The sequence below is a fragment of the Bubalus kerabau genome, chromosome 14 (genome assembly GCF_029407905.1).
Source record: "Bubalus kerabau isolate K-KA32 ecotype Philippines breed swamp buffalo chromosome 14, PCC_UOA_SB_1v2, whole genome shotgun sequence".
NCBI classification, from domain to species: domain Eukaryota; kingdom Metazoa; phylum Chordata; class Mammalia; order Artiodactyla; family Bovidae; genus Bubalus; species Bubalus kerabau.
Genome location: NC_073637.1, coordinates 44,887,806 through 44,996,868, shown reverse-complemented (window position 1 = coordinate 44,996,868; position 109,063 = coordinate 44,887,806). Strand labels below are relative to the sequence as shown.

Here is a 109,063-nt window from a genome sequence, read left to right as displayed (position 1 = left end):
GCTCTGCCGTCCCTGGGATTCTCCAGGCAAGAACACTCGAGTGGGTTGCCATTTCCTTCTCCAATGCATGAAAGTAAAAAGTGAAAGTCAAGTCGCTCAGTCATGTCCGACTCTCAGCAACCCCATGGACTGCAGCCTAGCAGGCTCCTCCATCCATAGGATTTTCCAGGCAAGAGTACTGGAGTGGGGTGCCATTGCCTTCTCTGATAGATCAGTTTAGGCAGCCTTAAAAACCATGTGCCTATCCCCCCCCTCAAAACTAGTTATTCCACTTTCATGGATCACATATTTCAGTCTGAGGAAGAAATCTGCATGACGTCTAGTGTCTTGAATCTTTTCTGATGAGTTACCATGTGAAGCTTCCCATCAAAAATATGAGAAGAGGGATTTGTTTAGAATCCCAAGAAAGGCAACATGATTTTGTCAAAGTGTAGATCATTTTTGAGGTCCGTCTAATTACAGAGGAAAAGTAATCCCTTGGATGTGTATTGTTATTATTTAGTCTCTAAATCACTGTAGCCTGCCAGGCTCCTCTGTCCATGGGATTTCTAAGAGGATTTAAAGATAAATCAGTTCATATCAGTTGCTGCTTGATTGCAATTAGTCTAATTGCAAAGAACAAGCATTCTCAGTAGATTTAAACAAGCCACGTGATGGTTCTGAATTAGTTTATGACAAAATAGTTGAATCATAACTTATATTATTAGTCACCTGTTCCTTTACATCCCATGGGTGACTTTGAGGTCTGGATATATGTGCAGCAGTAATTGTGGGAGACCTAGAGTTCAATTCTTCCCTGGTGGCTCAGATGGTAAAGAATCTGCCTGCAATGCAGGAGACCAGGGTTTGATCCCTGGGTTGGGAAGATCCCCTGGAGAAGGGAATGACAATCCACTCCAGTATTCTTGCCTGGAGAATTCCATGGACAGAGTTGCCTGCTGGGTTATAGTTCATGGGGTCGCAAAGAGTTGGACATGACTGAGCAACTTTCACTTGAGTTCAACTGGGGCAAGTGTGTTAAATATGTTTGGGTTAACACTTCTGGACCAGGTAAGAGTTTCCACAATTGGGCATGTTGGCAGCTGTGGCAATTGTCTGTTTGTTTCTACAAATTTCCTGTGTCTGGAGATGTTTTAGGGAGCCCACGATTTGATCTCTAATGGGAATGGATATCCAGATCGTAAGGTCCTTAGTACATATGTGTTGAGAAATATAAATCCATGGGTTGTGTGTTTCAGAGTTTAAGAACAGCATTAGTGATGAGAAACACTTGAAAAGGTCCCTTTCAATATAGTTTTAAGACTAACTTTCATGGCTGTCTTTCTCTATATAACTCAGGCTACTTATTGTGCAATAATAAAAGCCTACTAGGTGTGTATTCACTGGAATCTCTTTAGGAAAAGCAGTCTGTACCTATTGGGTGTGACTCTGCATAGGATACAAGGTTTTAAAAACAGCGGAAAAGATCAGGATGTAATAAGGGTAATGTTAGTCAGCAAAAACATGAGAGTTTATGGGGGTTTTGTAATGTAGATTATAGCATAATTAAGACTAGGGTAGGCATGCAATAAGTTCTGATAAATTCTCTTTTCATTTTTATTCTATTAAAAATATTTTCTAATTTTACTTGTTTTGGCTACTTAGATACAGCCATCATTTAAAAGTGGACACTTGATTTCCAAATACATGAGATTTTTAAAGTATCTTTGATATCAGTTTATCATTTAGATATTTTCTCAATTAAATGCTTTCTTCTCTGCAATCACCTGTGGTTTTCAGTCTTATAACTTTATTGATTTCAATGGCTAAGTCAAAGATTTCTCTTGGTAAATGTCACATTGCACTTGAAGATTAGTGGATTATTTCCAAATGTCTTTTGATATTGATCTCTAACATAATTCCACAGTGAGAAGAGAACAGACTCTGTATGATTTCAATACCTCTACACCATGAAGTTTTTACACCTTGTTTTATGTCCCTGGATATGTTTACATTTGATGGGAACTTAAACAGAATGTGTATTCTACAAATTCTTTGTTGCTTTAAAAATTGTATAAGTCTTAATTGGGTTGAACTGGTTCATAGGTCTACCATATACTTATACTTCTCTGTCCATTCACTTTATTAATTTTTGAGAGTTTGATATTGAAATTCCAACTAAAACTTGTAATTTATCTACTTAAAAAACAATTGTAATGTATAGTGGTACTATTTAAAAAAAGACTAGGATAGAACTTTAGGATAAGGAGGATTAAACTCTTTTGTACATATTAACTGTTCTGATTTAAAATACTATGAGTTCAAAACTTTAAAATATAGTGATATGATTATATATCTTCAATTTAAAGACAACAACCCCCCCCCCCCCCAGCCCAAAGAAAGTAAAAAACCCTTCAAACCTTGAACTTTGAATACACTGTTTCTTGTAAGTGTAGTAAGAGTGAAAATCCTGGAATCCTTTTGTATATACAATAAGATTGAAAAGCTGACTAAATGTACTATTGTTGGAGTCAGGCTCATCTCTGTAGGAAAGAGATATAAATACAGAATTGGGGAAGGTAGAGAAGAATATTGTGGTGTTAGATTCTCCCACATTGCAGGCAGACTCTTTACCATCTGAGCTACCAGGGAAGCCCCCAGATTGGAATTAGGGATATAAGAATTCATAGTATAAATGAATTTATACTAAGTCATGATTTGAAATATACCATATTTATGATGAAAGTCTGTATTTCTTGGTTCTGTCCACTGAATGAGCTTAGAAGCAATTATACCCCTGTGCAATACTACCTGGATTTTGGTTTTGAAAAATAATTCTCCACTAAAAGGAACTAGGGCAGGATGATCTTGTCAAGCTCACCTTTTCATGTAGTCAGCATGAGACTGCCATCTAGATACATGGGCAAAAATATTCCCTAAGGGTTCACATTGAGGGCATGTAAATTTATTGATATTGTAGAGAACAAACATTCTAGGTAGAGTTAAAAAAACCATGTAATGGTTTCTGAAGATCTTAGAAATATGGTTGACTCCACGGCTGGAACAGAAAAAATCTGAGATAAGTCTGAAGTGCTTCATTGTGTCAAAAACTGAGGAAGTTCTAAAAAGAAATGAACGTTGTAAAAAGGACACTGGAGCCAGTTTGAGGGGCTCTTGATGGGACAGTCTTATCAACACAAATATATCAGTAATAGATAAGAACTTATTAAATAAAAAGCTCTTCTTTATCATAGAGTGTTATAGAGTTGGGAAAAAAATCACCAATCTGCAAGTACCATAGTGATAATTGATTTAGGCAAGAATGATTAATAAATGTTAACACCATGAGGTAAAAGTGTGATGGGGACCAGAGAATTAAACTGTGTCAGAGTATTTCCCCACAGATTACTTATTAAGTACAAGGGGAATATCGATAATTTTACATGGAGAAATCTTGTTGACACCATCTGCACCAAGCTAACATCATTAGTAATGTGATAAACGGATATCCTGTGACTCTTGATGTGTTGCACTTACACAGCATGGGCTACTTTTGTATTCCTGACAAGCAGGCAAAGACTAATTGTGACAGAACATCAACAAGTCCAAGTGCATAAAACAACCACCTGCACTCTTAACAAATATTAATGTCATAAAGGCTAGCACAGGTGAGAAACTGCTCTAAAGAAACCAAAGAGAAACTAAAGAGACACTACAACTCATTGTAACAAGTCATCCTAGATTGAATTCTGGATCAGGAAAATAATATGTGAAGGACATTGATTGATTGATAATAGTGCTTACTTGCTGAGCACGAGCTCGAATGAGTGCTTAGCATATGAGTGTTTAGTTGCTAAGCTGTGTCTGACTCTTTTGCAACCCCATGGACTGCAGCTCACCAGGCTCCTCTGTCCGTGGGATTTCCCAGGCGAGAATACTGGAGTGGGTTGCCATTTCCTTCTCCAAGGGATTTTTCCTACCCAGGGATTGAACACGTGTTTCTTACATCTCTTGCACTGGCAGGCAGGTTCTTTACCACCAGCACCACATTAGGAGATAATTAATATGTTATATTGTGATATCATATGGATATTGGGTTTTCTAAATGTGATGACTATATTGTGGTTGTGTAAAAGAAAGTTCCTATTCTTAGGGGATAAACACAGAAATATTAAAGAATAATGAGTCATGATATCTGCAACTAACTTTCAAATAGATCAGTGTTAGTAATTATTAAAGAAAGGAGAAAAAGCAATGTGTAAAATGTTAACAATTAGTGAATGTTGGTATAGGGTATATAGGAATTAACTGAACAGAAATTATTGTTCTTTGCTATAAATTTGGATTTAAAAATATAAAAATGTAAAAAATTAAAAATATCATTAATTCATTTTACTTCTCCAGGGCTTTGAGGCTTGTAGGTCAAGTTTTGTTTTAGAGTAAGCATCTTGTATAGCTTCTTGAGCAGTCATCAACAGATAATATATTGGGGCTTCTGTGAGAACATTAGTCACAACAAGATGGGTCATTATGGACAACTGCTAATTTTGATTTCTTTTTTCTGCCAGCTTTTTTGAGATATAATTGATGTATAAATTGTGTACGTTTAATGTGTTCAATTTATTGATTTGATAAATAAGATGATTACTACCGTAAAGTGTTAGAGAACACCTCCATGGCATCACATGATTTAATAACCATTTCTTTTTTGTATTATCAAAACCCCAACTCTGCATACTGAATAGAATAGAGTCGAAAGTCTATTGAAAAACTTTCGACCTGTGAGCCAGGAAAATCAAGGCTATGGTAGCAATGAATTCCAAGTTACTCACAGACTCAGGAGTTTTTGCAAGGTAAGCATGGAATTTATTTGGCTTTTTTCAGCTAATTAGTTCCCTAGTGGTTTTCTTCCCTATTTGAATCAGGATAGCTGAGTGAGGAGAGCAAGGAAGTTCCAAGATGGTGTGAAAACATTTGGTGTTTGGAAACTGATTGCAGTCCTCTGATAATTTCTGAGAAGAGTTGTAAATTCCTGTAAAGCTTGTTTAAGATTCTGTTATATGTTTGTGTTGACCATTTCCATTTTGTTCCTGTCATAAGTGTTTGTCATTTCAGTTTGGTTCTATGGTTGTGAGAACATTTAAGATCTGCTCTCTTACCAAATTTTAAGTATATAATAAAGTATTAGACAATGGTTAAATATTCATGGAATTCACCTTTACCAAGAAGGGAAAATGAGGTATCTGTATTTAGATTCGAGCAGCATTTGACTGAAGGGGATGATAGAGGGTGAGATGGTTTGATGACATCACCAACTCGATGGACATGAGTTGGACTCAAGCTCCAGGAGTTGAGTCAGACACAACTGTGTGACTGAACTGAACTGAGCCTTTATAAGCCAATCATGGAATAGGATCTATCAAACTCTGAGAATTTGTAATCTAGTTTATTAATATTCTTTGGAAAGGACAAAGGTATACCAGTATATTTTTTTGTAACGTATTTCGTACTCACGCAATGGAAAAACCTTATTGCATTCTCATAAAAAATTGGGATTTTTACTCTTTAAATATGTACTGTTTCTCTAAACTAAGCAAGAGGTAGCTCAACTTCAAGTTTTACTAATATTTTGTTGTTGGCATGAAATGCTTTCTTTATATCTTGATTTCGTTCTTTTTGTGTATTTCTATGGGATTCCTATTTCTTTTCTGAAGAGAGGAGAAAAAAATCATGAATTAGAGAAGTTCAGACTTTTCGGGAGGTCCTGAATCTTCAGATAACCCAGAAGCCATAAATCCAATTCCAACTGCATATTCTTGTCAGCGCATTTACTCAGTTGTACAAATAATTAGAGTTTTTTTTGTTTTTCAAGTAATGTGAATGTTTATATTACTCCCTTATTATCCTTATAATGTCTGTAGGATTTCTATTTAAGTTTTATCTTTCGTTCTTGACATTGGTAATTTGTGTCTTTGCTCCCTTTTTTTTTTTCTTAATCGTTCTGACTGTTGGTTTCATTTATTTTCTCTATAGTATTTTCTGCTTCATATCTCATTGATTTGTACTTTCCCCCCTTATTATTTCCTTCTTTCTGCTTGACTGCAGATCTCAGGAAAGGCTACCTGCCCTGGAGCTGACTGACAGTTATCAGGAAGGCATTTTTAGCTATTTTCAAAATACCCTGTGACTGTGGAATGTGTGTGGTATGTAGATTTCTGGGTAATGGCTGCTGAACATCTGCTTTTGATGTCTCCATCATAGTTAAGCCAGGAATGCCTCCTTCCCTTCATATCGATTCCCTCAAACTTGTTTTAAAGAATTCCTCAGGGTTAGTGCTGTGTGTCCCATGTCACAACATTTTAGGGTACATGGACTGTCTAAATTTTTGTGGTGCTAAGATTGATCAGTGGGTTTTGGGTGGTGGTAGCCTGATCCCTCCTTATAAAGGTCCCTTTCATCCAATGATTTCATCTGTTGATGATGTTTAAATCAGTTATTTCACTGGGGTCATAAAACATCATTTAAAAAATTCTCTACTTTCTATATTGAGGAGGGCATGGCAACCCACTCCCTATTCTTGCCTGGAGAATCCCCTGGTCAGAGGAGCCTGGCAGGCTGCAGTCCATGGAGTCACAAGGAGTAGGATACGACTGAAGCAACTGAGCATATGCGTACATACTTTCTGTATCACAGTTCTATACTTTCATCCACATTATGCCATAAAGGAAAACTTTGTCTCATTAAGAGGGAAGATTTTGAATCCTTGAAATATAGTTAGTAGAGTGAAGGCAAGATGGAACTTAATTTTACAATTTTCAACTGAAATTTTTTGCAGTATTTATTTTTCATTTTTAAAAATTTATTTTTAATTGTAGGATAATTGCTTTACAATGCTGTGCTGGTTTCTGCTGTATAACACGGTGAATCAGCTATAAGTATACGTATATCCCCTCCTTCTTGAACCTCCCTCCCAACCCCCATCCCACCTCTCTAGGTCATCACAGAGTATTGAGCTGGGCTCCCAGTACAGTGTAGCTGCTTCCTGCCAACTATCTGTTTTACATATGGTAGTGTACATGTCAGTGCTGCTGCTGCTACTTTCTCAATTTGGCTTACCCTCTCCTTTCCTCACTGTGTCCACAAGTCCTTTCTCTATGTTTGTGTCTCTATTCCTGTCCTGCAAATAGGCTCGTCAGTACCCTTTTTCTAGATTCCATATATATGCATTAAGGTACAATATTTGTTTTGTTCTTCCTGGTTTACTTCACTCTGTATAAGAGGCTCTATGTTCATCCACCTCACTAGAACTGGCACAAATTCGTCCCTTTTTATGTCTGAGTGTTAGTCCATTGTATATACATATCACAAAGAAGTAGGGATTTTTAAAATGCTATATATTAACTAGGTTTCATTTTTTCACTTTATTATTATTTACTTGTTTAAAATGTATCTATATTCAATATGTTTTGAATAGTTATGCTCATTATTATATTAGCTAATCAAATCATCTCAAATGTGGCCAGTAGCCACTCCTTCATGTTGGCTCCCTGACTTTTGGAAATGATTCTTTGACTGATAATTTCCTTGCTTTTTGGCACAGTAAAATTTTCATCTTGTATGTTTCCAGATTCACATTTAGAATCAGCTATTCCTCTGAAAAGGACATGTTTTTTGGGTGTTAGTTCCAAAAGGTCTTGTAGGTCTTCATAGAACCGTTCAACTTCAGCTTCTTCAGCGTTACTGGTTGGGGCATAGACTTGGATTACTGTGATAGTGAATGGTTTGCCTTGGAAACGAACAGAGATCATTCTGTCATTTTTGAGACTGCATCCAAGTACTGCGTTTCGGACTCTTTTGTTGACCATGATGGCTACTCCATTTCTTCTGAGGGATTCCTGCCCGCAGTAGTAGATATAATGGTCATCTGAGTTAAATTCACCCATTCCAGTCCATTTCAGTTCGTTGATTCCTAGAATGTCAACATTCACTCTTGCCATCTCTTGTTTGACCACTTCCAATTTGCCTTGATTCATGGACCTGACATTTCAGGTTCTTATGCAATATTGCTCTTTACAGCATCGGGCCTTGGTTCTATCACCAGTCCCACCCACAGCTGGGTATTCTTTTTGCTTTGGCTCCATCCCTTCATTCTTTCTGGAGTTATTTCTGCTACTGATCTCCAGTAGCATATTGGGCACCTACTGACCTGGGGAGTTTCTCTTTCAGTATCCTATCATTTTGCCTTTTCATACTGTTCATGGGGTTCTCAAGGCAAGAATACTGAAGTGGTTTGCCATTCCCTTCTCCAGTGGACCACATTCTGTCAGATCTCTCCACCATGACCCGCCCATCTTGGGTTGCCCCAGGGGCATGACTTAGTTTCATTGAGTTAGACAAGGCTGTGGTCCTAGTGTGATTAGATTGACTAGTTTTCTGTAAGTATGGTTTCAGTGTGTTTGCCCTCTGATGCCCTCTTGCAACACCTACCGTCTTACTTGGGTTTCTCTTACCTTGGGTGTGGGGTATCTCTTCACGGCTGCTCCAGCAAAGCGCAGCCATTGCTCCTTACCTTGGACGAGGGGTATCTCCTCACTGCCGCCCTTCCTGACCTTCAACGTGGGATAGCTCCTCTAGGCCCTCCTGCACCCGCGCAGCCACAGCTGGAATGTGAAGTCAAGTGGGCCTTAGAAAGCATCACTATGAACAAAGCTAGTGGAGGTGATAGAATTCCAGTTGAGCTATTCCAAATCCTGAAAGATGATGCTGTGAAAGTGCTGCACTCAATATGCCAGCAAATTTGGAAAACTCAGCAGTGGCCACAGGACTGGAAAAAGTCCGTTTTCATTCCAATCCCAAGGAAAGGCAATGCCAAAGAATGCTCAAACTACCACACAATTGCACTCATCTCACATGCTAGTAAAGTAATGCTCAAAATTCTCCAAGCCAGGCTTCAGCAATATGCGAACCGTGAACTTCCTGATGTTCAAGCTGGTTTTAGAAAAGGCAGAAGAACCAGAGATCAAATTGCCAACATCTGCTGGATCATGGAAAAAACAAGAGAGTTCCAGAAAAACATCTATTTCTGCTTTATTGACTATGCCAAAGCCTTTGACTGTGTGGATCACAATAAACTGTGGAAAATTCTGAAAGAGATGGGAATACCAGACCACCTGATCTGCCTCTTGAGAAATTTGTATGCAGGTCAGGAAGCAACAGTTACAACTGGACATGGAACAACAGACTGGTTCCAAATAGGAAAAGGAGTTCGTCAAGGCTGTATATTGTCACCCTGTTTATTTAACTTCTATGCAGAGTACATCATGAGAAATGTTGTACTGGAAGAAACACAAGCTGGAATCGAGATTCCTGGGAGAAATATCAATAACCTCAGATATGCAGATGACACCACCCTTATGGCAGAAAGTGAAGAGGAACTCAAAAGCCTCTTGATGAAAGTGAAAGAGGAGAGTGAAAAAGTGGGCTTAAAGCTCAACATTCAGAAAACGAAGATCATGGCATCTGGTCCCATCACTTCATGGGAAATAGATGGGGAAACAGTGGAAACAGTGTCAGACTTTATTTTGGGGGGGCTCCAAAATCACTGTAGATGGTGACTGCAGCCATGAAATTGAAAGACGCTTACTCCTTGGAAGGAGAGTTATGAGCAACCTAGATAGCATAGTCAAAAGCAGAGACGTTACTTTGCCAACAAAGGTTCGTCTAGTCAAGGCTATGGTTTTTCCTATGGTCATGTATGGATGTGAGAGTTGGACTGTGAAGAAGGCTGAGCGCTGAAGAATTGATGCTTTTGAACTGTGGTGTTGGAGAAGACTCTTGCGAGTCCCTTGGACTGCAAGGAGATCCAACCAGTCCATTCTGAAGGAGATCAGCCCTGGGATTTCTTTGGAAGGAATGATGCTAAAGCTGAAACTCCAGTACTTTGGCCACCTCATGCGAAAAGTTGACTCATTGGAAAAGACTCTGATGCTGGAAGGGATTGGGGGCAGGAGGAGAAGGGGACGACAGAGGATGAGATGGCTGGATGGCATCACTGACTCGAAGGACGTGAGTCTGAGTGAGATCCAGGAGTTGGTGATGGACAGGGAGGCCTGGCGTGCTGCGATTCATGGGGTCGCAGAGTTGGACACGACTGAGCAACTGCTCTGATCTGATTCCCCTGAAGCTGCTGCTGCTGCTAAGTCGCTTCAGTCGTGTCTGACTCTGTGCGACCCCATAGATGGCAGCCCTCCAGGCTCCGGCTTCCCTGGGATTCTCCAGTCAAGAACACTGGAGTGGGTTGCCATTTCCTTCTCCAATGCATGAAAGTGAAAAGTGAAAGTGAAGTCGCTCAGTCGTGTCCAACTGTAATAGACCCCATGGACTGCAGCCTACCAGGCTCCTCCATCCATGGGATTTTCCAGGCAAGAGTACTGGAGTGGGGTGCCATTGCCTTCTCCATCTGAAGTTGCTAAGATGTTTTAATAGCAAATAGTATTTAGTAACCATAATCTAGGTGTTAACTGTGTTCAGTTCTATTTGGTTCTATTGGTTCTAGGCCCCTTCAGTGAACAGAGCTAGGAAATTTGTTTTCCAAAGTAAGGAAAAATCAGGAGCTTATAATGATTTTTCAAATTCAGATCAAACATTAAAATAATTTAATTTTTTTGATTTTATACTTGTACTTTTTCTCTTACAAGAAGTATTTTACTATGTAATGCTATCAAATTTAATTACATATTTACCTATATATCTATAATTTCAAGGTACAACTACCAGTAAGTATACTACTATTAAGATTTCTTTTAAGCTCTTTTTATTCACAAAATATGTTATACTCAACTAAATATGAAAAGTTAAAAAACTGTGGAAAACAATTTCTTTGGTGTTTTCTTGTGTCTCTAACTTGATGTACAATTCAATTCATGCTTTCACATTGTTTTTCATATTTAAGGGCTCTTACTTCAATTCTAATTTCATCCATCCTCTACCTTCTCTCTCTTTTTTAAATTGCTGCTTATTACAAGTTTACTATAACAAATTCTTACTTCAAATGCAATTTGCCAAGTAAATATGAATTCTTTTCTTATATAAAAGATAGCATACCATCTATGTTATTCTGCATTTTAAGTTTCCACTTAATAATATATTAGTGTATATATCAGTGTATGTTATGCATCAGTGTATCAGTATATGATATGATCTTCTTCAATCCTGTTCAAGACTATGTAATATTTAATTTATCATAATTTATGTAATCATTCCCTACTGATGACCATTTGAGTTGTCTGATAACCATTGAGGTTTTGGTATTAAAAATAATTCTGCAATGAATAATTTTATATATAAAAAATTCTGAATTTTTCCATTTCTTGACAGATACCTATAAGTGGAATTGCTGAGTCAAAAAGAAAGCATAAATAATTCTAGTTACTGCCAACTTCTCTTCTATCAGTGTTATCTCTTTCTGTATTCTCACTGTCAAGGAGTTGCTGTGTCACAATAAAAGAATATAGGATCAAATTTTTGGATTTTTGCCAATCTTATAGGTGAAAAGTGATATCATAATAAAATTTGGTTTGTGATTATGTTGCTAAACTCATATGTTTAATTCTTATATGTACTGTTTGTTCACATCTTTTGCCCATGTTTCTATCTGGTTGTGGTTGTTTTGCTTCAATTTTTAGAATATCTTTGTACTGGGAACTGTCATCCTTTTGTAAATTGTATATCTTTTCTTAGTATATCCTTTGCCGTTGTTTATATTTTTTCAATACAAATCTCATATTTTAGTGCAAACATTATTTATTTTATTGTTTCTGAATTTTGAATATTTTTCCAACTTCCAAGTTGTAAAGAAGTTCATTCTTATTTCTCCATGATATAATTTAAAAATTAATTTTTATATTTTAGATCTTTGATTTATTTGGTATGAGTGTGAAATGAAAATTCAATTTTATCTTTTTCCAAATGTTTGCCTTTTGTTCCAACTCTACATAAAAATGTCTATCTTTTTCTCACGAATTTGCAGTGCCACCTTTATCATATATACTTTTAAGGGTCAAAAGTTTATACAAACTTTTCTGGTATCAAAGATAGGTGTTCTGTTTAATAATCTGCCTTCTATTCAAATAACTTCAACTGAAACTCATCCTTAAATTTGGCTTACTTAAATGCAAATAGATTAAAAACAGAAGTAAAATTTCCAAGATGTTACCCTACACCCTACTACAAAGATGTATAAGGCATGGACTTTGTAATTAGGAGCTTATAGTTTAATAAGAGAGATGGATATGACTATTTCAATGTATTTTTCCATATAAAGTATTTGTGTCACGTGTGCTAAGTTGCTTCAGTTGTGTCTGACTCTTTGTGACTCCATGGACTGTAGTAGCCTGCCAGGCTCCTCTGTCTGTGGGATTCTCCAGGCAAGAATACTGGAATGGGTAGTCATGCCCTCCTTCAGAGTGTTGGGTTGGGGGGGGGGGTGTAATTTCCTTGGTTATGTCTCATCACAACAAAAATTTGAAGTGATGGACCAGCGTTACAGCTTTCAGACGGACCAGCGTTACAGCTCCCTGTTACGGCTCAGTTTTATTTAGAAAATAAAGGAAAATACATCCTTGGGGCGTGAGGGCATGCTGACCCAAAAGACTTGAAGAGAAGAAAGAGAGAGAGAGAGAGAGAGAGAGAGAGAGAGAGAGAGAGACCCCTCACCTCCTCCAGCCCTTTGGCTCCTCTTTTTAGTCCCTGGGGCTGCCTTATGTACATTGGGCTAGCCAGGAGTGCTGTTTGTTCTACCTGAGGTCTCCTCGGACCTTCCTTTGTTCTATTTTTGTGGATTTTTCCCTTCCTTGTTTTTTAGCCACCGCCATTCTGGACTCCTTTATCCTATTCCAACTACCTCACGAGAGGATCTTCCAGACCCAGGGATCGAACCCTGGCCCCCTGCATTATGGGCAGATTCTTTACAGTCTAAGCCACCAGGGAAGCCCAAAGCGCTTGCAAAGATATATTAATATATGTGGACTTGGGGTTTTCAAAAACAAGATGTAAAGAAACTATGAGGACAAAACAACTATTTATTTTATGCCTACTCCTTGATTATTATTAATCTTGTTTGTTCATATTTTCAAATAGCCCTAACAGACTGAGTGATTCAGTGATTAAGAACAATATGCAAATAAGAAAAAATTACTGATGTGAAAGGCAGAACACAAGGTTGATAAATTCTGTGGGTTCTGGTGAAGAAGAAACTCTGCATTTCATATTCAAGGCCAGGGTGCTTTATGAAAACAGAAACTCTGAATTCTGTCTGTATCTGAATGTTTTCCCACCTAGTCAGAGGTTTCTGCCCTTTGGTGAATCGTCAGCCCCAGGACCTGCAATAATGTACTAGATGGAATAGTTTCTAACCACATGGTCACCTGGACTTGCTTTCTGGCTGAGCTTTTTGACTTTTAATTGACCCCTCCTCTCCTTTTGAAGGTTTAAGAGGACTTTCATTATTGGGAAAGGGTAGTTCTAATTTTCTACTAAGAAGGTCAATTAAAGATCAATTTTATTCCTTCTTGCTTGGCATTTGAAGGATTAGAAAAACTTTTCCTCATTTGTCAGATGCTGAGGAAGCTAGCTGAAGGATGGATTCCTGGAAGCTAACTGAAGGAAGGATATGAGGTTGTTTCCTTGATGTAGAAGTTGTTCAGGAAGAACTGCAGGTAAATGAATTTCTCCTTCAGAAAAAATGTCAATTCCAGACTAGCATTGTATACTGAAATGCTGCCCTGAGGAGAGAGGTGAAAGAGAGCAATGGTAAAGAGGTGTCTTAGTTAATAGCCTTAAGTGAGAAATAGCATGTCATTTCTCAATCAGTGTCATTTCCAGGTCCTGTAAGGAGATTATTTATGGGGAGGGGTTATATGGCAATTCATACATCGTTTGTATCCACATCTGCCCCCTAGGTTTGGTAAGATGGATTTAGAGGTTTAATTAAAAAATATATATCACTTTCAGCTGTTCTTTTGCAGTTTGGCTGATCTCCCAGGTTGAAGTTGTATTTGTATTCATGGAATTACTGTATTTGCTTCCTTAAAATATGGTAGAGGAGAAATGTGAGAATATCCCACATATCATGGGATGAAATAAAATCATGAGAATTAGAGTGGAAAGAAAAATAAAGTTGACCACTTAGCTACAAAATAGGACTTGTCTACTTTCACTTTCTGATATATTCTCATCAGAAGAGGACACAGAAGCCTATTGTTTCTCAAGGGCTTCCAAGTCAACTAATTCTTTTGATGTTTAGCTCAACAAATAGTAAAGTGTAGCCACTTTATAGGCTTCCTTGATGGCTCAGACAGTAAAGAATCCACTTGCAATTCAGGAGACCTGGGTTCAATCCCTGGGTCAGGAAGATCCCCTGGAGAAGAGAATGGCAACCCACTACAGTATTCTTGCCTGGAGAATCTCATGGACAGAGGAGCCTGTTGTGGTATATAGTCTGTGAGGTCACAAATAATCAGACACGACTGAGAGACTAAGCCCGTGTGTGCATGCGCACACATGTGACTACTTTACATTAGTAAGTTTTGAATGCTCACTTTGTACTAGGAGAGATGGGCTTAATCTATGTATTACTTAATTTGATTTAACCCACATGTTAATCTTATATGATAGAGATGATTATCCTCTTTTTACAGATGTGAAATCTGTGGGCTAGGAGAGTTTAATACTCTGTGCAAAGTAACAGAGCTAAGATTCGGACACCAGTCTGTCTGATTTCAAAACATATGTCCTTAGAACTATGCTTTATATGGAAATCTAAAAATATTTTAGATTTAGAACTTTATTTTAGACTTAAAATATATATTAGAAATTTGATATAATATCTTCTGGAAGAATGAGAAGAGGTCATGACCAGGAATTTGAGATCTGGACACCAGTTTCTATGGAGTGTGGATTATAAACATCAAGATTTATTTAGCTATGTGTGTATGGATGAATAAATGGGGTAGTAAATGTTTAACTGAGAAATTGCTGTTCATACATGCATAGTTATAGAGATATATAAAAATTCCTTAGCTGACTAATGGGATTGTTGCATGTTATAAGTTGGTTGTGTGTGTGTGTGTGTGTATGTGTGTTAGTCACTCAGTCATGTCTAACTGTTTTCAATCCCATAGACTGTAGTCCACAAGGCTCCTCTGTTCATGGAATTCTCCAGGCAAGAATACTGGAGTGGGTAGCCATTCCCTTCTCCAGGATCTTCCTGACCCAGGGATCGAACCCAGGTCTCCTGCATTGCAGGTAGATTCTTTACTATCTGAGCCACCAGGGAAACCCCCATAAGTTGGTTACCAAGGACTTAGTACACAATTTCCTGTAGAATCAATGTTCATCATGCTTATGTACTAAGACCAATTTGTAGAAAAGTCCATAATTTGGTTTTTTGTAGTCATATCCTCAGACTCATAAATGGTGCCTGCCACTTACCGAAGCCCACTCAAATTAATTTAAGCAAAAATAGAAATATGTTAAAAAGATACAGTGACCCAGGGAGAGGACTGACTGATTTGATGGGTTTGATCTCAAACCAGTCAATCCTAAAGGAAATCAACCCTGATTATCCATTGATAATCCATTTTCCATTCAGCTAAAGCTGAAGCTCCAAAACTTTTGGCCACCTGATGTGAAGAGCTGACTCATGGGAAAGCACCGTGATGCTGGAAAGATTGAGGGCAGGAGGAGAAGGGGATGAAAGAGGATGAGATGATTGGTTGACATCACTGAGTCAATGGACATGAGTTTGAGAAAACTCTGGGAGAAATGGACAGGGAAGCCTGGTGTGCTGCAGTTTCATGGGTAGCAAAGAGTCGGACACAACTTAGCAACCAAACAACAACCACAATAATGAAGTGAAGTCAGACACCACACCTGAAGTGGAAAGTCATTTTCATCCATTCCATCCTTGCTCTGTCTCCCTCCCTTGGGTTTATGTGGTATCTCTGCTCTTTCTCTTTCTCTCTCTTGGCTCCTCCATTTCCTTCTCCTTAGCAGATTGACACTCACTTGTGCACACAGTAGAAAATGTGTGAGTGTGTTGTGAGTGTGTGTGTATGTGTGTGTGTGTGTGTGTGTGTGTGTGTGAGAGAGAGAGAGAGAGAGAGAGAGATGGAGATAGCAAGACAGAATAATGATTTTTTACTATCACTTTAGAATCGTGAAGTTGAGGCTTCCATTTACTATCACTCATCATCTGAGTTTGTGTCTGATTTTTAATAGAAATTCAGAAATATGCTTCTTCCAAATATTCACACTTTAGAGCTTGTAAATGCAATTACTTGTAGATATATTTTCTCTGAAGTTTATGACAAAGCCTTTTGCGGTGTTGTCTGTTTATTCCTTAATTTCCTGAAGGAAACTGCCTCTATCATCTTTCTAGTGTCTTGAATTACTCCCCTCTACTACCTTTGGAGGTATGAAAGTTCATTCATTGTGAGGTATTTATTCTCCTCTCTTTTTATTCCTTTGGGCAATTTCACTTTTTGCTTTTTAAAAATGCCTAATTATTTACTCAATTTAAATAATTCATCTCACCTACTAGAAAAGTGGGAGTTCAATACATCTCACACTTGTATTTCTGAAATTAGGAAATTTATATACAAAAATAGAACAAGGAAATAATGAAATTATGCCTCATTTATTATGGTGACACAGTGAGATTACATGTAAAAGTCCGGACTGTGGTGATTGGCATGTAAAAATCACATTGTGTGTGGGTGTCTGTGTGTGTTGCCTTATCAGTGAGGAGCAGGTGGTCTAGTGGTTAGGAGTCTGGCCTCTGGAGCTATACTGACTTGGTTCAAATCCAGGCAACATCATATAGTAACTGTGACTTTGAGCCACCTTCCTAACCACATTGTATGTAGTTTAATCATCTGCAAAATTGAGATAATAGTACCTATCTCAAGGTGTGAGAATTAAGTGTGATAATTTGCAGTAAAAATAAAAAAGCAGTAGTACCTGATATTCATAATTACTTGGTAGATATTTAATTACTAATATCATTTAACAGATAATCTCCCTTCTCCATCATTTAAGGTATAATATAGACAGGAGTAAACTGGGTTGCTATTTCTCCATGATTTTTCATGGCCTCTATACATACATTATCTGATTCTTTACCAGCTTTGCCTGAGGGATTTGATCAGCCTAGAGGGGAAAAAATAAGACTTTCAGTCTACTTTGGGGTATCCTCAAGAATCTATTTTCATTTTCAAATTTCCAAGTTAGAAAAAAGGTAACCAACTGAACATTCTTGAAAAGGATTCAGTATTTTCAAGACCTGGTATACCCAGCTGCTGCTGCTGCTGCTGCTAAGTCGCTTCAGTCGTGTCCGCCTCTGTGCGACCCCATAGATGGCAGCCCACCAGGCTCCCCCATCCCTGGGATTCTCCAGGCAAGAACACTGGCCAGAGATAGCCTCAATTTCCCTAGCCACACTAAGGATAGCAGCAATTTATCTCATTGCCATACTCTTTCTCTATTTTAATATACATAACTTCTCGTACAAATCTGTATTTTACCCATGCCTATAAATCTGGATGTCTCTCAAGTTCTCTCATGGTAATATGGAGGTCCACATATGAAAGACACTAAAAAGCCTAGCAAGGAACTTCCCTGGTGGTCCAGTAGCTAAGGCTCCATGCTCCCAATGCAGGGGACCTGGGTTCGATCCTTGGTCAGAGAATTAGATCCCATATGCCAAAATGAAGATCATGCAGACAGCAATGAAGAGTGAAGATTCTGTGCGCCACAGGCAACCAAGACTGGCTGAGTGCAGCCAAATAAATAAATGTTAAAAATAAAAAAGCCTGGAAAGAAGACTACAAAGAACTATGCTGTGGTCTGAATGTATCCTAGCTTGTTGTTCACTCACCAAGTTGTGTCTGACTCTTTGGGACTCCATGGACTGTAGCATGCCGTGCTTCTCTGTCCCTCACCATCTCCAGGAGTTTGCTCAAGTTCATGTTCAGTATCCTAGGCCCCCACTCCCGATTCATTTGTCGAAGCCTAGCTCCCAAAGGCCCGGAGAAGGCAATGGCACCCCACTCCAGTATTCTTGCCTGGAAAATCCCATGGACGGAGGAGACTGGTGGGCTGCAGTCCATGGGGTCGCGAAGAGTTGGACATGACTGAGCGACTTCACTTTCACTTTTCACTTTCATGCATTGGAGAAGGAAATGGCAACCCACTCCATTGTTCTTGCCTGGAGGATCCCAGGGATGGGGGAGCCTGGAGGGCTGCCGTCTATGGGGTTGCACAGAGTTGGACACAACTGAAGCGACTTAGCAGCAGCAGCAGCAGCTCCCAAAGGCCATGATTTTAGGAGGTGGGTTCTTTGGAAGGTGATTAGGTCAGGAGGCAGAATCCTTATGACTGAAATCAGTGCTCTTATAAAACGCTTCAGAGAAATCCTTCTCCGTTTCCTCGCAGTAAGGATACAGTGAGAAGGCGCCTTCATGAAAGAAACAGGCAGAGAAACTTCAGCAGAATGTGATCATGTTGGCACCTTGACCTGGGGCTTCCCAGCCTCCAGAATGGTGGGAAATAAATTTATGTTGTTTATAAGCCACCCAGTCTGTGGTGTTCTGTTACAGCTGCCTGAACAGACTAAGATGGACTATTAATTGTGCTATGCCTGTAAGCATGTCATAAAAAGTGACAACTCGGCCATCACTTATTTATTTCTTCCATAAAGCTTCCACAGGAAAAGATTTATTAAAAATTCAGAATATAGCATAGTTTCCTCAAAGGATAGAAACATATTGACAAATGATAACAGGTTTTGAGCATAGGACACCTGAGTGAGGAACACTGAACTCAGCCAGGAGATCTGAGCTACAGTCACGCTGACTATAGACACTCCACATGTCTCACATGAGATGTCACTGCCAGTTGGGCATCATGACTGCTCTGTTTCAAGCATAACATAATTGGAAGTATGAAAAAACTTTGAAAGTTATTGGCTAAGTCATCCAGGGTTATGCAGATTATTTGACTCTTGAATATTTACCATGTTCTCATGGGAGAGTCACTTAGACTTTTAATACATATGTTAAATTGAAATATTTTCAAACACTTATTGTGAAATATTTGACAGCTTTGGCAATGTATAGGTCCAGGCTTAGATGCAAATGAGAGCTTCTAACTACTCTCTTGAGAAGACACGCCTTTAAAGAAAATGGGGTAAGTGACAGCTTAAACATCCTATTTTAAAATCCTGTCTTTTGGAAAAACATTGCAAAAACAAAGCTTTGCAAAAGATAATGGTTCTAATTTGTTGGATCAAATAAATGCCATTTGTGCCTTTCACTGTCAGAGGTTATAGCCTATAGATATACACATAGCATCAGTGAAGGAAAATTACTCCCTTATTGTATTTGAAAAATGAACGGAGAGTAAGATCAAAGCAAAGAGAGGCTGTTTCCTCTGTAGTAGGAAAGGGGACTGATCACAGAATTGGAAGAGACTGAAATGGAGCCTTTGTAGAAACTGACTCCCTGATAAGAATTCAAGTCAGTGAACTGAGTAGGTCTTAGGGAAGGCCCTCTGCAAAGCAAGACAGTGCACATCTGGGTATACATCTTTGTCAGGCCTGCCTCAAGTGTATTTAGGATTTAGGATGTATTTAGGAATCAGAAGTACAAAGTAGAGCATTCAGTGGTCATGTGCTCAGAAGTGTCCAGGGAATTTAGCAATGCACAGCCACAGGCCAGGTAAGATGGATCCAAAGGTGATAGGGGTTCAGGAGGGTGCACCTGTTGGCCAGGTGTGCTCACACGGAATTGCTAATGCATTAAGGCTGCCCGGGCTCTGCGCTGTTATGCAATGCAAAGGTAATGCCAAACAGGCTGAGGCGCGTGTGCGCACACACACACAGAGGCCAGGAGCAGCCAAGCAGAATAATGATAGGGCTAGGGACGTTGAGTTGAGGAATTGCAGGATGAGCATCTCACAGGTGCCCACCCCTCCCACTCTCAGTCTCCACCGCTGTTCCACCTAAGGCCCCAAGGGAATCAAATAGAGGCCAAAAAGCACAGGCATGGAGGGCATGATGATCACCAGCATGGCAGTGCGGCTGTTGTTGGTCCTGTTAAGGCACTAGCCTGGCGGGCTTAGGGTGCATGGAGCACCCGGATGCAGGGGGCCCTTCCACACCACTCCAGCTTCTGGGGAACCTGTTGCAGCTAGTTTGAATGCCTGGACTGGGTACGTGTGGAGGTGGAGGTGATCCTGATTGTGGGTGGGGGCTGGGGGCGGCAGGCAGAATTCTGGATTCGCAAAGATGGGACTGGAGGCTGGAATTTCTGTTCTCTGAATGAACACGGACTTCCTTGGTGTCTCAGATAGTAAAGAATCTGCCTGCAATGCAGGAGATGTGGGTTCCATCCTTGGGTGGAGAAGATCCCCTGGAGAAAGGAATGCCTACCCACTCCGGTATTCTTGCTGGGAGAATCCAATGGACAGAGGAGCCTGGTGGGCTACAGTCCATGGGGTGGCAAAGAGTCAGACACGACTGGGTGACTAACACCAAATGACGACAGAGCTGAGGGCTCTGGGCTCATGAGTCCTGAGAGAGGCTGAGGCACCTGGAGTCCTGCCTTCAGGGATGGAAGGAAACTGGGGTGGGGAGCTTCCATCCAGGACATTTAGTTGTGAGGGAAGAGGAGACTGGGGTGGGAAGACAGGCCGGGAGGGAAAAGGGGCAGTGGGCTTGAGCTCTTGCTTCAGGACAGCGTCCTGCTGCATGCCTTCCCCCATGCTCCTGGGTCCTGAGGGAGCAAGAACCTGGGGTAGTCTGGTCCCAGGGAAAGGCAAGCAGAGAGATCTGTTCTGTTGAAGGTGGGGAGGTGTTGAGGACGTTGCCACCTAGTTCTGGGGGGCCCAGGGGCTGGGGAACCTGGACTTCTAGATCTTGAGGGAAGAGGGTGTGGTGCTGGACTTCTGGGTCTGAAGGAGAAGGGACCTGGGGGTGGGGTTCTAGGGTCTCAGCTGTGGAAGAGTCAGGAGCCCAGACCAGTAGGCTGGACACCAGCTCAGTGTAGCTCTCTGGTGTGGCGGGGCCCTGCCCTGTGGTGATGCTATGCAGCACTACAGCAGTGTTGGGCACATCAGTTCAGTTCAGTTCAGTCGCTTAGTTGTGTCTGACTCTTTGCGACCCCATGAACAGCAGCACGCCAGGCCTCCCTGTCTATCACCAACTCCCAGAGTCCACCCAAACCCATGGCCATTGAGTCGGTGATGCCATCCAATCATCTCATCCTCTGTCATCCCCTTCTCCTCTTGCCCTCAATCTTTCCCAGCATCAGGGTCTTTTCCAATGAGTCAGCTCTTCTCATCAGGTGACCAAAGTATTGGAGCTTCAGCATCAGTCCTTCCAATGAGCACTCAGGACTGATCTCCTTTAGGATGGACTTGTTGGACCTCCTTGCAGTCCAAGGGACTCTCAAGAGTCTTCTCCAACACCACAGTTCAAAAGCATTAATTCTTTGGCACTCATCTTTCTTTATAGTCCAACTCTCACATCCATACATGACTACTGGAAAAACCATAGCCTTGACAAGACGGACCTTTGTTGGCAAAGTAATGTCTCTGCTTTTTAATATGCTGTCTAGGTTGGTCATAACTTTCCTTCCAAGGAGTAAGCATCTTTTAATTTCACAGCTGCAGTCACCATCTGCAGTGATTTTGGAGCCCAGAAAAATAAAGTCAGCCACCGTTTCCACTGTTTCCCCATCTATTTGCCATGAAGTGATGGGACCGGATGCCATGATCTTCATTTTCTGAATGGCACATCAGTGTTGACTAAAAAATGTAGTCACAACTTGAAAGTAGAGAGTTGGGAAAGTTTAGGACTCCGAGACCAGGAGACAGCATTTCAGTGCTATGGTTAGTTGCTCAGTCATGTCCAACTCTTTCTACTCCGTGGATGCAGCCCACCAGTCTCCTTTGTCCATGGGGATTCTCCAGGCAAGAATACTGGAGTGGGTTGCCAGGCCCTCCTCCAGGAGATCTTCCCAACCCAGAGATCAAACCCCAGTCCCTTGCATTGCAGGCAGATTCTTTACTGTCTGAGCCACCAGGGAAGCCCAAGAATACTGGAGTGGGTAGCTTAACTCTTCTCCAGATCTTCCTGACCCAGGAATCAAACTTGGGTCTCCTGCATTGCAGGCATCTTCTTTACCAGCTGAACTACCTGTGAGAAAAGTGCTCCAAGGAGGCAGGAGTCAGCTATGTACAAGTTTGTGACAAAGGGAACAGGCAGTCTGAACAACAAAGATCAGGTATTAAGTTAAGGAATTTAGCGTTCTCTGTGTGGGAAGATGCAAGAGTCCTCAGCTATCTGGGGCCAATCCTGTTTCCTTGTTCACCTTATGGAGTGGCAGATGACTGATTTCTGTATACCCTGAGCTCCTCAGCAATAACTGAGGGGGGAGGTTGGCGGCATCTGCTGGATTGCAGTTTTGGGATCCCTCATTCATATTTGGAAACCAGATCACTGATTGACATTTCTTGTGTATGGTAGAAGATATTTTCATTTCAAAGTAGTATCGCAGGCAGGTGGTGTTTCTGGCTGTGGGGCTGTGGGGTTGAACTCTTCACACCCAGAAATGGTAAGGCTCCAAAGACCAGGACTGTTTCATTTTTAAAAGCAAGTTCATCACTTAGAGCAAAGACTTAAGCTGAGTCCACCCTTTGTACTCCGACACTGAATTAAATCTCATTTGTGGAGTTTTGGGTGAAGTAGAAAAAAGAACCTTATTGCTTTTCCAGGCAAAGGGGGGCCACAGTGGGCTAATGCGCTCTAAACTGTGAGTCCTGACCCAGGGGGTCTTGTTGGGAATTTCATAGCAAATGACCGAAAGAGACTGTCTGTGTGCTCAGCTTGTGGACATTCTTCTGATTGGTTGGTGGTGAGGTAAGTGGAAGTCAGCATCTTCAACCTTCTTGTTCCAACCAGTCTGGGGTCTTCTGCTTGTGGGCAGCATACCGTTAACTTCTTCCACCTGGTTGGGGCTTCAGTGCCTTCAAAATAGCTCAAAGATATGTATTATTATACATGGGATTCCCTGGTGGCTCAGAGTCTGCCTGCAATGTGGGACACCTGGGTTTGATCCCTGGGTCGGGAAGATCCCCTGGAGAGGGAAATGGCAACCCACTCCAGTATTCTTGCTGGAAAATCCCATGGACGGAGGAGGCTGCCTTGGGGTGGCATGGCAGTCCATGGGGTCGCAAAGAGTCGGACCCAACTGAGCGATTTCACTTTCATTTCATAGATATCCATTGAGGGGAACCAGAATCTTGCTCCAAGCCTGTATTATTGTTTCTTGATTGTTTCTCCCTTGTTTCTGCACCTCATCCCTTCCCTCAGATCAGTCGCTCAGTCGTGTCTGACTCTTTGCGACCCCATGAATCGCAGCACGCCAGGCCTCCCTGTCCATCACCAACTCCCGGAGTTCACTCAGACTCATGTCCATCAAGTCAGTGATGCCATCCAGCCATCTCATCCTCTGTCTTCCCCTTCTCCTCTTGTCCCCAGTCCCTCCCAGCACCAGAGTCTTTTCCAATGAGTCAACTCTTTGCATGAGGTGGCCAAAGTACTGGAGTTTCAGCTTTAGCATCATTCCTTCCAAAGAAATCCCAGGGCTGATCTCCTTCAGAATGGCCTGGTTGGATCTCCTTGCAGTCCAAGGGACTCTCAAGAGTCTTCTCCAACACCACAGTTCAAAAGCATCAATTCTTCGGCGCTCAGCCTTCTTCACAGTCCAACCCTCACATCCATACATGACCACAGGAAAAACCATAGCCTTGACTAGATGAACTTTGTTGGCAAAGTAATGTCTCTGCTTTCGAATGTGATATCTAGGTTGGTCATAACTTTTCTTCCAAGGAGTAAGTGTATTTTAATTTCATGGCTGCAGTCACCATCTGCAGTGATTTTGGAGCCCAGAAAAATAAAGTCTGACACTGTTTCCCCATCTATTTGCCATGAAGTGATGGGACCAGATACCATGATCTTCGTTTTCTGACTGTTGAGCTTTAAGCCAACTTTTTCACTCTCCACTTTCACTTTCATCAAGAGGCTTTTGAGTTCCTCTTCACTTTCTGCCATAAGGGTGGTGTCATCTGCATTGCCCATTGGAACTCAAGGGAAGTCATGGAGGCTGAATGAAGCTTACCCTGCAAGTAAGAAAATGGGGAGGTGGGGGGTGGAGCACATGCATAGAAAAACTTTTATGCCCAGGAGTACCAGGGTCCTGCTCCATTTCAAGATGAGAGTCCAGCTTCTAGGAAAGAAGACTGTAATTGCTTCTGAGTGGAATTACTGATCAAGAAAGCTTGTGGGCCATCTTTCTAACTGATGCTTAGAAAAAGCATCTCTTTGGTAGGGAAGAAGGAAAGTCCTATGTGAGCCTACTATTTGGCAGCTTCTGGTTTGGGGCTTAGTTGGTGGTGTGATCTCTTGTTGTTGTTGTTGTTTAGTCACTAAGCCTCCTCTGACTCTTTGCAACTCCATGGACTGTGGCCTGCCAGGCACCTCTCTCCATGGGATTCTCCAGGCAAGAATACTGGAGTGGGTTGCTTTTTTGTTTTCCAGATCTCTCATTACAGCTACATAAATGTTGTGAGCCATCTGAGAGAGAAAAAAGCTCCCTCTGGGAGAGGGAGATGGCTGATTTGGAGTCCTCCTTTCACAACTCTCCAGTTCTGTACCACAAAACAGAGGCTCATGTGTACCTTAGCCTCTGGGATCATTTCTGTTTCCAGAAGGTTTCAGGAAGATTTATGAAATTCTAGTCCTGAAGACCAACTTTACTTTCATCTCACTGATGGGCAGGCCCTGATTTGTTTCCAGAAACTAAGCTTTTGCTGACTTCCTGTGGGCAAGTCCCTGCCTTATTTCAGTAGCCAAGTCCCACTCATGTAGCCTCATCCATCCTTGTTCTCTTCTGATACTGCAGCCTTGCCTCATGCCATCTCAACCCTCCCCGGGACTGGAGTGCGGCCCCTAAATCACAACCACCTTGTCCATGTACTTGCTTCCTACTGGTCGGCTTGCTGACCAAACAAGATTTCCTTGACACAGTGCTTTCCTGTGATAGGGCCACCTCTGAAGTCCGCTCTGTTCTGGACTATAAGACCCCTGATGGCAGAGATATGTAAGACCCCTGAGGGCAGAGTTGGCTTCTATCTTGTTCTAGATAGATAGTTGGCTATCTATCTGGCGTTTTATCTCTAGGGTCCTGAGTGGTGCCTGAAGCATACTAGCAGTCTAGTAAGTTTGCTTTTTTGCTGCTAATATCTGCTCTAGTCATCTATGTTGCCCTGACTAATCCATCTTACCTAGTTCTGGAGTCTGAGGTCTCACCCTCCCTCTCTGATTGATTCCCAATACTGACATACATAATTTAGTTGCAATCCCACACTAATTAATATTCATAGAAATAGTTAGTACTTTCCATCATCAAAATGTCTTCCAATTTTAGTTAATTAATCAACCACAGGTTTGTATGGAGGTGACTATAAAATCTGATATATGGTGATAAATCATTGTAAAATAGCCTGACAGTTTATATGGAAAGAGATAAATGGAAGTTACTTTCAGATTAACCATTGTAGAGAAGTCAACCCGAGGAGTATGTTGTGATTACCTTTGTACAATGAGTCAGGGATACCTGGGTTCAATCTTCAATCCATCACTTCCCGCCTGACTATCATGAGCAGGATGATTAACCTTCCATCTCAGTATCCTTGTGTGTGAAATGAGGGTAATGCTAGGATCTACATCAGAAAGCTGTGAAGACTAAATGAAAATAACATGCAGAATACCAAATACTGTGCTTAACACATAGGGAGGGTTCAGTAAATACCTAATGATTGTGTAACTCCATAAACTGCTACTCAAGTCACAACTGTAAAATTTCCTAAAACTTTGAAGCAATGGAAATTTACTTTTTGGAGCAGTACAAAGAGTGGTAGGAACGAGACTTCCTCTTCTCATTATAAGGGTGGACTTGGGCAAGTTACTTCACACGACCAGGTTTTGTAGCTCCTGGGAAGCATGCTTCACAATATGCAATAGAATGGAGGCCCTTGGAGCTTGATCTGATATCCTGACATCTTAATTTTCTTCTGTATAAAATGTGCATATTAATTATTACTTTCCAGAGGTGGAAGGATTAATTTAGGCAATGTTTATAAAACTCATGGCCTAGCATATGGTAGGTACTTGAAAAGTAGTTATTATTTTGGAGAAATAAAAATATATTTAGTAATTAATACCATGTACAAAGTTAGCTCTAAAGTCATTTTAGTTCACGAATATTGAAATACATTGTACTTAACTTGGTTTTGAAGTAAAACTGTAATTTTAGAACTATGAAAGCCTGAGGAAAATTTCCACTTCATAAAAAAAGCAAAATAATCTTCAGGAAAAGGACATTTTCCCCAGTTCTTTTCTTCTTTAAATCTTTGGAGGTCTGAAGTCTTCTTCTTGAGAGTCTCTTACTCTTGATGTATAGGTTAGATTTATTCTATTTTGAATCTCTCCAATGCAAAACTCCTGTCTTTGATAAAACCCCAATATTCTTGAACTTGGATTTTTTTTCTCTTTACATCTGTATTTCTTCTTGACACTGTTATTACCATCTTCTATAATTTGATTTCCAGTTCACTTTTCCTCCTGTTTGTATTCACTTTTTGCATCTCTTTTGCCATCTTTCTTCCTGCTCAGACCTGCCAGCTTTGAAATTTGCCCTAGCATCAGCTCAGGTTCAGGGAAGACCAACCCATGTGCCATCACCTGGGTGACTGCAGAAAGCCTTAGAAGAAGCTGCGTTAAAGTTCCAGAGGGATCTATGGTCAGGCATTTGGGGCAGAGACCTAGCACTATGCTGCTGCTGCTGCTGCTAAGTCGCTTCAGTAGTGTCTGACTCTGTGCGACCTCATAGACGGCAGCCCATCAGGCTCCATTGTCCCTGGGATTCTCCAGGCAAGAACACTGGAGCGGGTTGCCATTTCCTTCTCCAATGCATGAAAGTGAAAAGTGAAAGTGAAGTCGCTCAGTTGTGTCCGACTCTTAGCGACCCCACGGACTGCAGCCTACCAGGCTCCTCCGTCCATGGGATTTTCCGGGCAAGAGTACTGGAGTGGGGTGCCGTTGCCTTCTCCAAGCACTATGCTACCCCCTACCCAAATTTCTCTACAGTCCTTCCTTCAAGGCCACTGCATACAATTACTGTGTAGCCTGTTCCATAGATAAGGGCAGTGGCTGAAAGACTGGGGCATGAAATCCAGCCTGCTCACAACTTACAGAGCTGTGCTCTATTTATGATGCTATATATACTTGAAGGTATATATAGCTTCCTAGGTGGTGCAGTGGTAAAGAATCCACCTGGCAATGCAGGAGATGCAGGAGACTTGGGTTCTATCTCTGGGTCAAGAAGATCTCTTGGAGGAGGAAATGGCACCCCACTCCTGTATTCTTGCTGGGAAGATCCCGTGAACAGAGGAGCCTGGTGGGCTACAGTCCATGGGGTTGCAGAGTCGGACATTAATAAGCATGCACTTACATGCCTACTGGGAAGAAGGATGTGTTTATCTAATTCACACAAAGACATCATCTGAGTTACCAGGAGATCTGCCTTCTTTTTGGGAATTCCTAGAAATTCACACAAGGTGGAAAGAACAGAGGTCATTTCACTCCATTGTGTGGACAAATTACTCTCTCAGAATGTGTTTTGTACTTTTCCCCACTGCTCTGTTGCTCATGATTTTCTCCTTGCTTGGAATGCCTTTGCCTCATCTCTTTCCTTACTCCTCACCTTGGCTGTCTGATCAGAGGCAACCTCCAAGTTTATCTTAAACATCATCTTTATGAAACTTTCATGTCATCTTGTGGCAGACACCCTATAAGGTGACTCCCAAATGAGTCAGTTCTTCATATTTTCCCCTCTTATTTGCAGGCAGAACTTGTGATTTACTTCTAGCTGATAAAAGATGGCAGTGGTAATGGGATAGTTGCTGCATGGTTATCTTAAGTTATAGAAGATTGTCTTAGCGGACTGGAGAGCGAGATCCTCTTGCTGGACTTGAAGAAGTAAATGCCATGTGTGAAAAGGCTTGTGAGAGGGCTGTGGTGGCCTCTAGGCCCTGACAGCCAGCAGGAAAATAGGGATGTCAGTCCTACAGCTGCAAAGAACTGAATTTTGCCAGCAGCCACACAAGCCTGGGAGAGAATCCTGAGCTCTAGACAAGAATGAAGCTCATCCAGTATTTGGATTTCAGCCTGATAAGACACTGGACAGAGGACCCAGCTAAGTCAAACCAAGACTTTGGCACATAGTGACCATGAGATAATTAACAGGTGTTTTTGTTTTTTCAGGTAAGGCTTTATTGGGGCCCCTGCTGCGTTAGGGAGAGCAAGAACAAATAACAGTTTCCCTTGCTGGTCACTCACTGAAGGGGAGCAAACTTGTTCCTTCTATGGGGTGAGGGTATAGCTGTTTTAATGTGCACCTCCTTCATTGGACATAGTAAGTAACAGGTCTCTGACTGCCTTCATGATGTATTGTGATATTGTTTTACTTTTATATTACTTTTGCTATAATATCTGTCAAATTATATTGTTATTGATCATTAACTTGTCTGTTTATTGTGCTTGATTTATGATCGCAGGTTATGTAGAAACATCTAAGCAGGGAATCAACACATAAATAACAATGCACATTCATAGAACATGTCCATAAGGGGAGAAAACCACTGGGCTAGGTGACATCAGTCTTTGTCTAACTCAGAAGAACTGGACAATGCTATCCAGTATCTTTTACTATTGCACACAAGTGTGTGCCTGCTGCATGCTAAGTTGCTTCAGATGTGTCTGGCTCTTTGCAACCCCATGAATGATAGCCCACTGGGCTCCTTTGTCAGTGGAATTCTCCAGGCAAGAATACCGGAGTGGGTTGCCATGCCCTCCTGCAGAGTATCTTCCCCACCCAGGAATAGAACCTGAGTCTCCTGTGTCTCCTGCATTGGCAGGTGGGTTCTTTACCACTAGCACCACCTGGGGAGCCCCACCCACAACTGCATCACAGGAGATAAGAAATTCATGTCATTGTGTCCATTTGTAAGGAAGGAGAGAGATATAAAAAGACATTCTTTGGTAGTTTACAAGGCAAAGAAATGTATGGTAGTTTACAGGGCAAAGAAATGTATGGAGAAAAAAATACATCCTCACAAAATTAGTATACAATTTTTATTTATTTGAAAAGTGAAGCTCTTTTTAGAAGAAAACATATAATTTTTGGTTTTTATATTAAGAAAATATAGATTTGTCATATTTCCCCCAAAATTGACATCTTATTTAAAAATTAAATCAAATGCACAGATCAAAATGGTGACATAGCTCATTTCCAACTTCAGACCAACTATCCATTCAGATCAGATCAGATCAGTCGCTCAGTCGTGTCCGACTCTTTGCGACCCCATGAATCACAGCACGCCAGGCCTCCCTGTCCATCACCAACTCCCGGAGTTCACTCAGACTCACGTCCATCAAGTCAGTGACGCCATCCAGCCATCTCATCCTCTGTCGTCCCCTTCTCCTCCTGCCCCCAATTCCTCCCAGCATCAGAGTCTTTTCCAATGAGTCAACTCTTCGCATGAGGTGGCCAAAGTACTGGAGTTTCAGCTTCAGCATCATTCCTTCCAAAGAAATCCCAGGGCTGATCTCCTTCAGAATGGACTGGTTGGATCTCCTTGCAGTCCAAGGGACTCTCAAGAGTCTTCTCCAACACCACAGTTCAAAAGCATCAATTCTTTGGTGCTCAGCCTTCTTCACAGTCCAACTCTCACATCCATACATGACCATAGGAAAAACCATAGCCTTGACTAGACGAACTTTGTTGGCAAAGTAATGTCTCTGCTTTTGAACATGCTATCTAGGTTGGTCATAACTTTCCTTCCAACGAGTAAGAGTCTTTTAATTTCATGGCTGCAGTCACCATCTGCAGTGATTTTGGAGCCCAGAAAAATAGAGTCTGACACTGTTTCCACTGTTTCCCCATCTATTTCCCATGAAGTGATGGGACTGGATGCCATGATCTTCATTTTCTGAATGTTGAGCTTTAAGCCTACTTTTTCACTCTCCACTTTCACTTTCATCAAGAGGCTTTTGAGTTCCTCTTCACTTTCTACCCTAAGGGTGGTGTCATCTGCATATCTGAGGTTATTGATATTTCTCCCGGCAATCTTAATTCCAGTTTGTGTTTCTTCCAGTCCAGCATTTCTCATGATGTACTCTGCATATAAGTTAAATAAACAGGGTGACAATATACAGCCTTGACGAACTCCTTTTCCTATTATCCACAGGCAAAGTACCATTGTGAAAACCCAAAAAACCCAGGTGTGGGGCTGAAGCACTCCCAGGGACCATAGAGATCCTGAAGGACCTTACCTTAGAAGGGTAAGGGAGTAACTGTACTCTGACTGCATTCCCCATCTCCCAGCACTGCACAATAATACACTGAGGGTCTATGGTTTCTCCCAAGAGCCCAAGGTGGACATCCAGCTTCCTTGTCACTGCTTGGTGCTTCCCAAGAGACCCAGGGATAGCTGGGGAAATCCATGGGGCTTGACTACTGAGAATCAAATAGAAACAGAGAAGATTGTCAGAGCTTACAACAATTAGCACTGTGCCTGTTAGAATGTCTACTATCAATAAGATATGAGGTAACAAATGCTGGGGAGGATGTAGGTCAAATGAAACTCTTACTACAGATAGCAATATAGAGGTTCCTCAGAAAATTAGAAATAGAACTTCCATATGATTCAGAGATGCCCCTGCAATATATATCCCAAGGAAATAAATTCACTGTCTTGAAGAGACATCTGCACCCCTATGCAGATATCTGTGTTGATTGTAGCATTATTTACGATAGGCAAGTCATGAAAACAGCTTATGTCCAGTAACAGATAAATGGTTTGAAAAAAGGTAAATGGAAAGAAAATAATGAATAGAATATTATCCAGGGATTAAAAAGTAAGGAAATTCTGTCATTTGCAACAACATGGATGAAACTTGAGGACATTATGTTAAGTGAAATATACCAAGTGGAAAAAGACAAATACTGTATGATCTTACTTTATGTGGAATACAAAAACAAAAACACAAAACAAAAAAATCTGAACTCATAAAAACAGAATGGATTGATGGTTGCAAGGGTAGGAGTGAGAACTAGGAGGGGAAATGGGTGAAGCTGATAAAAGGGTAAAACTTCCAGTTACAAGATGAGCAAGTTCTGAGGATATAATGTTCAGCATGGTAACTATAGTTAACAAGAGTATATTGTACATTTGAAAGCCAGAGGTTTAACGGTGTCCCAGGTGGCGCAGTGGTAAAGAATCTCCTTGCCAGTGCAGAAGAAGCAAGAGACTTGGGTTCAGTCCCTGAGTCGAGAAGATCCCCTGGAGGAGGAAATGGCAACCCACTCCAGTATTCTTGCCTGGAGAATCCCCATGGACAGAGGAGCCTGGCGGGCTACAGTCCATGGGATTGCAAAGAGTGGGACACAGCTGAACACACACTGAGAGGTTTAAAGGTTTTACTATACAGAAAATTTTGCAGCTTTGTGACTATGTGAATTGAATCTTTAATTTTTCTGCAGTGTATACATATATCAAACCATTCTGTTATAAATCTTAAACTTATATACACTGCTTTAATATAATTTTGCAATGTCAATTTTATCTCAGTAAAGCTGGAAGAAAATAGCATTTCCATAGTAATGATGAAAGACAAAATGACGTTATATAAAGTGATGTGAATAGTGAAAGAGTCCCATTGATTACAAAGCATGTCCTCCAAACCCCGGGCCTTCCTTTCTTTCTGCTCTAATGCTACTTTGACCAAAGCTCCACTAAAGCAGTTACTGTATTGTATTGGAATTACATGTCCATTATCACATGGGCAAGGGTGTGCAAGGATTTGGTGAACACAAAGGGAGAGCCTGTGTTGTGGCTGTCAGCTTGGATGGAAGAATATTGGGCCAGTGATTGTTAACATCTGACCCTTCCACCAGAAATGAGAGACCCAGTGAGTGTCAGATCCCCACCCACTGGATGGAGGGCAGTGGGTGACAATGGAGAAGGCAGCAGGAAGTATTCACTGCCATGTTCTATGAAAATGAAAAGATGGATGAATTAGGGATTTTATCTCCCCACCCACAGCCCTTTGACTTAAAGCCCTCCTTTATAATATTTGTTAATATTTTGAAGCTTCCACCCTTGTGGCTCAGTTCTAGAGGTGTGCACCTGACGAAGAATAAAGTTCATAGAAATTTAAATATTTATTTATTTTAAAAAATATTTAAACATATTTACAAGATTTGTAAATATGCCAGAATGTGGAAGCAACCTAAATGTCCATCAACAGATGAATGGATAGAGATGTCGAACACATATACAATGGAATACTACTCAGCCATAGAAAAGAATGAAATTTTGCTATTTGCAGTGACATAGATGGACTTGGAAAATCCCATGGGCGGAGGAGCCTGGTGGGCTGCAGTCCATGGGGTCGCTGAGTCGGACACGACTGAGCGACTTCACTTTCACTCTTCACTTTCATGCATTGGAGAAGGAAATGGCAACCCACTCCAGTGTTCTTGCCTGGAGAATCCCAGGGATGGGGGAGCCTGGTGGGTTGCTGTCTATGGGGTTGCACACAGTCAGACACGACTGAAGCAACTTAGCAGCAGCAACAGCAGATGGACTTGGAGAGCATTATGCTAAGTGCAATAAACCATACAGAGAAAGACAAATAGTGTATTATATGACTTAAATGTTGGACTGCCCAGGTGGCACTAGTCGTAAAGAACCCTCCTGCCAGTGCAGGAAATGAAAGAGATGTGGGTTCTATCCCTGGGTTGGGAAAATCCCCTGGAGAAGGGCATTGTAACCTACCTCAGTATTCTTGCCTGGAGAATCTCATGGACAGAGTAGCCTGGCAGGCTATGGTCCAAAGGGTTGCAAAGAGTCAGACATTACTGAAGTGACATAGCATGCACACACATGTCAGTTATGTGTAGAATCTAAAAAATAACAGAAACTCGTGAATATAACAGAAAAGAAGCATACTCACAGATATGGAGAACAAACTAGTGGTTATCAGGCAGGGAGGAGGAAGTGGCAGTATAAGGTGGGGGAGTGGGAGGAATGAACTACTGGATATAAGATAGGCTACAAGTATGTATCCTACAACACAGGGAGTATAACCAGTATTTTGTAGTAACTATAAATGGAGTGTAACCTTTAGAAATTGTTTAAAAAATAAATAAAATAACAAAATCATTAAGTTTTTCTTTAACCCTATGAACAGGACCCATAAACCCTCCATACTTCTTTAAATCCTCCTTTTCTCCTCCAGTTGACTGTTCAGTTCAACTGACAACCAAGTGCCTCATCTCCTTAGCGCCTACTCTCACTTCCCCACCCCACCACACTTTCCCTCTCAAGTTCAGAGGCATTTCTTCCTATTCCATGTTCCCTACACCTCTGAGCTCATTATTATGTAAATTGACTTAGCTTCTTTGCTAAATTGTTGCCTTCTTCTAGGAATATACTTACATTCTGAACTTGTTCTTCCAATTTTCTAGTACCAGTACAGCTCTGAGCACTTGAAATGTGGCTAAGCCAATTTGAGATATGAGGTGAGTAATACATACTGAATTTCAAAGACTAAGTGTGAAAAATGAATGTAAAATATCTCAATTTTGCTATTGACTGCATATTGAAATTATAATGTTTGAATATATTGGGTTAAATAAAATATATTATTAAAATTAAAAAAAAAACAAGTGCATGGGATTCACCTTTATATAACATTTTCAAAAGCTTATAGTAAGAAAAACTTTGCTTCTATGGTTCAGTATTTTACATATTCAAACTCTTTTTTCTCCTGGTGCATAAGCCCATAATTTTTCAAATTTTCATTTTGATCATTATAGCCTTAATAAAGGAACCTACTTTATTGCCATCAAAAGAAGAAAACCTCTTATTACACTGCAGAATCAAAAAAGATTTTGAATAATTATTCATATAAGCTAAGTCTGCCAGGCAATTACAAAAGCAGTTCACTTTTATTTTTACTGTATCTGCAGAATTCCTCCTCTGACTCTGTTTTTATAGGTCTATGCTTTCAAATATGAAAAATGGCAATAATTTGATTTTTAAATGGAAAATGATAAAGAGAAACCTATGAAAATCAAACATCCAATCAAGTGCTTTATTTCAAGGTATATCTTATTTTATTCTTTCTCTATCTAACCTGTTCTATTATTGAAGAATAATTTGAACCCATTGAACCATTTTGATTTAGGGCCATTTGTCAAACTGATTGTGGACTAAATTGGGAAATAGGAAGTGCTTGCACTTAGCATCCTTTTTGAGCCTCCTGATTCTGTTCCATTTCATCTGTTGTCCTCTGGCACTTGGGGATGGTCCCCCAAGTTGGGGAGGTGACTCTTGATTCTTCCTTCCTAGATACTATCTCACATCAGAGGTTTCTTCCCTTCCAGGAAATCCAAAGTTACTTGTACCTAGTCTTTTTTCTTCATCAGTTTATTAGGTAATAGGCTGGCAATTCAAGTAAGTAAGTTTGTTCAGAGACATTACTGCCTTTTTCTTATAGAAGGGCAATAATTATTTAAGATGGCATTTTAGAGTTTGCCAAATACTTTCCCATGTATCTCATTTGACATTCACAGAAACCTAGGAAGCAGAAATGTCTTTCCCTGTTTTGTTGTGGAAGAAACTGAGAGGTTAAATGACTTCATCAAGTGGGGTTCAGGATGGGGAACACATGTACACCCGTGGCGGATTCATGTCAATGTATGTCAAACCAATACAATATTGTAAAGTAATTAGCCTCCAATTAAAAGAAATAAATTTATATTAAAAAAAAAGAATGAAGCCCAAGGTTGGGGGGGAAAGAATAGGTGACTAATTAGAAAATCCAAGACTCTTGATTGCAGGCCTTTCCCTTTGACTATAAGATCCCTGACTCTGGATAATATATATTCAGCCAAAGAAGATACAGTGTAACTTCAAGCATTACATTAAGCAAGTGGGAGTTGTATTATTAAGCAATCACCTTGTTACCCCTCAAATCATATCACATTGTTAATGTCCTCCTTTGCTTTTACTGGTTATTCTTATGTAGCAGTGTGCATGCAATTTCCTGTGATGTTAGGATTGATGTATATGCACTACTACCTGTAAAATAGCTAGTGGGAACCTGCTATAAAGCACAGGAAACTCAACTCAGTGGTGCTCTGTAATGATCTGGATAGGTGGGAGGGGGAAGTGGGAGGGAGGTCCAAGAGGGACGGGATATATATGTATACACACACACACACACACACACACACACAGCTGATTCATTTAACTATACAGCAGAAACTAAACTGTAGAGCAACCACTTCAATAAAAAAACCCCAAAGCCTATGTTAGCACCCTATCTCAGATTGAATGAATTAAAATTTCCAATAGATGGGGAATAAAAGGTAGTTTTTAAAAAGGTTCACTGGTGGTTATTATGCCTGTTCCAGGTTAAAAACCATTAGCACAAATCCTGATAAGTAATTACTTTTTCTTGTCTTATAGATGTGGTCTTAGAGGCAGTCTTGGCCCAAACTCAGTTTAACTAATGGTAGCACCATGTTCCCTGGCAGCCTTTCCTATTCATGATATGAGGTGAATGGTAGTGGGGCAGGTGTGTTGTGATCAGTCTAGCCAGGCAGTCATAAACTAATCTACTACTGAGACTGCTTCCCAGGATCCCATTGTTAACAAATTAGGAAATGGGCTTTACTATATGGATTACTCAGATGGCAGGATAGGAATTGAAACCATTTGGAAGTTACATATTTCTATCATTCTGGCACTCTGTAAGCCAATTTAGAAGACTAAGGATTTGCTAAACAGGGTCAGTGGTGATATAAATGGCAATAGGATCAGACTAAGAATGAACATAATGCTCATATTTTAATTTCCTCATTTTCTTCCAATTAGAGCATTACTTTGTTTACCATGACTCTTCACTATGAGCCTTGTTAAATGAAAGCTACTTATTTCAGAGGATAATTGGTATTAGTGTTATCACTTATCTATTGCTGTGTAAGAAATTCTTTTTATTTTTTAATTTTTTATTTTTTTAAATTTTATTTTATTTTTAAACTTTACATAACTGTATTAGTTTTGCCAAATATCAAAATGAATCCGCCACAGGTATACATGTGTTCCCCATCCTGAACCCTCCTCCCTCCTCCCTCCCCATTCCATCCCTCTGGGTCATCTTAGCCTGAAACAACAAAAGTTTTATTTGCTAATGATTCCATGAGTTCCATTCAATGGGTCATCAATTTGGGCAGTTTTTGAGCTCTGCTGGGTAGTTCTCATTGTCTTCCTGGAGCCATTCACTTATCTGTAGTCTTCCAGTGGCCTAACTGGGACTAGATTGTCTAAGATGGCCTCAACACAAGGGAGGTGGTTAGTAGACTGTCCAGCCTGTGTACTCTGCTCTACTCTAAATGGTCTGCTTAGTAGGTGAGTTCAGGATCTTTCACATTATAGTCTTCAGGTCCCAACTGGGCATGGAAGAGAGAAAGCTCTAATGGGCAAGTACTTTTGAAGTCTTTGTTTATCTCATGCTTGCTAATATCTCATTGGCCAAAGCAAGTCAAATGGCTAAGCCTAGATTCAAAAGGTGAAGAAGAAAAAAACAAAAACAAAAACCTTCACCTCTTGATAGTGCATGTATATGGGAGGTTATCCTTGAAAATGACTGACCACAGATAGAAAAAAAAATTGTATATGATTATTTAAAGCCCAGAGAAATCCAAATGACAAATAACTTAAGAATAAATAAAATAGCACTGAGAAGCAGAGTAGAAGGTTGTAAAATAAATTGAAGCATTTATTCTCAACATTAACAGATAGAGATTTAAGTAAACATTTTCTTAATATCATTCAAAGTTTGCTTTTCTTTTTTTTTCCCCAGAATGGTTTTGTCTACTGGGAAAGATTATATTAAACATCATTTAAATATTTAAGCCCTGAGGCATACCAGGTCATGAATTGTATTAATTTGCACAAAATGAAAGTTTGCATAAATGGCCAAACATAATTTCCATCCTAGAATATTTTATCATAATTAAGAAATATCATATTAAAGTGTGAGTATATTGCTCAAGTGAACTAGAAACATGTCACCAGTTCAGTGCTCTGACTGTGAAATGAGCAGTATTTACTCTTGAAAACTTCACTAAAGTAATGAGGGACATTAATTCTAAGCAGGATTTCAGTTATTGCTTTGAATTTAATCTGATCTTTTAATTCTTCTGTGCCTATAAAAAATTCATGGTTTGAGTTTGATGTGTCGCATATTTCTCGTAAGCACACACACCTTGATTCTAATTTGAGGTATATTTAAGAACAAGACAGGCAGGAGAAAATGCTTGATCTTTCTATAAAGTACAAAGTACATGACCAAAGAGAGCTCATTAAAGTAAAAAAATACCTTATGTGAAATTTGATGGGAGTCTCTGCCTAACTCTACTCTTGTGATCATCCACTTACTTTGAAATTAAAACATCACAAAACTACTCCTTTTTATCTCTATAGTTCCCAAGCTCTGACATCACCCATTTCTATCTCCCTGGTCTATCCTTTTTCTTACTGTCTCCACACTGCAGTACTCATCTTAGTTCAGCTTACCCATTAATTCCACTCATGGGCTGTCCATGCCTGTCCCTTAGCTATCTTCTCCCATGCTTTTTTATGTGAGCTTTAGTTCACTGCTAGAAACTTTCCTTCATCTTCAGACTTTCTTTATGCGTTCAGTGGAAATGTTGCTGTTGTTCAGTTGCTCAGTCATGTCCAACTCTTTGTGTGACTTCCTCAATAACACTATAGATATAGACATAGGTATAAATATAGACACAAAGAGGTCAAACTAATCCATCCTAAAGAAAACCAACCTTGAATAGGCATTGGAAAGACTGATGTTGAAGCTGAAGCTCCAATACTTTGGCCATCTGATGTGAAGACCTGACTCATTGGAAAACACCCTGATGCTGGGAAAGATTGGAGGCAAGAGAATGGGGTCGGGGGCAGAGGATGACATGATTAGATAGCATCACCAACTAAATGGACATGAATTTGAGCAAACTCTGGGAGATAGTGATGGACAGGGGAGCCTGGTGTGTTGTGGTCCATGGAGTCTCAGAGTCGGAGATGACTTAGCGACTGAACAGCAAAGAAAACAACATGGATGTTTAGATACAAACAAAGATGATAGATTTTTTGCTTTCTTTTGTGATTCTTGTGAACTCAGGAAGGCTTGACTCATTCTCTGCATTTCAGTGCTTTTTGCATTTCAACTATTTCCTGCCATTGCTTATTCTATATGCTACTTCTCATATTCAGTTCAGTTAGTTCAGTTCAGTTGCTCAGTTGTGTCCAACTCTTTGTGACCCCATGGACTGCAGCATGCCAGGCCTCCCTGTCCATCACCAACTCCTAGAGCCTACTGAAGCTCATGTCCATTGAGTCAGTGATGCCATTACAACCATCTCATCCTCTGTGGTCCCCTTCTCCTCCTGCCCTCAATCTTTCCCAGCATCAGGGTCTTTTCCAATGAGTCAGTTCTTCGCATCAGGTGGCCAAAGTATTGGAGTTTCAGATCAACATCAGTCCTCCCAATGAATATTCAGGACTGATTTTGTTTAGGATGGCCTGGTTGGATCTCCTTTCAGTCCAAGGGACTCTCAAGAGTCTTCTCCAACACCACAGTTCAAGAGCACCAATTCTTCTGGCACTCAGGTTTCTTCATATTCCAACTCTCACATCCATACATGACTATGGGAAAACCATAGCTTTGACTAGATGGACCTTTGTTGGTAAAGTAATGTCTCTGCTTTTTAATATGCTCTCTAGGTTGGTCATAACTTCTTCCAAGCAGCAAGTGTCTTTTAATTTCATGGCTGCAGTCACCATCTGCAGTGATTTTGGAGCCCAAAAAAATAAAGTCTCTCACTGTTTCCCCATCAATTTGCCATGAACTTAGTTTTCTGAATGTCAAGTTTTAAGCCTACTTTTTCACTCTCCTCTTTCACTTTCATCAAGAGGCTCTTAGTTCTTCTTTACTTTCTGCCATAAGAGTGGTGTCATCTGCATATCTGAGGTTATTGATACTTCTCCCAGCAATCTTGATTCCAGCTTGTGCTTCATCCAGCCCAGTGTTTCTCATGATGTACTCTGCATATAAGTTAAATAAGCAGAGTGACAATATACAGCCTTGATGTACTTCTTTCCTGATTTGAAACCGGTGTGTTGTTCCATGTCCAGTTCTAACTGTTGTTTCCTGACCTGCATACAGATTTCTCAAGAGGCAGGTCAGATGGTCTGGTATTCCCAACTTCTTAAGAATTTCCCACAGTTTGTTGTGATCCACACAGTCAAAGGCTTTGGCATAGTGAATAATACAGAAGTAGATATTTTTCTGGAACTCTCTTGTTTTTTTGATGATCCAGTGGATGTTGGCAATTTGATCTCTGGTTCCTCTGCCTTTTCTAAATCCAGCTTGAACATCTGGAAGTTCATAGTTCATGTACTGTTGAAGCCTGGCTTGAAGAATTTTGAGCATTACTTTGCTAGTGTGTGAGATGAGTGCAATCGTGCGGTTGTTTGAGCATTCTTTGGCATTGCTTTTCTTTGGGATTGGAATGAAAACTGACCTTTTCCAGTCCTGTGGCCACTGCTGAGCTTTCCAAATTTGCTGGCATATTGAGTGCAGCACTTTCACAACATCATCTTTTGCAATAGCTCAACTGGAATCCCATCACCTCTACTGACTTTGTTCATCGAGATGCTTCCTAAGCCCTACTTGACTTTACACTCCAGGATGTCTGGCTCTAGGTGAGTGATCACACCATCGTGTTTATCTGCATCGTGAAGATCTTTTTTTGTATGGTTCTTCTGTGTATTCTTGCCACCTCTTCTTAATATCTTCTGCTTCTGTTAGGTCCATGCCATTTCTGTCCTTTATTGTGCTCATCTTTGCATGAAATGTTCCCTTGATATCTCTAATTTTCTTGAAGAGAACTTTAGTCTTTCCCATTCTATTGTTTTCCTCCATTTCTTTGCATTGATCTCTGAGGAAGGCTTTCTTATCTTTCCTTGCTATTCTTTGGAACTCTGCATTCAAATGGGTATATCTTTCCTTTTTTCTTTTGCCTTTCACTTCTCTTCTTTTCATAGCTATTTGTAAGGCCTCCTCAAACAACCATTTTGCTTTTTTGCATTTCTTTTTCTTGGAGATGGTCTTGATCACTGTCTCATCTACAAGTCATGAACCTCCATCCATAGTTCTTCAGGCACTCTATCAGATCTAATCCCTTGAATCTATTTGTCACTTCCACTGTATAATCGTAAACAATTTGATTAAGGTCATACCTGAATGATCTAGTGGTTTTCCCTACTTTCTTCAATTTAAATCTGAATTTGGCAATAAGGTGTCCATGATCTGAACCACAGTCAGCTCCCAGTATTGTTTTTGCTGACAGTATAGAGTCTCCATCTTTGGCTACAAAGAATATAATTAATCTGATTTTAGTATTGACCATCTGGTGATGTCCATGCGTAGTCTTCTGTTTTGTTGTTGGAAGAGGGTGTTTGCTGTGACCAGTGTACTCTCTTGGCAAAGGGAAGGCACTTCTTATATTACTCTCTTCATATTTTTTTCTTAAAAAATTTTTTATTGGAGTACAGTAGCTTTACCATGCTGTGTTAATTTCTACTGTACAGGAAAGTGAATAAGCTATACATATATCCCCTCTTTTTTGGATTTCCTTCCCCTTAAGGTCACCATGGAGCATTGAGTAGAGTTCCCTGTGCTCTATAGTAGGTTCTCACTAGTTATCTGTTTTATACATAGTAACTCTTCATATTTCTTACCTCCCACTAAATAGTGACTTTAATATCCACAATTTATGAGATGCTGAATCAAAGTTCCTTACTCAATATAATGCCAGTGACCCTAACTTCCATTTCCTCACATTGCTCTTATTACTCTCATATCCTGGATTTTGCCATTACCAACCCAGCTCCATCCTACAGACTGCTGACTTGTTTTTATCTGCTACTTAGCTGACATTTCTTCACATTCACTAAATCTTACCCTTACCTTTTTCATGAATAAGCATTCTCTCTGTCCATCTTCACCTACTTTGCATAAGTTGGTGCAGTAGAAAGAGTAAGAGGCAGAAGGCCTGTCTCACTCTTCGTCCACCACGTGGTACCTACATGACCTTAGCTGACTTCTAAGTTGTTTGGATTGCAGCTTCTTTTTTTGTACAATGGAAACAAAATAAAAACCTATTTCACAAGATGAAGTGAATTCTCGAAGGACTGAGTTGAAGATTATTGAACATATAAATCTTCTTGAGGTTATTGTTTGCTGTTATAAGAACAAAAGAAACATTTATAACAAAATATCATAATGAGTAGCCATCTAGCATGCCCAGTCATATTGTAACCATAAAATGATGACATCTTTGTAGGTGTGTGTTGGGAAAGGTCATCAAGAAGATATGACCATAAAAGAGATAGCTAGTGGGAACCTGCTGTATAGCGCAGGGAGTTCAGCTCAGTACTGTGGTGACCTAGAGGGGTGGGATGGGAGGGATGGGAGAGAGGTTCAAGACTGAGAGGATATATGTATACATATAGCTGATTCACTTTGTTGTACAGCAGAAACACACAACATTGTAAAGCAATTGTACTCCAATTAAAAAAAAAAAAAAGATGTGACCATTGGTTTGACCTGTGAGCTGAACCTGGTATTGGAAGACTGCTCACTCCCCAGCCTGCCCTTGGAATGTGTGCTCCATCTACCTTCCCCTCCCTAGAAGCTACCCAAAGATACAGTTTTGAGACAGTACTGTGATGTTTCAGCCATCCAAACTGTATATGACTGAACCCTTAAAGCCTCCATATAAATTTGTAAGATTTGGTGGGGCATGGAAATTTACTTGTCTTGAGGATGCTGAAGACAAGCTGCATAAATAAGTTCCCTTGCTTGTAAAACTTGTCAGCTACCAATGTGGAGTGATTTGCCTCTTTCTTTGGTCTCTCTCTGCTCCCCATGTATGGGGGCAGATTTCAGATGGTGTCCAAGAAACACATAAGAAGGCTGCAACCAATAGCTTATGGAAGTTTTAGGAAGTCTGACCAATGTAGGTCTGACCAGAGTTTACTATATAGTCTTTGGTGAGTATTAATAGAGCTACTATTTGTAATACATTTGAACACATGGGTTTGTATACCTCTTTGACTTTCTGTGATACCATTTCTCAGCAACTTCTGTTTTATCTTCTTTTGCATCTAGGTAGTATAATGTTCAGAGAAGGCAATGGCACCCCACTCCAGTACTCTTGCCTGGAAAATCAAATGGACGGAGGAGCCTGGTAGGCTGCAGTCCATGGGGTCGCTAAAAGTTGGACATGACTGAGCGACTTCACTTTCACTTTTCACTTTCATGCATTGGAGAAGGAAATGGCAACCCACTCCAGTGTTCTTGCCTGGAGAATCCCAGGGACGGGGGAGCCTGGTGGGCTGCCTTTTATGGGGTCACACAGAGTCGGACACAACTGAAGCGACTTAGCAGCAGTAGCAGTAGCAGTATAATGTTGCTCAAAAAATCATTTAATGGTGAAGTGATTTATTACATTGAAGATCCATGGTGTTTCAACTGGGCTTTCATCACTACATTTTTTTTCTCTTGCTTGTTTCATAGATCACTTCTTGAGCTGTCGTCCTTCTCTCCCCAGACTCCCATACCCTCCCTCTTCATTCAGGCCAACTCATCTCATGAAGTGGATTTATGCCTTTTAACTGGACTTAGTAGCTTTGAGGCCTTTATTTATTACTATTATTTATTTTGGCTGTGCTGGGTCTTTGCTGTGGTGCACATGCTTCTCCAGTTGTGCCACACGGGACCTAGTTGCACATATGGGATCTTAGCTCCCTGACCAGGGCAGGGGATTCTTAACCACTAGACCACCAGGGAAGTCCCTGAGGCCTTTACTTTTAATTAATGGAGTGTTATTACTATTGCTTCCAAGGTGAATCATAGAGGCAAATTTGAGTCCTTTGCCCTTTAATTATTTGTGCATCCAATTATTTACCAAATCCCATTTTATCTCATATTTTCCTCCTCATTAAAATTTCTGGTATGCTATTGCCCTGGGTCAGGTTCTCATAACCTCAATCTGAGTGTCCTCAGAGAGTTCCAGCTGTTTCTTATCCAGTTTGTCCTGCACATTTTTCTTAACCTGGGCTTTCCACCAGAGCCAGGCCACTTGGCAACACATGTTACCCTGGGCCCAAATATTAATAAATATACTACTGAGCCTCCGTTATTGCATAAAACTATGGAAAAATCGCCAAAGTTTTCACAAAACATTAGACCCATTGTGTAAATCTTCCTGAGAAAACAGCTTGCCTTGATTAAAGGAGAGAAGGCATGTTCCCAAGGAATGAGATGCCTGGGTTAATTAATTCAAATTTATATATTGAATGTGGAAATCATGTGATGAGTAAAGGAAGAAGAATTTGGATACAAAATTTAATTTTCAGATTCTGAATACTTGATTTAAGATGGTTTGATTTGATGCTTAAATTAAAGCATCATTTAATTTATGATGCTTTCATTATCTGACAATTCTACATGAAGTAGTTGACTTTCATGAGTCTGGTACCAAGAAATGTTGAATATATTATATTGGCACTGAAAATGGTCTACATCCTGAGACGGTGTTGCCATTAGTGAGACATAGTCAGTTCAGTTCAGTCACTCAATCCTGTCTGACTCTTTGCGACCCCATGGACCACAGCACGCCAGGCCTCCCTGTCCATCACCAACTCCCAGAGTTTACCCAAACTCATGTCCATCGAGTCGGTGATGCCATTCAACCATCTCATCCTCTGTTGTCCCCTTCTCCTCCTGCCCTCAGTCTTTCCCAGCATCAGTCTGTTCCAATGTGTCAGCTCTTTGCATCAGGTGGCCAAAGTATTGGAGCTTCAGCTTCAGCATCAGTCTTTCCAATGAACATTCAGGACTGATTTACTTTAGGATGGACTGGTTGGACCTCCTTGCAGTCCAAGGGACTCTCAAGAGTCTTCTCCAACACCACAGTTCAAAAGCATCAACTCTTCGGTGCTCAGCTTTCTTTATAGTCCAACTCTCACATCCATACATGACTACAGGAAAAACCATAGCCTTGACTAGACGAACTTTGTTGGCAAAGTAATGTCTCTGGTTTTTAATATGCTCTTTAAGTTGGTCCGGAGATGGCAATGGCACCCCACTCCAGTACTCTTGCCTGGAAAATCCCATGGACAGAGGAGCCTGGTGGGCTGCAGTTCATGGGATCGCTAAGAGTCGGACACGACTGAGTGACTTCACTTTCACTTTTCACTTTCATGCATTGGAGAAGGAAATGGCAACCCACTCCAGTGTTCTTGCCTGGAGAATCCCAGGGATGGCGGAGCCTGGTGGGCTGCTGTCTATGGGGTCGCACAGAGTCGGACATGACTTAAGCGACTTAGCAGCAGCAGCAGCAGCTAGGTTGGTCAAAACTTTACTTCCAAGGAGTATGAGTCTTTTAATTTCCTGCTACAGTAACCATCCGCAGTGATTTTGGAGACCCCTAAAATACAGTCTCTCACTGTTTCCACTGTTTCCCCATCTATTTCCCATGAAGTGATGGGACCGGATGCCATGATATTAATTTTCTGAATGTGGACTTTTAAGCCAACTTTTTCACTCTCCTCTTTCACATTCATCAAGAGGCTCTTTAGTTCTTCTTCACTTTCTGCCATAAGGGTGGTGTCATCTGCATATTTGAGGTTATTGATATTTCCCCCAGCAATTTTGATTCCAACTTGTGCTTCATCCAGCCAGCATTTCTCATGATGTACTCTGCATATAAGTTAAATAAGCGGGGTGACAATATACAGCCTTGACGTACTGCTTTCCCGATTTGGAACCAGTCTGTTGTTCCATGTCCAGTTCTAACTGTTGTTTCCTGACCTGCATACAGATTTCTCAAGAGGCAGGTCAGGTGGTCTGGTATTCCCATCTCTTTCGGAATTTTCCACAGTTTATTGTGATCCACACAAAGGCTTTGGCATAGTCAGTAAAGCAGAAATAGATATTTTTTTGGAACTGTTTTTCTATGATTCAGCAGATGTTGGCAATTTGATCTCTGGTTCCTTTGCCTTTTCTAAATCCAGCTTGAACATCTGGAATTTCTTGGTTTATGTACTATTGAAGCCTGGCTTGGAGAATTTTGAGCATTACTTTACTAGCATGTGAGATGAGTGCAATTGTGCAGTAGTTTGAGCATTCTTTGGCATTGTCTTTATTTGGGATTGGAATGAAAACTGACCTTTTCCAGTCCTGTGGTTATTGCTGAGTTTTCCAAATTTGCTGGCATATTGAGTGCAGCACTTGCACAGCATCATCTTTTAGGGTTTGAAATAGCTCATCCGGAATTCCATCACCTCCACTAGCTTTTTTTGTAGGGATGCTTCATAAGGCCCACTTGACTTCACATTCCAGGATGTCTGGCTCTAGGTGAGTGATCACACCATTGTGTTTATCTGGGTCGTGAAGATCCTTCTTGTCCAGTTCTTCTGTGTATTCTTGCCACCTCTTCTTAAAATCTTCTGCCTCTGTTAGGTTCATACTATTTCCACCCTTTATTGAGTCCATCTTTGTGTGAAATGTTCCCTTGATATCTCTACTTTTCTTGAAGAGATCTCTAATCTTTCCCATTCTATTATTTTCTTCTATTACTTTGCACTGATCACTGAGGAAGGCTTTCTTATCTCTCCTTGCTATTCTTTGGAACTCTGCATTCAAATGGGTATCAGATTAGATCAGATCAGTCACTCAGTCGTGTCTGACTCTTTGCAACCCCATGAATTGCAGCATGCCAGGCCTCCCTGTCCATCACCAACTCCTGGGGTTCACTGAGACTCACATCCATCGAGTCAGTGATGCCATCCAGCCATCTCATCCTCTGTCGTCCCCTTCTCCTCCTGCCCTAATCCCTCCCAGCATCAGAGTCTTTTCCAATGAGTCAACTTTTCGCATGAGGTGGCCAAAGTACTGGAGTTTCAGCTTTAGCATCATTCCTTCCAAAGAAATCCAAGGGCTGATCTCCTTTAGAATGGACTGGTTGGATCTCCTTGCAGTCCAAGGGACTCTCAAGAGTCTTCCCCAACACCACAGTTCAAAAGCATCAATTCTTCAGTGCTCAGCCTTCTTCACAGTCCAACTCTCACATCCATACATGACCACAGGAAAAACCATAGCCTTGACTAGACAGAACTTTGTTGGCAAAGTAATGTCTCTGCTTTTGAATATGCTAGCTAGGTTGGTCATAACTTTTCTTCCAAGGAGTAAGTGTCTTTTAATTTCATGGCTGCAGTCACCATCTGCAGTGATTTTGGAGCCCCCCAAAATAAAGTCTGACACTGTTTCCACTGTTTCCCCATCTATTTCCCATGAAGTGATGGGACCGGTTGCCATGATCTTCGTTTTCTGAATGTTGAGCTTTAAGCCTACTTTTTCACTCTCCACTTTCACTTTCATCAAGAGGCTTTTGAGTTCCTCTTCACTTTCTACCATAAGGGTGGTGTCATCTGCATATCTGAGGTTATTGATATTTCTCCCAGCAATCTTGTTTCCAGCTTGTGTTTCTTCCAGTCCAGCGTTTCTCATGATGTACCCTGCATAGAAGTTAAATAAACAGGGTGACAATGTACAGCCTTGATGAACTCCTTTTCCTATTTGGAACCAGTCTGTTGTTCCATGTCCAGTTGTAACTGTTGCTTCCTGACCTGCATACAAATTTCGCAAGAGGCAGATTAGGTGGTCTAGTATGCCCATCTCTTTCAGAATTTTCCACAGTTTATTGTGATCCACACAGTCAAAGGCTTTGGCATAGTCAATAAAGCAGAAATAGATGCCTTTCTGGAACTCTCTTGCTTTTTCCATAATCCAGCGGATGTTGGCAATTTGATCTCTGGTTCCTCTGCCTTTTCTAAAACCAGCTTGAACATCAGGAAGTTCACGGTTCACATATTGCTGAAGCCTGGCTTGGAGAATTTTGAGCATTCCTTTACTAGTGTGTGAGATGAGTGCAATTGTGTGGTAGTTTGAGCATTCTTTGGCATTGCCTTTCTTTCGGATTGGAATGAAAACAAATGGGTATATCGTTCCTTTTTTCCTTTGCTTTTGACTTCTCTTCTTTTCACAGCTATTTGTAAGGCCTCCTTAGACAGCCATTTTAGTTTTTTGCATTTCTTTTTCTTGGGGATGGTCTTGATCCCTGTCTCCTGTACAATGTCATGAACTTCTGTCCCTACTTCATTAGGCATTCTGTCTATCAGATCTAGTCCCTTAAATCTATTTGTCACTTCCACTATATAATCATAAGAGATTTGATTTAGGTCATTCCTGAATGGTCTAGTGGTTTTCCCTACTTTCCTCAATTTAAGTCTGAATTTGGCAATAAGAGTTCATGATCTGAGCCACAGTCAGCTCTTGGTCTTGTTTTTTGCTGACTTTGTAGAGCTTTTCCATCTTGGCTGCAAAGAATATAGTCAATCTGATTTTGGTGTTGGGCATCTGGTGATGTTCATGTGTAGAGTCTTCTCTTGTGTTGTTGGAAGAGGGTGTTTTCTATGACCAGTGCATTCTCTTGGCAAAACTCTGTTAGCCTTTGCCCTTCTTCATTCTGTACTCCAAGGCCAAATTTGCCGTTACTCCAGGTGTTTCTTGAGTTCCCACTTTTGCATTCCAGTTCCCTATAATGAAAAGGACATCTTTTTTACGTGTTAGTTCTGAGAGGTCTTGTAGGTCTTCATAGAACCATTTAACTTCAGCTTCTTCAGCATTAGTGGTTGGGGCATAGGCTTGGATTACTCTGATATTGAATGGTTTGCCTTGGAAACGACCAGCGATCATTCTGTCGTTTTGGGATTACATCCAAGTACTGCATTTTGGATTCTGTTGTTGACTATGATGGCTATTTCATTTCTTCTAAGGGATTCCTGCCCACTGTAGTAGATATAATGGTCATCTGATTTAAGTTCACCCATTCCAGTCCATTTTAGTTGCTGATTCCTAGAATGTTGATGTTCATTCTTGCCATCTCCTATTTGACCACTTCCAATTTTCCTTGATTCATGGACTGAATACTCCAGGTTCCTATGCAATATTGCTCTTTACAGCATCGGACCTTGCTTCTGTCACCAGTCACATGCACAACTGGGTGTGTGTGTGTGTTTTTTTTTTTTTTTTTGCTTTGGCTCCATCCCTTCATTCTTTCTGGAGTTAGTTCTCCACTGATCTCCAGTAGCATATTGGGCACCTATCCACCTGGGGAGTTCATCTTTCAGTGTCCTATCTTTTTGCCTTTTCATACTATTCGTGGGATTCTCAAGGCAAGAATATTGAAGTGGTTTGCCATTCCCTTCTCCAGTGGACCAAATTTTGTCAGAATTCTCCACCATGACCTGACTGTCTTGGGTGGCTCTATATGGCATAGCCTGGTTTCATTGAGTTAGGTAAGGCTATGGTCCATGTGATTAGATTGGCTAGTTTTCCATGATTGTGGTTTCAGTCTGCCCTCTGATGCCCTGTCTCAGTGCCTGCCATCTTAGTGCGGTTTCTCTTGTCTTGGACATGGTGTGTCTCTTCATGGGCTGCTCCAGCAAAGCACTGCTGCTGCTCCTGACCTTGGACGTGGGGTATCTCCTCTCAGCTGCCGCTCCTGTAATACATATTGTGATTAAAAAAAGTTAAATATTTATTTATTCATTAGTTCCTTATTAATCAAAATACTCAATGCATGTCTATTACCTATCAAGTGAAGAGCTGATAGGTGACTAAATCAAAATTTGTAGCAAATGTCACCTGCCAAAACCCACGTTTGAGACACCACAAAACGAAGGGTTTCTCAAAACCCTAAGCTTGTGCTCAAAGTAAAAATCTTTTGCTCAATTCCATTGTAGAGTAAAAGAAGTATTCCTAATTCCTAGTAATCATAGCTTTAAATGAAAGTAGTCAGATTCATAAGGCCCACATACTTAAATAGAGCAACTAATACTTCTGGTTCTTGGGTAGTTATGGAGATACAACAAAGGGCAATAGATTAGCCAGTTCTATGATTAACTAAGATTGTTCCAAAATATTTTCCATGCCTTACGTAGCAAACATCTAAAGCTAGTTCAGGAAGAATAATATCTTGGTCTCAGAAATTCTGAGAAAATTCGGAAAAATGCAGTTTAGTTCAGTGAATGTGTAATGGATCTTCCCAGGTGAAAGGGAAAGTTGCTCTGTTGTGTCGGACTCTTTGCGACCCTATGGACTATACAGTCCATGGAAGTCTCTAGGCCAGAATACTGGAGTGGGTAAGCCTTTCCCTTCTCCAGAGGATCTTCCCAACCCAGGGATCAAATTCAGGTCTCCCACATTGCAGGTGGATTCTTTACCAGCTGAGTCACAAGGGAAGACAAAGAATACTGGAGTGGGTAGCCTATCTCTTCTCCAGGGGATCTTCCCAACCCAGGAATTGAACCAGGGTCTCCTGAATTGAGGGGGATTCTTCACCATCTGAGCTATCATTCCCAGGTGATGCAGTGGTAAAGAATCTGCCTGCCTATGCAGGAGACACAAGTTTGATCACTGTGTGGGGAAAATACCCTGGAGGAGGAATTGGCAACCTACTTCAGTATTCTTGCCTGGAGAAACCCATGGACAGAGTTGCCTGATGGGCTACAGTCCATGGGGCCACAAAGAGTCGGGCATGACTAAGTGACTGAGCACACACATACACGAATGTGCAATATTCTTTTGAGTGCCTTAGAGGATACACATGTAAACAAGCACAAATATGAGATCTAATCTCTGATTTCAAAGAGATGAGAGTCTGGTTGCGCATAAAGGGTGTATATGACTGAAACAATTAGTAAGCCATAGTGCCAGATTCTATTATTTGTAATAAAATAATGTGGTAATGACATAGCAGAAGAGAGATAAACAGAGCTGAATAGGCAACAGAAGTAGGACAAAGTATGTCATAAAATTTAGGATAGAATAAATTAAGTTTCATTCCCTAAGAAAAAAATGGGTTTACTCTAATATTAACTTACATTGGGGTACTAATTAGCTATTTGGAAAAGGAAAGACAAAATGGTTCTCCTATTAATTAGGCAAAATAAAGTACAGTTGAACTAAGATAAAAAATTAAAAAAATATTGAGAGAAAATTCAATATGGAAGAATTTAAAAAATAACTACAGAAAATGTGAGGAAAGCCTGAATAAAGCTCTGCATGTGTGTGTCCATGTGCACACACACACACACACACACACACAGCAAAAAACCAGTAAAACGGAAGATGAGAAAATATTTGTATCAGGTGTGACAAAATTTAATATTTTTAACAAACAACAAATGGAAAGTTCATAAATAAAAGAAAAAGATGAATATACCTTTAAGAATAAAATCACATGATTTTGTAATGTAGAAGACAAATATATAAATGGCATATATATATATATATATAAAGATGTTCAGTCTAACAAGTAAGCAGAGAAGAAAATAAATACAGTAGAATGCTGTTTTTAACTTCTTATATTGGAAACTCTGAACAAATATATAAGGTATTAATGAATATTTAGAATATGAAAATTTTATTTAAACTAATGAAAGGTAGTATGTTAATATTTATTAATATTTCATATAAGTATGCCTCTGACCCAGTGTGTTCACTTATGGGAATATATTCTTAATAAATTCTTGAAAATTAACAATTATATATATGTATAATATGGGGCATCCCAGGTGGCTCTAGTGGTAAAGGACCTGCCTGCTATTGCAGGAGAAGTAAGAGACATGGGTTCAATCCCTGGGTCTGGAAGATCCCGAGGAGCAGGGCATGGCAACTCACTCCAGTATTCTGGCCTGGAGAATTCCATAGACAGCGGAGCCTGGCAGGCTACAGTCCATAGGATTGCAAAGAGTCAGACACGACTGAAGTGACTTAGTATGCACACACATATGTATAATGTATGTGTATATATGTATGTGTGTGTATATGTGTGTGTGTATATATATATATATATACACACACACACATTCTTTATGTGTATGCAGGTCAAGAAGCAGCAGCTAGAACTGGACATGGAACAACAGACTGGTTCCAAATTGAGAAAGGAGTATGTCAAGACTGTATATTGTTACCCTGCTTATTTAACTTATATGCATAGTACATCATGAGAAATGCTGGGCTGGATGAAGCACAAGCTGGAATCCAGATTTCTGAGAGAAATATCAATAACCTCGTACACACAGGTGACACCACCCTTATGGCAGAAAGCAAAGAACTAAAGAGCCTCTTGATGAAAGTGAAAGAGGAGAGTGAAAAAGTTGGCTTAAAGCTCAACATTCAGAAAACGAAGATCATGGCATCCAGTCCCATCACTTCATGGCAAATAGATAGGAAAACAATGTAAACAGTGACAGAGTTTATTTTGGGCTTCAAAATCACTGCAGATGGTGACTGCAGCCATGAAATTAAAAGATGCTTGCTCCTTGGAAGAAAAGTTGTGACCAACCTAGACAGCATATTAAAAAGCAGAGACATTACTTTACCAACAAAGGTTCATCTAGTCAAGGCTATGGTTTTTCCAGTAGTCATGTACGGATGTGAGAGTTGGACTATAACGACAGCTGAGCACTGAAGAACTGATGCTTTTGAACTGTGGTGTTGGAGAAGACTCTTGAGAGTCCCTTGGACTGAAAGGAGATCCAATCAGTCCATCCTAAAGGATATCAGTCCTGGGTGTTCATTGGAAGGACTGATGTTGCAGCTGAAACTCCGACAGTTTGGCCACCTGATGTGAAGAACTGACTTAACCAAAAAAGACTCTGATGCTGCGAATGATTGAAGGTGGAAGGAGAAGGGGATGACAGAGGATGAGATGGTTGGATGGCATCACCGACACAATGGACATGAGTTTGAGTAGGCTCCAGGAGTTGGTGATGGACAGGGTGGCCTGGAATGCTGCACTTCATGGGGTTGCAAAGAGTCGGACATGACTCAGCAACTGAACTGTCTGACCTACATGTTCTTTATTAAAGTTGCTCAGTCGTGTTTGATTCTTTGCAACCCCATGGACTATAGGCAGCCAGACTCCCCTGTCCATGGAACACTCCAGGCAAGAATACTGGAGTGGGCAGGCGTTCCCTTCTCCAGAGGATCTTTACAACCCAGGGTTTGAACCCAGGTCTCTTGCATTGCAGGTGGATTCTTACTGTCTGAGCCACCAGGGAAAACCAAATATATATGCAAAAAGATTTATAATTTGAAAAAACTTGAAAACAACAAGAGGTAGTGAAGTGTTGTTAAAACTATCAACATTTTAGTCAAATTGCATGAATTTGAATTCTAGCTCCATGACATTTTTTGTAACATTAGACAAATTATTTAACCTCTGTTGGTGTTAGTTTTACCATTTACAAAATGGACCTGCTTCGAAGATCAAAGTACCTACCTTGAAGATCTAAACAGAAATTTATCCAAGAAGACACACAAATGACCAACAGGCACAAAAAATGCTCCATATCACTGATTATGAAGAGAAGTGCAGAACAAAACTACAGTGAAGTACCTCCTCACACTGGTCCTGGTCAGAATGGCCATTTTGAAAGTTACTCCAAGTAACAAATGCTGGAGAGAATGTAGAGAAATGAGAATCCTACTTCATTGCTGGTGGCAATGTAAAGTGGTGAAACCATTATGGAAAGCAGTATGGAGGTTCCTTACAAAGCTAAAAATAGAGTTATCATATGATCCAGCAATCACACTCCAGGGTGTATATCCAGAAAAAAACTATAATTCAAAAAAATACATGTACCCCTATAATCATAGCAGCACTATTCACAATAACCAAGACATGGAAACAGTCTAAATGTTCATCGACAGATGAATAGATAAAGAAAATGTGGCACATATAAAAAACAGAATACTATTCAGCCATAAAAAAGAATGAAATAATGTCTTTTGCACTTACATGGATGTAGAGATTATCACAGTAAGTGAAGTAAGTCAAAAAGAGAAAGACAAATAGCACGTGATATCACTTATGTGTGGAATCTAAAATATGACATAAATGAACTTGTCTATGTAACAGAAGCAGAGTCACAGACATGGGGAACAGACTTATGGTTACCAGGAGGGAGGGGAGGCAGGGGACAGATGGGTTGGGAGTTTGGGATTACCACAGGCAAACTATTATATATTTATAGAATGGAAGAGTGACAAGGTCTTAACTATATAGCACAAGGAGCTATAGTCAATATCCTGTGATAAATGGTAATGGAAAAGAATATGAAAAGGATTGTAAAAGTATAACTGAATCACTGCTATACAACAGAAATCAACACAACTTTGTAAGTCAGCTATACTTCAAAAATTAAAAAAAATAATACAAATAAAGCTCTTGAAACAGAATCTAGGACTTTGTAAGCACTCAAAACTATAAGCTATTATTATTAAGAGATTGGCTAAAAATGATTGAGCTTCTATTTCCTCTGAGAACAACTAGAAAAGTTGGACAAAATATATAAATCCCATATATTTGAAGTCATGGAAGACCTAACAAAGCAATGAAAAATTACAGGGCCAAAAAGTAGGAGAAGAAAGAAATTAGTGGGTATATATTTGGGCCACTTTCCCCTTGCTATTGCTGCTGCTGCTGCTAAGTCGCTTCAGTTGTGTCCGACTCTGTGTGACCCCATAGACAGCAGCCCACCAGGCTCCCCCATCCCTGGGATTCTCCAGGTGAGAACACTGGAGTGGGTTGCCATTTCCTTCACCAGTGCATGAAAGTGAAAAGTGAAAGTGAAGACATTTGGTGTGTCCAACTCTTAGCGACCCCGTGGACTGCAGCCCACCAGGCTCCTCTGTCCATGGGGTTTTCCAGGCCAGAGTCCTGGAGTGGGGTGCCAGTAGCTTCTCCGACTTTCCCCTTGAGTATGGGGCAAAAATTAGAGCTCAGAGCTTGTCGAGGAAGGTGGAAATTTGGTTCAGGCACTAGTTTTTTGGGTGAAGTAGAAGTTCTTCATGGAAGTGAAAGCCTCTAATGAAGAGCAACCAGGATGACTAAAGCTCAGGTTTAATAACTTAAATGCTAATTGGATTGAAATAATCTTGGATTGCTCCTATCTCTATGTATCTCCATAACCAGAATAAAAGTTAAACTCTTGTTCAGTGAAAACAATATTTTAGCCTTAAATGGTCTCTCAAAATCATTAGAATTTAGTGCCTAACATAAAAATAAAAACAAGGCCAAATATGGAAAAGTGTTAGTCACTCAGTTGTGTCTGAATCTATGCAACCCCATGGACTTTAGCCCACCAGGCTCCTTTGTCCATGGAATTCTCCAGGCAAGAATACTGGAGTGCATTGCCATTTCCTTCCCCAGGGAATCTTCCTAACCAAGAGATTGAAGCTGAGTCTCCTGCTCTGCAGGTGGACTCTTTACTGTCTGAGCCACCAGGGAAGCTCAAACCCAGGCATACTAGGTGACAAAGCAATATGAACAAATGCCAAAGGAAACAACAGATAATAGAAATAGAAAAAAATCTAGATAATCAATTTATTAGACATGGACTTACAACAGCTCTCTTCAAAATAGTCAAAAAAATAAATGGGAATTTTGGCAGGGAATGGCTAAAAAACTGCAAATGGAACCAAATCAAGATTTTACACTTGAAAAATATGACAAAATTTATTCAGAGCTCAGTGAATGTGTTGAATAACAGATTAGTCACAACTGAAGAGATAATCAGTTATAGTTTGGAAAAATATCCAGAATGAAGTACAGGAAGACATAAAGTGGGAAAATATAGAAAAATTAAAACAAAGGTTAACAAGTTAAATAAAAACTTAAACCCAATTGTGTGCTTCTTCAAAGAGACACTTTTAAAATATAAGGATTCAGAAAATACTAAAAGTGAAAGAATGAAAAAATGCATACTATGTAAACACTAATATATACAATGCAAACACTACAAGAAAGATGCTGTGCCAGTATTATTGTCAAACAACTCAGAAAGTAATGCACAGAAGGTCACTAAGAACTTGAAAACATGGTTCATAATGTTTCAATTTGCCAGAAGAGTGTAGGTATTCTAAACTTGTTTGGGTCTAACAATAATTTCGAAGTATAGAAAGCAAAAATTGATCAAATTTAAAAGGAAAATAGATTGATTCACAATCATAGTAGGAGATTTCAAACAATTGTCTTAATAACTGATAGGCAGATAAATATCTGTAGGGGTACCAAAGAGTTTACAACATGAGTTACACACTTGACCTCATCACATTTATCAAACATTGCATTCACCTACGGATATATACATATTCTCTTCAAGCACACGTGAAACAATTAACTAAACTTTTATATGCTGTCCATAAAGCTAGTTTTAACACACCTCACACATTTTTACTTCTATAGAACATGTTCCTGGACTTCAATGGAGTTAACTAGAAATAAATAACAAAAGATAATTTGGAAAGTCTTGTGTTTGGAACTTAATCAACATACTTCTAAATAAATGATAGATCAAAGAAGAAATCGCAGTGTATTTTATAAAATATTATGGACTGAATAAAAGAAATGATGTATCAAAATTTGTCATGCTGCTAAAACAGTGCTTAAAGGAAAATGTGTGGCCTTAAATGCATATGAAAATAAGAACTATTAAATATTAATTAACAAAATCTGAGCCATTACAGAAAGAACAGCAAAATAAATGCATAAGTTATGACACACTGTAAAATGGCATATATACAGAAAATTGATGTCATGTGGGAAAAAATAAACTGCTTGTAGAATGGGTTTTAGAGTTTTGTCCTGTTTATATAACATTATTTATAATACCTATGTATTGAAATATGCTTAAAAGTACACATACCAAACTCTAAAATAATGATCACCTTTTCACTTTCATGCATTGGAGAAGGAATGGCAACCCACTCCAGTGTTCTTGCCTGGAGAATCCCAGGGACGGGGGGGCCTGGTGGGCTGCCGTCTATGGGGTCGCAAAGAGTCGGACACGACTGAAGCGACTTAGCAGCAGCATGGTGATGGCATTTTGGGTAATTTTTCATTTTTTAAAAATTTCATTGCTTCTTATTTGAAGAATATAATTCATAAAAGTAATTATTAAAAACTCCAATTAAATGAATAATAAAGCTATTTTTTATTCTAAAAAATAACATAAGATAATGACAGAATTGGAGAAGGAAATGACAACCCACTCCAGTATTCTTCCCTGGAAAATCCCATTGCTGGAGGAGCCTGGTAGACTACAGTCCATGGGGTCACAAAGAGTCGGACACTACTGAGAGACTTCACTTCACTAATGGAAGAATAATCTTTGACTAATCTCTGAAATGTGTGGAGTTAGCCATCAGGCAGTTGGTTTGGTCAGAGTAAGGAGAAATCAAAGAAATCTTAAAAGTGGTGATGGTCAAGAAAGCCTTCCATGAAAAAGTCAGGACATAAGCCAAACCCTGAAAAATTGGTACCATTTAGACAGATGGAAAGTAGTGGTTTTGGTATGCCAGTGTGGGCATACTCTTTCTAAAGACCTATATTTCACTATAGATGAGGTTTTTCCTTTCTGTTTCTCTTTCTGTGTGTCCACAAGTGTGTGCGGACACACACACTGGGGGGTTGTCAGTGGGAGAGAAAGCAAGGGTCATTATTTCTGTGCATGCCTGCTAAGTCGCTTCAGTCGTGTCCGACTCTTTGTGACCCCATGGACGGGAGCCAGCCAGGCTCCTCCATCCGTGGGATTCTCCAGGCAAGAATACTGGAGTGGGTTTTGGTGCTTCCTCCAGGGGATCTTCCTCACCCAGGGATTGAACTTGCATCTCTTACGGTCTCCTGCATTGGCAAGCAGGTTCTTTACCACTAGCGCCACCTGGGAAGCCCGTAATTGATTCTAATGTCACTTAACGGCATCAGCTGTGTTTAATACAGAATCCTGTCTTAGACTTTCAGACTCTTTCCTCTCTTTTCATGCTTGTATCTAATCAATTTTCATCTTGATTATATTTTAGATTTCAAATACTTATCTTCTGTAATATTGTCCTTACTCTTCTTTAAGTCCCTAATTATTTCTTGAATATACTCTGCTATTTCCTACCTCTATGCCTGTGCTTTTGATGTTTGTTCTAGCTGGAATGCCTTCCTCACATTTTTTTTCCCTCCTGGCTATGTTCATTTTTAAGACTTGAGTGAGGCATCATCCTCTCAGATATCTTCCTTGAGGGATAAATATTTATCTCTAGTCTTCTATGTTATTTTTATTTACCTTTGTCCTAGTAGTTAAAATAAAATCTTCAGATACTTATATTTTCTACTAGACTATAAACTTTTCTAGGGTAAAGGCTGTGTCTTATTCTATTGTGTAACCATAGAGATGACAGAGGCACAGAGTAGTTGTTCAACAAATGTTTGGTAATTTGGGTCATTGTAAAGTGATGAGGGAAATCAGTTCTGAATATTCATTGGAAGGACTGATGTTGAAGCTGAAACTCCAGTACTTTGGCCACCTGATGCGAAGAGCTGACTCATTAGAAAAGACCCTGATGCTGGGAATGATTGAGGGCAAGAGGAGAAGCGGACGACAGAGGATGAGATGGTTGTAAATGGACATGGGTTTGGGTGGACTCTGGGAGTTGGTGATGGACAGGGAGGCCTGGTGTGCTGTGGTTCATGGGGTCGCAAAAAGTCGGACACGACTGAGTGACTGAACTGAATTGAAAGTGATGAGAAGTTTGGATCTCAGTCTGTAATTCCTATTGGGTCCAAGAATAAGTTCAGATATACAATGATCTAGGTGAAAATTTTTTTCATATTGCCTTCTGGAATTTTAAATACTTTCTTTGTTAAATTATTTTAATGATATATTATCTTACTTAAACTATAATTTAACTCTAAACAAATATGTTATTGAATTCTTCAGTACACGATCAAGAACTACTAGTCATCAACTTTGCTAAGTTATGGTGTCTATGATTGCTTTCCATTAATACAATCTTAAATTTGTATTTTGGAGATTACATTATAGAGACCTGTCTGTATTTGTACTGGGCTTAGGGTGATGTTGAATGTGTCAAAACAATGTATAATTTAGCTTATGAATTCATTAGTTTTGCTTTTATCATTGCCTGTGATGGGGCACAAAAACCAAAGTACTTCTGTTACGGAGACTCATTCAATGGAAACATAAAGCCCCTGGAAACAATGAACACTTTACATTGGTCAGTGAAAAGCACAGAGAAAATAACATGTTTTGAAGAGGGTCTGATTTAAAGTCTACAATTTTACCAAGGCTAAAGTTTTCTCTAATCTACAGTCTTTTTAGATCTATCCTACAAATTTGCTTTTGATAAAGTCTAGTAAAAAAAAAAAATAACATAATGGGTAACTTTGGTAAATCCATTTCTCTTGGAAATGTGGAGCTTATTTATAATTTGGAGCAGAATGAGACCAGAATTAGTCTCTTTAAATGATATCATACACTTCAGAATTGCTTTTACATTTATTCTAATAATCTAAAGTGGGTAATGAGGGATATATTTTCTTTCAACATGTGACTGGGTAAAACTACCGGGTGGCTCAGTGGTAAAGAATCTGCCTGCCAAGCGGGAGACGTGGGTTTGATCTCTGGCCTGGGAAGATCCCCTGGGAGAAGGAAATGGTAACCCACTCCAGTATTCTTGCCTGGGAAATCTCATGGACAGAGGAGTATGGTGGGTTACAGTCCATGGGGTCACAAAAGAGTCAGACAAATGACTAAAACAAATAACAACAACAGATGTCTTAGTGATCAGAATTTCGGATTTTCACATATTATGCATATGTAGATATTTTGTGGGCTTTTTTTTGGAATCACAAAGTTGACTTTTTCAAAATGGTTAAAGTTTGGTTAAAAAAAGTTCAGTTGGGAAAATAATGTCATCTACTCTGCCTATAGAGGGAGTGCTTGTAATGCTTGTAAATACATCTGGTTTTATGGATTTGTTGAAGAATGATGTCCACTTTTCTTTCTCTTCTAGCATACATGGCATCAGAAATTTTGAGAAGAATCTCAAAGAAGTCTCTGAATGTCCTCTACTTTAGAAGAGCCAGAATCTTGAATTAACATATCTTCAATTAGTGTTTCAGAAAATAGGGGCTTCCCCAATGGTTCAGCAGGTAAAGAACCCACCTGCAGTGCAGGAGACACAGGAGACATGGGTTCAATCCCTGGGTCAGGAAGATCCCCTGGAGGAGCATGGCAGCCCACTCCAGTATTCTTTCCTGGAGAATCCCATGGACAGAGGAGCCTGGTGGGCTACAATCCAAAGGGCTGCAAAAAATTGGACATGTCTGAGCGACTAAGCACAAGTTGCAGAATAGAAATATGCCTTTAAAAATAACCATGTAATATGAAAATTCATATATAAGACATAATATGCAATAAGTATTTTTAAAGTGTTTATTCTTTAAAATACATTTGTAAATAGCAAATAAGATAAATTTATCTGCAGGATAAAATATATGCATGTCTTAAAATATATATAATATATATGCCTTTAAAATATGTATATCTTTATAAATATATGTATAAATGAATATATGTATCATATAAATATATACTGTCATCTAAGAAGAGTAATTTGATTGTGACCAGCCACATTTGAGAATGCCTTGCTTCCTAAATCCTTGCCAACTTTGGGTATTATCACTGAAAAATATTTTCTGCTTTGATACGTGAGAAAAGCATATTATTATTATTACCATTAGTATTTCAGTTTTTAATTCCTTATTGTGATCAAATTTCTTTTTAATATCTTGATTTTTCTTTTGAAGGTGATTTTCCACACACATTGTCTATTTTAATATGGAAGAGTTTGTCTTTTGCTTAACGTGTCTATGGAGAAGGCAATGGCACCCCACTCCAGTACTCCTGCCTGGAAAATCCCATGGACAGAGGAGCCTGGTAGGCTGCAGTCCATGGGGTCGCTAGGAGTCGGACACGACTGAGCAACTTCACTTTCAATTTTCACTTTCACGCATTGGAGAAGGAATGGCAACCCACTCCAGTGTTCTTGCCTGGAGAATCTCAGGGATGGGGGGGGCCTGGTGGGCTGCCGTCTATGGGGTCGCACAGAGTTGGACACGACTGAAGCAACTTAGCAGCAGTAGCAGCAGCAATGTGTCTATACTCTTTATGTATGGTATGGATATTAAGCCTTTCTCAGTCACACATGTTGTGAATTGTTTTTCATTAGTCTCTTGTTTGTTTTTCAGCTTTGTTTAAGATAAGTTTTTGAAATATGGTCATTCAATAAGCCAGTGAAAAAGTCCTAGTTACGCTTTGAAATGGACTGGACCCTTAGAGAACTTTTAGAGAATCTGGTACTTGGAAGCATATTAGTGTTTTCAGCTGCCTATCTCCCACACTCCCTAATTTATAATCATTCTTTGTTGTGTCTATGAACAATATTCCGAGGGTTCTATTGTCCATTTACAGATAGTGAAATAAAAGCACAGAGTCCCAGCTCTTTAGAAGTACAGTTTATCCTAGGCATGGAGTGTTTTTGCTTAAACCCTTAACATTAGGACATAGTTTAGTGAGCTGTATTCACCAACTTTAGCTGGTAATAAATGACAAATATCATCCAGTTGCCTAGAGAGCAGCTTGATATTTTTTGAAAAAAAAACCAAGGCATTAAATACCTTGTGTATATTGGTGAATGGCTCATCTGAAGCTAATCCATATCTGGAAAGTTTTTATTTTTGAATCCTACTCGTGTCCACTACATGATTCTTAAGTATGGCACAAATACTGAAGGAATGGGAAAGGGAGATTTTCCAGGCCAGAAAAAGAAAGGGAAGACTGGATTCAACTTACTAGTTTGCTTGTGGAAAGAGAGTAGGGACTTTTCAGTGGAATGTGAATTCTTCCTGGTGAGTGGGCCATCAAAGATTTGATGATGTATATATGCAGGAAGAAAGTGGAATGAATGCACACAAAACTTTCATGCTTTCACTTTTCTTTGAAGAAGTAACATTCTCTTTTTAAAAAAAATTATTTATTTTTAATTGAAGGATTATTACTTTACAGTATTGTGTTGGTTTCTACCAAACATCAACAGCCATAGGCTTACCTATGCTTCCTCCCACTTGAAAATCCCTCCCACCTCCCTCCCCATCCAACCCCTCTAGGTTGTTACTAAGCCTGGTTTGAGTTTCCTGAGTCACACAGCAAATTTCCATTGGCTATCTATTTTACATATAGTAATGTAAGTTTCTATGTTACCCTCTCCATACATTGCACCCTCTCTTTCCTCCCCAGCAGCTGTGTCCATAAGTCTGTTCTTTATGTCTATGTCTCCATTGCTGATCTGCAAATAGGGTCATCAGTACTCTTTCTAAATTCTAAGGAAGTAACGTTCTCTTTGAAGTCTCTCTTTTATTTATTTATTTATTTTTTAAAATTTTATTTTATTTTTAAACTTTACAATATTGTATTGGTTCTGCCATATATTGAAACGAATCCACCACAGGCATACATATATCTCTTAAAGAACGCTCCTGCTGCTGCCAGTATTTAAGAGAAGAGTTCAGTTCAGTGACACAGTAAACAGACATCCTTTAAAATAGAGGTCTGCAAACTATTGGGTCTAATGCCTGATGATCTGAGGTGGAGCTGATGTAATAACAATAGAAATAAAGTGCACAATAAATGTGCTTGACTCATCCCCAAACCAACCCTCCCTCCCAGTCCATGGAAAAATTGTCTTCCATGAAACCAGTGCATATTGTGTGCTGCTAAGTCGCTTCGGTCGTGTTCGACTCTTTGTGACCCCATGGACTGTAGACTGACAGCTCCTCTGTTCATGGGATTCTCTAGCCAAGAATACTGGAGTGCGTTGTCATTTCCTTCTCTAGGGCATCTTCCTGACCCAGGGATCAAACCCATGTCTCTTATGTCTCCTGCATTGGCAGGTGGGTTCTTTACCACTAGTACCACCTGGGAAGCTTTAATGAAAGCAGTGCCTGGTGCCAAAAAGGTTGGGGACTGCTGCTTTAAAAAGTGGCAGCAGAGGGGTACTGGACAAAAACTGGCAAGGAAAGGGGCAGTTAATGATGGAGAATTTAAAGGCATTTTGTGTCAGATCCCAATATAATGTAAGTTGTTGGAATCTTTTGTCCTTTTCCAGAATTGTGGGTCCTGATAATTGTGGGTCAGGAATAGCGACTCCTAGTGCCCAGAAAGAGTGATGGATTGGCGTTGATTTCTACTTGAAGATCACCGTCTTAGGTCATCCTGCTCAGGCTGCTAGAATAATGAAAAGGCAAATGTCTTGGTTCTGTTGCTGTTTACTTTTCTTGAAGACATAGGCGTGAGTATTATACTTTCCTCTAATTACAGGGCATTAAGTCAGAACTAGCAGTATACACATGACAAATGAATCTTATGTAGCACGTTTATCACCTAGTTAATATTGAAAGTCAAAGTTTTATTACACTATATCACATTCCAGAGATTTTGTAAATTGAGATCTGGTAAAATCACCATTGTAAAATATACCATATAGATCAAATGGGAAGACTCAAGATACAACTTACTAAGATTATTTTTTAATAAAGAAGCTAGGCTTGAATAAGAATAGTTGTCATATGACAGCCAGTATATGGACACTAACTGATCTATAAAATCTTTTGGCTTATTAATAGATGCTTAGGGAAAGAAGTGTTGCTTTAAATTTTAAAAAATGATATGCTGTTAGAATAAAAGCTGAGGTTTCACTGCACCCTTAGAAGGATTTGGAGATGACCAATCAAAATTGATACTGTGTTGTTAATGTACATGCTAAAGAAATACTGGAATGGGGACTGGGAATAAGTGGGGAGAAGAGAGGAAAGTACTTATTTTGGGTTAGGGGAATAAGGCTAATCACAAGTAAAATTTTCAGAAACTGATTTGTTAAATATTCACTTGACAGAAAAAGAACTATGTAGATTTTGATTTCCTCAGAAAAGGAATAGGGAAAAAGAAAGTGAAAGTCGCTCAGTCGTGTCCAACTCCCCATTTTAGTTCTGTGACCAGAAAGTGAATCCATGATCTCTGAATTGGGAGTATGGAGTCTTCACCACACGATCACTAGGGAAATCTCAAGAATATCTAGTTCAAACTGTAGCCTGACAGTCTCCTTTGTCCATGGAATTCTCTAGGCCAGAGTGCTGAAGTGGATTGCCATACCCTTCTTCAGGGGATCATCCCAACCCAGGGATTGAACCCAGGTTTCCTTCATTGCAGGCAGATTCTTTACCAACTGAGCCATCAGGGAAGCCCAGGGAAAAGGAATGTCTAGTTGATTTATTTTTTTTAAACATATTATTTTACTTTTATTGAATAAGATCTTTACTCCCCTTTTTTGGTTCATTATAAGCCTTGTGCATTATTTTTTCCCAGCATATGGGATCTTAGTTCCCTGACCAGGGAGTGAATCCATGATCTCTGAATTGGGAGCATGGGGTCTTCACCACAGGATCACTAGGGAAATCCCAAGAACATGTAGTTCAAAAGATAGTAATAATAGTGATAATAACAATAAAACAACTAAGCATATAATATAGGTTATGGATTATAGAAATGCATTTTTACAATGTTAAATCAATCAAATTATATTAGCAATTTCACCTAGTAGGAATATTTGGAAAAACTATTTTAATAAGCAAGCAAATTGAATTATATTTAACAGGTAATTTTTGTATAAATGGTGCTTTTAGCAACAAATTATTTTGTCTTACTCTTTCATTTATACTATGTATTGGTATAGATTAGTAAATGCTTAATAGATGCATGATTTTTGAGGGTAGTTAAAATATTTCCTCATAACTCTTCATTAGGATTCTTTTCAGTCATCAAGTTCATATTGAGTACTTGCTATGTTTCTGGCTTGGTATTAGGTATTTTGTAAATATATGAAAAATATAACTCACTTTCTAGTGAGTCAGAGGATTTTCTTTTACAGCTTTATTGAGGTATATGTGACACAAAATAGACTTAACTTCTTTAAAGTGTTTAATTTGATAAAATTTTACATTAATGTATATATGTGAAATAACCCCTACAATCCAGATAATGAGCAGTGCCCGTCACCTTCAAAAGTGTCCTGCCCCTTTTGTAATCCTTCTTCTGTCCCTCTTTTTCCTGTCCTCAGGCGGCCATCAGTTTGACTTTTCCCCCTGTAGTCTAGTTGGCATTTTTTGGAATTATACACAAATGGGATAACATATTTGGTACTGTTTTTGTCTCACATCTTTTACTCAGAGTGTTTATTTTGATATCCATTTATGTTGTTATGTATCAGTAATAATTTCCTTCTGTTGCTGAGTAGTATTCCATGGTATGGGTATACCAGTTGTTTTATCTACTTATTCACCGATGGACATGAGTTTTTTGTTTTGACTAGTCTAAGGCTACTATGAATATTTTTCGTACATCTTTGTGTGGACACATGCAGTCATTTGTTTTGAGTAAATACCTAGTGAAGAAATAGCTAGGTCATATCGTAGGAACATGTGTAACTTTTAAAGAAACTTCCAAACTGTTTTCCAAAGTTGTACTATTTAAATTCCCACCAGCAGTGTATTAGAGTTCCAATCATTCCTCACACTCTCCAGCACTTGGCTTAGTCAGTTATTTTTAACTTTTGCCATTATTTCTTTAGTGAGCATGGGCTTGAGTTTATTAATCTGACCCACTGATTAAATAGCATTATCTTTGTCATAAACTAAAAATCAGGAAATCACTATCAGGTGATGAGATTTAAATATTCACCAAATTTACAAAAAACCAAAGCAAATTTGAAAATTTGGTGACATAGAGGCTTTAGGACTGTTGAAAGGACTGTTGCTGAAGTTGAAGCTCCAATACTTTCTGATGCGAAAGCCAACTCATTGGAAAGTATTATACTTTAAAAAATCATAGTATCAACAGTTGTCTCTAATAGAATTTTTAATCATCTATTACAATCTGGACTGAATAAAATAAAAAAAAAAGCTTTCTTCTAAACTTATCCCAAGCATTTAATTAAGTGCACCAAATATAAAGGGCAAACTTATTAATCTGGTCCCCCAAGCAAAAATGTCAGAAAAAGCCTTTTACTTTTTATTAATTAAAAGATTGGAGAAGGAAATGGCAACCCACTCCAGTATTCTTGCCTGGGAAATCTCCTGAACAGAGGAGCCTGGCAGGCTACATTCTATGGGATTGGATGAGACTTAGCGGCTAAACATCAACTCTATTAATTAAAAAATAAACAAATCTCTAGGAGAACAGAGAATTTTGGCTATTTTAATAGGTGTTATTATGGATTGTACTGTTTCTCCCCACAGAAGTCCTAAGCACCTTAGGATGTGATTTTTTTTGGAAATAAGGTTGTTGCTATATTAATTAAGATGAGGTCATACTGAAGTAGAATAGGCCCCAGAACCAATATGACTGATATCCTTATAAGTAGGAAAGATTTTGGCATAGAGATTCACACACAGAACGAACACAATGTAAGGATTGAAGTTCTGCTGCCACAAGCCAAGGAATCAGCAGAAGCTAGGAGAGAGACCCAGAACACATCCTTCTCTGGTATATGTTTAACTTTTTAAGAAATACAAGTGTTTTCTAAATCAACAGTGCCATTTTATACTTCATCGGCACTACACAAGAGTTCCAGCTCCTCTGTAGTCTCATCAGTACTTGATATTTTCATTAAAAAATTTACTTTAGCCATTCTAATAGCTTTGTAGTGGTACCGCACTGTGGCTAAATCTATTACATTTTGCTAATGTTGAATAATGTTGAGCATACTTTCAAATGCTTATTTGTCATCTTGTATCTTCTTTGATGAAGTAGCCATTCAAAGCTTTTATTCTTAGTGTGTCTGCTTATCTGTGAATGAACACCTGAATTGTTTCCACCTTTTTGCTACTGTGAATAATGCTGTTATGAACATTGATATACTACTTCAGTCCCTGCTTTGAATACTTCAGGGTATATATCTAGAAATGGAATTGCGGGGTCATATGGTAATTCTGTCAGAGAAGGCAATGGCACCCCACTCCAGTACTCTTGCCTGGAAAATCCCACGGATGGAGGAGCCTGGTAGGGTGCAGTCCATGGGGTTGCTAAGAGTCGGACACGACTGAGCGACTTCACTTTCACTTTTCACTTCCATGCATTGGAGGAGGAAATGGTAACCCACTCCAGTGTTCTTACCTGGAGAGTCCCAGGGACGGGGGAGCCTGGTGGGCTGCCGTTTATGGGGTTGCACAGAGTCGGACACGACTGAAGCAACTTAGCAGCAGCAGCAGCAGCATGGTAATTCTGTATTTAACGTTTTGTGTTTTTATATTTAAACAGGGCATTTGTGTAGTTGGAACTTACTTAAATATCAATTTAGCATTTTATATGTTATAATTGAGATGCTTTAATAATTTCCTGCTTGGTCCATAAAAAAGTTGATTCATAAAGAAGGCTCAGCCCCAAATTGATGCTTTTGAATTGTGGTACTGGAGAAGACCCTCGGGAGTCCCTTGGACTGGAATGAGATCAAACCAGTCAATCCTAAGAGAAATCAACTCTGAATATACATTGGAAGGACTGATGCTGAAGCTGAAGCTCCAATACTTTGGCCACCTGATATGAAAAGCTGACTTATTGGAAAAGACCTCGATGATGGGAAAGATTGAGGTCAGGAGGAGAAAGGGGCGACAGAGGATGAGATGGTTGGATGGCATTACTGAGCAAACTCCAGGAGACAGTGGAGGACTGAAGAGTGTGGGATGCTACAGTCCATGAGGATGCAAAGAGTCAGATACGACTTAGCAACTAAAAAACAACAACAACAAAATTAGTTTTCTGGGAAAATCACAACAATGTGCCCATATATTGGTGACTTAAAGCAACAAAATTTATTCTCTCACAGTGTGGAGAGTAGTAGTCCAAAAATCAAAATATAATCAGGGCCATGCTCCATCTGCTATCTCTGAAGGAGGGTCCTTCTTTGCCTCCCCCAGCTTCTGGTAGCCCCAGGTATTCTTTAACTTGTGCCCGCATAACTCTAATCTCTGCTGCTGTCTTTACATGGATTCTGCTTGTGTTATGTATAGATGTGAGAGTTGGACCATAACGAAAGCTGAGTGCTGAAGAATTGATACTTCTGAACTGTGGTGTTGGAGAAGACTCTTGAGAGCCCCTTGGACGGCAAGGAGATCAAACCAGTCCATCCTAAAGGAAATAAGCCTGAATAGTCATTGGAAGGACTGATACTGAAACTGAAGCTCCAATCCTTTCGCCATCTGATGTGAAGAGCCAACTCACTGGAAAAGACCCTAATGCTGGGAAAGATTGAACGCAGGAGGAGATGAGGGCAACAGAGAATGAGATGGTTGGATGGCATTGCTGATTCTATGGACACGAGTTTGAGCAAACTCCAGGAGATAGTGAGGGACAGGAAAGACTGTCATGTGTGGTATAGAGCTTAATACATTCCCATTTCCTCCTTGGTTTTTTTTAAATGTACATTATATGTCATGTCACATATTTCACAATAGAGTTTTCTTATTTTTCTTCAAGCAGTCAGTTATTAAAGATATACAAATATAAGAAATAAATCTAAAATTGACACACATATTCTATTTTGGGGGCTTTTCATTGTTTTGTGTAGATCTAAATTTCTATCTGGTGTTGTTTTCTTTCTATTAAATGATTTTCTTTGCTTTATAGTTCATTTTTATTGATTTTGAATTCTTTTAATTTTCACATATTCTCTTTTTTAACAGTTTTATTTTGATATAACCATAAACTGCATAGAGTTGCAAAGAATAGTACAAAGAGGTTCCTTTTACCTTTCACCCAGGTTCTTTAAAAGGTAACATCTTTCATAAATATAGTACAATATTAAAAAAATTTAAATCTATTGTTTATTCTATTTTATTATTGGAGTATAATTGCCTTTATTTGGGATTGGAATGAAAACTGACTTTTTCCATTTCTGTGGCCATTGCTGAGTTTTCCAAATTTGCTGGCGTATTGAGTGCAGCACTTTCACACCATCATCTTTTAGGATTTGAAATAGCTCAACTGGAATTCCATCACTTCCACTAGCTTTGTTCTTAGTGATGCTTCCTAAGGCCCACTTGACCTCACATTCCAGAATGTCTGGGTCTAGGTGAGTGATCACACCATCATGATTATCTAGGCTGTGAAGATCTTTTATGTATAGTTCTTCTATGTGTTCTAGCCACCTCTTCCTAATATCTTCTGCTTCTGTTAGGTCCATATCATTTCTGTCCTTTATTGTGCCCATCTTTGCATGAAATGCTGCCTTGATATCTCTAATTTTTTTGAAGAGATCTCTAGTCTTTCCCATTCTGTTGTTTTCCTCTATTTCTTTGCATTGATTGCTGAGGAAGGCTTTCTTATCTCTCTTTGCTATTCTTTGGAACTCTGCATTCAAATGGGTATATCTTTCCTTTTCTCCTTTGCCTTTCACTTCTCTTCTTTTCATAGCTATTTGTAAGGCCTCCTCAACAACCATTTTGCCTTTTTGCATTTCTTTTTCTTGGGAATGGTCTTGATCCCTGTCTCCTGTACAATGTCATGAACCTCCATCCATAATTCTTCAGGCACTGTCTATCAGATCTAATCCCTCGAACCTATTTGTCACTTCCACTGTATAATCGTAAGCAATTTGATTTAGGTCATACCTGAATGGTCTAGTGGTTTTCCCTACTTTCTTCAATTTAAGTCTGAATTTGGCAATAAGGAGTCCATGATCTGAGCCACAGTCAGCTCCCAGTCTTGTTTTTGTGGACTGTATAGAGAGCTTCTCCATCTTTGGCTGCAAAGAATATAACCAAACTGATTTTGGTATTGATCATCTGGTGATGTCCATGTGTAGAGTCTTCTCCTGTGTTGTTGGAAGAGGATGTGCCATGACTAGTGCATTCTGTTGGCAAAACTCTGTTAGCCTTTGACCTGCTTCATTCTGTATGCCAAGGCCAAATTTGCCTGTTACTCCAAAAAGCAAGAGAGTTCCAGGAAAACATCTACTTCTGTTTTATTGACTTTATATGCCAAAGCTGTTGACTGTGTGGATCACAACAAACTGTGGAAAATTCTTAAACAGATGGGAATACCAGATCACCTGACATGCCCCCTGAGAAATCTGTATGCAAGTCAAGAAGCAACAATTAGAACCAGACATGAACAACAGATTGGTTCCAAATCAGGAAAGGCATATGTCAAGGCTGTATATTGTCACCCTGCTTATTTAACTTATATGCAGAGTACATCATGAGACAGGCTGGACTGGATGAAACACAAGCCGGAATCAAGATTGCCGGGAGTAATATCAATAACCTCAGATATGCAGATGACACCACCCTTATGGCAGAAAGCAAAGAAGAACTAAAGAGCCTCTTGATGAAAGTGAAAGAGGAGAGTGAAAAAGTTGGCTTATAACTTAGTATTCAGAAAACTAAGATCATGGCATCTGGTCCCATCACTTCATGGCAAATAGATGGGGAAAACAATGGAAACAGTGAGAGACTTTATTTTCTTGGGCTCCAATATCACTGCAGATGGTGACTGCAGCCATGAAATTAAAAGACGCTTGCTCCTTGGAAGAAAAGTTATGACCATCCTAGACAGCATATTAAAAAGCAGAGACATTACTTTGCCAACAAAGGTCCGTTTAGTCAAAGCTATGGTTTTTCCAGTAGTCATGTATGGATGTGAGAGTTAGAATATGAAGAAAGCTGAGCACCGAAGAATTGATGCTTTTGAACTGTGGTGTTGGAGAAGACTCTTGAGAATCCCTTGGACTAAAAAGAGATCCAACCAGTCCATCCTAAAGGATTTTCCAGGCAAGAATAGTGGAGTGGGTTGCCATTTCCTTCTCCAGGAGATCTTCCCATCCCTGGGATTGAACCTGGGTCTCCTGCATTGTAGGCAGACACTTTACCATCTGAACCACCAGGGAAGTTCTAAAGGAAATCAGTCCTGACTCTTCATTGGAAGGATCGATGCTGAAGCTGAGACTCCAATACTTTGGCCACCTGATGCAAAGAGCTGACTCATTTGAAAAGATGCTGATAATAGGCTCCAGTTTCATCCACATCATTAGAACTTATTCAAATGTATTCTTTTTAAAGGCTGAGTAATACTCCATTGTGTATATGTACCACAGCTTTCTTATCCATTCATCTGCTGATGGACATCTAGGTTGCTTCCATGTCCTGGCTATTATAAACAGTGCTGCGATGAACATTGGGGTATACGTGTCTTTTTCAATTCTGGCATTGAAACATGTATAATATCATATATGAAACGAGTCACCAGTCCAGGTTCGATGCACGATACTTGATGCTTGGGGCTGGTGCACTGGGATGACCCAGAGGGATGGTACGGGGAGGGAGGAGGGAGGAGGGTTCAGGATGGGGAACACGTGTATACCTGTGGCGGATTCATGTTGATATATGGCAAAACCAACACAATATTGTAAAGTTAAAAAAAAAAAAGACACTGATGCTGGGAAAGATTGAAAGTGGGTGGAGAAGGGGACAACAGAGGATGAGATGGTTGGATAGCATCACCGACTCAACGGACATCAGCTTGAGTAAACTCTGGAAGTTGGTGATGGACAGGGAGTCCTGGCATGCTGCAGTCCATTGGGTGGCAAAGAGTTGGACTTGACTGAGCAACTGAACTGATACTGATACTGATAATTGCCTTATATCGCTGTATCAGTTTCTGCTGTACAACAAAGTGAATCAGCCATGCACATGCATATATCCCCTCTTTTTGGAGTTCCTTCTCATTTCGGTCACCACAGAACACTGAGTAGAGTTTACTGTGCTATACAGTAGGTTGTTAATCATTTTCTATTTTATACATAGTAGTGTATATATCGGAGAAGGCAATGGCAACCCACTCCGGTACTCTTGCATGGAAAATCCCATGGACGGAGGAGCCTGGTAGGCTGCAGTCCATGGGGTTGCTAAGAGTCGGACACGACTGAGCGACTTCACTTTCACTTTTCACTTTCATGCATTGGTGAAGGAAATGGCAGCCCACTCCAGTGTTCTTGCCTGGAGATTCCCAGGGACGGGTGAGCCTGGTGGGCTGCCGTCTGTAGGGTCACACAGAGTTGGACACGACTGAAGTGACTTAGCAGCAGCAGCAGTGTATATATGTCAATCCCAATCTCCCAGTTCATCCCACCTCGCCCTCCCCTTGGTATCCATACATTTATTCTCTATGTCTGTGTCTCTCTTAATGGCTTTGTAAATAAGATTATCTATATATTTTTTCTAGATTCCACATATACACACAGAAGTCACTCAGTCATGTCCAACTCTTTGCGACCCCGTGGATTGTAGCCCACCAGGCTCCTTGGTCCATGGGATTTTCCAGGTATGAATACTGGAGTGGGTTGCCGTTTTCACATACATATGTGTTAATATACAATATTTGTTTTTTCCTTTCTGACTTACTTCACTCTGTATGACATCTCTAGGCCCATCCACATCTCTGCAAATGACACAACTTTGTTCCTTTTAGTAGTGAGAAATATTCCATTTTAAGTATATATATATATATATATGTGTGTGTGTGTGTATGTGTGTGTGTTAGTCACTCAGTCATCTGACTTTTTATGACCCCATGGATTGTAGCCCACCAGGCTCCTCTGTCCATGGAATTTTCCAGGCAGGAATACTGGAGTGAGTTGCCATTTCCTTCTCCAGGGATGTGTGTGTGTGTGTGTGTGTGTGTGTGTATAGCATCTTTTTTATCCATTCCTCTGTTGATGGACATTTGGGTTGCTTCCATACTGGCTATTGTGAATAGTGCTGCAAGGAACATTGGAGTGCATTTGTCTTTTGAATTAAGGTGTTCTTTGTGCATATGTTTGTGTGTTTAATGTTGTCCCAAAAGTCTCTGAAACTGTCCTCAATTCTTTTCATTCTTTTTTTTATTCTCTGCAGGAGTCATTTCCATCATTTTAGGTGCCCTCCTATTCTGCTATTTGACCCCTATAGTACAATATTAAAATCAGGAACTTGGCATTGATACAATCCATATACTTTACTAATATTTTCACTAGTTTTGCATGTACCTGTGTGAGTGTATTGTTCAATGCAGTTTTACCACACTTGTGTCCCATGTAACTGCAAAGACCCCTCCTGCTATTCCTTTATAGTCACACATATGCCTCTAATCCATCCTGTCCCTAGCTACAGGGAACTATTAAACTTTTCTCCATCTCTGTAGGTGTTGTTATCTTTTAATGATATTTTCAGAATTAAGAACTTAAAAAATCTTTCTCCACTGTGGGCTGGCTTGCATAGTTCCTGAGTAGTCTGTGTTATTCTTTGCTCATTTTATGGAATGGTATCTTTCCTCTGTCTGCTTTTAATGTTTCTCTTTGTCACAATTCTAAGTGTTTTGATTTTGATGCCGCTTGTTGTAGTTTTATTCATGCCTGACATTTTTGGATATGTGAGTTAATAATTTTCATCAAATTAAACAAAATAATCAGTCATTATCTCTTAAAACTTTTTTTGTCTCCCCTCTCTCTTTTCTCTTTATGTGTATATCAGGTTACTTGAAATGGTCCATACCTCTAGAGCTCTGTTTATTTAATTTTTTATTTCTTTGTTTCATTTTGAATTGCTTTTATTACTATGTTTTTAATTTCACTGATCTCTTCTTGATATGCTGTTAATTCATCCACTGTAACTTTCAACTCAGAAATATTTTTCATCACCCCAAGTTTGATGGGTAATTATTAGATAATCTATTTCCCTATTTAACATGATCAGTCTTTCCTTTTTTTTTTTTTAATGCATGGAATGCAGTTATAATTATTTTTAAAGCCCTTGTCTGTTACTTTTATCATCTGTTTTATTTACAGGTCTATTGCAATTGAAGAATCATATGTGTGACTTCTTTGCATCCTTTGTAATTTTTATACTGAATGCCAGAATGTGCCTTTTATTGAATGTGAATCACCTTGTTTTTGTAGTATGTTTTTGTAGTCTATGAATACTTTTGAGCTTTCTGGGAGAAAATGAGGTTCCTTGGGAAGCATTTGATCTTTTTAAAGCTTGTTTTTACTTTTTTTTTTTTTTTCTTTTTTTGACTTCCCTGGTGGCTCAGACAGTAAAGAACCTGCCTGCAATGCGGGAGATCCAGGTTCAATCCCTGGGTCGGGAAGATCCCCTGGAGAAGGGCATGGCAATCCACTCCAGTATTCTTTTTATTTTTATTTTTTAAAATTTTATTTTATTTTTAAACTTTACATAATTGTATTAGTTTTGCCAAATATAAAAATGAATCTGCCACAGGTACAGAGGAGCCTGATGGGCTACAGTCCATGGGCTTGCAAAGAGTCAGACCCTACTGAATGACTAATACACACTTTACATTTTTTAGAGAAGATCACGAAGTTTTATTTTATGTCTTTTTTTGTTGTTGTTGTTGAATTGGGACAATTGCCTCTGACTACTCTACCTGATGCCTCATGTGTTATGAAGTTGTCTACCCTAGCTGGTGAGAACATATAGCATTCCCAGCCTTGCGTGAGCAACAGGGATTCTCCTTCCACAGAGTTTATACAGATTTACTGATCAGGTCTCCCTGAAGACTCAAAGAATGCCATTTGCAGATCTCTCAAGCCCTCTCTGTGCAGTTCCCTTCTCTGTGGTGCTCTACCCTGTCAACTCTAATTGCTTTGGCCTCCTGGGCTTCTAGCTCTGACTCTTTAACTCAAGGAGAGTCCTGGAATCCACTTGTATTCTAGCTCCCTCTGCCAATATTTGAAAAGTCTCTGAGTAGTCAAATGAGGTAATCATAGGGCTCACGTCATTTGTTTCCTTTTTCTCAAAAATCACGGTCCTGAAATCTTGATGTCCAGTGCTTGAGTATCACTATTCCTTATATCTGTCCTTAATTTTTGTGTTGAATTAAAATACAAAATGAAACAGGAACAGACTCACAGACACAGAGAACAAACTGATGGTTGCAAAACGGGAGGTGGATGAGGGGACAGGCAACATAGGTGAAGGAGATTAAAAGGTCCAAACTTTCAGTTGTAAAAGTCAAGGAAGAGCGTAATGCACATCACAGGGAATGTAGTCAGTAGTACGGTAACTTTGTATGATATCAGTGGTAACTGAGCTTACTGTAATGACCATTTCATAATGCATTTTGTCCTTTTTAAAATTAAGCTTTTAATTTCTTTCCCAGGTGGGAAGACAAATCTGGTCCCTGATAGTCTTGACTGAAACAGACATCCCAATGCACACTTTTAAATTAATGTCAGTAGATTTACTCACTACATATCACTTAACTCTGATTATTTCTTTCAAAGCTTTTACCACAATTTAAAATTATGCATTTATTTTTTGTTTACTTGGTTATTTTTTGTCTCTGTAACTATGCCATAAGTTCAAAGAAGTATAAACTATTTATTACTCACTAATATATATAACACAATGTTGGTTCATTGTCTGCACTCAATATATTTATTGAATGAATGCATAAGTTAAAGATTCTTAGAGGAAGGTTTTTAGGCATAGGTAAGGTGTAGCCTACCTAAGACATAAATTATCAGAATTCAAGCATGTGGAATAGTAATTATTGAAGTGATATAATTATGAATTGACAGAGAAAAGTATGACAAACATTATTATTATTTATTTCCAATGAATCACAGGGCAAACTTAATCTTTGAAGTAGTATATAGAAAATAACTTGCATAAAAAGAAAAAATTAAGTAAGCAGTAAGTGTAAGAAACTTGCCGTTTTTTTTTCTATTAGATAGAAGTTTTCTTTTTGTCAGTGAAAATCTGTGTTTTTTCATTGCCACTAAGGCTGCAGAGCTGTGCCTCATTTAAATTTCCATCTATGTACATAAAATAGCACATTATCTATATCAAGGTAAATTTATTATTTCATCAGTTCAGTTCAGTCTCTCAGTCCTGTCCGACTCTTCGTGACCCCACGAATTGCAGCACGCCAGGCCTCCCTGTCCATCACCAACTCCCGGAGTTCACTCAGACTCACATCCATCGAGTCAGTGATGCCATCCAGCCATCTCATCCTCTGTCGTCCCCTTCTCCTCCTGCCCCCAATCCTTCCCACTGAGTCTTTTCCAGTGAGTCAACTCTTTGCATGAGGTGGACAAAGTACTGGAGTTTCAGCTTTAGCATTATTCCTTACAAAGAAATCCCAGGGCTGATCTTCAGAATGGACTGGTTGGATCTCCTTGCAGTCCAAGGGACTCTCAAGAGTCTTCTCCAACATCACAGGTCCAAAGCATCAATTCTTGGGCGCTTAGCCTTCTTCACAGTCCAACTCTCACATCCATACATGACCATAGGAAAAACCATAGCCTTGACTAGATGGACCTTTGTTGGCAAAGTAATGTCTCTGCTTTTGAATATGCTATTTAGGTTGGTCATAACTTTCCTTCCAAGGAGTAAGCGTCTTTTAATTTCATGGCTGCAGTCACCATCTGCAGTGATTTTGGAGCCCCCAAAAATAAAGTCTGACACTGTTTCCGCTGTTTCCCCATCTATTTCCCATGAAGTGATGGGACCGGATGCCATGACTTTCATTTTCTGAAGGTTGAGCTTTAAGCCAACTTTTTCACTCTCCACTTTCACTTTCATCAAGAGGCTTTTGAGTTCCTCTTCACTTTCTGCCATAAGGGTGATGTCATCTGCATATCTGAGGTTATTTATATTTCTCCTGGCAATCTTGATTCCAGCTTGTGCTTCTTCCAACCAGTGTTTCTCATGATGTACTCTGCATAGAAGTTGAATAAGCAAGATGACAATATACAGCCTTGACGTACTCCTTTTCCTATTTGGAACCAGTCTGTTGTTCCATGTCCAGTTCTAACTGTTGCTTCCTGACCTTCATACAAATTTCTCAAGAGGCATGTCAGATGGTCTGGTATTCCCATCTCTCTTCCTGACCTTCATACAAATTTCTCAAGAGGCATGTCAGATGGTCTGGTATTCCCATCTCTTTCAGAATTTTCCACAGTTTATTGTGATCCACACAGTCAAAAGATTTGGCATAGTCAATAAAGCAGAGATAGATGTTTTTATGGAACTCTCTTGCTTTTTCCCATGATCCAGCAGATGTTGGCAATTCGATCTCTGGTTCCTCTGCCTTTTCTAAAACCAACTTGAACATCTGGAAGTTCATGGTTCACGTATTGCTGAAGCCTGGCTTGGAGAATTTTGAGCATTACTTTACTAGCGTGTGAGATGAGTGCAATTGTGTGGTAGTTTGAGCATTCTTTGGCATTGCCTTTCTTTGGGATTGGAATGAAAACTGACCTTTTCCAGTCCTGTGGCCACTGCTGAGTTTTCCAAATGTGCTGGCATATTGAGTGCAGCACTTTAACAGCATCATCTTTCAGGATTTGGAATAGCTTAACTGGAATTCCATCAGCTCCACTAGCTTTGTTCGTAGTGATGCTTTCTAAGGCCCACTTGACTTCACATTCTAGGATGTCTGGCTCTAGGTCAGTGGTCACACCATCGTGATTGTCTGGGTCATGAAGATCTTTTTTGTACAGTTCTTCTGTGTATTCTTGCCACCTCTTCTTAATATCTTCTGCTACTGTTAGGTCCATACCATTTCTGTCCTTTATCAAGCCCATCTTTGCATGAAATGTTCCCTTGGTATCTCCAATTTTCTTGAAGAGATCTCTAGTCTTTCCCATTCTGTTGTTTTCCTCTATTTCTTTGCATTGATCACTGAGGAAGGCTTTCTTATCTCTTCTTGCTATTCTTTGGAACTCTGCATTTAGATGCTTATATCTTTCCTTTTCTCCTTTGCTTTTTGCTTCTCTTCTTTTCACAGCTATTTGTAAGGCCTCCTCAGACAGCCATTTTGCTTTTTGCATGTCTTTTCCATGGGGATGGTCTTGATCCCTGTCTCCTGTACACTGTCACAAACCTCATTCCATATTTCATCAAGCACTCTTATTTATCAGATCTAGTCCCTTAAATCTATTTCTCACTTCCACTGTATAATCATAAGGGATTTGATTTGGGTCTTACCTGAATGGTCTAGTGGTTTTCCCTACTTTCTTCAATTTTGTAAAATAATCATATTTAAAATTCATTATTCTTTTTTCATTTGTTAACTTTAATACCTCTCTATTGGAAGGACTGATGTTGAAGCTGAAACTCCAATACTTTGGCCACCTGATGCGAAGAGCTGACTCATTTGAAAAGACTCTGTTGCTTGGAAAGATTGAAGGCAGGAGGAGAAGGGGACGACAGAGGATGAGATGGTTGGATGGCATCACCAACTCGATGGGCATGGGTTTGGGTGGACTCCAGGAGTTGGTGATGGACAGGGAGGCCTGACATGCTGTGGTTCATGGGGTCGCAAAGAGTCAGACACGACTAAACAACTGAACTGAACTGAACTGAACTGAATACTTCTTTAAAGACAAACTTTTCTAATTAACTGTTTGTTACCCAGGGGAGCATTTCATACAGTAAAGGTGGGATAAATGCTTCATTCCCTTTATTTACTGGTTTTCAGATTGCCTAGGTGACTCCCTAGAATCCTGTGAAAGCAAAAGTATTAGTTGCTTAGTCGTGACCAACTCTTTGCAACCTCATGGACTGTAGCCCATCAGGCTCCTCTGTTCATGGAATTCTCCTGGTAAGAATATTGAGTGGCCAGCCATTTCCTTCTCCTGGGGATCTTCTCAACCCAGGGATTAAACCTGGGTTTCCCACATTACAGGCAGATTCTCTACCATGTGAGATACCAGGGAAGCCCTAACTGTGACCAATTAGTCTTTTAACAATGAGAGATTATTTTTCTAGAATAATAAAGCCATCTGGTCATCTCTAGTCTAACTCATTGATTCTTATAAGGGTTTTTGGATAACATTAATAACAGTAGAGAGGTAAAGAAACATAAAAACTAATATAAAAGAAGGCTTATGACATACTGTGTATGCTAAATCGCCTCAGTTGTGTCCAACTCTTTGAGACCCTATGGACTGTAGCCTGCCAGGCTCTTCTGTCTGTGGTATTCTCCAGGTAAGAATACTGGAGTGGGTTGCCATGCCCTCCTCCAGTTGATCTTCCCAACCTAGGGATCGAACCTGGATCTCTTATGTCTCCTGCATTGGCAGGAGAATTCTTTACCACTAGTGCCACCTGGGAAGCACTACAACGTATTAAAAAATAAAATACATTAAAACAGATGGCACAGTGACCTTCGGCCTCCCCTCTCCCAGCTGATACACTAAACTAGAGCTGTAGCTTTACATTTGAAAACTTAAAAAAAATAATCTCCATTTTACTTAAAATGGCATGATATATAACAAGTAGCTTGGAAAAAGTTTATGTTAAAAGTAAGTTGAGTACTCTGAAAATTATAGCAGAGTGGCCAGATATATAGATGCACAAGTCTTGTTGGTTGTTCTTCTGGCTCTTTGACTAGTTTTTTTGTTGACACTTGAGGCAGAGTAAAACCCACTGTTTGTATAAGTGGAAGGTGTCAGAAATCACTGTCTGTGAAATATGTCCAAAATATCACAGAATAATCTGTGAATAGCAGACCATGAGCCTTTAAGGTATTCCCACATCAAGTATTGAATTTGCAGATATATGGAATACTTGATGCATTATACACCTAAGTTATCAAATTCACACTAATTAACCTGTGTATTTCCTGGCTTCTTGTGAGTGCCTGCTCAATTGGTCTGTCTCTGTGACCCCATGGACTATATAGCCAAGCAGACTCCTCTGTCCATGGGATTTTCCAGGCAAGAATACCAGAGTGGATTGCCATTTCTTACTCAGGGGATCTTCACCACCCAGGGATCAAACCCATGTCTCCTTTAGCTGCTGTATTGGCAGGCGGATTCTTTACTACTACACCACCTGGGAAGCCCATGTTGCCTGGCATCCACCCTCAATTTCATGCCTCCCATTTTTATTGACAGGGGATTTAGGTTCCCTAGGAATGACAATGGAGAAGGCAATGGCACCCCACTCCAGTACTCTTGCCTGGAAAATCCCATGGACAGAGAAGCCTGGTAGGCTGCAGTCCATGGGGTCGCTAGGAGTCGGACACGACTGAGCGATTTCACTTTCACTTTTCACTTTCATGCATTGGAGAAGGAAATGTCAACCCACTCCAGTGTTCTTGTCTGGAGAATCCCAGGGACGGGGGAGCCTGGTGGGCTGCCATCTATGGGGTCGCACAGAGGCGGACACGACTGAAGCAACTTAGCAGCAGCAGGATTGACAAGTTGCAGGCTCCAGTTACTGAATGAAATAATGAACACCTGACTTTTTGTGTCATGGGTTTTGAATTGCTATCAACATATGCATTGCCCAGGACACTAGAAAGTCTTCCACAGGAAACACTTCTTCCATCCCTATGGTTATCTATTGTTTTAGATAATAAAAACATCATTATAGCAATTATCAGTTCAATTTATTTGTGTTAGTGACAAGAACATGAGAAGTACATTAACCAACAACTGCCTAAATGGTACATAGCACAGAACTTATGGGCACTTTTAGTCTTACTTGGATGCCTTTTTGTTCAGCTTGATTGGAGCTTTAGTTCTTGTGTTTGGAATTATATCTATCAGTTAAGCACAGATGACCGTGTTCAAGTGGCAACATCATACCAATTTCTGTCCAAGAAGCTCAAGGATGATTGGTCCCATTCTAACCCTTCATCATCAATATAATCATGGTCACAGCAAACACTTGCTGGGTGTTTACTGTGGATGAGGTTTTGTTCAAAGAGTTTCACATACATTGTTATTTAATCACTGCAACAACTTTGTGAAGTAGATGAATTAATTTTATTTGTGTTGTCCGTGTGTGCTCAGTCGCTTAGTCATGTTTGACTGTTTGAGATGCTTCAGGCTGTACCCCTCCAGGTTCCTCTGTCCGTGAGATTCTCCAGGCAAGAATGCTAGAGTGGGCTGCCATGTTCTCCTTCAGGGGATCTTCCTGACCCAGGGATTGAACTGACATCTCCTGTATGTCTCCTGCATTAGCAGGTGTATTCTTTTATCACTGAGACACCTGGGAAGCCCCCCAGTTTTGTTTGTGGACCAGACAGTATATAATCAGCCCCTCACCTCACTATGAACTAATCTGTCTCTTCCAAACTGTGGGAGATCACTGTGCTTCAATTTCTTGATCTTGAAACAGGATAATAATATATCAACCTAAAAGGATTGTTTATATGCAAAATGCGGAGAATTGTGAATACTCTGTAATTATTAGCTGTTGTGGAACTACTGGACATAAAAATAATATAAATAATGGACAATTAGTTTTGACTAAAAAGGAACTTGGCATTGTGAGTATTCTGTGTGTTATTAAACTTGACTGTACAAGCTGTGGCATGCTGTCTCCTATTCCCTTGGCATTGACACCTTGTCACCTGTGGTCCAGCCTCTGTAGCCCCTGGAATTGCAGCAGCTAAAAAAGGGAATTGGGGTTGGTGCTTTAGGTGAGGAGACAAAAAAAGATTTATAGTCTCTGCCTCCTGGAATTCAAAGAGTATCTTTATTTGGATCATTTTAATAATTTTCTATAGCACTGGGAGCCACTCTGTATTAGTCAGTAGAAGCCGGATTATTCTTCAGTAACAAAGCAAGCCTGAAATTGCTGTGGCTTAGCACCAGAAGATTTATTCCCATTGGATTATTTCCAGTCACCAAGGCAGAGAAAAGTGCATGAACTTTTTACTATTGTAGCTCACAAGTGATGCATGTTCACATTTAATTTTCTGGAATGAGAACATGTTTTTTTGCCCAACTATAAAAGGGCCAGGAAATGTAGAGGAGAAAATGGAATATTTAGCCTTGCCTTTTCTGCACACACTTCAAATGGCTCCTGAATACTTATTGACTATAGGTCTAAGCATCTGCTCTGAGTGACCCTGCAATTGTTCATAAGCAAGGAGAGATAGGGCAAACCACCTCTTGGATGGACTTCATGCTGTCCATCCAGGAGTTGGTAATGGCAGTAACTCTCACTCACTGACAAATGGGTATAAGATACTGATAACAAAGGACTATTTTCTAAAGAAAAGAAAGGGTTTTTGTGTTTTGCTGAAATATTTCCCCATCATTTAGACTTGAACTTTGGTCAAGAACTGTGCTTTGCTTAGTCTTTCAGTTGTGTCTGACTCTGTGACCCCATGGACTGTAGCTCGTCAGGCTTCTGTGTCCATGGGGATTCTCCAGACAAGAATACTGGAGTGGGTTGCCATGCCCTCCTCCAGGGGATCTTCCCAACTCAGGGATCGAACCCAGGTCTCCTGCATTGCAGGCAGATTCTTTAGAACTAAGGCATTGTTTTTTCTTTTCACAAAACATAATTAAAAAATTCTACTTGAATGTGCTATTCCAGCATCTCATGGTGGCAAGTGCCAGGATGATGTTTGTCCAGTTATTATATTTGTTGTATAGAAAATATAGTGAAGTTCAGAGACATGAAGCAACTTATCCAAAATCCACAGCTAAGAACTGTCAAAAAATTTGAACCCAGATCTGTCTGACTCTAACATGTTTTTTCTCTATCATCTTACACTGCACTTCCCTTGCTTGGCACTTTCTCCTCTCTTTTTCTTTTAAGTATTTTGTTTTTTTTGTTGCAATATCTCTTTTGCTAGAATGTTATATTTCTCATTCTTTATGTCCTATGCCAAATATACAACTTTACTTAATATAGAAGTTCAAAAGGTCTGACTTACAATATTATAAGAAGAAAAATCTAATTTAGGGTTAAGCCTTAAAAGCTAATAAAGTTTTGCATTATGAGCCCCAGAAAATACTGGGATGTAAAATTGTGTGACGGAAGTTGCTGTGTGTATTGTATCTACCCTGTTGAACAGGCCACTCCTCATGCAAAATTCACTCCTGAATGGTTGCCTATACACAAGGATGGTTGCCTCTATCATGCAACATTGCCCTACTCATGGCTGATTTGACAAAGAGGTGGCATGAATGTGAGGGTAGTCAGTCAGTGACCTAAACTCTGTAATTAGTCCTGTGACTCTTTGACCAATGGAAACTTGATATTTATGCAGAAAATCAATAAGTGATTTGGTGGCAGTTTTATTGTGGGGCTTGATATTTGAAGAGGAGGCAGCACAAAATCAGATGAGAAGTCCAAGTAGCAACTGTGAAGGACCAGAAGCCAGCAAAGAGAGTGGAAAGAAGTGCATAGTCTCAGGGGCTGCGGGAACAGAAATGGAGAAGGCAGTTGAGTCATATTCTCTGTTGTGATATACGAAAAAAGCTCAATAAATACTATCTGCTTAGGGATGGTAGGATAGCCCTTTTGCTGAAGCTATGTTGGATTCCAAGTGACTACTCACTTCCTACACTGGGGTCTAATTCTTTCTATAAAATCTGGTGGTCAGATTTGTAGTAACATGGGTGGACCTAGAGATTATTATACTAAGTGAAGTAAGTCAGACAGAGAAAAGCAAATACTGTATGATATCATGTATATGTGGAAACTAAAATATGACCCAAATGAACTTGCTTGCAAAACAGAAATAGATTCACAGACAGAGAAAACAAAATTAAGATTATAAAAAAGGAAAGGAGTGGGGAGGGATAAATTAGGAATTTGGAATTAGCAGACACAAACTACTATATATTATTAAAACAGAGAAAAAAACCAAGAACCTACTGTATAGCACAGGGAATTATATTCAGTATCTTGTGATAAACTATAATGGAAAAGAACATGAAAAAGATTATATCTATAACTGAATCACTTTGCTCTACACCAGAAATGAATACATTGTAAATTAACTCTTACTGTATAAAGAAAAAAAGCTAGTGGTGGGACTTTTCTGGGCTAATGTAAGGCTGGCTGTGTGGTTGGCATTTCTGTCTGTCTGATTTCCATGTGATGTTACTTATTTCTACAGAGAACTACACTACTTCTTATAAACAGAGCCTAATATTCCCCCCACAATTATACCCACTATGACTCTGAAAGCAGGATAGTTTTGTAATTTGGCAGCTTATCTTTATATTTACTTGCTATAACTGAATTTAGGGAAGGCAGGGATGTGGGTCAAGTCAATGAAAGTATCAGATTTATGTATAGGCGATTTCTGAATGGAAATCAACAATTCCTTTTTCAAAAAGCAGAAACTAATTCTTTAGTTTTTTCCATCAGTTCAACTGAATGTTTCTCATTGAGCTTTCAATATGTTTTGCTTCTTTTGTGTTTTTCCCTTATGCATCTGTGGACAAAGAAAATCTTTAGCTGTCTTTTCTCCCACTTGTATTTTCCCAGTTGTATCCCTCTTCACCAATACTATACTTTTCTTTATATTTTTAAATGATTTATAAAGAGTTCCTTTCCATTACTTCAGGGATCCTTCCTGTAAATGAAAAGCAGACCTAACTATACCAGAAAGTGAGTGTTAATACTTGAACTGGTATTAATAGAATAGGATTTTAGCTTATCTTGCTGACATTAAGCAACACATTGGCTTGGAGCTAAAGAGAAGAAGTCCTTCTACATTTTTAAAAATTTTAACTCTGGTATGCAGAAGAATCTTTGGTTGAAATAATTTTATTCATATTTTGTAGGAGAACTTTACTGTTACAGGGGATTCTGGCCAGGGAAATGAAGGTTCTGAGGAGTACCAACATTCTCTTACACCTGATGGGTGGTGTGTGATGCTCTGAAAAAACCGACCTTCACCTGGATGTCATTGAGTTTGCACTTTTATAGTGAGCAATTGATCACTATGTGCAGAATTCTTTTTTTTGAGTTTACATTTTTACTAAGTCTGACAGAACTATGAGCAATATTTCGGCTACTTAATTTATCTACTCATGTCAAAAGAATACTCAAAAATGTCTTCAAAGATTACCCCCAAGCCTCTCTCCAAGGCTATGAACAACGAGGACAATGCTTTTGGTGACAACCTTTGATGTGAGATGTGTCATGTTCAGCGGAATAAATGCAGATATTTCCATTGAAATGGAACTTGAAGACCATGACCTATGGACACATCTTTTCTTGTCCTTCTGAATTTTTATTTTGTATTTATTACAAACTTTTTTCAGACTTCTAGTTCTGACATACTTTTGTCAACTACAAATTGGCACCTGCCAGGAGCATTTGCCAGCGTCTGAACCACAACAGCGAGAGCCTTTGCCTCCTGCCTGTGCTGCTGCAGCTGCTGACTTTTGACACCCTCGGAAGGGACTTCAGGGTGGAGAGTGAAGCACTCCGTGTTTCAGGGAAACTGGTGGAGCAGGTCTTTAGACAGTTAGATATTTTCAGGAACTGATTTCGTGATCCTAATCCTGCCATCTCTTCATACCTAGAAAAGCACTAAATCCCTTTATCATGACATCAGCTCCTCATGACTAGCAGAAAACATTTTGCAAAGTAAACACTTGATTACACTGAACTCCTCCTTTACCAAAATCTTATATGTTGACTACCTCTTTGAAGGAGTCTCTCAGAGTTATCTGAGGTGCTCTCTCTGGGGGCTGCAGTCCTCATTTCAGTTCAGTTCAGTTCAGTCCCTCAGTCTTGTCTGACTCTTTCCGACCCCATGGACTGCAGCATGCCAGGCTTCCCTGTCCATCACCAACTCCTGGAGCTTGCTCAAACTCATGTCCATTGAGTCATTGATGCCATCCAACCATCTTATTCTCTGTCGTCCCCTTCTCCTCCTGCTTTCAATTTTTCACAGCATCAGGGTCTTTTCCAATGAGTCAGTTCTTCGCATCAGGTAGCCAAAATATTGGAGTTTCAGCTTCAGCATCAGTCTTTCCAATGAATATCCCGGACTGATTTCCTTTAGGATTTACTGGTTGGATCTGCTTGCAGTCCAAGGGACTCGCAAGAGTCTTATCCAACACCACAGTTCAAAATCATCAATTCTTTGGTGCTCAGCTTTCTTACAGACCAACTCTCACATCCTCATTTTGCCCCCAGTAAAACTTTGCTCACAACTCTCATGTTATGCATTTTTAGTTGACACTTTAAATACAGAAAAAAAAATACACTATTACTGGAAGAAACTGGTCAAGATTTCTATGATAGTGAAAACTACATCTCTTAAGATCCTCCTGATTTCAGAAATATTTAAATACTCACCACCTTATTTATGAGGCAGAACAATTCCTAACGCTATTAAAACTCTTGTGTATACAATTCTGATGACACCTCCCTCCTTTCTAGAGATAACTGTGTTCCTTTAATTTTTCCAAGTGAAGTATGTACTTTAAATAATTTGGTCTTGCTTTGGAACAATTTTTTATTTATTTTATTTTTGGCCATATGGCATGTGGGATCTTAGTTCATCAATCAGGGATCAAAGCTGCATTCCCTGCATTGGAAGCACAGAGTCTTAACCACTGGACAGCCAGAGAAGTCTTGGTCTTGCTTTTGAACTATTCTATAAACAGAAGTATAATATGCGTATTATGTGACTTACTTTTAATACTCAACAGCATGATGCATCCATGCCAGTGTGGCTGCCATTGTTGCATGGTACCCCACTGTATGCTGTAATTTATCAATTTCCAGTTGGTGGGCTGACTTTCTGTGACTCAGTGGATTGTAGCCCACCAGGCTCCTCTGTCTATGGGATTTCCCAGGCAAGAATACTGGAGAAGGTTGCCATCCCTTTGTCCAGGGAGGTCTTCGGAACTCGGGGATCAAAACTGTGTCTTATATCTCCTGCACTGGCAGGTGGGTTATTTAGCACTAGCGCCACCTGGAAAGCCAACCCAATATATACTTAAAAGTATACTTTTTACTCCAGGGTATATTCCCAAAAGTGGAGTTGTCAGGTCTAGATGGTAGCCTTTCCTATTCTGATTGCCAGCAAATTCTGCTGTGCCCTCCTCCCATCCCTGAATATCTGGAGGGTATGTGAATCCTGTTTATGCTTAATTGATGGACTAGAATTAATTTTATAATTCAGGGGCCCTCAGAGGAAAGAAGAAGAATAGGAGAGGAAGATGGTAGTGCTTTCCAGGCCATAGATTGACTTTCAGACATAGCCTGGGGGAAACTGAGGCAGACTGTAGTTGAGGCATATGAAGCACTCCATTGGCCCTGCTCTCCTGAGACTGTCAGGCTGTAGCAAAGATGATGTCAGAGATGATGTCACAGACCCTCTGTGAGGTTACCACTGTGCTATGCAATATGGAAATTTGAACAGGTAGCATTTCATTCCCAGACTGTGTGGCTTGATTTATTTCAGACTCAAGAAGCTGATAGCATCACCAATTCAATAGACATGGACTTGGGCGAACTCCGAGAGATGGTGGGGGACAGGGAGGCCTGGTGTGCTGCAGTCCATGGGGCTGCAAAGAGTTGGATACAACTGGGTGACTGAACAACAACCGAGAAGCTGAGTTGGAAATAGCTTGGTCCCTGTGATCTGGCTCCTGTTGATGGACTTCAAAGTTTCCTGTCTCCTTGGTCTCAGATATCATGGTACTAGTGATCTCTGTCCCTTGTCAGGCTCTGCTGACTACATGTAGCCTCTTAGCTACTTCCATAATCTCAGATATAACTTCCACCTCTGAATCATGTACGGCAAGCTTTGAGTATGGCAATCAAGTGTGGCAGCTTTGAGGTTTTATAACAGAGTCAATCCTGCTGTGTGTCTTGTCTTTGGGGCCTGGGGAGACTGTGGTTAAGTGGGTTTTGAGGGTCTTCTGGGGCTACTGGAAGACTCTAAACTAATTTAGATGGTCTCCTACCCAATTTTTGAGATAACTGCCCGGCGCCTCTGCCTCAAACACAGGTGTATCCATTATGGCCCCAGATGGGATGGATGACTTGGGTACCGGTGTAACCTGCCACTGGTGAGCTCAGGAAGTAAACAAGTTTTTTTTTTCTTCAATAAATGAAAAGATCTCTCGCATATAAAGGGATAAACAGCTGAAGGTAGAAGAACAACCAGTAATAAGCTCAAGGCAGATCTGTTTTTCATGGTCATGAATGGATATCTTTACAGACTTCCAGAGAAGCAGCTCTATGGTCTCTATGGGTTCACAGCCTTTCTCTGGATGCTCTTTTCCAGCTCGTAGCTGGTGGACCAGAGCATGACCCCTGTGGTGGGAGTCAGAGCAGGTACATGTGACAACCACAGTCATCATTCACACTCGGTGTGCACTTTGCTCACTTCTCTTTAGCTGATGAGGATGAATTGCTCTCAAACCTGGGTGATATTTGAATATAGCGTACTCTCCCTACAGAGTGTACTCTCACCTACAAAGCGTACTCTCACCTACAAAGGTGGTCGCGGTTTCCCCATGGTGATAATAAATATGCCCCATGCTATTCATGGCTCTTATTGAGACAACTCCTGAAGCTCCTCAATACTTGTAAGAACAGATTGCAGGGCATCTCAGGCTGGCAGGCATGGAACATGGTCTTTCTGCAGGTCCTCTGTTTTTGCCTCTGGAATCTCCAGGAGGGAAGGGCCACCCAGAGTGACTAAATACAGGGTGGGAACATGCGTGCTAAGTCGCTTCAGTTGTGTTTGACCCTATGGACCTCAGCCTGCCCGGCTCCCTTGTCCATGGGATTCTCCAGGCAAGAATACTGGAGTGGGTTATCATGTCCTTCTCCAGGGCATCTTCCTGACCCAGTGATGGAACTTGAGTCTCCTATGTCTTCTGCATTGGCAGGCAGGTTCTTTACCACTAATGCTACCTGGGAAGCCCAAAGATAAGGTAGGGGATCCCATTTGCAGACCCCTCAGCTTTTTGTGCCATGAATACTCTGGTTGCCTGGACCCAGAAGGGACTGTGCCCAGGGTAAGGTGAGCTGGGGAGTGGCCTCCCCTGGGGGACACACCCACCTACTCACCACTGTTTCTACATTTTGGGATCGCAGGGCGAGCAGCCAATTGCCAATCTGAAATTGCTCATCTCTCCCCACAACCTCCAACTCTGCCTAAATCACCTCATGTGGCCACTTTCATCCTTTCCAGCCCACTGTGACCTGTGGGCCCACCCTTCCCTTTGTCCTTGTCCTCACTTGGCTGACCTCATGAGCAGGGACACTGTTCCCCGCTCCTTCCAACAAGCCTCAAATCAGGTGATCCTGCCTTTAGTTCAGACTAAGTCCAGATCCCCCTTTTTTGAATGATCTCTTGCCTCTTGGAAATATTGTGTGGAATAAAAATGAAATCAAATTCTAAAGACTGACTTCCTTTCAGAGGGTGTGAAATAGTTGGTAATTGGGTATTTAAGCTGTTAATAATGGGACTTATAACAAAGCTAAGGATAAAGAGTGAAGAGTAAGCAGATTTTATGAATGGACAAGTTTGACAGTGTGAAAGTATATGATATTCTCCCCAGAGGCAGATTCATTGTGAAGCTTAACAGCTCAGTCTTTAAGACTTGCTTAAGCTTCTTCCAAGAACCTAGGAGGGACCCTAGCAATTGTTACATATTGTACATTCTTTTTTAATTTGCAAAAGTATGCTTTTTAAACACAATCCGAGCTGCTGTCCAATTCTACTAAACTTCCCCCCCATTTATGATGGGTGGTAGCAGAGCACCCATAGAAAGCATTTTGGTAGTTCAGCAGTCAAGAATCCGTCTGCCAATGCAGGAGAGGTGGGATCCCCTGGAGAAGGAAATGACAACCCACTCCAGTATTCTTGCCTGGGAAATCTCAGGGACAGAGGAGCCTGGTGGGCTATAGTCCATGGGGCTGCCAAAGAGTTGGACACGACATAGTGACTAAATAACAGCAATAACTTTAGTGGGGCACAGTTTGAGTTTAGTGGGGGTTATTTAGGTGGTTTTCATTCTTCTACACGTCACAGGTATCCATGAGAGTTCCAGTTTGATGTGACTTCCAGAAGTACTCCCAGAACCTTTTGGGCCAGTTCACCTGGATCTTCAAAAATTGCAGTACCAGAGGTTGCGTTATGATCTATCATGTTCTATTATGTCTGGGAATGGGATGTATAGAGGAAAATAAAGTTTGAAATACATGGGGCTAGACATTCGCCTAGAAAGTCTTCTGATCATCAGATGTATACAAGTAGAGATGGAGGATTTAGTGCTCAGATATGCTCAGGAAAAACAGGAAGTCCACTCATCAGGAATTTGCAGTCTTTGCATAAAAGTATCTTTTATTTCAATCTTTTCTTTGATGGGAGTCATGTGAAGTAGAATTTACCAGAATTCTTGTTTCTAAGGCACAGATTTTTATGATCACAGTGTACCTCTATATGTAAAGTTGCATGTCTTATGTATTTTGATGCATTGGACCATGTCTTAAGTGTATTCATGCATCTTATGAAGATGAAATCTGGCAGTTCTAGATAAAACCACACTCAGCAAAATGGCCTAAAGGAACTAGTATTCCAGTGACAACACACCCATGTATATTTGTTGACAAAGCAATGCATGTTGTAAATAAGCAATTTGATCATGACATTTTGTGGCTTAATACAGTGTAATGGTGATTTTGAAATTAATTTGAGTTGCTTTTATGCAGGTCTGAATCCTAATTACTTTTGCTACTTTTTCTAGAATTATTAATCTGGTCAAAATTCACATAAGATGGGAAAATATTGTGGAAATAGAAACTGAAATAAGTCTGGCAGAAACTACAAGATGTCAAAAACTCTTCAATTATATCACAGTGGAAGTGAAACGTTTGATGATTGGAATCATGAAGATTAAGAAAAAAACCATGACGATCCCAGAAGTAGGTAATAAAAAGGAAAAAGAGGACTTGTATCAGTACTTGTTTTTGCACCTAAATTTGTATTTGGAATTTTTGTCTCATTTTTTTTTTCATAACTGAAGTCTCCTAAATTATATAAACTCTAAATATGGGAAGGTGGACCTGCTGAGTCTCTCCTTTTTGGAGATGGAGACAGGTTAGTGGATTAGAGCTGCCTGAGAAAGAAATTGATGTGGGAGCCATACAGAATGTCAAGTTTTATATATCTGAATATAAACATATATGGCATTTATAAAACATAAAAGTGTTATATATATAAAATATATCACCTGGATGACCAACATTTAAATTGTTGATATCATAAATCAATATTGCATTATGTATTTATGCTTTTATTTCTGTAGTATGCATTCATAAAAGTAGGATTGCTGGGTCAAAGGCTGTATACATTAAAATATTAATTTCTTTGACCAAATGACTTTTATCAACAACGTAAGCAAGTATTCCTTAAGTTATGTTCTTAATATTCTGGATGTTGTCAGTTATTTGAAGTGAAAGTCGCTTAGCCGTGTCTGACTCTTTGTGACCCCATGGACTATACAGTGTATGGAATTCTCCAGGCCAGAATATTGGATGGGTAGCCTTTCCCTTCTCCAGGGGATCTTCCCAACCCAGGGTTTCAACCCAGGTTTCCCCTTGATGGCTAAAAATATTTTGCTACTATTCTCTGATTTTTGGTAATATTGAACATTCTTTTTATGTATTTGTTGTTGTTCAGTTGCTAAGTCATGTCTGACTCTGTGAATCTGTGGACTGCAGCACACCAGTCTTCCCTGTCCTTCACTATCTCCCCGAGTTTATTCAAACTCACCTTGATTGAGTCCGTGATGCCATCCAACCATCTCATCCTCTGTCACTGCCTTCTCCTGCCCTCAGTCTTTCCCAGAATCAGGATCTTTTCCAACAAGTCGACTCTTTGTATCAGGTGGCCAAAGTTTTGGAGCTTCATAGATTTTCATATTTGCTCCTAGGCAAATTGCTTATTTATATAATTTGTCCTTTAAAAATTTGATTGATTTTTTTTCTTAAAAATGTATAGGATCTTACCCCATTACAACTAAAATTGTTATCTTTTGAATTTGTTCAGGTTTTCTCCCTTCAATACTGAAATTAAAAAAATATTTACATAATCAGATCTGTCAATTTTTTCTTTATAGCTATGTATTTTATATGCTGTTTTGGATGGTCATCTTCATCATATTATTATAAGACTATTCTTCAATATTTTCTTCTAATAATTTAACTTTTACATGTATGTATTCAAACTTAAGTTGAGAATTATTTATGGTGTTATATGTAATTTTTTTCTTCCAAATGGTTAGCAACTTTTTTCAGCACTGTTAACTGAATAGTTAATTTTTCTCTCAAGGAATTGAAAATCCACCTTTTTCATAAATTAGGTTTTTTCAAACACCTGTATTTGTTTCTTGACTTTTGAATTTGCTCCACTGATGTTTATGTCTATTTATCTATTCTTGTGCTTTTATCCACTGTAGCTTCACAGTGAGTTTTGATAATATACAGAATATACATCCAGCCACTAATCTTCATCATTGAAAATTTATTGACAGACTTCATATTTTTATTTTTCCGTACAAATATTTGATATATTTCATCTAGTTAAGAAAAGCTAGTGGGATTTTGCTTGTAATTATATTAAATTTATATATTATTTAGGTAAGAATTGTTTTTGTTTTGCCTTATTTACTCATGTTTTACACTGTCCATTTTAAACTATAATGCTTTTAAAAATATAGATTATTTTGATTTTGCTTATGCTTGGGTATGTTATAAATTTTGTTGCCATGAATTAATGTTTCACCCCCCTTATTTTTATACTAATGTCTAATGCTAATTAGCTTGGTATTTAAAAAAAAAATTCTTAAGTATATTTGTGACCTTTCCAAGCTCCCCAGGTAAGCCCTAGTATTTTTTATTGAGATACAATGGACATATAACATTGTGTACGTTGAAGTTGTACTTGTTTGACTCGGTACATTTATTTATTGCAATATGTTCACTGTTGTAGTTTTAGCTTATATCTCTATCACATCAAGTAATTATTATATATTTTTTTGTGTTGAAGACAATTTGGATCTAGTCTCTAGTATTTTTTAAATAGAATTTCCTTTACTGGGAGGGAAAAAGGGAAATAAACTTGTGATTAGGCTGTCATTTCTCATCCCCTTCCACTCCCCAACATAGGGAAGGAGGGTCTCAAGCCCAGAGGAGATAAGTGAATTTCTCAGGATCACAAGACTAGTAAGTGGGATTAGGAATTTAAAAATATACTAAATGACTGAAGAAATGTAGTAGACGTAGAGGTACTTATTATTGATTCAAGTTTACCAAAGTGCAATGCTCTAACCATCACCGAAAAACAGGTGGCTGTAAGAGTCACCTTCAATTTCAGGAGCAATTTGATCAGGGTTCACATATGGTCCACTTTTCAACATTAAAAGGACTTTGCATGGTGAAAATCCTCTGGGCTCTCATATAATGATGTCAACTTAATAGAACACATTTTCCTAATGAAGAATGAGGGATATCAAGTTGACTTGAACCACTCTGTAGGTGAGTAGCTGTTATAGGCTGAAGCAATCACCATTAAACTTATTAGTGACAATTAGTATGCACAGCTTCCTCATCATTTTCAATTTGCACCTTAACGTATTTGGATTATATTAAGTGAGAGATGATCTTTTAGTATAATTAGGAAGTGAAGTGGGAAAAAATGTCATCTGAGACTTTCACTACGAGGACCCTGTTAATTTGCTGAAATAACATGAACTTCTAGATATTTGGTTGATTTCCCTTACGAAAGCTAGGAATATCTAATGGAACTGTTTGTAATGATGGAAATATTCTGATGTCCAAGATGGTAGCTGCTGCTGCTAAGTCGCTTCAGTCGTGTCCGACTCTGTGCGACCCCATAGACGGCAGCCCACCAGGCTCCCCCGTCCCTGGGATAGTAGCTACTAGCCACATATAACTAGTAGGCACTTTAAATAAGGCTAGTGTTGAAGAACTGAAGTTTTATTTTAATTAGATTAAATAGCCTCACGTAATAACATGATGCTGCTAAATCACTTCAGTCGTGCGACCCCATAGACAGCAGACCACCAGGCTCCTCCGTCCCTGGGATCCTCCAGGCAAGAACACTGAAGTGGGTTGCCATTTCATGCATTTCCAATGCATGAGAGTGAAAAGTGAAAGTGAAGTCGCTCAGTCATATCTGACTCTTAGCGACCCCATGGACTGCAGCCTACCAGGCTCCTCCGTCCATGAGATTTTCCAGGGAAAAGTACTGGAGTGGGGTGCCATTGCCTTCGCACGTAATAGCATAGACTACCTTCAAATCTTTGGAGCTGCCAAAGTAAACCATTCCTCTTGTGTGAGGAGGAAGATAACTCTTTCTGGACAGTATTTTATACTGACACAATGTTTTAAAATTCATAAAATCTTCACAGTGACCCTGTGAAATAAGTATTATTTTAACTTTGTAGTTGAAGCAATAAAAAGATAATTTTACAAAGCCATTCCATTAAGTATATTTTTACTTTCAGTTTTATTATTGATTTCTAGTTTTATTGCATTATCAGATAATTTTGCCTCTATTCTTTTAACATTTTCGAATCAGTTATGATTTTCATTGTGGCCTAATATAAGGACCATTTTTTATGACTCTTCTATGAAAAAATGAGTTGTAGTTTTTATATCAGGGAATAGAATTTGATCTATATTCATTAGTCTATTTTTATATCACTTAATTTTTTATATTATTTCTTATTTTTTCCTTTTTGATGTGTCAGGGACTAAGAGAGATGAATAAAATTCTACTATTTTGTGTTTTTCTTTATAATTCCTGTAGTTTTTGCTTAGTGAATATTGATGCTATATCTTCTGGTGCATTGCCAGTCCTTTTTTTTTTTTAAGTCTTCATTGTGAATATCTACTTTTAACATTATATAGTGACCTTTTTGTCTCATTTAATATTTTATAACATGAATTCAACCTGGCATGATACTAAGGTTGCAACCTGTTTTTTCTTCCTCTTTCTTCCTTCTTTTCTTGCTTTTCCCCTCCCTTCCTTCATTCCCCTTCTCCTCTCTCTTTCCCTTCCTCCTGTCTCCTTCCCTTTTCCCCCTGAGTTCTTTCTCTGTCTTCATTTGCCTTGTATACCTTATTTATCCTTTTATCTTCTTTCTTTTCTTAAAGATATAAATTTAACTTGTTTATATTTATTGATATGAAAGGTATATTTGAATCTAATTATATTTCTTTGAAATTATACTTTATGATTTTGCTATTTTCAAAAATCACATTTAGTTCATAGTTTAAACTTTACTTCTACTATGTAATTTCTAAGTAATGTGGTATTTAAGAAGGTTTGCATTTGTGTTCCAGTGACTAATTTTAGAACTATTAAGATATATAATTTCCTTAGTTATTTAATACTTGAGACATTATCTCTTACTTTCTTCCTCTGAACAATCATGAAACTAAACTAGTGTATTTCTTTTCTTTTATCCTTTCCTCCACCATCTAATTTTTCATTCTTAGTACTCTTCTTCACAATAATATTTATTTTTTTGTTATTTCCGTTGAGGGCTTTAATGACATCTTGAATTCTAGCTGTTACAGATAAATTTATGGTAATATTTAGAACTTTCAAATATTTCAAAAATTTTTAGTATTTAATAGATGTAAAACATTTTTTTTCTCTTAAGAAAAATTATCATCACACATAAAATAGATCTAGAACTGTGTTTAAATGAGAGTGTGAAAGGGTGACATTATGGAAAAGCCAGAAACCTGTCCACTCTCCCGACCCCTGATGTTATCCTTCAGTTATCCCTGAAGAATCCTAGGGCTCAGAAAAATACGGTTATACAACCCTCACTCAGAATGTTAAAGATACCAGTATGTTGAGCAAGCAGATTTACAAATTATTCTTCTAGTACTTAGGTGGTGCAGTGGTAAAGAATCTGCCTGAGAATGCAGGAGATGCAGAGACTTGGGTTCAATCCTGGGTCAGAAAGATCCCTTGGAGGAATAAATGGCCACCTGCTCCAGTTTTCTTGCCTGAAAAATTCCATGGATAGAGGAACCTGGCAGTTTACAGTCCGTGGGGTCGCGATGGGTCAGACGCCACTGAGCAATGGAGCACGCATGCACATACTACTAGAACTTACTGCTCAGGTAGCATCTGAATCTTTGTAAGTGGGACATTTTATGTTCCTAAATCACTTTTTAATTTTTATTTTAATATCTTGAGATGCTTGAAAATGATGAAGGATTCATATAAGATCAACTTAATATAATTACTTAATGCATCAGACAATATTTTGGAGAGTTAAAAATAATTAATATACATGTGCCTTTACAAGGTTTTTGGTTCAGAAAGCTTTTTGAGATTAAAATAAGCAAACAGAACCTCCGTGCTGATGGAAATCCTAATTGACTAACCCAGAAATCTAGTCTGGAAAGTATACTAATTGGAAACATTTTTTCTCCTCCACACCATCCATCCATGGAATCATACATTTGTTCACACTATTTCCCCTATTTACTTTATATTACTGTTAAGGTATTTTAATATTTGGCCAATTTTATTGTAGATTGAAGTTCTTCCTAATGGTTAATGTTCAGTTAAACCCCAGTAGCCCCATGGGACCTAAATACTTATAATCTAGGTAGATCTAGTAAAACTGTTGAAATTAGTTTCTAACATTTGTTGAGAACTTGCCAAGTGCTAGTCCATGAGCTAAATTTTGTACATATATTAGCTCATTAAATTCTTACATGATATATCCCCATTTTATTCAGGAAGAACCTGAGGCACAAAGACATTAAGTTGATGAAGGTTAAGTTGGAAGGGCTACGACTGAGCAACTAACACACGCACTCTTGTGAAATACACTATCTAGCTGATAAGACTTTGGCTCATTTGTCCTGCTCTTTATTTTTAAAATTATTTATTTATTTATTTTTGGCTGTTCTGGGTCTTCGTTGCTGAGAGGGCTTTTCTCTAGTTGCGGCAACAGGGGAGTACTCTCTAGTTGTGGTGCACGGGCTTCTCATTGAAGGGGTTTCTGTTGTTGCTGAGCATGACTTTAGGGGCTTCAGTGGTTGTGGTTCCTGGGCTCTAGAGCACAGGCTCAGTAGTTGTGGTGCACAGGCTTAGTTGGTCTTCAGCAAGTGGGATCTTCCTGGACCAGGGATTGAACCCATGTCTCCTGTTGGCAGGTGGATTCCTTACCGCTGAGTTACCAGAGAAACCCTGTCTTGCTCTTTAAATGTAACCCTTCCATATACACATAGTGCCATTACTTTTTTCTCCATTTAGAACATACTGAGGTCTGCTTCTTAATTAAATGCCCCAACACATTGATTGCAAAACCAATGAACCTCTGGACTGTGAAGATCAGAGGAATTATTCAGCTATAGGGAATTCTGAGAATTGGTGTGTATCTGAGTAGTTGCAGTTGAGAAGTTAGTTCTATTAGCTTAAAAGAAAACTTGTTTCTTATACAGAGGTGAACACATACCTGGCAAGTCGGATAGCATGTTGAACATTTGTTCAGCCTATTCTAGTTTGAACCTGTTTGCCTATGTTATCACAGTTTAGTGTCAGCCATCTCTGAAAGTACAACAGCCAAAGTTTGCAATTTCAGGATAGCCATGCTGTCATAATCAGGAAGGACATAGACCTTTCATTCATGTGCTTAACCGCTTGTTGGCTTTCAGAATATTTTACAACTTTGCTAATTACAGACATCTGCAGGGCACTCAGCCTCTGGCAATTAAACTCAAATTGAAGTAATTTGGTAGAACTCTGATACTGAAAATGCATTTAACTTTCAGAGTATTTTTCTTGACTAGAATTTATAATATGCTCTAGTGGCATGCTAGAGTCTCACAGCAATGCTAGAAATATTTGTGAGGAATTCTGGGTGGAAAGTGCTTTGCTAGTGATACCAGTTTCATGCTTTAATTTTTTTTCTAAATATTTTCTAAATAAAGCCCCAAACACAGAGATCAGTCTCTTGAAATTTGTATCTGAGAGTCAGCAGAAGTAATTATTTTCTATACTTCCCAATCCTTGACCTATTTCTTTGATTCTCCAAGTTTTACCATAGGAATGTAGAATGTTCTAATTTATAAGGCAGAATATTTTTTTATTCCAAATGCATGCCACATTGCACTGTCATTATAAATATGATCTGCAATACATATTTAGTAGTTTGGGGATAACTTTGGCCAGATTGATATTTTTACTGAGCCAAAAAGAGAATGTTTTTAACTTCATGTTTTAACTTCATGGTAGGGTTGTGCTGATGAGCTCATTTAACTCAGAATCTACAAAAAAAATCTTCTTTATGACTCTCAATGTTATAAATATGTTTGGATCAATATTTTACTGATCTTACAAAATTTTCCTAGTTTAGGTTTCATTGTGCATGTAGCTCTCCATCGTCTGACAAAATGACACCAACCTTTTATATTTCTTCAATGCTAACCCATTATATGTTTTGAGTTTTCTAAAAGTTTCTTTAGGAATGAGAGGGTTCAGAATCCCCAACATAAAAGATCCATGGAGAATGGAGGACTGGAAAAAATGTCTCCAAGCCTCCCAGGGGTTAGTTTGATTGGGTCTGCTTGGTAGTCATGGAATTTAAAAAATAGATTCCTTTGACTCAGTTTTTTTAGTTCAGTTCAGTTCAGTCTCTCAGTCGTGTCCTACTCTTTGCGACCCCATGAATTGCAGCACGCCAGGCCTCCCTGTCCATCACCAACTCCAGGAGTTCACTCAGACTCACGTCCATTGAGTCAGTGATGCCATCCAGCCATCTCATCCTCTGTCGTCCCCTTCTCCTCCTGCCCCCAATCCCTCCCAGCCTTAGAATTCTCAATTTTTCTTTTTGAAGCCTTATTATTATTATTTCTTGGCTATGCCATGTGGCTCTCAGGATTAGTTCCCCAACCCGGGCCCTCAGCAGTAAAAGCTTGGAGTCCTAACCACTGAACAACCAGGGAATTTCCCAGAAGCCTTATTTTTGAGACATATAAAATCTGAGTTATCAGCAAATCAATTGAAGGGAAAAGCATGATCAGAGGAGGTGAGAGAGCAAGATAGAAGGCGGGTGATGCTGCTGCTGGTTACTCTGGTCCAGCCAGGAATCCTGAGAGTGTAGAACAGAGATCTGGGAAGTAGTGTAATTACTCCTGAGACTTATCAGGTAAACTCCTACTATCTTCCATAGATAATTTTGATATGTGTTTTTAGTCAGTCAGATAGAATATTTTGGGCTTACCCAAGGGCTCGGCAGGTAAAGAATTTGCCTGCAATACAGGAGACACAGGAGACTTGGATTTGAACCGTGGGTCAGGAGGATCCCCTGGTGGAGGAAATGATACCCTACTCCAGTATTCTTGCCCGAAAAATCCTTGGCTACAGTCCAAAGGGTCACAAAGAATTGGACATGACTGAGTGATGAAGTAGGCAGCCATAGAATATCTTGCAGATGTAACATCTAATTGGATATCTCTCTTTCTTAAAATGATTTTGTATGTGTGTATGGTTGTGTTTTCATTTGGGGTGAAAGAATGAAATAAAACAAAAAAAGAAATATTATGAAGTCCCTGTATATGTATTTTCCCCCTTTTTTGACCAGATGAGGACCATCTGGGAAGAAGAGTCAGACTACCTATTTAAATTTTATATCCAGGTTTCCCCAAACACATTCATTTTCTGATTGGAAGTTTGTCCCTTTGATTGACATCTCCCCAGTTATGCTGGCCCCAGCCCCTGGTGACCACCATTCTGTTCTGTTTCTATGAATCCTGCTTTTTCAGATTCTATATACAGGTGATATCATAAATTATTTGTTTTTCTCTGGCTGGATTATTTAAGACAGCACAATTCTTAGCATAATTTTCTCAAGGTCTATCCATGTTGTTCAAATGGCAAGTTTCCTTCTTTCTCTTGGCTTTGAGAAAGCTTGACACTGCTTTCCATAGTGGCTTTACTTATTTGTATTCCCACCAATGGTGCACAAGTGTTCTCATCTCTCCAAATCTTCACCAACACTTGTTACCCTTTATTTTTTTGATGATAGCTATTCTAACAGGGACTACATGGACACAACTGAGCATGCGTGCATCATTTATTGTGCAATCAGCATTGTTTGCAAATTAAAGGATTGTTGCTGTTGTTTAGTTGCTTTATCCAACTCTTTTGCCATGCCATAGACTATATAGCTCACCAGGCTTCTCTGTCCATGGGGATTATCCAAGCAAGAATACTGGAGTGGGTTGCCATTTCCTTCTCCAGGGGATCTTCCCAGCCCAGGGATTGAACTTGTGTCTCCTGCATTGGCAGGCAGCTTCTTTACCACTGAGCCATCAGGGAAACCCAAATTAAAGGATATCAATATTTTAAAAGTAAATTAACTGAAGATGCCTGCAACTCCTGAAAACAACACATTTTTGTGTGTTTCCATCCTTCACATTTATATATATATTTTGTGCTTAATATAGCAGCATTTTCTATTTGTATTGTTCTACTAGTATTTGATGTTATATCAAAAATCTATTTTTATTTGAAATTATTATTTTTAATAACTACATAAGAGTTCACTGCCTTCTCTCGACCATTCTCTGGTCACCATATAACTTCTTATCAGTTTCTTGGTGAGTCCAAAAAATTATGAAATAAAACCCCTCATACTTATAACTCTTTTATACTTTTAATGTAATTCTTAGGAAAAATTCACAGCAATGGGATCACTGAGTGGTCGGATATGAATATTTTTATTTCTCTTGATAGGCATTGCCAAATGGCTCTCCAAAAGCATTGTACCAATTTATATTGCTATCTTAGTAATGAATGAGTTTGACCTTAACTATACTGACATTAACTTTCCATTATCTTTATCTACCTCTCTTGTTTTCATCTGTACTCATATGTGATAGATTTTAGACTATATTTGTCTCTGAAAAGCTCATGCATATCAATGAATTTTAAAGAAAACATAAACAGCATAAGAGAAATATAGCATGGAAATTTTATCTGTAAATGAATTAATCTAAATTTATATAACAGGTTCTATGTAATTCCCTTGATGTTGAGTCCTTCTCAAGTTGTCTTCTTCAGAAGGAAGTTTGTAGCTATAGCTTAGCTTCCCGCCCCCGCCCCCCTACCCTCCACCTCCATACCTCTTGGTATGGAACTGTGCACTTATCCTTTCTTATTATTTGCATTTGTTTATCTAATATGTATTTTATTTATTATTTGACAAAGGTGGACAGAATTTGCTTAACTCCCCCTTTATTGAATTTGTACTAAGAGCATTAGTCTCCTGTTTAAAATTCAAGAAATGCTGACTTGTGTAAAGAAGAGTTGACCTTGTATATATGAGATTCCAGGAAGCAATATAATTAACTCATAAATACTCCAAATAAAAATTAAATTATTGATTTGTAGAGACAAAGAATTCAGGTTCAAATAACTGACTAGTTTCTTCCAAGGGATATGAGGTTCTTATGAGGGCATACATTTAACTTTCTTCTTCTATCTGGGAAATTTGACCTCATTTTCTTAACTTGTCACTTTAGGAGGGGATTGTGAGAGAGAGAAAGAGTATCTCTTTAAGTATCCATATCAACCCAAATAAAACTAGAAACCATTATTGTTACAGATGTCATAGCTTGATAATCCTAACATGCTGTGGTCATTTATTGTTGTTTAGCAAATTACCCCAAAACTCAGAAGCAAAAGCAAACCATGAATTCTATGGGTCAGTAATTTGGAGAAGGCATAATGAGACCAACATGTCTGTGCTCCACAGTGTCTGAGGTCTTAGCTGGAAGACTTGAAGGCTGGAATCTGGTATCATCCAAATGCTCTTTTACCCACTTGTTTGGTGTTAGATGCTGGGTTTTGGCTGGCTCAGTCCTCAAGAGCCAACACCCAAAAAGAAAAGCCCTGTGGATGCGTATCTTCTTGTTGACCTAGCCTTGAAGTCATATGACACCACTTAAATCATACTTTACTGGTCAGAGCAAGCACAAGCCCTACCTAGATTCAAGATGATATAAGACATGAATGACAGTTCTTGGTGGAGGGGTGCTAACGTCATTTTGGAAAAAACCAAAAGGGATGGGAAAGATGTTGTGGTCACTTAGGAAAACAAAGTCTGCCACATAAATGATATGAAAAATAGATTTTACATATACCATTTTTTTTTTCTGAGAGCTTCCCAGGTGGCTCAGTTGTAAAGAATCTGCCTGTCAATGCAGGAGACGCAGGAGACGCAGGAGACGTGGGTTTGATCCCTGGATTGGGACGATCTTCCAGAGGAGGAAGTGGCAAGCCATTCTAGTATTTTTTGCCTGAAAGAATCCATGAACAGAGGAGCAGTCCATGAAATCTCAAAGAACTGGATATGACTGAACACACATGCACATTTTTTTCTGAGCCTTTAAAAAATTTCATTTTGGAAATGGTTGCATATTCAAGAATGGCAAAGCAGTCCCTATTGGCGCAACATTCCTACAGATAACAGTTATAAAAGTTGAATAGTTAAAAGTATAAAAAATACAACCATTTAAAGAAGGGAATGACACTGGTTGGGCCTTTGCCTAAGTTAGACTCCTGTCAGTATCAGGTGGGATGACTGACACTGGCAGCCCTATGCAGTCTTGCTGACTTGAAAGACCAGAGGACAGGGATTGGATTGACCACAACAAATACAAAATAATGGGAATTTTAATCCCAGAAGGAGGAGAATTGGAGAGCAGAAGTCCTACATTCTACATGTGAACTATTTTCACATCTCTGGCTCACCTCTGAACTATGTATGTGGATGCCAAGCAACCTAGATAAGGGTAAAAAACTTAGAGATTTCAGCTTCTACCCTTCAAAGCAGAGACAAATTTGGGGATTTTAGTCCAGTTAAGCTATCTACCAAAACAGACCAATCAACAAACTACTACCATTACTATAATTACAATTTTTGAGAAAAGTAACAGAGTCCAGAAAGTCCATAGGTTGGGGTTTCATACCTTTTGAAATGCAGACATAGCCCTCTGGAGTTGGGTCAATCATCTTAGCTGTACAGGTTTAATTACTTTATAATGACTAAATCTTAGTCATACTAAATGACTTACTTTTAACTGAGGTACCAAGTTTCAGCAAAATTTGATCAGAAAGCTCCAAGTGTCAGAAAAACAAATATATATTTTCTGCACCTTGTGGTTATGCTGTATGATTCCATCATATGACTTTCTAGAAGTGGCAAGCTGAGTTTTTGATAAAATACTCATAGGAGTGGTTGCCTTTGGAGTTGGTGGTATGAACTAGGGCTCCCCCAACCCCTTTGTTAGGAACTGGGCCACACAGCAGGTGAGTGGTGAATGAATGAATGAAACTTCATCTGTATTTACAACCACTCCCCATCACTCGCATTACAGTCTGAGCTCTGCCTCCTGTTCGATCAGTGGCAGCATTAGGTTCACATAAGAGTGTGAACTCTATTGTGAACTGTGCTTGTGAGAGATCTAGATTGTGTGCTCCTTGTGAGAATCATCCTGAAACCATTCCTCTCCCACCCCATCTGTGGAAAAATTGTCTTCCACGAAATCAGTCCCTGGTGCCAAAAAAATTGGGGACCAGTTGTGTAAACCAATTTGGAAGGATCATGTGGGAAGTTTCTGAGGGTAGATTGTTATATGTCTTGACAGAGGTTTGTGTTAAATAGATGCTCATATTTTTTAAGTAACTTACCAAAAACATCCATTGAAGATCTGTACATTTTACTGTATATAATTTTATTTCAAAATTGTTGAACTCTTGTTAATAAAATGAAGTGTTCACAGATGAGATACACTTTAAAATATATTAAAAATTAAGATGAATTGTTGGGCATATATAAATGTGAAAAAACAAATAGAGTATAGTTAATGGTGGTATCTGGGTAGTGAATGTGTTCAGGGCTGGGATCAGGGACAGGCAAGAAAGGCACCCAGAGTGCAAACTTTAAGGAGAGGCTCACTCTAGACTCAGGCAAGTGCAGGGCTGGCGCCTGAGAGCAAGTACCTCTTTGAATTTTGCATCCTGGTTGCCTCTTATTAGTACCAGGCCTGTTAATATTCTATCCAGGATCTAGTCGCCATACCCCATTGTTAGCATGGGAAAACTTATGGAGATCTAATGCATATGGCGGCCACGGAGGAGTCTGCTCAGATCTCACAAGAGAGAACTCAGTGTGGGGAGTGCAGTTAGCTAACAATCCCTGATACAGTTGTCCTCAGGATCTTCCACTTGAAAAAAATTAAAAAAAATATTATTGTGGTAAAAGTCACACAACACTCTAATGGCAGAAGGTGAAGAGGAACTAAAGAGCCTCTTGATCAAGATAAAAAAATGGAGAGTGTAAAAAAACTGGCTTAAAACTCAGCATTCAAAAAAATAAGATCGTGGCATCTGGTTCTATCATTTCATGGCAAAAGATGGGGAAAATGTGGAAACTGTCAGATTTTATCTTCATGGGCTCTAAAATCACTGTGGACGGTGACTGCAGCCATGAAATTAGTAGATGCTTGCTCCTTGAAAGGAAAGCTATGACAATCCTAGACAGCATATTAAAAAGCAGAGACATCACTTTGCTGACAAGGCCCATATAGTCAAAGCTCTTGTTTTTCCAGTAGTCGTGTACGGATGTGAGAGTTGGACCATAAAGAAGTCTGAGTGCCAAAGAATTGATGCTTTCAAATTGTGGTGCTGGAGAAGACTCTTGAGAATTCCTTGGACTGCGAGGAGATCAAATCAGTCAGTCTTAAAGGAAATCAACCCTGAATATTCACTGGAAGGTCTGGTGCTGAAGCTGAAGTGCCAATACTTTGGCCACCTGATGTAAAGAGCCAGCTCATTGGAAAAGACCCTGATGCTGGGAAAGACTGAAGGCAAAAGAGAAGAGGGCAGTAGAGGATGAGATGGTTAGATAGCATCATTGACTCAATGAACATAAATTTGAGCAAACTCCAGGAGATAGTGAAGGACTGGGAGATCCTGGTATGCTGAAGCCCATGGGGTCACAAAGAGTTGGACATGACTTAGCAACTGAACAACAACAAAAGTCACACAATATAAAACATACTATTTTAACCATGTTTAAACACACAGTTCAATGGCACTAAGGACATTCACATTGTTGTGCAACTCTCACCATCATCCATCTCCTTAATTATTCACCTTCCTAAACAGAAACAGTCTCCATTAAACACTAACACCCCATCGGCTCTTCCCAGCCCCTCAACCCTCTGCCCCTGTCATCTACCAGTGTACTTTCTGACTCTATGAATTTGACTATTCTAGGTGCCTCGTACAAATGGGACCAAACATTACCTAATTTATATCCAAGAGATGGTGATGGACATGGAGACCTGGCATGCTGCAGTCCATGGGGTTGCAAAGTCAGACACGACTGGGTGAATGAAATAGCAACAGTTTGTATTTAGATTGGAATGAATTTCTAAGGTTAACAATATATGTCCTAGAGCCAGATTGTACCTTCTTTTTTCCCCTGTGCTATACAGTAGTTTCTCATTAGTCATCTGTTTTATACTTAGTAGTGTTTATGTGTCAATCCCAATCTCCCAACGTATTTCACTTCCTTTCCCCCACTTGGTGCCCATGTGTTTGTTCTCTACATCTGTGTCTTTGTCTGCTTTTGAGTTGAAGTCTTGTGCTTCCCTGGTGGCTCAGATGGTAAAGAATCTGCTGGCAATGCATGAGATCCAAGTTCGATCTGTGGGTCAGGAGGATCCCCTGGAGAAGGGAATGTCTACCCACTCCAGTATTCTTGCCTGGAGAATCCTATGGATAGAGAAGCATTGCAGGCTATATAGTCCATGGGATTGCAAAGAGTTGGACACGACTGAGTGACTAACATTACTACTTTCAAGGTAGCCCTCAGCTAATGACTGAGCATGGTGATGTTAAAGGGGTTTTCTGTTTATGGCTTGTGATGGACACCTCCCTGGACAGCCATTGGGCTAGTTGAGACTTTCATGAAACTAAATCACGGAGTCTCTTCTTGCCAATCCTCCTTTCCCCTTTTCTGTCACCTGTGTCAGACATGCATCTGGCTTCATCTGGTCTGAGATTTTTTTCTTCCTGTCCAGCTCCCTTTCTCCTTTATATTTCACAGCCTTTACTCCCAAGTGTATACACTGAAGTCCATCTTAGTTTCTGCATTCCAGAGGACCCAATCAGTGCAGCGTAGAACTGCCCAATCTTTGTGTACCTGTCTAGTTCTAGGTCTCTGCCTTTTTGCCTATATATTGTTCACACTTTTAAATTGTTCACACTATTGCTACAATAGTTTACACTTTTAAAATGAGCATTAGTCCTCTGGCTTACTACATGGATCCTCAGGCAAGTTCCTCCAGAACTGGATTGCCTTTTTTTTTTTTTTTTTTAACAGACCAGCTCCAGCACCTATCCTTTGGCAAATTTCTTTGCCATTGTCAGGCTGCATTGCTTTCTGTACTTCTTGCTTCTGCACCCATTATAATCACATTTTTCCCTTTTAATAATTCACTGCTTTTCACTAGGTAAGTGACTCTTTGTATTCAAATTTCCCTGCTCTAATTTCCGTATGGATTCTGTTTTCTGACTGGACATGAACAAATATAGGATTGATGATGAGAGTAGTCCTGGAAGAAAGACCTTTAAAGATGGGATTTTGAGGGGATTGGTCTGATCATGTCCTTGGGCTTTGGTGCAGTGCTGAGGTTTTAAAGACACAGGATGATAATCCATGACATGCAGTGGCATAACAAGTAATAAAGTCATCATCTGTCATTGTGATGAAGTGCCACTTTGAACCAAATGCCTTGGGAGCCCAAATGGCTGCTGCTCCTGACTGTTCCAGTAACAGTGATGACTACAGGAGCTATCGTATTTTTAAATTTAATTAAAGCATTTGCAGGAAGAGAAATCATAAGCTCAGGTCCTTAAATTCTCTGCTCATGTCATGATCTTGGAACCAGAGGAATTTCGTGGCTGAAAATCAAACACAAAATTTAATTGCAAGCATTACAGAATTATAATATCAGTTGAACCAATTTCTCATGAAAGCTGTGAGGACATCTGGTTGGAATCAGATGAAACAATATTGAGCTTCCCCAAGTCCATCGGAGTCTCTCTTGACAGTGGAACTTGCTTTCCCTCCTGTGTCTGAGGATATAAGGGTTTCTTTGCTGGAAAACTCTTGATAAAGGGCTTGCAAGGGGGATGTACATGTTCTTTCATATCTACCTGCCGTTGTCACTTGACTTATAATTGGGGCCAAGTCTCAGTATGCTTCAGGGAATCAGGTGCAGAGTATTACTATCTATGAATTTGGAAGTGGGTTCTAATGGTCAGAGGAGCCTGCCAGACTACAGTCCATGCGGTTATAAAGAGTCAGACGTGGCTGAGTGACTAATATACTTTCTAAGGGTGTTATACCAAGGAGGGTGGTCTAGAAAAGCTGGGCCAAATGCATCAATATGGGTGTAGTTACTGAACATTATGGATTTAATATACTAGCTCATGGAGTCGGTGGTGCTTCTAATAACTTACTTGGATGGTTGACCAAACCTTGAAGTCAGTGGCAGCCTATTTTAATGAGGCTGAGATCCAGAGTTTATATGATATGATGTAGAAGAAGGAATTAAAAGGCTCAGAATTCAATCCCTTCACCAGGGAAGATGTGGATGCATATATTGAGGGGACCAACTGCATCCCTGAAAAGGTCTGGGTTGCTCTCCTTTGTATCCAGGTATCATGGTCAGTAACACCACTATTTATTTGAGTTCCTTTATTTTAATAGAGAAAATGGGATGCCAGAGTATGAGGTCAACAGCCAACTGACAAAGTAGGCACGTTTACTAGAAAGGCCAGCAGGCTATCAGTTCACTCTAGTCTATAGGATCCATTGACTCTAATTGATCACAGTGTCCCTAGGAATAAAAGAGACAGGAAATCTGTAAAAACATTGCCTGAATTATAACAGAAAATCCTCTGGTATTGGTGATTATGTGCTTGAGGAGAGTTGTGGGCTTTCTGTAGGTTTCTAGACCTAAGCCCAATCATAGTCCCAGAGTTCCTCGGGTTTGTTGAAGGAGAAGGGAAGGTCAGTTTTCCTTAAGTGGAAAATAAAATTCTCTTGTGGAGGAACCCTGAAGCATTGCCATAAGTATATACTGTGAATCTGTCTTTAAGTCTGCATAAATTTACCAGAATGACTGTGCACTGGGGAAAAATAGCCAGACCTTTGTTGTTGTTGTTGAGTCACTCAGTTGTGTCTGACTCTTTTGCAACCCCATAGATAGTAGCCTGCCATGGTCCTCTACCCATGAGATTTTGCAGGCAAGAATACTGGAGTAGGTTGCCATTTCCTCCTCCAGGAGATCTATCTGACCCAGGAATCAAACCCAAGTCTCCAAGGGTACTGCATTGCAGGCAGGTTCTTTTATCACTGACTCACTGGGAAAGCCCGACCCAGACCTTTGGAGATTATTAAATACTGATTCTGGATCATTGCCAATTTCTGATGACCCAAAATATCACAGTAGCTGTGGTTACATGACATACACAGAGTCAACCCAGATGTGACTCACAGAGTACCCAGTTAGTTCATAGGCGCTGTGTTGATGTTTCACTAGTTTCTGAATGTGTAATTGGATTAGAAATACTTGGCACCTGGAAGAATCACACACCAGAATTACCCCTTTGACCCGTGGGTTCCAGTCATTATGGTGAGAAGGGCAAATGGAAACTTCCAAGTTTTTCTGCTCCCCACCAAGAGAGTAAACCAGAGCAATGCCACATTTCTAGGGAGGTGTTCAGATATTAGTGACAGCATCAAAGACTTAAAAAATGAGAGATGGTGATAGGTATCATATTGTTCCTTAACCTGCCAATTTGTCCTGTGCAGAGATTTGTCCTGTGAAGATTTCAGAGAATGGCTGTAGATCCTTGTAAACTTTATCAGGTGGAGGTCTGCAGTGTTTAGATGTAGTCTTTTTACTGAAGAAAAGTAGCATAGCTCCGGGTACTTGATATGCAATTATGACCTGTCAAGACTTTTTTCTCCATATTGTAAGGACCACCAGAAGTTGCTGTTTTACCTGGCAGAGACAACATTGTAAGGGTACCATGTTGCCTGTCAATCTCTCGGCTCTTTTTACCAAAACAGAGACTCCAGAGACCATGACTGCACTGATATTTGACAAATTCTAATGATCCACTACATTGGGTGATTATGCCTAATGGATATAATATGCACAGAGTGGGGGAGTGTGTTTCATGCCTTAGCAAGACCTGTGTGAAACAGAGGGTGGAGAAAAGCCCCACAGAATTTCAGAAGACTGCCGTCTTAGTGAAGTTTTTAGAAACCCAATGGTCAGGAGCGTGTTGAGACATCTTTTGCAATGTGGAGGACAAGTTGTAGTACGTTGCACAACCTATAAAGAAAAAATAAAAGGTGTATTTGGTGGGCTTTTTCATTTTTCAGTTTAAGTTTTAGACTTACACAAAGCATGAACAGATGATACAGAGAATTCCCATATATTCCCTGCCCTCCACTCCCGCATCCAGCTCCCCTTGTTATTAATGACTTGCATTCGTGTGGTACACTTGCTACAGTTAATGAACCAACCCTGATACATTATTATTAACTAACGTCCATCATTTATTCAGATTTCCTTAGTTAACCTCATGTCCTCTCTTTGTTTCAGGATCCCAGTCAGTATAACACACTACGTTTCATTGTCATGTCTCCTTAGGATTCTCCTGATTGTGACAATTTCTCATATTTCCTTTGTTTTCAATGACGTTGACAATGTTGTGGAGTACCGTTTAGATATTTTGCATAATAATCCTGATGGTG

General features: G+C 39.6%; 1 long non-coding RNA gene across 1 annotated transcript; it reads left to right on the top strand.

Moving 5' to 3' along the window:
• Positions 1–673: 673 nt before the first annotated feature.
• Positions 674–67,857, top strand: LOC129627240 (uncharacterized). The gene is made up of 4 exons (XR_008702504.1): positions 674–1,050; positions 4,725–4,832; positions 30,409–30,502; positions 67,422–67,857. It is a non-coding gene; the product is annotated as an uncharacterized LOC129627240 (long non-coding RNA).
• Positions 67,858–109,063: the final 41,206 nt, after the last annotated feature.